Consider the following 123312-nt stretch of genomic DNA (forward strand, 5'->3'; position numbering starts at 1 on the left):
AGAGTAAGATAGATTATGAGAGTAAACTTGCTCAGAATATAAAGACAAATTGAAAGATGCCAAACAATGCTAGGAATGCGAGCATTAGCAGGTGATTAAATCTTTACAGATCTGTACACCTGCTAATGCTCGCATTCCTAGCATTGTTTGGCATCTTTCAATTTGTCTATATATGTGTTTCTGGAACAGACCTCTTCATTCACCTAAGGAAGGAGCAGCGCTCCGAAAGCTAGTGACATCGAAACAAACCTGTTGGACTTTAACCTGGTGTTGTAAGACTTCGTACTGTGCTCACCCCAGTCCAACGCCGGCATCTCCACATCAGAATATAAAAACAGATAGTAAAAGTTTCTACAAATACATAAAACAAAAAAGAGTGGCTAAGATAAATATTGGTCCTTCAGAGGATGAGAAGGGAGATTTAATAATGGGAGATGAGGAAATGGCTGAGGAACTGAACAGGTTTTTTGGGTCGGTCTTCACAGTGGAAGACACAAATAACATGCCAGTGACTGATGGAAATGAGGCTATGACAGGTGAGGACCTTGAGAGGATTGATATCACCAAGGAGGTAGTGATGGGCAAGCTAATGGGGCTAAAGGTAGACAAGTCTCCTGGCCCTGATGGAATGCATCCCAGAGTGCTAAAAGAGATGGCTAGGGAAATTGCAAATGCACTAGTGATAATTTACCAAAATCCACTAGACTCTGGGGTGGTCCCGGCAGATTGGAAATTAGCAAACGTGACACCACTGTTTAAAAAAGGAGGTAGGCAGAAAGCGGGTAATTATAGGCCAGTGAGCTTAACTTCGGTAGTAGGGAAGATGCTGGAATCTATCATCAAGGAAGAAATAGCGAGGCATCTGGATGGAAATTGTCCCATTGGACAGACGCAGCATGGGTTCATAAAGGGCAGGTCGTGCCTAACTAATTTAGTGGAATTTTTTGAGGACATTAACAGTGCGGTAGATAACGGGGAACCAATGGATGTGGTATATCTGGATTTCCGGAAAGACTTTGACAAGGTGCCACACAAAAGGTTGTTGCATAAGATAAAGATGCATGGCATTAAGGGGAAAGTAGTAGCATGGATAGAGGATTGATTAATAGAAAGCAAAGAGTGGGGATTAATGGGTGTTTCTCTGGTTGGCAATTAGTAGCTAGTGGTGTCCTTCAGGGATCAGTGTTGGGCCCACAACTTTTCACAATTTACATAGATGATTTGGAGTTGGGGACCAAGGGCAATGTGTCCAAGTTTGCAGACGACACTAAGATAAGTGGTAAAGCAAAAAGTGCAGAGGATACTGGAAGTCTGCAGAGGGATTTGGATAGGCTAAGTGAATGGGCTAGGGTCTGGCAGATGGAATACAATGTTGACAAATGTGAGGTTATTCATTTTGGTAGGAATAACAGCAAAAGGTATTATTTAAATGATAAAATATTAAAACATGCTGCTGTGCAGAGAGACCTGGGTGTGCTGGTGCATGAGTCGCAGAAAGTTGGTTTTCAGGTGCAACAGGTGATTAAGAAGGCAAATGGAATTTTGTCCTTCATTGCTAGAGGGATGGAGTTTAAGACTAGGGAGGTTATGCTGCAATTGTATAAGGTGTTAGTGAGGCCACACCTGGAGTATTGTGTTCAGTTTTGGTCTCCTTACTTGAGAAAGGACGTACTGGCACTGGAGGGTGTGCAGAGGAGATTCACTAGGTTAATCCCAGAGCTGAAGGGGTTGGATTACGAGGAGAGGTTGAGTAGACTGGGACTGTACTCGTTGGAATTTAGAAGGATGAGGGGGGATCTTATAGAAACATATAAGATTATGAAGGGAATAGATAGGATAGATGCGGGCAGGTTGTTTCCACTGGCGGGTGAAAGCAGAACTAGGGGGCATAGCCTCAAAATAAGGGGAAGTAGATTTAGGACTGAGTTTAGGAGGAACTTCTTCACCCAAAGGGTTGTGAATCTATGGAATTCCTTGCCCAGTGAAGCAGTAGAGGCTCCTTCATTAAATGTTTTTAAGATAAAGATAGATAGTTTTTTGAAGAATAAAGGGATTAAGGGGTATAGTGTTCGGGCCGGAAAGTGGAGCTGAGTCCACAAAAGATCAGCCATGATCTCATTGAATGGTGGAGCAGGCTCGAGGGGCCAGATGGCCTACTCTTGCTCCTAGTTCTCATGTTCTTATGTTCATTCCTGTAGAATTTGAAAGGATTAAATCTGATATTCATTTGGTGTATCCAAAAGCAAAAATAATAAAAATTGAATCTCTTTGTCCCAATTATGAGGGTAGTCTTAGCTGTAAGCTCTCATCAGTGTTTTCTGAGTTGGTACCACCTCTCTAGTGCTCCTTGGGACTCTGGATGATAGGCTGATGATCTGAACTGTTTGATCTCCAGGCTATTCATGACCTCCCTAAATAGTCCAGACTTAAAACTAGACCGTTGGTCTGATTGCATCTCCTTTGGTAAGCCATATCTACCAAAGAATGTGGTTAACTCCTCTACTACTCTCCTAGCGGTAATGGTTCTGAAGGGTATGGCTTCAGAGAATCAGGTGGATATATCCATGATAGTTAGCAAATATTGATTCCCACTTTGTGTTCTCAGCAACAGCCTTATGCAGTCGATTAGGACCCTGATAAAAGATTTTTCAAACACTGGGACAGTGATCAAAGGTACTGGCTTGATTGTCGCTTTCGGTTTCTCTATTCCCTGACAGAGGTGACAGGTTTGACAAAAGGTGACTACATCCTTGTGTAGTATGGGCCAAATAAAACTTGGCTTGGGTTTTGTTTAATAGAAATGTCCCCAAATGGAATCTCGCGAGCTATCCTCAGAATCCTTTCCTATATTCGGAAGGCAATACAATTTGGTATACTTCTGCCCATTTGTCCTCTGAACTAACATGTGGTGGTCCGCACTTTATCATTAATATGTTCTCCTGTACATAGTAACACTCGGGAATGCATCAAGCTTCCAATGCTGAACACTCTGGGCAGGATTCTCCGGCTGCATCGGCCCGGCAACTGGAGAATCCTGCCCGAGGTCATGGGACTTCGCCATTGACGCGTCTCGGCCCTTGTGTCCTTGCAGCGGGCGGGATGGAAGAAGCCAGCCCTCTGCCTGTGTAATTTTTAAATTTTCAGTCACTCTGCTCCAATTCAGTCTACCTCTTTGAAATGAACACATTGATCTTGTTCTTTGTATCTGTCTCATTCTCATTTAGCTTGCTGAGACAGTATCAGATAACCTGATCACTGGCCTCACTCTGGGCTCACAATTCCTCCCTCTTTTGCATTAGCTTCTGAACAACCTGTTATCATGTCACCACAAATTCAGAAATACCCCAGGATGGTCTGTAATTTCTCTGTGGCGGGATTCTTTGTCAACTGTTCGACTACAGTTGTCATCACTACCATCTAGGATCTTGCTATAGCATTCCCTAGAATGGTTTGATTACATGCAAAGGGCACGGTTTCTACCACACCTACCACTACTTCCTCCATATTCAAGCTGCTCTGTAAGCTTATTTTTAACAAAGGAATTTATTTCCTTTTTCCGTGAATGCTGCTGACCAGACCTTTTCCTTCAATATCCATTTTGGAAACAAATATCTTTATCCCACAACATTAGGGATTGACTTGCGCCTGCATCTCCAAAAATTTTAATATTTTTTTCAATTCTATCCTGTCCACATGGAAATACTTTCCATTGCATACAAAATATTTAAACACATCCCCCACCTGTTGGTCACTCTGCCCCAGTACAAGTTGTGCACACATTTGCATCCTGAATATTTGCCCTTTCTCTTGGTGTACCAATCCGATTGGCTTCTCTTGTTCTCCAGTGTCTGAATTCATTTTTCCCCGTTTAAGATTGATACCGTCAACCAGCCAACCATTTAATCTCGAGCAGGATGATTTTGTGTGGCTCAGCATATTACAGTGAAAACAACTACCCTTTTTCATATCTCTCACCCCTCCAACAGACTCTGTTATATTTTGAGGTAAAGCCTCCTTGGAGTTTTCGACCACTCTCTCTTTTTGGCCTGCCCTTTTTCACACCTTCCCAGTTTCTAGCTTTCATACTTTAAAAGTATGTCTAAAGAAAGGCTTCGGACCATGAATCAGCCCATACCCATTCATGAGCTCCGTGGTTTGACTGACAGTTCTAACTTTCTGTTCCTCAACATGAGTTCTAATCATTGTAGATAACAAATCTTTAAATTCCTCCAACAAGATTATCTCTTTAAGGGCATCATAGGTTTCTTCAATTTTTAATACTCGCACCCACCCATCAAAATTACTTTGTTTAACCTTTTCAAATTTGATGTAAACCTGTCCAGACCGTTTTCTTACAGCTCAAAACTTATGTCTGTAAGCCTCCTGTACCAGCTCATAAGTGCCCAATATAGCATTCTTCACTGTCTCATATGGGAAGACCTGCACAATGGAGGCTCATGGACAGAGCCTGATACGAAAAATGAGGCATAGATTGCAAAAGGAGAGAGGTCATGTTGGAGTTTGGTGTTTGAACTTTGGTGAGGCCACAGCTGGAGCACTGTGTGCAATTCTGGTGGCCACATTATAGGAAGGATGTGATTGCACTGTTTTCGTTAGAGAGAAGAAGGTTAAGAGGTGACTTAATTGAGGCATACAAGATGATCAGAGGATTGGATAGGGTGGACAGTGAGAGCCTTTTTCCTCGGATGGCGATGTCTAGCACGAGGGGACATAGCTTTAAATTGAGGGGAGATAGATATAGGACAGATGTCAGAGGTAGGTTCTTTACTCAGAGTAGTAAGGGTGTGGAATGCCCTGCCTGCAACAGTAGTGGACTCGCCAACACTAAGGGTATTCAAATGGTCATTGGATAGACATATGGACGATAAGGGAATAGTGTAGATGGGCTTTAGAGTAGTTTCACAGGTCGGCGCAATATCGAGGGCCGAAGGGCCTGTACTGCGCTGTAATGTTCTATGTTCTATGAAAAACGACTGCACAGCAGGGATTCTCCATTCTGTTGAGGACCTGCGAGGGGTGATAGAGTGTATTTGGTTTTCTTTGTATTTAGAACTGTTGTAGCTTTATGTTTATACCGATTATCTGTAGTGGAAAGATACTTGTGTGTGTATGGCACGGTGCCTTTACCTTGTTGATTAATGGTTCATGTGATTTATGGACTTAAGTAGTTGGTTTTCATTTCTTTGTATGATTGGTACTGTTGTCTGTTTAATAAACAAAATATTCAGAAGTGGATTCTCGTGGGTACACATGCCTCAGATGATGATTATTGCATTGCATTTCAATCAAACTTTGAAGCCTCAACAGTCTGCCTGACCTCTAGAAGCGTCAGCACCACAGAGCAGGGTGTCGTGAGGGTCACGGAGCGATCGGTTGTGGCGCTCCCGATCGCAGGAGAAGTGCCCAACCTCCGCGACCGTTTTTTAGGTTGAAAATGACGGCCCCGTCTGTCAGCAGCTGATGCATTTTGCTTTGCTCCACCCGATTGGCACCTACATTACCCAATGGGTGATTAGCTTTCCTAACGTCACATCCGGCCCATCATTGTTCCGCTGACCAATAGGAGGAGGCGGGGCGGTATTTCCGGCGGTGGAACTGTAGGAGCTCGGGGTTTGTGAAGGACATGGAGAGCGGCCGAGTGAAGTTCGTGTGAGGGGTGAGAATGGCGGGTCACGATGCTGCTGGCAGTCAACACCAGTTTACCGGCTTCCACAAGTACTTCAATACCTGCACCATCACAGGAAGGAGACAGTATGTGACAGCTATCTAAACAGGGATTGCAATAATTTGTTTGTTCTTCAAACTGAGATCCAAGAAGAAGGCACCAGCAACAATCACAGAAAATAGATTATTTGTGGTTCTCCTCTCGGGCAGGGCAAGTGGAATTTAAGCACCAACATGTGAAACCTGTGTGAATGTTTGAAACCTCGGCAATCGTGTCACCATAATGGTGTATTATAAGTTATCAGTCTTCACAAATAAAACTCAGGAGACACCATGTGCTGTTTAAAAAAAGAGAATGCCGTCAACATACCCCCTCAGGCAGATCCGGCAGTGCACAGGCCCGGTGCCCAGCGGGGCAGAATGCCACCTCCTGACATCAGCACGCTATCCCAGTACCGTTTCGTCCTAACGTCAGTATGCTGTGTCAGTACCGCCCCCTCCTGACTTCAGCGTGCTGTCCCAGGACCAAATTTCTTGTTAAAAACGGCAGAGTCTTTGCACCAGAAGTCGTGAGAGAGAACAGGTCACGCGCCCGGCACATACACTGATGTCACGCGATCCGTGCTTTGGCTGCAAAATCCTGAAGGAGAGATTCTTCCATTTAGTAGCTGCCAGCAAGCAAGCAACAGGAGTGTGTGAAGAACTGAAGATGGATCAGTTTGTAATGAAGAAGAGAGGGCTAGAGACACAAACAGGCCAGAATCTCACAACTGAGTTTGCTGGAGAGAGTTTCTCGGGAGACGCCATGGCAGGACAAAGCAGTGCTGTTGTGAGCTCCAGGGCATCTGATGAACAACCCATTAAGAAGAAACTGATATTGGAAACAAAGCAGGAAAGATGATTTCTTGAGGTATGGCTTCATTAATTTTGCCAATGCAAATCAGGATGCAATGCCCATGTGTGTTTTATGCAAGGAGGCACTGGCAAATGAAAGATTAAACCCTCAAAACTTCAAAAGCATTTGAAGCATGGCGAGTTCGAGGACAAACCTCTTGATTTTTTTCAAAAGATGCAGCGAGAGCTTAAATCACCAGCTGAAGCCCTTAGCAGGAATGTAACATTGAATGACAAAGCAAGTGAGATTGAGAGTTTGGCTCAAGATAGAATAGAGCTTGATGGGAAATGGAATGTCAAATAGAGCTTGATGGGAAATGGAATGTCAAAGCTTTGTGTAAACTGTGTACGTGACTTACGAGATGAATCGCTTCTGCTTTTGCACTAGACAGTCTGCAATAACAGGACGCTGTTGAAGGAATGAGTTCCTCATTTAAAGATAATAATAACTTAGCTGAGAGCAACAGAATGTGTCCCTAACTTGGGCCTCTAAGGGGGCTGTCCTTAGAAAAGGGACAGTGTCATATTGTATATAAGCTTCTGTCGAATGTACTAATATTGGCTTGCTGCTGTGCTCCCTCGAATACAGTAGTGCAGCCCCGGCCATGAATAAACGTACGTTGAAGTGACTTGGTGTTCGATTGATCATTTCATCCGGACTGAGAATAGCGAATTCACATTTGGTGTCAGAAGTGGGATCTCATGGAGCCTCGCCAGGAGCAGACGGTGTAATTGACTGATCGTGTCCGGACGCAAAGGAGGGATTGGGCCCCCAAATATGAGTACCCTTGTTACCACTTTGGTTTCCCCCTCCGCTGTTCCGAGCGCGACCTAGTCCTACCGTCTGTTTCTGAAGAGACTCTTACGAGATCCAGGTCAGTCCGGCGAACCCCTGTTACAGTCCGGGTTAGAGGCCCGAGACGGGGTTAGAGGCCTGAAAGAGGTTAGAGTCCTCTTTGCCCGAGGGTTAGAGGCCCTCGGCCGAAGAAAGGTGCTTGGCTGATGATGATCCTTCTGGTTGCTTGATACCTTCGCGATAAAAGGTTGCCCTTAACACAAGAGATTGTCTCAACCAGTATCTTGATTTGTTCGACACTCCGGGTTGACTATTGGCTACAGCGGAGCCCGATAACTCCGTCCAAAATATAGTACTTCCCATCGCCTTAGCCTCCACAATAAACAGGATTTCACCGTCGCGCACCCTGTCGGAACACTCGTACAATTGCTTAACTTCCTGATTGGGTTGCGGGGCAGGATAACCCCGTTCTAATTCTTGATTGAATAAGCGTCTTAGGCTCGCTGCCAAATTAAGTGAGTAACCGTGAGGATCATCCGAGGATAGGAGACAATGGGTAATACTCTGGATAGCACCTCTGATAGTGGAAGCGCGCTTCAGACTCTTTGCGAACAGTATCCGGAACATTCTAAGCAGCTGCAGCAGTTATCGGGGGAACTACATAAAAATGTGGGACAGGGAAAATGGCCCCTGGGGGGGGGGGGGGGCGAAAGATTTGCTTACGGTTGTAGAGGCACAACAAGTTATCTGGCAACATAACCGTAGCTTCACGGCTAAGAAATTGATTGTGTTATGGCGGGAGTACTGTCAAAAATTAAAAGATGCATCTCTATTGGCCAGCTGGCAGGATAATGCCTTAAAGTTGGGCATTGAATTAACAGAAGGGGGAATTGTTAAAACTGCAGAGGTTTTGAAAAAGGAATGTGCCCACCATAAGAGACCTAAGTCTCTTGAGCCCCCGACCCCTAAACCAAGACCGTGCGGTTGAATGGCCGGCCTTGCCTTGACCGAGGCAGACGATGACGATGACCCTGAAAATTGGCAATATCGGGGGCAGCCGACTGCTCCTCCACCACCGCCTCCACCTCCACCTTATAACCAAGCCCTTTATCCGCAACTGCCACCACCACCACCGCAGGGAGGTCCTGCCTCCCGCACTCGCTCTAAAACTTGCAATGTCCCCGCTTCCCAGCCCCGACAGATGAACCAGGGTCTGGCTCCAACTCCGGAGGGAGCGCTGGAGGTGGACTTCCCGGATGACTACCCGCCGCCACAACAGCTTCCAGTCCGACAGGTCCAGAACGCAGCTTACAACCCTGCCAATCCCGTCGGGCCTAACAACCAGCCGTTGATCGGTGTGTATCAACCTTGGAAACCCAACGAGATAATGGCAATCCTGACCGGGGTCCCCGATAGAAAGAAGTCACCGGCGGCTTTCGTAGATTTCCTCCGCACTACCATTCAGGTTTACAGTGCTGAGACACGGGACCTCTGGGACTCCCCTGCCCGACGCAGAATTTACTGTTTTCACCGACGGGAGTGCCTCCGTCGATGAAAGGGGGGATAGACTGTCCGGATATGCCATAGTTAATCATCAGGGCGAAACTCTCGAGGCGGCAGCTTTTGAAACACCGTTCTCCGCCCAACAAGCCGAGCTATTTGCACTAATCCGTGCGTGTGTACTGGGAAAGGACAAGAAAATCAACATCTATACCGATTCCAGATACGCATTTGGAGTCACACACGACTTCGGCCAATTATGGAGAACAGGGGATTTCTTACATCTGCAGGCACTCAGATATCCCACAAACAGTTGGTTACACAATTACTACAGGCTTTAATGCTCCCTAAACAAATAGCCGTAAAAAAGTGCGCTGCCCATAAGACTTTCAAAACCCCGGTGGACGTGGGTAATCGGCAGGCGGACCACCAAGCCAAAGAGGCTTCTCGCTTAAAAGACATGGTGGTGCCCAAAATGATGAGTCAGACTAAAAGCTCTAAGGGTCAGTCTCCCTCTGAAAAGCCAATGCCGACCATCACTGATGTCATTCAATTACAGGAGGACGCTCCTGGCTGTGAAAAAGACTATGGGAAGAATTGGGATGTTGTTATGATCCTGTAAACAAATTCTGGGTCACCCCGGCAGGGCAAACTTGTATGCCCGATGCATTAGCAGCCTGGGTCACCGAATGTGTTCACTTTGCAACTCATTGTGGTGCGCGAGCTACGGGTGATATATTGCTGAAGACTTGGTGGCATCCAAGACTGCAGGAAATAGCACAAAACATTAGCAGTCGTTGCCTGATATGTCAGCGATATAACCCTGGAAAAGCAGTACCCTGTGAAATGGGTAAAACCCCACTACCGGAAGGTCCCTTTGAGACACTCCAGATGGATTACATTGAGTTGGAAAGATGCCAATGTTATAAACATGTATTGGTTATTGTTGATGTATTTAGTAAATGGATAGAAGCTTACCCCACTGTAGATAACAAAGCTTTCACGGTAGTAAAAGTTTTGATGCGAGAAATTGTTCCTAGATTTGGGATACCACATCGATTAAGCTCTGATAATGGACCTCATTTTGTGGGACAGATCAGTAAGGAATTTTGTACTCAGCTGGGAATAAAACAACAATTACATTGCACGTACCGACCCCAGGCAGCGGGAATGGTAGAAAGAGCTAATCAGGACATTAAAATTGAAACTGGCAAAACTACAGGCAGAGACTAGAGCCACTTGGCTCAAATTATTGCCTATTGCCCTCTTCCAGATACGTACAACCCCGGCAGGAAAGACACGACCGAGTCCCGCCAAAATTCTATACGGAAGACCCTTTCGCACTCCCTGGGATCAAGAAAGCCCAAAGGAAGTACAGTTTCACCATATGACTACTGAAATGGCCAACTATGTGATAACCTTGACCAACGTGCTAAAAGGCCTTCATTCACGGGTGCGAGCTGCTTATGAGGAGATACCCCCCTTGTCCAGTTCTGTCACTATTAATCCGGGAGAGTATGTCCTGATTCGTAATTGGATTAGGAAAGGATTAGAACCCCGATGGGAAGGACCATACCAGGTCCTACTCACTGCTCCCACTGCTGTAAAAGTGGAAGGCAGAAATGCCTGGATCCACATCCACCATTGTACGGTTGTGAAAATGCAATAGAAAATAACCCTCTGTTTTGAGCCCTAGGTAATAACTCCGGCATCACTTAAAGGATGAAGGCCACACTTATTATTGTAACCCTGCTGGGACTTTTGGAGACGAGAGGGGAGGCCAAGCGAAGGATCTGCGGTCCCAAGGGAAGGCGGACTCATCACCTCTGTCGAGGAGACACTTTACAATGCACCAGTCAAGGCTCAGGAGAAGGACCTTGGAACGCGACTCCTGCGGACGGATGTTCGGCCTACATACAACGATCAATCAGACTATACTCATCAGTGGAGTGACTAAGGGCAACCTACCCTGTCATCGGGTCAACTGTAAATGGGACTATAGCTGCAGAAACAAAAATAAGACTTTACCCTTGGGATGCGTTGACCAAGGGAGAGTAAAGTTGCGGAAAAAAAGGGAATTACATGTAAACACGTATCTGTATATGTCATATGTGTACGCAAAGGATATGAATGTTTCTGGTTGCTGGGTATGTACACATATCCCGACCCATGCTAAGGGAGGGATTCACCTCAGACCTGTTCCGCTTAACCTGTCAGAAACAGTAGAATGGTATATTTACCAGAATGGTACTCGTCAATCCCCTAGGACAATAAGAATCGCATCTATGGTAAGACACCCAGACGGCAGGGCAGCTTCTAGTTTATCGTTTCTCCCCAAGACCCTGGAAAGAGGGGGGCTATCCAATGAACAGCTTTGAGATGTGGTACCAACCAAGTTATGACCGATCCCACCAGCCTCCATTTCTTACCCTCACTAATACCACCAACATGGGAAGACCACTGGGAATAACATGTTTAGTAAGGAATGTGGTTAAAGGGATATTCGTAGGTGCTAGTCGATGCAAGCACAAATTTGTAGTGGCCAACACATCCAAGGTCTATCCCATATATACGTCTCCTCAGTTTTATGGGTGTACACTAGACGTCCCATACGCTAACGGGACAGGTACCTTCAAATACTCCCTGATGGCTGAAGGGTTTGATGTGGACAAACTCACTTAATACAATGGGACGTACTTTATTTGTGGCCACAAGGCATATCACTGTCTGCCAGAGAATTGGACGGGATCCTGTTATCTGGGGTATGTAGTCCTCTTTATACACCACCTCGCCAATCTAGGCGACCATCACCAAATGATGAAGCGACAAAAGAGAGCAATAACCGAAACGCAGCGATACTTTGGGATCCTGCTCCCCCCCATCGGGATAGCTCTTGCAATAAAGGAAATAAGGAAGGGTAGCAAAAATCTTGGAAGAGGTAGCAAACGACACCACTGAAGCAGTGACTGAGATAAATAATGAAATGGTAGCAATAAGAACCGTAGCCCTGCAAAACCGAATGGCCCTAGATTAGCTCCTTGCAAACAAAGGTGGGACATGTGCCGTGATCAGTTCGGAATGTTGCACCTACATCCCCGATAGTTCGGAGAACCTCACCCACCTCATTGATCATATCCGCAAAGAGGTTAAGAAACTGCATGAAACATCAAGAGATGGGTGGTTAGATTGGTTGTTTGACGGATCATGGGGGTCTTACCTAGTGCATGGATTAATAATCCTGGTAGTTTTAATACTTGTAATAATCATGCTTAGCTTCCTAATGAAATGCTTGTGTAAACGTGTCGGTGCAGCAGTAATTCCCCAACAGTTAATACAGCAGCAGGAAGTGAGCCTTGAAGAGCTAATTGATGAGAAAGAAGGTGCAGAGGAACATAGGAAAATGATAGAAGTGCAGATAGAATGGGAAAGACTGAGGCAAGTGGCTATGGATTAGAAGTGATCATAAAATGATAAAAGGGGGGAATGAGAGTTTGGCTCAAGATAGAATAGAGCTTGATGGGAAATGGAATGTCAAAGCTTTGTGTAAATTGTGTACGTGACTTTCGAGATGAATCGCTTCTGATTTTGCACTAGACAGTCTGCAATAACAGGACGCAGCTGAAGGAATGAGTTCCTCATTTAAAGATAATAACTTAGCTGAGAGCAACATAATGTGTCCCTAACTTGGGCCTCTAAGGGGGCCATCCTTAGAAAAGGGACAGTGTCATATTGTATATAAGCTACTGTCGAATGTACTAATATTGGCTTGCTGCTGTGCTCCCCCGAAGTACAGTAGTGCAGCCCCGGCCGTGAATAAACGTACGTTAAAGTCACTTGGTTTTCGATTGATCATTTCACCCGGGCTGAGGATAGCAAATTCACAAGATCGTGAGGACCAAGCAGGCTCACCTGTATCATTAAAGGTAAACAAAACAGTCACGAAGTTCGAGCAGCATGGGTCACGAAGGCCGATCGGTGTGGGTCGCAAAGGTCGGACAGTGTGGGTCACGAAGGTAGGCCGGCGTGGGTTGCGAAAGTTGGCTGGTTGGTAAAAATGAGTCACGGGCAAAAATGTTTAAAAAACACTGCCATAGAGGCATCAGCCAATAATTAAAAACTCAAGACCTGAGCTTCAGCACTGAGGTTATGCTTGCGACCAAAGGGGGAGCGTGTGCATCAGGGGAGGGCTCCTGAACACAGTCTCCCTAATATTCCTGGCAGGGATCTGGGGCGTAGGGGCTCCTGCTGTGTTCGGGAATGCGTGAGCAGAGAGGTTTTCCTGTACAACTGGCTTGGTGGATGGAACTCGGAGAGAAGGCGGGACACTTAAGGGTGATTGGAGATGGCTTGGGGAATTTGAGGGTCCTGGGGTGGAAGTCTTAGCTGACTGTCGGTCCCTCTCTTTCTCCAATTTATTACAGATACCAAAATGGATGGTGGAGTTGATCCTGCAAAGGATGCCCTCGCGGTGCTGGTGGCAGCCCAGGCAGCCAGATGTCGAAGAAGGTAGCAGCTTCAACGCAAGCCGGAGGAGGCACCTCATGCGCAGAGGGCCACTGCACACCCTGAAGGCCGGGCTGCCCATCAGGCCGAGGTAGAACCCAGGAAGGACGTCAACGAAGGCCCAAGGCATCGTTGGTCTTTTGAGGATGGCGAACAGCATGTGCCGCAGGAGATTCTGTCTCAACAAAGAGACAGTCCAGTACCTGTGCCATGTCCTCACAGACTTTGCACCCTGTGGAGGAGGAGGAGGATACCAGCTCCCGGTGGCCATGCACTTTTATGCAACAGGTTATTTCAGGGCGCGAGCGGGAACTTGTGCGGCACATCACAAGCTACAGCCCACAAGTGCATCTGTGAGGTCAGGGATGCCCTGTATGCCCGGGCAGCTGACTATATCAACTTTGAGCTGGCCAAGCCCATCAGGATGCCTGGTTTGCAGAATTCTCCATCATCATCGGGATGCCCCAGGTCCAGGGAGTAATTGATGGCACGCATGTCACCTTGTCAGGGGTTCCACTCCCTGAATGTTCAACTCGTGTGCAACCACCGCCTCTGGATCATGTATGCGTGTGCACGCTTCTGGAGGATTGTTTACCCCCAAACTAATGGAAGGAACCCCATGAAATTTCATACCTCAAGAGTAGCTGGAACGCTGTGGAGGAATTAAAGAGACTTCTGTGGGCTGTGGCACACGTTTGGGTTGGTTTCAGGAAAAGTGAATGAACTTTCAAGTTCTTGTAATGTAGAAGGGGTCCCTTGAGAAGTAATACTGAGATCATAGCATAATTAGTTGCAAACCACAGTGTAATAGTGCTTAATTATTTTCATATACAATGAAGTTCGTCATTGTATAGAAATGTGTAAGCTTGAGGAGAAGTTCTGTCAGTTAATCACAAAGTGCTCGGAATGTCTTAACGGGATGGGATCAATTGGGAACAATGGGCGAGACTCACCCAAAAAAGGACGAAGAACCAGATTCTCCGGCTGGTCGCTGTTAGCGGGTTTCTCTGCTCCCGCTGGTATGCCTGTCAGTTTCCCGGCAGTGTGGGGTGGCTTCAATGGGAAATCCTATTGACAAGCAGCAGGAGTAGGGAATCCCGCTGCCAGCGAATGACACGGCAAAGTTCACCGTCCTCACTAGGAGCGGTAGCGGGGCAGATTTGCAGTGGAGAACCCACCCATGTGAAACCTGCCACGCGTGAAGGAAAGGGAGAAGACGGTGCTCGGAATCCCAGAATTCCAAATCGTCAACCTCTATGAGGAATGGGCCCTGGAGATTATGGGGTTGCCCGAGAAGAGAGCAGCGACCGACAGTGAGGTTGGCTTGCCTCAGAGAAGTGAGGATCCACTGCCCCTTTATCCAGATGGCCTGACTCAAGTGAGTTGTTGATGTCCAAGACAATTATCCTCTTCCACTGAACCCATGTCCATTGTTTTGCAGGATCACCATCTGATGATGCCGGGCCATCCAGAATCGCTTCCCCTCCCCAGCCAACCAATAGACCACCTTGCGGAGAGCTTTGAGGAGAACAATTCATCACAAATACCACCCACATCTTCCACCAGCGCAGACACACACACTTTGGTGAGCAACATTAGTAGACAGGCTTCGGGGGCACTTTCTGCTGTACACCACACAGCTGCTGATGTACATCAAGTGGAGACAGGAACACCCAAAGGAGACAGCAGTCGGAGGTCTGCTGGATCCCAAGACACAGCTGGGCCCCAGCCAGATGCCGAGCCTCTGAACAAGGTTCTCCCTGAGCTGCTACAGACGATAAGTTAGAGCCGTGAGATTCAGGAGGGGGTGTCAGCAACATTCCAGTGACAGCAAGGCCGATTGGAGGAACCCCAAAGTCTGCAAACACAGGAGATGGTGCCGGCAATGCGTGGCACCCAGGCCTACACTGCTAGGGTAGGGACTGCAGTGGAAAACCTAGAGCACAACATCCGAGCAACGAGTGGTGGTGTCCAAGGCTTGGCTCAGTCTGTGATGAATATGGCTGAGGGCCTTGTCATCATGTCCCAGTCACTGAGGGATGTGTCCCAGATGCCGGTGGATATTGCCAAGGCACTGCAGAGCGTGACCCAGTCACAAAGGACCATTCCTGAGGGAGTTGACATCACGGTGCAGACAATGGGGGGATCAGCAGAACTGGCAGTGTCAGATGACCCAGAAGCTTCTGGTGGTCACTCCAACTCCCCTCCGTCCTATAGAGTCACCCATGGTCAAACAGGCACCCTCAGGGAGGAGGAAGTGCTGGAGACCATCACGGGGCCTTCTACCAAGGTGACTCCGACGGTCTCCAGTCCTCAATCCCTGCTGCTTGAAACGGCACATTTCATAAGGGCAGTGGGCATAATAGGGTGACACAGCAACACCTGTGACACTGCCGGTAAATCAGCCAAGGCACTCCGCCTCCAGGCCCTCCAGAGGACAGCCGCCAATCGCATCCCGGGGAGGCACCTCGACATAGCACGAGATCATGGAGGATCAAGAACATTCAGGAGCACTGAGTGGGCACTGGTGGGGTCAGTCTTTGTGGCTAGGGGAAAGGAAATCTGCCACATTTAAAAATTCACACCTGAAACATATAAAGCCTCTATCATTTTAATCTTCACAACAGGCCTGAACACCCCCCACCCCTTCCCCCTGCTCCCTTGCCGCCCTTTCCCTCAATTGTCCAAAATCAAAATCCCCCAATGCAGACTCCATCATGAGGATGGGTGTGAGAGCGCTGTCAGCAGAAAGACAGGAGTCAAACTTAATCAGAACCTGTGGAGCACCAGAGCCTTCCTTACAGAGCGTGGTCAACATCCTCTTGTCTTGAATAGTGAGTGATCTTCTGACTGTGCCAACACAGGCCCATCACCCTGGTTGCATGTACCATAGACTCTTGGAGGGGAGGAGAGGGGGCAGGATGATCAACGAAGGGAGAACAGGGTTCTCAGGGAAGGGGGAACAGGGTGGTCAGGGGAGGGGGAACAGGGTAGTCAGGGAAGAGGAGGTGTGTAGAGCTCACGGACACACAGCCTCATCTCATGCAAATCTGGAGACAATGAGAGCGTCCCTGGTCTTTCTGGCATGACAGACCCTTTCCGCCACCTGTCCTCCACCCTCTGGCTTCTTCTCAGGCTTGTCCTCCAGCACTCCTGGTCCACCTTCTCAGACAAGGCTGCATGTTCATCCTCCTCCTCATTGCCCAGCATGCTGTCCTACTGCTGTGCTAGGTTGTGGAGACCACCACAAGATGGGAGACCCTCTGGGGGCAGAATTGCAAAGCACCGCTAGCAGAGCGACACTGGCAGTTGAACCCCATTTAAGCAGCCGATGCACTGCTCAATGTCAGAACGGGCGACAGCATGGTCCTCATTGTATCGGGTCTCAAGTCATAGGCCTCGCACTGGCGTCATCAGCCATGATCTCTTATCCCCCATGACTCAATCCATCATCCTAGGTTGGTCCTTGAAATGTAAGATGTAGCTGTCATGCATGCTCTGTTGCGCCTCCTGGATGAGGGTCATAACTGACATGTCAAACAAACTACTTCCACAAGTATTCTTGAACTCAAGTTGACTTTATTCAGATCAAATGTGTCACACAGACTCTTATGCAGTTAAGACCAGTACTTAACCCTTAATAAAACTGTCACATAGACTAATACTCAATAAGTGTCATTCATACTTTAACTCAGTAAGTGATAACTTTTACTTAACTCACGAATTGAACTCAAACGTCACCCTAATCAGAACAATGGGCCAAACATTCTTGAAGGATGCTTGACTGGTCACCGAGTTCTTGACTTGGGGTAATCTTCTGGAATTGTTGGTCCCAAGGTCTTAGAAGCTTAGAAGCCCTGCATCTTTATATGATTTCTTGTACCTTTTCGAAAGTTCTATGATGTCCGGTTTACGATCCTCAGTCTCTTGAGGTTGTGTTTCACAGATCCAATAAACAGGATCCATTTGTTCCATTATGCCATATAAAACAACCTCCAGATTAATAGTTTCTGTGACTACAAAGGTTATGTGGCCTCTTCTCAAGGCCTGCAAGTTTCTGCAATCACCTAGTTTCAATCATCCTCCTGCTTTCTTTGTCGCATAGTTGTTATCTTTTGCCCTATCACGTAGCTGCTAATGATCTCCTTTTGAGACCGGAGGCCTTCAGCTGTCCTGCATCCTGTTGTAGAAAGTAAATTTCCAGAAAGTCTCCAGAGACCGTCTGTGAGTTCTTTAGTATCTTTGTTACTTGGCCACATTTCCCATCAGGCTACAGTGTCTCTTGTAACTTGTTCATATTTCCCAGTAATTTTAGGATCAAGGCTACATTTCCCCCTTTGATCAATTCATGCAGATATCTTTACACTGGATCACTAATCTGGCCTTTCCTCTGCATACCATCTTCAGGTGATGTCCCGGAGGACTGGAGAATAGCCAATGTTGTTCCTTTGTTTAAGAAGGGTAGCAAGGATAACCCAGGGAACTACTGACCGGTTGAGCCTTACGTCAGTGGTCAGGAAATTACTGGAGAGAATTCTTTGAGACAGGATCTACTCCCATTTGGAAGCAAATGGACGTATTTGCGAGAGACAGCACGGTTTTGTGAAGGGGAGGTTGTGTCTCACTAATTTGATAGAGTTTTTCAAGGAACTCACAAAGATGATTGATGCAGGTAGGGCAGTGGTTGTTGGCCATATGAACTTCAGTAAGGCCTTTGACAAGGTCCCTCATGGCAGACTGATACAAAAGATGAAGTCACACGGGATCAGGGGTGAGCTAGCAAGATGGATACAGAACTGCTAGGTCATAGAAGGCAGAGAGTAGCAATGGAAGGATGCTTTTCTGATTGGAGGGCTGTGACTAGTGGTATTCCGCAGGGATCAGTGCTGGGACCTTTGCTGTTCATATATATATATAAATGATTTGGAGGAAAATGTAACTGGTCTGATTAGTAAGTTTGCAGACGACACAAAGGTTGGTGGAATTGCAGATATCGATGAGGACTGTCAGAGGATACAGCAGGATTTAGATCGTTTGGAGACTTGGGCGGAGAGATGGCAGATGGAGTTTAATCCGGACAAATGTGGGGTAATGCATTTTGGAAGGTCTAATGCAAGTAGGGAATATACAGTGAATGGTAGAACCCTCAAGAGTATTGACAGTCAGAGAGATATAGGTGTACAGGTCCACAGGTGGAGAAGGTAGTCATTGGCCGGGGCATTGAGTATAAAAATTGGCAAGTCATGTTGCAGCTGTATAGAACCTTAGTTAGGCCACACTTGGAGTATAGTGTTCAATTCTGGTCGCCACACTACCAGAAGGATGTGGAGTCTTTGGAGAGGGTGCAGAAGAGATTTACCAGGATGTTGCCTGGTATGGAGGGCATTAGCTATGAGGAGAGGTTGAATAAACTCGGTTTGTTCTCACTGGAACGACGGAGGTTGAGGGGCGACTTGATAGAGGTCTACAAAATTGTGAGGGGCATAGACAGAGTGGATAGTCAGAGGCTTTTTCCCAGGGTTCAGGGGTCAATTACTAGGGGGCACAGGTTTAAGGTGCGAGGGGCAAGGTTTAGAGGAGATGTACGAGGTAAGTTTTTTACACAGAGGGTAGTGGGTGCCTGGAACTCGCTGCCGGAGGAGGTGGTGGAAGCAGGGACGATAGTGACGTTTAAGGGGCATCTTGACAAATGAATAGGATGGAAATAGAGGGATACGGACCCCGGAAGTGCAGAAGATTTTAGTTTAGACGGGTAACATGGTCAGCACAGGCTTGGAGGGTCGAAGGGTCTGTTCCTGTGCTGTACTTTTCTTTGTTCTTTGTTTTTTGAGCTCGATTCCTGTTACACGCTAACCAGCACTTCTTTCAAAATCAGATTTAGCACGACTCCTATTTGCGACTTAAAAAGAAACAAGTTTAAAAATCACAGCTAAATTCCATTACAATCACACATTTAAAACATCATGTATTTAACATTTCTTTTACACTTCATAATTATATTTACATAGATTATTATAGCAGGATATCCTTTTCTCCCTATCCACGTTCTAATGCATTCATAGTTAACATCCACTGTATTTGTCTTTTCCATCTTTGCAGCATTGTGTTTACAATTGACTGATACACCATCATTAACATCATTGTTATAACATAAGATTACAATTGTACCCATGGGTGTATTTGTATGTTACTTCCCCAGTTACATATGTTGCCCACCATGTAGTTTCTTTAATAGTTTTGATTTCCTGATCATTCGTCTTAATCTCTTGTTTCATTTGCACATATGCTGAGCTCGGACACTGCTCCCAGCTTTTGATTTAATTCTTCTAATTTCTCGTCTAATTTTGCAATTTTAGCCAAATATCTTTCCCGGTATTGGTCTAAAGTGTCTTTCAGTGACTCAGTCACGTTTATAGTAATTTGGTCCCTGAAATTAATGTCTAGTAAATGAACTTGTCCAATTCTAGCTGGGATTTTGTGTTTAAAACAAAAGATGGGGTGATGGATACGATATACTTTAGCCCCATAATGTATTTCTGCTTCATTTGTGTTTACACAATAGTTTCCTTCTCCCATATATCCCATCTTAACATACATTTTCTCATTCTTTCCTTCCTGCTAAGTACAGTTCACATTCCTGTCTGACCTGAATCCACTCCTAGCTATTTTTAAATCATATATACGATACGACCAAGTCATCACACGGTCAGTTTTCTGATATCTCCCTAGTCTAGATCCTATCAATGATCTATTCCTTTTATTCCATATGGCGACGCTCCATCTAAACTTCACTGTACTCCCGGTTGGATTTTATTTGATACACCAATGTTACTCATTCCCTGCATTCCCTCAGGTATGATGGGTATTCCAAATCGCCCCAATAGTGGGTCCAGTACAGTCCTTGGTGAAAGTGTTGACACCAGGCCTGAATTGTATGCGGTTTGTGTTCCTGTTGGGGGCGCTATTTGTGGAGCAATTCAGGACATGCCAATGGGCCAGCACTCTTCTGGTGCAAATTCCGAGCAATTCCTGGTCCAGCGGGCGTGCTAACCGCTGGGGCTAGATACAGCACCAAAGAGCCTGGAGTTTTTAAGCGCTCCACCTACCACACACTCACTGCAGCCAACAAGATAGCTCAGAGAAGACCTGCCCCCCGAGGTCAGGTATCTGAGGTGCATCCATAGCTCCATGCCAGTGAGGAGTGGAGGGACACCCTCTTCCTCAGCGTGGGCCGCAGACTCAAGCCTGCCCTCCTGAACACTGCCTGGGAGGTGGTGGGAGAGGCAGTCAGCACTGCCAATCTCACCAGGCGGAGACAGCTGGTGATCCAGAGGGTTGGGTCTCACTGGTGAGTCCTCAGCCTTGAGAGGGGCAGAGAACCAGGGAGGGTTCCAAAGGCCGTGGTGCAGGTGCTCTCTGGTTGGGGTGAGCTCTGCTGATCCCCTGCTTCCTCTGCAACTGGGCAGCGCTTCTGAGGAGTGCCAACCCTCGTGGGCTCCTGATTGAGCTTGGCCCTTGATACAGCTGGGGTATAAGGGTGTCCAGAGGAGAGGCCTGGGTGGGCTCCCTGATTACCAGAGGTCCTCTGAGGGACTTAAAGAACACAGGCAGCACTCAGCAGTGTGGGCAGCCAGGAGCCTGCATGTAGCATCAAGGGGGTGCATTTAAAAGACAGACTGCAGCATTGGCGGTCTGAGCCAGGGCACCCAGATCCTGAGGGGGACATCCCAAATCCATGACATGGCACCAAGTCACTACCTGCTACTGTCCCTGGCCCAGGTAGCCATGCCCCGGAAAGCCCGACAGTTTTCAACGTTTCTTCAGTTTTTCTAACCTACTGCTCCCTCTTCACAGCCGTGGCACCCAGTCCTCCTTTGGCTGGTGGTCAATGAGTTGGCCCAAAAGGCTGCACTCTGCCCAATAACAGGTGGTGATTGGATCTGATCCCACTGAAATGGTTCAGAGACCAAAATAGCTTTCAGTTTTGGTTTGGCAGCTTAGAGAGACCTACTGTCTTTCCACCCCGTTTCTCTCCAGAAAGACTGTGTTTCTGAACTGGCAGAAAGCCTGGATGAATCTGGTTACAGGAGAACCATTACAGGCTGGGAGGAAAGGTTCAGAATCTGATCACTCACTCACCAGAAAGGCAGCAAAGTTTGTTGCGAAGCATGGGGCCTTCCCAGGAGAAGCTGTGAGTAATATTGCCAAACTGCAAGGAAGATCATTGCAGGCTGTACACCTGAGACTTTAATCAACAAGCATACTGTGAAGAAGGCATGCTGCGAATCACCATTTGAAGCAAATACTATTTTCTCTGTCATTTCTGTTTAGCACGGGGCTGTTTAGCACAGGGCTATATCGCTGGCTTTGAAAGCAGGCCAGCAGCACGGTTCAATTCCCGTACCAGCCTCCCCAAACAGGCGCCGGAATATGTTAACTAGCGGCTTTTCACAGTAACTTCATTTGAAGCCTACTTGTGACAATAAGTGATTTTCATTTCATTTTCATTTTCTCCCATACACCCCCACTTTGTGTTTGTGTGTAGAAGGTAGGGGAAGGCAAGTTACAATAAGAAAAAGATACTTATTAATATTTAACCAACTGTATCTGCTGCATATTTTGCCATTGGCACAAATGGTCCCTTGGGACTGGCCGCTTTAGTTCTTTTAACTGTTATGTCCTTCCCTTGTAACATTAAAATCCATCAGGCTATGCGATTCTGACGAATAATTCAACCTTTTATTCGTCCATCTAATAATAGTTGCAGGGGTGTGTGTGTTCCATTAAAATAGTGAATTAAGGCCAATAATACAGGTAACATTTTGGATTACCCCAAAATGGCCAGTAGGTGGCACTCACATGCAAAAATGCTTGTTCTTCTGGACTTAACAGCCAGGACGCATCGGCAACCCATGCCTTGTAGTAGAACGGCAGAGATAGTGGCGACCATCGCCGTTACCTCAATGGCAAAAGCAATTCTGGATTCAGTACTTGTACGGCTGGCGCCTGGGCCAATGCCTTTTTTAGTTCACTCACGGCCTGAGCATGTTGCTGAGCACAATTCCACGGGGTGGTCTTTCTTTGTAGCTCAGACAACAATGGAGCTTTTGTTGCAAAACCGTCTATTTGGTTACGGCAATATCCTACAATTCTTAAAAAGTATCGTAGGGATTGTAAATCACGGGGTAAGGGCAATTGTAAGGTGGTCTCTACGCTTTTTCTTTCCATCTCTTGCTTTCCTCAGAGGTCACCGTAGTGCATAAGTAAGTGACCTGGATTTTCATGATATGAGCCATTTTAAGGTTACCTTTTAGCGAGAAGACCAAGCAATTCATCTAGGGGATCTAAGTGTTCCTCTCTCATTTCGGTTTGGAGGAAAAGGTCATCTATATATTGAATTAAACATTTGGGCTTGGAGAAATTTATGAGACCTTTTCCTCATCTTTGGTGGAATAAGCAGGGCGAATTGTGAAATCCCTGCGGTAAACGTGTCCAGATGTACTATTGACCCTGGAAGGTGAATGCAAATTTGTATTGCCATTCCCAAAATCCATTAATACAGCAGACCACCCCGAATTGAATGGCTTAAACTCTTATCATATAGGCTGCGATTGCTATCGTTTCTGTCAGTTTGGAACCTTTTTTCCCTCTGACTCTCAGGTCTGTTCCCAGTACTGCTAACCTGTGACTCATGATTCCCCGTCACTCAAGTGGAGAATTTGGCTGCCAAATACGTGGCTAACTCTTTCTTCCAGTCCTCCATGCCTGGATTTAACCTCTACCCAATCTTTACTTTTGTGTGATGTGTCGGTGGTTGAACACCGGTTTAGACCGTAACACGACCACTTTATTTTTATAAGGGCCATACGTGACCACTTTATAAAAATCTTCAGAGATGCCAGAAATATTGCCCCTACTGGACAAGGGTCACAAATGACACATCACACCATAAGACATAGGAGCAGAATTAGGCCACTCGGCCCATTGGGTCTGCTCCGCTATTCAATCGTGACTGAGATTTTTCTCATCCCCATTCTCCTGCCTTCTTCCCATAACCCCTGATCCACTTATTAATCAAGAACCTATCTATCTCTGTCTTAAAGATATTCAGTGATTTGGCCTCCACAGCCTTCTGTGGCAAAAAGTTCCACAGATTCACCACCCTCTGGCTGAAGAAATTCCTCCTCATCTCGGTGTTAAAGGATCGTCCCTTTAGTCTGAGATTGTGTCCTCTGCTTCTAGTTTTTCCTACCAGTGGAAACATCCTCTCCATGCCCACTCTATCCAGGCCTCACAGTATGCTGCAAGTTTCAATAAGATCCCCCCTTATCCTTCTGAACTCCAACGAGTACAGACCCAGAGTCCTCAACAGTCCCTCATATGACAAGCTCTTCATTCCAGGGATCATTCTTGTGAACCTCCTCTGGACCCTTTTCAAGGCCACACATCCTTCCTTAGATACGGGGTCCACAACTGCTCACAATACTCCAAATGGGGTCTGACCAGAGCTTATATAGCCTCAGAAGTACATTCTTGCTCTTGTATTCTAGCCCTCTCGACATGAATGCTAACATTGCATTTGCTGTGTTAAAATGGATTCTGGTTGAGGGAACAGAATCTCCATTTCAAAAATATTTAAATTCCCTATTTCATGAACTATGGCTGTTCTTACTTTCTGAAGTTTGTTTGAATTACAGTCAAAATCTGGTGCAAGGATTAGATTGCAATTGCACGATGTGTCCGTGCATATATTTTAATACCTTTGTAATTCCATGCAAGGGCTATATGTGTTTTCTGCCAGTATCATGCAACCCATTTTGAACCCAAATATCAGCTAATATAGCAAGTTTCATACTGTGATCTACAAGTCACCTTTTTATCCCCGTCTGATGTTACAGAAGGATAAAATGGCTGTGATCGCACACCATTTTTCAAATCACAGTTTCTTCACACACATTCTGCCAATATATTATGAGGTTTCCACGATAATAGAAACTTCAGGAGCTGAGATAATTTTTATGTTTTGTTGTATTCTATTTGAACTAAGCTATTCCGTTTTCTCTTTATTGCAAAATTGGTTGTGTGATTCTTGAAGGTGAGGATAAGATGGAAGTAAACACTTTTGAAGAACTTTAAACCCTCGCTAGGTTAACTACATACCCCCTCAGCAGATGCATTGCCACTACTGCAGACAGAGCAGCAGAAGGAAGCTGCAAAAACATTTCACACTTCTTTCTATGCCTTCTGGAATGTAATACTCATACATGTTCTGATTTTAAACCCGTTTAATTTGAGTTTATTTTGTATAATTAACTGATATGGATATGCGGGCAAAAGTTTCAAAGCTGAATTTTTTTAACTATTAATGTTTCAAATGGAATATATAAGCTTTGTCAAGATTTTTAATTTTGAAGAGCCTGTTTTTTTCAATGCTGGTCCTAATAGTATGTTTAATGAATGAATTATCGTCAATAAAAACAATTAGAAATCTTGGGAGGGGACTTCAACAACAGTTATTGACCCTGGTTTAGACCGGTCCAGCTCAAAAACGGGCAGGGTGCCAGCAATGGTTAAGGAGCTAAAAGGGTTCATGGAGCAGATGGGGGGGGGGGGGGGGGGTGTTGCTAACTTTCTGGTTGGTTCAATTGCTCTGTTTTATTACCTTTGCTCTCGAGTCGCCAGGTATCTTTATGATACCGCCACGAGGTTCAAGTCCAAGTAATGATCAATAACTCAATACACCGAATAGTAAGATTCAAATCAAAGCACATTTATTATACACAGTAATCGCTACTCATGCACAAATTCTACGTCTAAGCTACTTCTATAACTAACAGGCCTATACTTAACTTCAGACTGGCCCACCAGGTCAGGGGAACAAATGGCCTTTTGTTCGGGTTCTGAGTCTGCAGGATTCGAAGTTGGTACGGATTGGTAGCTAGGAGCGCCTATCTCGTAGTGAGCGTTCAATTAAGACTTACTTCTTTCGGTGGTCACTGCACCGGTCACGGTCAAGGTTGGTTCGCGTTGCTGGGTGACCCGGGCAGGACGAAGAGAGCGAGTTGAACTTGGGGCTTAACTCTTATAGTCCCCAGGGCCTTCCCGCCTTTCGGGGTGGACCCTGTACCTGGTCCCAAGTGATTGGACTTTGTCCCAATCGCTTGGTTCGATTTCTCCAATACTGGAGCGGTTCCCTGATCGATGGGCGGTCTTGAGGTGTTTGTTAACCTCCTTTGTGTTGGCTCCTGCTGGCGCCGGGAAGTCTGGCTTAGTTTTGAGTGTCCCAAATGTTGCTATTGTTCCCGGGGATTGCTCATTAGTATGTAGATGGCTGCTACATTATTATGCTGGTGGTCGCTGGTATCGATGCTGTCTGGGCTTTTGCAGAGTGAAATACACAGCAAACCTGCACCTGCTGGCTTCTGCCTGTGTTGGCTGACTTTCCCATCTGCCTTTGCCGTTCGCCATTTTAAATCGGGAGTTGGCCAATTTAGGTGGCTACAGGAGCTGGACCCATGGAGATTTTGGCAGCAGAGAGTGAAGGAGTTCTTCTACTCACATGTGCATAAAGTGTACTCCCGGATTGATTTGTGGCTGAATTAACATCCTCCTGTATCTTGTCCATATTTCCCAGTAGGCTTAGGACCAGGGCTACTGTTCCCATGCATGAACATACGTGCATGATATTGAGGCGTTGTCACACAGGATCTGTACATTCATGGAGTGGAAACCCTTCCTGTTAATATAGGCACTCCCTCTTCCCCTGGTGCTTGCAGGGTGGCATGCGTGCCATCGATGGCCCTCTGGACCTGGGGTATCATGGCGATGAGTGCGAGATGCCACACAGGTTCCCCACTCGAACCCTGGAATGACTAATTGCCATAAAGTTTGAGGGCTGCAGTGACCATGAGGACGTGGAACAGGTGCCGCACTGTCTCCCTGTTGAGACGCAGTCTTCTGTGGCACATGGTGTCCGTCAACTTATACAACCATTGCCTCCTGTACACCCTGCCTGGCATGTCGTTGGTCTCCCCTTCTGGCACCCTCCTCAGCCTGATGGGTGGCCGGGTCTTGAGGCTGTGCGGTGGCCCCCTGCAGATGTGGTTCCAGACTGTGTTGGCCTTGATGCCTTCGGCGACATCTGCCCTCTGCCCACCTTGGCTGTGACAAGCAGAACAACAGAACCTCTGCGGGATCAAAGCCAACCTTCATCTTTGGATCTGGAAAGATTTGAAGAAGTGAGACCGGCAATCAGATCGCAAGCCTCCCTCACGTTTACCGTGACTGTCCCACCTTCTCTCAGAATGCCATCCAGTGAGCCAGTTGTGCTGGCACCCGTCGCTCTGTACACTCAATCCCAGCCCGATCAGGAACCACTAGACACCTTGGCCGGGATTCTCCACTACCCGGCGGGGCGGGCCGTACCGGCGCTGAAGAGTGGCATGAGCCACTCCGGCGTCGGGCTGCCCGGAAGGTGCGGAATCCTCCGCACCTTCAGGGGCTAGGCCGGTGCCGGTGGGGTTGGCGCCGCGCCAGCCGGCACTGAAGGCTTGGCGCCGCACCAACCGTCGCCGAAGGGCCTCTGCCGGCCGGCGCAAGTTGGCACATGCGCGGGAGCGCCAGCGTGTACTGGTGTCAACCCATTGCATGCGCAGTGGGGTTCTTCTCCGTGCCAGCCATGGCGGAGATTGACAACAGCTGGCGCGGAGAGAAAGAGTACCCCGATGGCACAGGCCTGCCCGTGGATCGGTGGGCCCCGATCGTGGGCCAGGCCACCGTGCCCACCCAAGGATTCCGCAGGCCACCCGCAGAGCCAGATCCCGCCGGTAAGGACCTGGTCTAATTTACGCCGGCAGAACCGGCCGAAAAGGGGCGGCCACTCGGCCCATCACAGGGTGGAGAATCGCCGGGGGGGGGGGGCACTGCCAATGGCCTCCGACCGGCGCGGCGCGATTCCTGCCCAACCCGAAAAACCGGCGCCGGAGAATCCGGTAGCCGGCATCAGGGCGGGATTCATGCCCCCCCCCCCCCCGACGATTCTCCGGCCCGTTGGGGGGGGGGGGGGGGGGGGGGGTCGGAGAATCCCACTCCAGACCTCCGCCAGCAACATTTGGGAGGTTGTGCTTAGTTGTCATCCTCTCACTCTTTGGCAGTGAGAGGCTCCTCAGTGGTGAAACCCTGCTCTTTAGTGTTTGGTTGTTCGAAGCTGCTTCTATAGTGCAGAAACACCTAGAGTATAGACACACTGTTCAGGCATCAACGGTTGCAGGACATCCAGTCCATTAATCATCCTCTCAGATAAACCACCTGTTCTTTTGAGGAGGCACTTGGGAGTTCAGGGACTGTGAAGTGAAATCACAACTAACAAGGCTAATGTCTCCTTTGAGATAGCCGTCAGCTGTCATATTAGAGGCTGCTCACAGACAGGGGTGTGTGAAATGGAATGTGAACACCTAAGTACAAAGGTAGGAAAGAAGGCACCCAGGTGCTGCACTGGGAATATCCCCGGTGAAGAAAACGGCAGAATTTTCAACAACAACATTTCACAATTGGATAACGCCTTTCACGCAATAAAAATGTCCCAAGCTGCTTCAGAGGAACATTGACAGGCTGAAATTGACACCAAGCCATGTGTAAGGAGATGTTGGGTAGGTTCTAAAGGAGGGAGGAGAATGGTGGGGAGACTGGTTTAGGGAGGCAATTCCAAAGCTTAGAATGTATATGCTGAGGCAGTGCCATCAACAGGGGAACGAAGGATGTACCAGTGACAGAGATTTGAGAGATGTGGGGCTGGAGAAGACTACCGAGGTGGGGGTGGGGAGGCCACAGAAGGGTTTGAACTCAGGTGAGAATATAAAATCTGAGGCAGTTCTAGACAAGGAGCAAGCGTAGATCGGCGAGCACAGGGGTGATGGGTGAATAGGGATCCCGGGATTTGACGCAACATGCTTCCCTCAATTGCCAGATTGTGGAATTGTGCCTACTTCAGCAAAGAAAGGTCTTCCAATTTGTGGATATACTTGAAATGCATTGACTACTGAATCTCTTCACTTACTGAGATATCAAAAACGTGATTATTTTGTATTGAGTTTATTTTGTTGTAATTCTTTGGGGGGGGGGGGAAGAGGAGGAGGAGCAAGGAATGGAATGTGTATGCACGGATTAACTTTTCCTCTGTATCTCTTTTCATTGTAACTTCATCCCTGTGTGTCAAGGGGAGGAGATTCACCCCAGTCAAAGGGAGATCGCTGGTGAGGGAGGAGAGGGGAGTCAGCGGCAAGGGCAATTCATCTTAGATTATGATATTTTCTGGTGAATCAGTACCCCTACACTATATGAATGCAAGGTGCTTTTGTTCCTATTTAAATGAGACATCTTAATCAAAGTGTAATTTTGCAGACCATAATTTTAATGAAAATGTGTAATGGTACCTTTCTGTGATACATTCAATTGTTTTAGAATAATTGTAACTGCTCCTCAAAAATTGAACATCCACAATGCAAACATTACAGTTCATTTATCAATTATATAATTGAATCTATTCATAGAATCATTGAACCCCTATAATGCAGAAGCAGGCCATTCAGCCCATCGAGTCTGCACCAACCTCTGAAAGAGCATCCTACCAAGGCCCACACCCGCCCTATCCCTGTAGCCTTTGGGACCCAAGGGACAATTTAGCGTGACCAATTCACCTAACCTCTACATCTTTGGACGGTGGGAGGAAACTGGAGCACCCGGAGGAAACCCACGCAGACACAGTGAGAATGTACAAACTCCACACAGACAGTCACCGAGTTTGGAATTGAACCTGGGTCCCTGGTGCTGTGAGGCAGCAGTGCTTGCCACCGTGCCACCCATTAAATTCTATCAGCTGCCACGGTAACTGCTCCTCAAAAATTGAATGCGCACAATGCAAACTTTACAGTTCATTCATCAATTATATAATTAAACCTATTCAATAAAAATGTTTTAATCAGGTTTAATCAACTGTTATTGAGAACAGGTGGTTGTCATCTCATGGCTGTAATCTACTCAGTTCATGTGGGGCAGGATTCTGTTTGGGAGACTGTGTTCTCCTACTGGAGCGGAATCACTTCTGGTTTGCGCTTGGAGTGGCGCCTGGAAAACGAGTCACTCTCCCTTGCCATGCAAATTCATGCATAGTGGGGATCACAAGGTATTACGCCGTGAATCCCGCTATCAGGTGACGTTTTGAGCGGGTGGCCCCCTCCCCTCCTGGCAATGTAACTCCTGCCCCGCACCCCCACCACGGGAATGGTTGGGTTCCTCCCCTGACAGTATGCACGCAAGAGGGTGATCCAATCCCCGTACCAGACCCCCCCCCCATACAGAGAACCCCTCCTCCATATCAGTCACCCCAGTCCAAGCAGAAACAGTGGAAAAAATCACCGTTTTTAAATCTGCTGCCTCAGACAAATGTCCCGAAAGCAACAGCTGTTACTTCATAGAAAGCCAAAACCACATCCCAAGACTTTAACCCCCCCCCCCCTCAAATCATTTGATCTTCAAGGCTTCTATTCACTTCAAAGAGAAATAGCTTTTAGTAGGCTGTAATTGACAGCTGCCAGATGTCTGGATTGTTTATTTTCATTTCCCTTCATGCTTGGATAGATCTCAAGTAGCCTGCTGTGAAACTAACGGCAATGTTTATAAATATCTAGCTATGATTGACAGCTCCTGACCACATCAAAAGCAGTTAAGAGCTTTCTGCTGAGAAAAAGAGGGGTGAAAGCACTTAACTTTTAGGTGTTTACAAACATTGCGGTTAGTTTTCGCTTTCTCATCCCAACTTGGTGGGGGGGGGGGGGGGGGGAGGAGGTTGAGCAGACTTTAAAAATGGTGGGCAGAAACTGAGTCCAAGATTCCTGCCGTCGGCAACTTTCGGCAGTGTGGAATTAGGCAGCAAAAGAGATCCCATTTACAGGTATCGTGACATTGCAGAAGTTGGGCATTTCAAACCTTCCACAATTTTGATGGAGTTGGATCGATGATAAACATCCAGCGCGGTGTTGCTCATGAGTTGTGAGAGTCGGGCTGGAGTTGTACAGCCTTTGTGTAGAAGGAGGGTAAAGCAAAATCGAATACAAACTCTATATGAAATATTTGTGTTTTGGATGAAGATATAAAACCTTATTTCTTCACTACAGTAGTTAACATTCTTCTTTTGAATCAATGGATTCCGAGGAGGTCATTACTCCAATGTAGTAAATTTGTATCCATCACGGTGGCAGCACTTCATCAGGAACTGGAAGCCCATCAACAGCAGCCAAAGCATTTTCAATCATTTTCTTCAGCATTTTAGTATTTGCTTTATCAGTGGCAGTTCCAATATGGGGAGTCAGAATGACATTTGGTAAGTGCAGCAAAGGATGATCCCTTTAAATAAAACACACACACAAGGTTTATCACCAAATATCTGCTGGGTTTCTATAATTCCATTAATGTTTCCTACTTTTCAGATGATCATTTCGGGTCATTTGAATTGTCATTTGACAGAGTGCAGTGAGTGGGGTTGGTAGTTCAGTAAGTGATGGGAGTTTAAGGGTTAATCACTTGCCTTAGAATCTCGTACTAATTGCTGCTAGTTTTTTTGATAACATCCACTGTTTAGTAGGGTTTCAACTCTAAAGGGTAGACAGTTAAGTATCATGAGATTGAAGGTTACATGGACAGCACATTTAGAGAGGTGGTCACACCGCAGCTCAAGGGACTTGAGGGAATAAAGGGAATGTGTGACCTCGAGGCAGTCAAAGAAAGAGACGGGTAGTGCAGGAGTCCCATGGGGTCAGGCTCACAAATCGGTTTTCTGATGGGAGCTGATTGGTTCCTCCAGGAAGTGCAGACAGAGCCAAGCTTCTGGAACCACAAGTGGCATGACTGTACAGGATGGGAGAAAGAAGAAAGCAGGAGTGATAGTGGTAGGGAGCAGACAAGCATTTCTGCGGCCGCAGACTGACTCCAGGATGGTGTGTTGCCTCCCTGGTGCCAGGGTCAGGGATGGCTTCAGGGCATCCTGAAGGAGGAGGGTGATAAGACCGAGGTCGTGGTGCACATTAGAACCAATGATATAGGTAGAATGAGGGATGAGGCCCTATGCCAAAAGTTTAGGGAGCTAAGGTAGTGGACTAAAGAGCAGGACCTCAAAAGATTGTAATCTCTGGATTACTCTTGGTGCCACCTGCCAGTGAGTACCGAAATAGGAGAATAGGGCAGATGAATGCATGACAAAGGAGTTGGTGCAGGAGAGAGTGGTTTAGATTCCTGAATCACTGGTGTTATAACCCCACTGGAGCTCCTGGAATGAGGACCATATGGTTTCCCATGACCTCCACGGAATATGAACTTCTCTTTTAAGGGGGCGGGGCTTTCCCTTAACAAGAGAGCCCCAACTTGTATAAAAACCCTGACCTGGGTGAAGGAAACCTTTAGCGGAGTGGAGGAGTATTGGATTTGTATTGCAATAAACCTTGTTTATTAATATCTACTTATTGTCTATGCGTTCTGTTTACTGGGGTTTCAACGCTGGTGATGAGCATCCAGTGGGGCTGCCTACGATACTGGTTGCTGCTCCCCTGGTCGACCTCGTCTAGACCTCGGGAAGCCCCACTACTAACAACCAAAATGCTGCATATTGGAAATCTGGAGCCTTTTACACAGGTACAGACGATTGGAGAAAATACGTACAACACATGCAATATTTTTTTCGAACAAATGCGATTACCGGCGATGTGGTATTGTTAATGGCTTGCAGAGGGCCTACCTACACTGTGATAAAGAGCCTGATTCACCTGGACCCCCAGATCCCCGGTCATTCACCACTCCAGTGGAGGAGCATTTCAACCCGAAACCAGCTCTCATCATACACCGATTCCGGCTCATGCGGCTGCTCAGGCCCAGGCCGAGTCGGTGAGTAACTTCCTGGCCCATCTCCGAAACTGGTTGAGGCTTGCGGATTTGGAGCAACATTAAATGAGACACTCGCGGACCGCTTAGTGTGCGGATGCCGCTACACAACGGAAGTTACTTGCTGAGGCCACCTGGACCAGCAATGCTCAGTGGAGATAGCCATCTCCAGGGAAAGCGCCGAACAAGGAGTCCAGGAACTCGAGGGAATGGCGGTGCTTGGTCTGGGATATCAAAGTGAGTGCCAATCATACTCTGCTTACAACTGAGGAAGCCGTCCCCCAGCAGTGGGACACCTACTGGAGGAACATGGGCCGCCGTAATACAGGCAGGGAACAGCCTGACAATGAGGAACAGGAATACGACCACCAACCAGTGGGGGCTGCAACAGGCCGCAGAGACCAGGGGAACAGGAGGTCCTGCAAGAATTTTTTCCGCCAGGCGCGGCAGCCCCACACGTGACAGGGTTTACTATGTGGACGAATACAACAGCACGTAGGTAAAGGCAAAAGTCGCCATTGTCCCAGATGACCATCGGCTGCTTTCCCTTTGAGGGGGAGAGCTGACTGGTGGTGAATTAACCTGAGGACACCACCACATCCCGGGTGAGCGGCAAGGTTGAGAAGACGGGGCCTTCCATGAATAACCTCAGCCGGTATGGGAATTGGACCTGCGTTGCAGGCTTTGCTCTCCATCACGAACCAACTATCTAGCCAAGTGAACTAAACTGGACCCCTCGACAGCAGTTACACTGCTTGGCTGCATCAAGAGTGGCACCCATCCAGATCTCTCTGCAAATTAATGAACACCCAATCTACATCGAGCTCGACATTGAGGCGGCAGTGTCTATAGTCAGTCGGCGCACGTTCGACCGCATTCGGCCTGTCCTTCAAACACTGGCCCTGTTGGGCACCAACGCAAAGCTCGCCATTTATACGGGAAAACCACTGGCAATAGCGGACACTTCAAATGTTCCGGTCGTGTATGATCAACAATCTGCAAATCTTCCTGTGGTGGTGGTCCACAGGAACAGTCGAGCTTGCTGGGGCGTGGCTGGTTATGCCACCTGTGGTTTGATTGGCAACAGGTGTGCAACATGACCCTGAAGGGGTTCCTATCAGTATTCCAGGATGGCTTGGGCACCATCAAAGGGGCTGTGGCCCGAATAAACGTGGATCCGATGGCTCATGCATGCTACTTCCATGCCCGATCTGTTCCGTAAGCCTTACAACCCAGGGTAGACGCTAAATTGGTCCCGATGGAGAGTTTGGGGATCATATAACCGGTGCAGTTGTCCGACTGGGCACTGCCAGTCGTCCGGTCATTAAACCGGACGGATCAGTGCGCTTATGTGGTAACCATAAGATGACGGTCAACCAGCAGGAGAAATGTGTCTTCAATGCCACTGAAGTAACGTACCTCTGCTGCCGCGTAGACTGCCATGGTTTACACCCGGTGGAAGAAAAGGTACAGGCAATTCAGCAGATTCCAGAACCAGATGGTCCAACTGAACTCCGATCACTCCTGGGCCTGGTAAATTACGATGACAAGTTGCTCCCAAACCTAGCCACCACTTTAGCCCCCTCCACCGTCTGTTAAAGAAGGGCAACACTGAGAGTGGGCCCGGGAACAGTAGGCCGCTTTCGTCAAGGTGAAACAACAGCTCTCCTCATCAAGACTGCTGACCCACTTCAACCCATCACAACCGCTGCTGTTGACCTGTGACGCTTCTCCGTACGGTGTGGGGCCATGCTGCCCCACACCATGGAGGATGGATCTGAACATCCCATTGCCTTCGCCTCAAGAACTTTGGTCGATACAGAGAAGCGATATGCGCAGATCGAGGAGCAGGGTTTGGCTGTCCTGTGACAATCTGCGAGACCAAGATTCACCAAGCCGATGTGTTAACCCAGCTGGCTCTGTCGACCACGCCACCTACACCAACAGCTGCTGGTGAGGTCATTGCCGCCCTCCATTTTATGGACTTGTTACCGGTCACAGCATCTTGTATCCACGGGTGCACCAGACTGACCCTCAGCAATAGACTTTGTGGGCCCCTGTTCAGGACCCAATGTTCTTCAGCCTCCTTGATGCCTACTCAAGTGGATGGAGGTCCTCAAGATGCAAGCAACAACAGCCCGGGCCACCGAAGAGAAACTCCAGCACATTTTCAGCACGCATGGCATACCCAAGGCGCTGGTATCAGACAATGGTATGGCGTTTACGAGTGCAGAATTTGTGGCGTTTGTGTCGCCAACGGGATCCAATATACACCTCAAGGTCTGTGCCTGAATGCTGGTCACAGCGCATTTACCCATGGATGTGGGGTTTTATAACCCCAATGGAAGTCCTGGGCTCAGGACCATATGGTTTCCCATGACCTCCCCAGAATATGAATTTCCCCTTTAAGGAAGTGGGGCTTCCCCTTAACAAGGGAGAGTCCCAATTCTTTTAAAAACCTCGACCTGAATGCTGGTCGGGGAAGGAAACTCTTAGGGGAGTGGAGGAGTTTTGAACTTTTGTATTGCATTAAACCTTGTTTGTTAATTTCTACTTGTCGTCTATGCGTTCTGCTTACCACGGATTCAACAACTGCGATCGTTTCTGGGGAAGGTCTGCACCTGAAGCAGAATGGGACGAACATCCTTGTAGGTGGGTTTTGCTAATGCTGTTGGGAGGTATTTAAACTAGTTCACCAGAGTGTTTATGCAATAGAGACACAGAATTTGAGCTTCAAGAGAGTATGGTGAGGCTGGATGGCCTCTGGTTAAGACAGAGGAGTTAAAAGTGTGTAGTGACACCTGGAGTTGTGATGTTGCCATCGCCGATACATGGTTGAAGGAGGGGCAGGACTGACAACTCAACATTCTGGGCATGGGATCTTCAGGGTGGCACAGTAGTTAGTACTGCTGCCTCACAGAACCAGGGACCTGGGTCAATTCTGGCCTTGTGTCACTATGTTCTGCCTGTGTCTGTGTGGGTTTCCTCCAGGTGCTCTGGTTTCCTCCCACGGTCCAAAGATGTGTGGATTAAATCTGGCATTTTCAAAGTGAGGGTCGCAATCCGCGGGTGGGTCACGGGCGGCTGTCGGGAGTGTCACGGAGCCAGCCATTGCGGCGTTCCCAGTCGCGGGAATTCACGCCCAACAGTCTCAGCAGCTGGCTTTTGAAAATGTCGGCTGAAAGCGGCTTTACAAATGGCAGCCGCGACCAGCTAAAAAAATGCGGGCGCACTGCGCATGCGTGCCTGCTCATCAGTGCGCTTGCGGCACAGGAGTGTTGGGACCTGAACCCGGGGTCAAAGTGCGATCGCAGCATGCCGGTGGCTGACTGCGTGGTGATCACCGATGATGAACAAGGCTATGACCTCGATCTGTTTTACATCCCTAAATGATCTGGAGAGAGTACATTCCTCATGGATTAATCATGGACAGAACTGAACGTTTACCAAGGGATGTAATGAAAGCAACGGAAATCATCACATCGTCGCCCTCTGTGTACTGAAGGGTGGCTATAAGTTTTTTGCTGACATTTTAGACTACATTAAAGCATTGAATCGAAACAGTGACCAGTCAAGCCCAATGATGGCGGACTTCATCCGCTTGAAGAGTTACTGTAGTGATCAGTAAACAGGGGAGCTACTCCGAGTTTACAAACCGAGGTACGAAATCCACGCTTTCCTCCTAGTGAAATTGTCCTCTCTGGCAGAAATCTTTTCAATTCTAAATGAACGGAACCTCAAATTGCAAGGGAAGGATGATGATTGCTTTCAGCACTGTGAAGAAATCGCAGCTTTCCAAAAGTCATTGAAAGCTTGACAATTGCGAGGGCAAAGCTAAAATTACTAAATGTTCCCCACATTGTTACAACACATCAAAGAAAACAGCACTAGTCAGGAAACTGTCAATGGACTGGCAAGCCTGACTCGAAATGAAGCTGACTGACCTTCTGCGCCTCAGCTTTGACAGCACATTAAAAGCATGGAAAAGTCAATGACACTGTCAGCATTCTGGAGTAGCATCTCCGAGGAGTAGCCGGAGCTGAGTAAAACTAGCATTTTGTTGCTTTTGTCCTTCACAACGACCTACATGTGCGAGGTTGGAGTTTCCATCCTCACAAAGATGAAGACGGCACAAAGGAACTGGCTCAATCCTACACCTGATATGTGCATAGCCCTCTCTTCCTCTGAACTTGATTTGGAATGGGATTGTGAAGACCAAGCAGGCTCACCTCTCACATTAAAGGTAAGAGGAAAATGGTGGGTCACGAATGTCGGCCGGCGTGGGTCACGAAGGTCGGCCGGCGTGGGTCGTGAAGGTCGACAGGCGTGGGTCGTGATCGTTGGCCAGTTGGTAAAAATGGGTCCCCGGAAAAAAAAGTTTGAAAAACACTGGGTTAAGTGGACCGGCAATACTAAATTGCCCCTTTGTCCAGATGTGCAGGTTAGGTTACGGGGTTATGGGGATAGAGTGCTCATTCAAAGGATCGGTGCAGACCCAATCCCGCTGTAGGAATTCTATGACAGGAGAGGGTGTAAAAGAGGAGGTGGTGTTGCATTATTAATTAAGGAGGGACAATATCTTGGAAGAGTTTTCTAATGAGGCTTTGGGGGTAGAGCTCAGGAACAAAAAGGGAGCAGTCACACTGCTGGGAGTGTATTATAGTGCAGGCATTGTCAAACTCAGGGGCGTGACCCACGGGTGGTCGCGGAGCTGTCTGTTGCAGCGCTCCCGATCGCGCAAATTTGCGCGCAACAGCCGCAGCAGCCGGCTGTTAAGAACACCAGCTGCAAGCGGCCTTCAAAATGGCCGTGAACATGTAAAAAAAATGCGGCCGCACTGTGCATGCGTCCAGATCATCACCACACATGCGCAAAACTATGTGCATGCGCGCCGATGATCAGCACGCATGCGCAGTGCGGCCGCTTTTTTTTTAAAATGGTCGTAGCTTTTTGTTTTACAAGTTCGGAGGGGGGGGGGTTTATTCATTTATTTTATTCATTTAATTTTTAATTTTTAAATTTATTTTATTCTTTTGTTTTACAAGTTCGGGGGGGGGGGTTTATTTGATAAAACTTTACTTGAAAAAAATGCAGTACTTTGGACAGTTGGAGACTCCATAATTTCCGACCCCGGAAGGCTTCACCTTCATCCAACAGGTTCCATTGGAGGAGCGTGTACGAGGGCCGAAGGGACCCAAAACCATTTCCTCCATTTTTGTCAGCAGCAAACAAGGTAAGAGAAAATGGTGGGACACGCAGGTCGGCCGGCGTGGATAGCGAAGATCGGCCGGCGAGGGTCCCGAAGGTCACTGCACTATAGAAAGATGGGATTGCACAAGAGATTGTGCAGAGGAGATTGACCAGTACATTGCCTGGGAGGAGCATTTTAGCTGTGAAGAAAGGCTGGATAAGCTTGGGTTGTTTTCTTTAGGAGCAGAGAAGGCTTGAGGGATGACCTGATTTGAGGTGTATATGATTGAGGGGCATCGACAGGGTGGATAAAAAAAACAGCAGTTCTCCTTAGTTCAAGGGTCAATAACAAGGGGGCATCAGGTGAAAGGCAGGAGGTTTAGAGGGGATTTGAGGAAAGCCTTTTTCGCCCAGAGGCTGGTGGGAATCTGGAATGCACAGTCTGGGAGAGTAGTTGAGTGAGACAGGAAACCTCACAATCTTTAAAAAGTACTTGGATGAGCACATGGAATGTCCTAACATTCAAGGCTATGGGCCAAGTGCTGGAAAGTGTGGGATTAGTGTAGATTAGAGTAGTTTTTGTTTTGTCGGTGCAGGCTTGATGGGCCGAAGGGCCTCTTTTGTACTATATAATTCTATGAATTAGTGAATATGACAACATACCTTGGAAGTGGTTCTGGGTCAGTTACATCCAGAGCTGCTCCACGAATGACCCCATTCTGGAGCACTTTCACCAACGCATCCTGATCAACTATTCCACCTGGCAATACCAAAAAAACGAACTCGATTAATCTGGACTCTTATGTTGTACTGAAGGCGGAACAAAGACCGTAAATATGTTAAAACCTTGCCTGCAAACTGGCAATAATAATAATATTTATTAGTGTCACAAGTAGGCTTACATTAACACTGCAATGAAGTTACTGTGAAAATCCCTTAGTCGCCACACTCCTGTTCGGGTACACTGAGGGAGAATTCAGAATGTCCGATTCACCTCGCAAGCACGTCTTTTGGGACTTGTGGGAGGAAACTGGAGCACCCGGAGGAAACCCACGCAGACACTGGGAGAACATGCAGACTCCGCACAGACAGCGACCAAGCTGGGAATCATACCCGGGTTCCTGTCATTGTGAAGCAACAGTGCTAACGCTACCGTGCGGCCCATCTTTTAACAAAAATTGTGCTGGAGTTGTGCTAACCTAATTATAATCATGAGGTGTATCATGAAATAGCTGTCTGTCGATTGGGGAAACATCTTGCATCTAGCTCACACCCTTAATGTCAAATTTCTTCAAAGGATACCACAACTCAAAAACTTGTTAAATCTGTAGGGCAAAAGTAAATAATTGGTTCAGATAACCACTATCTCACGAGCTCATCTTGGATTAGTGTCCATGATATTGTCACATGAGTGTCCCTTTAAAAAAGGGTGTTGTCTTATCACATGGCTTCAGTGATGTCATTGTGTGGGTGGAGCTGGGCTGTGGCTTTGTGCGCCGCTTTTGGTTTTGCTTTGACATTTGACTGCTGTGGACTCAGACAGGAGAAAGAGGTGTTTTGGCCTGTCTCTCTCTAGTTTCATTTAAAATATCTGTTCCGGTAAAAATCACCTTGGTGGTGGCTTTTAAGACATAGCTTGCTTTACGGAAGGGTTTAAACCTGATGGTGAGACGGGGGTCAGAATCTCAGGGAAAGTCAGCCTTATTCAAGTCAGAATGCAGAGGGCTGGGCCACGCCCTTGGGGTTTATGGGATTTTGTTTTTGAATTGCAACAGTTAAGGGGGGATTCATTAAGTGTTATACATAGATTACTGTAGCTGTGGGGTATCTTTATGTTTGTAATTGATAAAGATTTGTGCTGTGTGTTTATATAAATGTTAACTCAATTCTTAGAATAAAGCTTATTTAGATTAAAGTGTCTGGGACGACTTGAATTACACCTCAAGTGAAGGCACTTGTGCTCATCCTAGCCAAATTCAACAAAAAGTTATAGGTCAGGTGAACTCCATAATACACAGTGGAGCTTTTAAACACTGGCCCATAAGAAGATATTGTTATACTTGAGACAGCAGACTGGTTTAATGTCTTACCTGAAACATGGCACATATACCCAAGTCACGGTGCGTGTCTTGAGCTTACAACCGTTGAAATATTCCAATGGTTTAATCTCCCTTCTCACATGGTCATTATAATGTATAATTCTAATGTGTTTGATCCTTTCCTCCTATCTTTGTTGACAGTATGCTGCCCATTGGTGAAACGATTGGACCAGATTTGCTGATGGTATCCTCTTTTACCTTTTAGCTGCTTCGATTGCTTGTTCTAAATAGACTCTTGGGTGAATTGGATGAATCAAAATTTCTTCCAATTTAATTCACCTGAGACTGACGCCATTAATGCTCTCTTCTCTGATTGCTGTTCAAGCCAATTCTGATAGTGTGGAATCTTAATTGTGAGCTCAGATTCTTTGCATTTTTTCTGTCACCAAAACCATTTCTTCACTTTCTTCTCAACTGTTTTGCCTCTAATCCATGAGATTTAACTTTCCAATTATTCTCCAAGCTAGCCTTCAGCTTCTTTCAATTATAACTCATGAAGAAGGCTGAAACTGGCAGCGTCCTTAACCATCTTTATCAGCCAGTTCCTTACTGAGCTCTGTGCTTCTTTGAATCAATATCAAAATCTTTACTCTCATCATAAAATACCGTATATCCTCCTTGCCAAAACCCTCTTCAACCCTTTTGTACTATGTGCTCCTCCAATACTTCTCTATTCCTTGTTCCCTTTATGGTCCAAATGCTCTTTCAGGCACCAAGCCAGTCCTCTAGACACCCTCCCGAGTTCACAGAGTCAAAGAACTGTTACATCACAGAAGGAGGCCTTTGGAACAGCATATCTGCACTGGCTCTCCAAATGAGCAACTCACTTCGTTCCATTCCACCACCTTCTCCCTGTAATCCTGCACATTCTTCCGTTTCAGAGAACAGTCTACTTCACTCTTGAATGCTTCAATTAAACCTTCACCTACCACACATTCAGGCTGAGCATTCCAGACCTTAACCATTGGCTGCATGAAAAGGTTTTTCCTGATATAATCATTTCTGCTTTTACCAATGACTTTAAATCTGTGCCGTCTCATTATCGATCCTTTCACAAGTGGGAACATTTTCTTCCTACCTACGCTGTCCATATCCAGATCCATCAAGATTTCAAATACCTCTACTAAATCTACCGCAGCTGCTTTCTTAGACTGACTTGCAATGCTGTTTTTTTCTTTAAAAAAAATAAATAATTTAAAGTACCCAATTCATTTTTTTTCCAATTAAGGGGCAATTTAACATGGCCAATCCACCGACCCTGCACATCTTTGTGTTGTCGGGGTGAGACCCACGCAGACACGGGGAGAATGTGCAAACTCCGCACGGACCCGGGGCCGGGATCGAAACTGGGTCCTCGGTGCCTTGAGGCAGCAGTGCTAATAACTGCACCACTGTGCCACCCTTGTAATTATCATGTACCACTGATGGTTAGTTTCACTTTTTCGTATTCCATTAAGTCTCTGAGCTCAGTCAAGTACAAAATAGAGGTGAAGTGTATTTTCGCCTGTCTTGGTTCATGGCTCTTGCCTATGGATCTGTAGGTGGTAGGTTCCAGTCCACACCTGCACTTCAGCACATAGTCTAAGTACACTCTCCCGTGCAGTAAGGTCTTGGCCCTCCATTGAGGTTTTGCCTGTTGTGGCATTCTAGCATTTATGGTGTAAAAATCCCTTCACACAGCTTGAAGAAGAACAGGAAGCTTTTGTGATTTCCGAGCCATTCTTCTTCCCTTAACCAACTTCCACAGCACAAATGAAATGAGTATTTAACTTATTATTGTGTGAGCTCTTTCAGAGGGTTGGTGTAGAGTTGATTGGCCAAATGGCCTCCTTCTTCACTGTAGGGATTCTATGGACTCTATGGATTTCCCACAAATTTTTCTATGTACTACTTTGGTCTCACCACAATCCCATTTATATCTGTTCTTGCGCATGACATTATTACATACAATTGACTGGATACATTTTATGCAAAACATTTATTGTATTATCACTCTATATCACTTTTGTGCAACACTTGTATGCAATGCTATGGAATGCTCCTTGATCATTCTAACTTAATCAAGTTAATTCTACAATATCTGCTTGTTACCATGTGATTGACTCCTAATTCCGATCTTACCAGCCTTCCATTTTTGCAATGGCTGCATTGGATTATGAATACATTAAAACAACTGAAACGTTCCAGGTTAGAGCTCACAATGCTTTTCTTAAGAACATTAAATAACAAATGCCTTTACTTAGAACTTTAACTTCTATCATAGCAAATCATTTGAGGAAAGACATGAACTAACCCAGTAAATTTTAAAAACTGTGCCACCCCAGAGTTAATTTATGAAAAGTTACAGATTTTATGATGATTTCCTTTGTTAGTTTTGCTCGCGTTCATCTCTTCTAACACAGATAGCAGTGTGTTAGGAACACTGCACCTTGCTAACAGATAATGGGAATGATTCCCACTCTCCAGTAAATGCAGTGGAAGTGTGAGTTTTGTTATCACGTACATATAATTAAGTGTCCCAGTGATATCTTTATTATCTTTAATTCTCAAGGAAAAATGTTTCTTGCAACTGTCATTTCCAGTCATGCAATCAACCAGGTTAGGTGATTGGCCACGCTAAATTGCCCCTTAATTGGAAAAAAATAATTAGGTACTGTAAATTTATTTACAATAAAGTCATGCGATCAACTTCCACAAGTACACTGACTATATTCAGTCACACCTCCAGCACTTTTCTCAGTTCCTCCATATTGTCCATTGCCATTGGTTGTCCTGTATGTAGACTTGAATGAGCCACAATTTCCAGCTCTTAAACAATGGGAAGACTGAAGTTATCACCTTCAGGTCCAGCCATCAATTGTATACACTTACCAGCGATTCCCTCAACCCCCCCCCCCCCAACCACCATCACACACACACAAACTGTTCATAACATTGGCAGCCTATTTGATCCTGTCCTGAACTTCTGATTCCATATCCTATCCATTTACCACTTTCTCATCCAGCACCTGCCTCGACTTCAGCCCATCTTCTGCTGAAACTCTTAAGCAGGCTTTTGTTACCTCCAAACTGAACTATTCCAATACTATTGTGGATGGCTTCCAATTCTTCACTCTCATAGACATAGAATGTACAGTGCAGAAAGAGGCCATTTGGCCCATCAAGTCTGCGCCGACCCTTGGAAAGAGCACTCCACACCTCCACCCTGCCACCATCACCCAGTTACCTCACCCAACCTTTTTGGACACGAAGGGCAGTTTATTGTGGCCAATCCACCTAACCTGCACACCTTTGGACTGTGGGAGGAAACCGGAGCACCCGGAGAAAACCCACGCAGACACAGGGAGAATGTGCAGACTCCGCACAGACAGTGCCCCAAGCCTGGAATCGAACCTGGGACCTTGGAGCTGTGAAGCAACTGCTAACCACTTCAACTCATCAAAAACACTGCAGCCTCTTGTAGCCTGAACCAAGTCCTGCTCGTCCATTACCCCTATATACTTGCTATCATACCTTGGCTCCCAGTCCTTAATAATTCAGATTTTTATCTTCTTTTCCTTTCTTTATCCTTATGACATCCTACAACCCTGCATTGTCCCCTCATCTTGCTGTACCCTCGAATCTACCATCAGCTGTCCAGACCCAATCACTGAAATTTGCTTTTGAAATCCCTGCAGCTCCCTTTCCTCGAATAAGGCCCTCCGCTTACAACCCACTTCATTCATCAAGATTTTTATCACACCTCCTGGCATCTTCTTTGTCTCTGCACCATTTTTGTCCGATTATGCTTTTGCTACCTACAAGGTGCCAGATCAGTACAATTGCTGTTAATTCCATGTGTCTAGCAGCAGTACTGAACTATTGTTAAATTTCCTTTGCCAGTGGGCAGTCCGTTATGCTTATTATCATCTGGAGAGCCTGTTGCAGACGATTGCTCCATTGTCAAGTCTGAGAGGTGCTGGGCCAAGTCATGGTTGATCCTTACGGATTGGGAAAGGCAGGTTCTGTGAAAGGAAACAGGCTCAACATGTTTAGCTGAAATGATTACATAAATGCTTGGGCAACAGGAACTGCTGTTTTGGCTGGTCCCAGTGAGCCCAAAATGTCGAAGCCATCTATCATCGGATCCAAGACTGTTTCAGTGAAGAGGAGAATAAACGTGGAATCCTGTGAACCAGTCCAAAAGCCTTAATGATTTTGAGTTAGAAATGTGTCATATAAGAGTTTCACAATTACAGATGTTAAAGGAAAAAAGGAAAATAAACTAATTTAGTCATAAATAGGTAGGTAAACTGTGAAAAACAGTTTTTCAGACTACAGCTAATGTTGTAAAGTAAGCAATAACATGTTTTCCTACCTCGGGAGATATTGATGAGAGTGGCGTTGGGTTTCATTAGATTAAGCTCTCTTTCCCCAATCAGTTTGTAGGTTTGAGGAGTCAGATTCACAACTAACATCACAAAGTCTGACTCCTGGAGGAGATCATCAATCTTAGCACAGTAACAGGCCCCAACCAGCCTTTCCTCTTCCTCAGTCCTAAAGACAGATCAGGCAAGTGCTGTAATTAATATAAAGAAACTGAATTTTGAGTCCCATCTAGACATTTTGGTTAATTTTTAACAGCAACAGACCTGTGAAAAATCCCCTCTGTCTTAATGTTTAATCCTCTCACTGTCCAGCTTTGCCCAATGGGGTACTTTCAAATGGACATTAAGTTGAAATCACCTCCAAATTCATATCATCTGTTGCTTACTGACAATTTCCCTTGTCCTTTTGTCAACATACAAAAACACTGAGATACTGTCATGTTAAATTTAGTTGGAACTCAGAATACATTTGGGGTAACTGTGCAATTCTGGTCTCCATACTACAAAAACGATATTGAAGCTTTGGAGGAAATGCAGTAAAGATTTCAAACATCCAGGTAGGAAGAAAACAGAGGATGCAATTTCATGGTAGGATTGAGATGTTGCAGCTATTTTCTGTGGAAAAAGAGTTTACTGAGAGGAAGATATGAAAGGGGTCTTTAGAATTAGGAATGCGATGGATGAGCAAAAAGTGGGTGAGTCCAGAAAAAGAATGTTTAGATATAAAGCATTCATTAATAGATCAAATAAAGGATTTAGGAGGAATTCTTCACACAGAGGGAGGTTGAGAGTGTGGAACACACTGTCATAGAGTGGTTGAGTAGATCGCACTGACAATGTAAAGGGGGTGATTGCTGTACATCTGAGCGAGAAGGGCATCGAGGGATATTTGTCAGTGTGCAAGGAAATAATTGGATTGGGTCATATGAAGTATAACCACTGGCATGTTCAAAAGGCATCTTGACAAACACATGGATAGGAGGGTATAGAGGGATACGGTATAAGGAAGTGCTGAGGGTTTTGGCAGAGGTTGGTATGACCAGTACAGGCTTGGAGGGCTGAAGGGCTTGTTCTTGTATTGTTCTTTGTTCTTTGTATTGCCAAGTTTGCGGACAACACAAAAATTGGTGGGAAGACAAGTGGTGAGAACAACACAAAGGGCGGGATTCTCTGACCCCCCCGCCGGGTCGGAGAATCCCGGGGGCGGCGTGAATCCCGCCCATCCGCTCCGACGACCGTATTTTCCGCTGCTGATTTTCGGGCAGGGGCGGGATTTACGCCACGCCGGTCGGGGGCCATTGGCAGTGGCCCCCCCATCATTTCTCCAGGCCCCGATGGGCTGAGCGGCCGTCAGTTCCTGGTCAGTCCCGCTGGCGTGAAATGGACATGGTCCCGCACGGCGGGACCTGGCTGGTAGGTCTTCAAGTGAAGTCCTCGGGGGGGGCGCGGGGGGGATCCGGGCCCCCACGGTGGCCTGGCCCATGATCGGGGCCCACCAATTTGCGGGCGGGCCTGTACCGTGGGGGCACTCCTTCCTTACGCGCCGGCCTCTAGGGCTCCGCCATGGCCGGCGCGGAGAAGAATGCGCATGCGCAGGAAACACGTCGGCCGGTCTGCGCATGCGTGGAACCACGCAGGTGGTTCTGCGCATGCGCCAATTTGCTCCGGCCCTTCGGCGCGGTGCCAACCCCTCCGGCGCCGGTCTAGCCCCCGGAAGTGCGGAGGATTCCGCAACTTCCGGTTGGTCCGATGCCAGAGTGGTTCGCGCCATTCTTGGCGCCGGCGTCGGGCCATCCCGCCAATTGCGGGAGAATCCCGCCCAAAGAGTCTACAGAGGGATATAGACAGGTTAAGTGAGTGGGCAAAAACTTGATGGAGAGAATATAATGTAGGAAAATGTGAAGTTATGCACTTTGGTTGGAAGAATAAAGGAGCTGAATATGATTTAAATGGAGAAAGGCTGCAAAATGCAACACAACGTGATCGGGGGTCTTTTGTGAGGGCCACGAAGAATCCAGCACGAGTTTATAGTCAAACAGAAAGTAACTTTATTTACAACAATGTATACACAGCACCAGTTGTTCACTACTGGTTCCCTCTCTAACCAATACCACACTGACCAGCTCTATTTGTACAGTTGCAAAGCTAATGATTGCCCACCCCCTTCCCCTCATTGGGGGAGCACATATTCCCCAAGGCACATGGGGTAACCAATTGTCCCCAGACAAGAGGGTCAAAGCAGGTTGTAACAGTTTCTTGTGCATAAATCATAAAAAGCAGGCATGCAAGTTCAGCAGGTAATAGGGAACGCAAATGGAATGTTGGTCATTATTCCAAAGGGAATGGAGTATAAAAATGGGGAAGTCTTGCTAAAACTATTCAAGGCACTTGTTAGACCACACCTGGAATACTGTGAACAGTTTTGGTCCCCTTATCTAAGGAAATATAAACTGGCATTAGAAGCATTCCAGAAATGGTTCACTAGTTTGATCCCAGATTTTCTAATGAGGAGAGGTTAAGTAGGTTGGGCCTGGACTCATTGGAGTTCAATTTGTGGATTGTAATACCAAAAGTATTGCAAGGTGGAAACCAGGGAAACGTCCTGAAAAAGTGCCAACCACCATTTTCCAAAGCCCTCAGTGTGCCAGAATCTGTGTTTACAAGACAAAAGGAGCCTCCATTTCAGTAATTCAAGTTGCCTCAGAACGCTGTGAATCTGTTCCCATAGCGAGGTCGCTGGCGGTTTTTAGCTCGAGGGGCTCTGTCCACATCAAACATGGCTAACCAGGTGTTTCTCCCACTCTTAGCAGCAGCTATTGATGTGTGTTGGAAGGATTTTGCAGGTTGTTACTTAACTTGTTTGACCGCATTATGAACACACTTTCCTTCACCATTTAAGTCCTTGGGTGGGAATCGAACCTGGAGCTTCTGGTTCAGAGGCAGAGGCGCTGCCCACTGTGCCACAAGACCTCTTTGTTCATTGATGAGCCATTACATAATACTTTGTTCACTGTCGCAGCAAACGCTTATAGACCCTTTCCAGCTGTACAGATTTTCACAGGAGCTGAACGAGCTTCATTCTTTCAAACGAGCAGCCAGCAGTCCAAACCTTCCCCAAATTACCAAGAAGGAGGTAATCAAAAAGAAGAGCAGAAAAGGAATACTCTGTTCATCACCTTTTTACTACTGAGCAGAACCAGAAATCTCTGTCTGAGGCAGTTGGTGCCTTCCAAGGAGATGATTCTGGAGAGCATGCACCTTATACATCCTCAAGGAGAACAGAGAACATGTTCGGAGTTTAATGCCTCTGGCAGGTAAGGGAGAATTATTGTTTAATTCTTTGACTGGATCTGTGTGATGATGGCTCGGCCAGCATTTATTGCCAATCCCTAATTGCCCTTGCACTGATTGGCTTCCCAGGCAATTTCAGAGGGCATTTAAGAGTCAACCATATTGCCGTGGATCTGGAGTCACATGTAAGCCAGACCAGGTGAGGATGGCAGATTTCCTTCCCTAGGACATCAGTGAACCTGATGGGTTTTTCAGACAATCAACAATGCTTTCATGATCATCATTAGCCTTTTACTTCCAGATTTTTATTGAATTCAAATTCCACCACCTGCCCAGGTAGGATTCAGACCTGGGACTCCCTGTATCACTCGTCCAGTGACAATACCAATACCTCATCACCTCTCCTCCACGTGTGTTTAATACGATGGGAATAAAGTGTGTTTAATACGATGGGAAGGGGAGGAGATCTAGAGTAAAGGGTTAACTCTAATTTTTAAAAAAATATATTTTATTGAAAATTTTTGGTCAACCATCACAGTACATTGTGTATCCTTCACACAATAATATAACAGTATAAATAACAATGACCTGTTTTATAAACAAAGAATAAATAATATATAACGAAAACTAAAACTAAATGGCAACTGCCTTGTCTCAGATAAACACTCTCCAAAAATATGATTTAACAGTCCAATATACAATTATTTATAGCAACGACCTATACATATTATACATATATATTAATAACCCTGAGACTCCTTCTGGTTCCTCCCCCCCCCCCCCCCCCCCCGGGCTGCTGCTGCTGCCTTCTTCTTTTCCATTCCCTCTATCTTTCTGTGAGGTATTCGACGAACGGTTGCCACCGCCTGGTGAACCCTTGAGCCGATCCCCTTAGGACGAACTTAATCCGTTCCAGCTTTATAAACCCTGCCATGTCATTTATCCAGGTCTCCACCCCCGGGGGCTTGGCTTCCTTCCACATCAACAGTATCCTGCGCCGGGCTACTAGGGACGCAAAGGCCAAAACATCGGCCTCTCTCGCCTCCTGCACTCCCGGCTCTTGTGCAACCCCAAATATAGCCAACCCCCAGCTTGGTTCGACCTGGACCCCCACTACTTTCGAAAGCACCTTTGTCACCCCCACCCAGAACCCCTGTAGTGCCGGACATGACCAGAACATGTGGGTGTGATTCGCTGGGCTTCTCGAGCATCTCGCACACCTATCCTCTACCCCAAAGAATTTACTGAGCCGTGCTCCAGTCATATGCGCCCTGTGTAACACCTTAAATTGAATCAGGCTTAGCCTGGCACACGAGGACGATGAGTTTACCCTACTTAGGGCATGCGCCCACAGCCCCTCCTCAATCTCCTCCCCCAGCTCTTCTTCCCATTTCCCTTTCAGCTCATCTACCATAATCGCCCCCTCGTCCCTCATTTCCCTATATATATCTGACACCTTACCGTCCCCCACCCATGTTTTTGAGATTACTCTGTCCTGCACCTCATGCGTCGGGAGCTGCGGGAATTCCCTCACCTGCTGCCTCGCAAAAGCCCTCAGTTGCATATATCGGAATGCATTCCCTTGGGGCAGCCCATATTTCTCGGTCAGCGCTCCCAGACTTGCGAACTTCCCATCTACAAACAGATCTTGCAGTTGCGTTACTCCTGTTCTTTGCCATATTCCAAATCCCCCATCCATTCTCCCCGGGGCAAACCTGTGGTTATTTCTTATCGGGGACCCCACCAAGGCTCCCGTCTTTCCCCTATGCCGTCTCCACTGTCCCCAAATTTTCAAAGTCGCCACCACCACCGGGCTTGTGGTGTAGTTCCTCGGTGAGAACGGCAATGGGGCTGTCACCATAGCTTGTAGGCTAGTCCCCCTACAGGACGCCCTCTCCAATCTCTTCCACGCCGCTCCCTCCTCTTCTCCCATCCACTTACTCATCATTGAGATATTGGCGGCCCAGTAGTACTCACTTAGGCTCGGTAGTGCCAGCCCCCCCCCCTATCCCTACTACGCTGTAAGAATCCCTTCCTCACTCTCGTGGTCTTCCCGGCCCACACAAAACTCATGATACTCTTTTCGATCCTTTTGAAAAAAGCCTTCGTGATCACCACCGGGAGGCACTGAAACACAAAGAGGAATCTCGGGAAGACTACCATTTTAACCGCCTGCACCCTCCCTGCCAGTGACAGGGATACCATGTCCCATCTCTTGAAGTCCTCCTCCATTTGTTCCACCAATCGCTTTAAATTTAACCTATGCAATGTACCCCAATTCTTAGCTATCTGGATCCCCAAGTAACGAAAGTCCCTTGTTACCTTCCTCAGCGGAAAGTCCTCTATTTCTCTGCTCTGCTCCCCTGGATGCACCACAAACAACTCACTTTTCCCCATGTTCAGTTTATATCCTGAGAATTCTCCAAACTCCCGAAGTGTCTGCATTATCTCTGGCATCTCCTCCGCCGGGTCCGCTACATATAACAACAAATCATCCACATACAGAGATACCCGGTGTTCTTCTCCTCCTCTAAGTACTCCCCTCCACTTCTTGGAACCCCTCAACCCCTTTCCTGCTCCTCCACCTTGGGAAATTCCAGCCGGTCCAGAAAGCCCATCATGCTCTCCCTCCCATCCGGGGGTTGAGCTTCGTATAATTTTTTATAAAATGTCTTGAACACTCCATTCACTCTCTCCGCTCCCCGCTCCATCTCTCCTTCCTCATCCCTCACTCCCCCTATTTCCCTCGCTGCTCCCCTCTTCCTCAATTGGTGGGCCAGCAACCTGCTCGCCTTCTCCCCATATTCGTACTGTACACCCTGTGCCTTCCTCCACTGTGCCTCTGCAGTACCCGTTGTCAGCAAGTCAAATTCTACGTGTAGCCTTTGCCTTTCCCTGTACAGTCCCTCCTCCGGTACCTCCGCATATTGCCTGTCCACCCTCAGAAGTTCTTGCAGCAACCGCTCCCGTTCCCTACTCTTTATGTGCTTTCCTTTATATGCCCTTATTGATATCAGCTCCCCTCTAACCACTGCCTTCAGCGCCTCCCAGACCACTCCCACCTGGACCTCCCCATTATCATTGAGTTCCAAGTACTTTTCAATGCACCCCCTCACCCTTAGACACCCCCCCTCATCTGCCATTAATCCCATGTCCATTCTCCAGGGTGGGCGCCCTTCTGTTTCCTCCCCCATCTCCAAGTCCACCCAATGTGGAGCGTGATCCGAAATGGCTATAGCCATATACTCCGTTCCCCTCACCTTCGGGATCAACGCCCTTCCCAAAACAAAAAAGTCTATTCGCGAATAGACTTTGTGGACATAGGAGAAAAACGAAAACTCCTTACTCCTAGGTCTGCTCAATCTCCACGGGTCTACTCCTCCCATCTGCTCCATAAAATCTTTAAGCACCTTGGCTGCTGCCGGCCTCCTTCCAGTCCTGGACCTCGACCTGTCCAGCCCTGGTTCCAACACCGTATTGAAATCTCCCCCCATTACCAACTTTCCCACCTCTAGGTCCGGGATGCGTCCTAGCATACGCCTCATAAAATTGGCATCATCCCAGTTCGGGGCATATACGTTTACCAAAACCACCGTCTCCCCCTGTAGTTTGCCACTCACCATCACGTATCTGCCCCCGCTATCCGCCACTATAGTCTTTGCCTCAAACATTACCGGCTTCCCCACTAATATAGCCACCCCCCTGTTTTTCGCATCTAGCCCCGAATGGAACACCTGCCCCACCCAACCTTTGCGTAGCCTAACCTGGTCTATCAGTTTCAGGTGCATTTCCTGTAACATAACCACGTCTGCCTTAAGTTTCTTAAGGTGTGCGAGTACCCGTGCCCTCTTTATCGGCCCGTTCAGCCCTCTCACGTTCCACGTGATCAGCCGGGTTGGGGGACTTTTTACCCCCCCCCCTTGTCGATTAGCCATCCCCTTTTTCCAGCTCCTCACCCGGTTCCCACGCAGCTGTGTCCCCCCCCAGGCGGTGCCCCCCCGCCCATCCCACCCCATTCCGGCTCCCCCCTCTCCCCAGCAGCAGCAGCCCAATAATTCCCCCCTCCCACCCCCCCTGCTAGATCCCCCACTAGCGTAGTTACACCCCCCATGTTGCTAATGGTTAACTCTAATGATAACTACGGAGTATGTGCACAAGGAGCTGCACCACAGTGATCACTCATTAAGAGAAGATGAATATGAAGCAGCTCAGGGAGCAGATCCAGCTATGTCTTGGTCTTATTAAATCTTTGTAAATAGTTTTTTTTTTAAAAAAACATGTTTATTAAGATTTTTTAAACAAAATTTTCAACCATACAACCCCCCCTCCCCCCGTAACACAAAAGAAGGAAAGCTCGCATAGCAAGACATGAACATGGCAAGTCAATGTGATACAGAGCTTTGTACATTGGATTCCTCCCGAACATATCAGTTTCCCGAATCGTTCATGTATTTTCTTGATCAAATGCCCCCCAGAAAGGCCGCCCTCCCCCCCCACCCCCAAAGAAAGATGTCCTCCCCCCCTGGGTTGCTGCTGCTGCTGTCCGACCTTCCTCTAATGCTCCGCGAGATAGTCCAGGAACGGTTGCCACCGCCTATACAACCCCTGCGCAGACGCCCTCAAGGCAAACTTTATCCTCTCCAACTTGATAAACCCTGCCATATCATTTATCCAGGCCTCCAGGCTGGGGGGCTTCGCCTCTTTCCACATTAACAAGATCCTTCGCCGGGTTACTAGGGACGCAAAGGCCAGAATGCCGGCCTCTTTCGCCTCCTGTACTCCCGGCTCGTCCACTACTCCACATAATGCTAGCCCCCAGCTTGGCTTGACCCGGACTTTCACCACCTTAGATACTGTTCCCGCAACTCCCCTCCAAAACCCCTCCAGTGCCGGGCATGACCAAAACATATGGACATGGTTTGCCGGACTTCCTGAGCACCTCCCACATCTGTCCTCCACCCCAAAGAACCTACTCAGCCTCGCCCCCGTCATATGCACTCTCTGAACGATCTTAAACTGTATCAGGCTAAGCCTGGCACACGAGGAAGAGGAATTAACCCTGCTTAGGGCATCAGCCCACAGCCCCTCCTCAATCTCCTCCCCTAGCTCCTCTTCCCATTTACCTTTCAGCTCCTCTACCAAAGCCTCCCCCTCTTCTTTCATCGCCTGGTATATCGCCGACACCTTGCCCTCCCCGACCCATACACCCAAAATCTCCCTGTCTTGAATCCCCTGTGCCGGGAGCAGCGGGAATTCCCTCACGTGCCGCCTCACAAACGCCCTCACTTGCATTTACCTGAAAGCATTTCCCGGGGGTAGTCCAAATTTCTCCTCCAGCGCCCCCAAGCTCGCAAACGTCCCGTCGATGAACAGGTCCCCCATTCTTCTAATCCCTGCCTGATGCCAGCTCTCAAACCCCCCGTCCATCCTTCCTGGGACAAACCGATGGTTACCCCTGATCGGGGACCACACCGAGGCTCCTATCGCTCCCCTATGTCGTCTCCACTGCCCCCAGATCTTTAACGTTGCCGCCACCACCGGGATTGTGGTGTACCTTGTCGGCGAGAGCGGCAGCGGTGCCGTCACCAGCGCCCCCAGGCTCGTTCCTTTGCAGGACGCCATCTCCAACCTCTTCCACGCCGCCCCCTCTCCCTCCATCACCCACTTACGGATCATCGCCACGTTGGCTGCCCAGTAGTAGCCACCCAGATTCGGCAACGCCAACCCTCCTCTATCTCTGCTACGCTCCAGGAACCCCCTCCTTACCCTCGGGGTCTTGCTTGCCCACACAAATCCCATGATACTCCTGCTTACCCTCTTAAAAAAGGCCATGGTAATCACTATTGGGAGGCATTGGAATACAAAAAGAAACCTCGGGAGAACCACCATTTTAATCGACTGTACCCTGCCCGCCAGCGAGAGTGGCAACATGTCCCACCTTTTAAAGTCCTCCTCCATCTGTTCCACCAGCCAGGTCAAATTAAGTTTGTGCAGTGCCCCCCAGCTCCTAGCTACCTGAATCCCCAAGTATCGAAAGCTCTTTTCCGTCCTCCTCAACGGTAGGTCGTCTATCCCTCTTCCCTGATCCCCCGGCTGCACCACAAAGAGCTCACTCTTTCCCACATGAAGCTTATAGCCCGAAAAGTCTCCAAACTCCCTTAGGATCCGCATGACCTCAACCATCCCCTCCACTGGATCCGCCACATACAGCAACAAGTCGTCCGCGTACAGCGACACTCGATGTTCCTCTCCCCCTCGGACCACCCCCTTCCATTTCCCCGACTCTCTTAACGCCATGGCCAAAGGTTCAATGGCTAATGCAAACAGCAGAGGGGACAGGAGGCACCCCTGCCTCGTCCCTCGGTACAGTCGGAAATACTCCGACCGCCGCCGGTTCGTGACCACACTCGCCACTGGGGCTCTGTACAGGAGCTTAACCCAACTAATAAACCCTCCCCCGAACCCAAACCTCCTCAACACTTCCCAGAGATACTCCCACTCTACTCGGTCAAAGGCCTTCTCCGCGTCCATGGCTGCCACAATCTCTGCCTCTCCCTCCACCAATGGCATTATTATCACATTTAGGAGCCTTCGCACATTGGTATTCAGCGGCCACCCTTTACGAATCCCGTCTGGTCCTCGTGAATCACCCCCGGGACACAGTCCTCAATCCTCGTAGCCAACATTTTTGCCAGCAACTTGTTCTTGGCCTCAAACGACACCCGCTTCCCCATCAGAATTGCCACCCCTCTATTCTTTGCATCCAGCCCCGAATGGAACACCTGTCCTACCCATCCCTTCCTTAACCTGACCTGATCTGCCACCTTCATTTGTGTCTCCTGAAGCATGACCACGTCTGCCTTCAGTTCCTTTAGGTGCACGAACACTCGGGCCCTCTTAACCGGCCCATTTAGGCCTTTCACATGCCACGTGATCAGCCGGATTGGGCGGCTACCCCCGCCCCCCCGCCGACTAGCCATCTCCTATCTTAGGCCAGTCCCGTGCCCGCGCCTCCCTCACCCTCCAGTCTCCCCGACGGGGAACCCCCGCCCCGACTACCTCTTCCATTTTCAGTTCCCCCTTGGCAAGTGCAGCAGCAACCCTATTGTCCCGTTCCCCCCCCCCCCCCCCCTAGATCCGCATCTAGCTCTTTTGCTCCCCCCATACTACTTCCGCGAGTCAGCTGACGTCTGCTGACCCCGGCTTCCCCCGCCTTCCCGTTGATCTCCCCCGTGTGGGAGTCTCTCCTTCTCCTTACCTTCCTCCATCCCCCCTCTCCCTAGCGCGCGAAAAAGCCCGCGCTTTCCTGAGCCAGCCCCGCTCCCCGTGGCGCAGCTCCTGCTGCGGCCTTATCCCAGTTTCCCCCATCCCCGAGTCTCACCTCCCTCCAGCACTGACTCCCACACTTCCCACCATCTCGTCAACAGAAAACAAAGAAGATTTTTAAAAAAAATTTTAAAAACAAGAACTCTTCCCACATCCCCCTCCATCATCCCACCCGTGAAACATTCTTTACCCATATTTACAGCCCTGTATACAGTCAACATCCCCCCATAACCACAGCCCCTCAGTTCGAGTCCAATTTTTCCGTTTGGATAAAGGTCCAAGCCTCTTCTGGCGTTTCAAAATAGTGGTGTCGGTCCTGGTACGTGACCCACAGTCGCGCAGGCTGCAGCATTCCGAACTTTTTTTATGCAGCACCGCCTTGGCCCGGTTGAAGCCAGCTCTCCTCTTTGCCACCTCCGCACTCTAGTCCTGGTAGACTCGGATCACCGCATTCTCCCATCTACTGCTCCGCACCTTCTTGGCCCATCTCAGGACACTTTCTTTGTCCGTGAAGCGATTGAACCTCGCCACTATCGCCCTTGGCGGTTCATCAGCCTTGGGTCTCCTCGCCAGGACCCGGTGAGCCCCTTCCAGCTCCAGGGGGCTCGGAGAGGCCTCTGCACCCATCAGCGACTGGAGCATCGTACTCACACACGCCCCAGCATCAGCTCCCTCCACTCCTTCGGGGAGACCCAGAATCCGGAGATTCTTCCTCCTCGACCTGTTCTCCAGCACCTAGAGTCTCTCGGCCCACCTCCTGTGCACCGCCTCGTGCGCCTCCATCTTTACCGCCAGGCCCAGGATCTCGTCCTCGTTTTCATTAGTTTTATCTCTCACCTCACGGAGCTCCACAGCCTGGGCCTTCTGGGTCTCCTTCAGCCCCTCGATCGCCAGCAGCATTGGCGCCAGCACCTTTTTAAGCTCCTCCACACAGCGCCTGAGGCATTCCTGCTGGTCCGGCCCCCATGCTGCTCGATCTCCGCCCTCCACCATCTTGTTTTTTCCCCTCTCGTTTTTGCCGCTGCTCCAAAGCCTTTTTCTCCGACGCTCCACCGCTAATCCCTGCCATACAACGTAAGGGGGACCTTACCTCACGTTCCCACACGGGATTCGATCAAAATATTTCCGTTGGGGCTCCTCTGGAGAGCCCAAAAGTCCGTGATAGCGGGAGCTGCCGAAATGTGCGGCTTAGCCGGAAGTCATCTTTGTAAATAGTTAGCATGTAACTAAATGTTTTTGAACAAACGGCCATTGCCTCCAGCAAGATCTCTTCTCGAGGAAGGAGCAAACAAATCCCGAGATAAACCCAGTGACAAACACCCTCTCCTGCCCATCCAGGGTGCAGGTAGTGAGCTAAGCGCAGAGGCTAAAATTGTGCCAGTATGTCAATGTGTACCACTTTGTTACCCCATTATGTCTGTCTTCCTCAAAACACTGTTGAAGATATTCCTTTCATGGAACCTTTCACAAATCCTACCTCCTGTTCCTGTTGTGATACAGAATTTTCATATCGAATCCTTTGGCTCTTTGAGCAACTTTGTATCCAATCCGCCCCATGCCAATGATTCCAAGAGTGGCCTCCGTTACTTCTACTCCATACCAGTTCAAAGGGTAACTTTTGGTATCTGGAGAAGTTGCAATCTCCTGACCTAAAATTTAAAAAAAACAGTTTCAACCTCTCAGCAGAATTATTTCCTGATGCTGGAAAAAGGTGAAAATTGGTCAGGGTTACAAAAATCATCCCAGTTTCGCAATGAATAGGCAAACGATGTAAGAACTATTGCGATATTGGTTTCAAATGAAGGTAAGCAGTGTATCTGTGAGGTTGTGTGTAATAACATTCACGAGACCCACGGGGACACTTCAATTGATCTCTCCATGGGACTTGTGGAATACAAGCTTCCCCACTTGTGGGCGGATGCCCGCCCAGCTGGGGTTTGTAAATTTGCCTTGGGAAAGCCAGCCCAGGCTGGGACCGGCGTGATCAGTGGTCCCGGTTGTGATCTTTGGTCCCGGCTCTGGATCACTGTCCGTGTGGAGTTTGCACATTCTCCCCGTGTTTGCATGGGTTTCGCCCCCACAACCCAAAGATGTGCTGGGTAGGTGGATTGGCCACGCTTAATTGCCCCTGAACTGAAAAAAAGATGAATTGGAAACTCTAAATATTTTACAAAAGAAAACCTCATTTAACTTACCTTCTCGGGCATCTGAACTTTTATGGGTTTTTTTTTTTGAAATTTATTTATTTAAAACAGATTTGTAACATTTACAGAGAAAAAAGACGGCCATATACAAAAGCCATAACATATTGAAAATGAACAGTGGGAAAGAATAAACATATTAATAAGGCACTTCCCCTATCACCTCTGTTTGCCCATGCCCTATGTGTTCAACTAAACTAATGTGGCTCTAATCCCCCCACCCACCCCTCCCCTCCCCGGGTGCTGCTGCTGTCGGTCTCCGCTGTTCCCTGCAAGCGACTTTCTCCCCCGGGGGATCCCTGATCACCCCCCGCCCCTTGCCCACTTAAGTCTCCTCTGCTCTCCATCCCGGCTCCCCCCCCCCCCCCCCGAGGCTTGATCTGCCAGGTCCGCCCTGCGCTTGGCCCTAGCCCGCCCCTTCTACTCTCCCTGGTGCCCCCTGACCTACGCTAGCTACGCTGACCCCTGCCCTTGGCGCCTGACTGTCTACTGCCCAAGTGCTCGGGCCCTCCCCCCACACACCAAGGACCCATTAACCTGACTGTATCTCCCCGTGCCCTTTCAAGTCCCTTAACCAGCCCCAAGCCCATCCCCCATCAGAGGCCCCGATCTCCCGCCAAAAGATACCAAGTGCAGGGCCCCCGCTGCAGAGCCACTCTATCTCTCCGCCCCCCCCCCCCTCCACTCGTTGCAATCTCTCAAAATCACCCTAAGCAGTGCGCCCTCCAGCCCCCGCTCTCTGTCCAGGCTGAAAACAATCTTAGTTAAAACATTACAGTACAGGATAATTTAACAGACCGCCGCCACACAAAAGCCCTGTGAGCCCAGGGTCCTTTAGTTCAAGTCCAGCTTCTTCTTTTAATAAAAGTCCATTCCTAGTCAAAGCAAGTTAGGTTAACAGACCGCCGCCACTGTAGAGCACTGAAAGAACTAAGTGCCCGTTAGTTCAAGTCCAGCTTCTTACTCTTTAATGAAGGCCCAAACCTGTTCTGGTGTCTCGAAGTAGTTGGAGTTCCTCAAACGTAACCCAAAGCTTTGCAGGATACAGCATTCCAAACCTCACCTGCTTTTTGTAGAGGGCTGCCTTTACCTTGATGAATCCTGCATGCCTCTTGGCCAGCTCCGTTCCCAAGTCCTTGTAGATGCGCACCTCGCAGTTCTCCCATCTGCTGCTCCTCTCCGCCTTGGCCCATCGCAGCACACGATCCCCGTCAGCAAGCCGGTGAAAGCGAACCACCATGGCCCTCAGTCGGTCGCCCGTCCTGGGCTTCCTTGCGGGGGCTCTATGCGCCCCATCCAACTCCAGGGGTCGAGGGAAGGCCTCCGGTCCCATCAGCGCCCCGAGCATACCCATCACGTATGCACCCGCATCCGATCCCTCACAGCCCTTGGGGAGGCCCACGATCTTCAGGTTCTGCCTCCTGGCTCTGTTCCCCAGCGCTTCAAGCTGCTCCTGCATCCTCCTCTGGCGGGAGTTCAGCTCCTCCACCTCGTGCCCCAGCTCCGTTACCGTGTCCGCCTGGGTGGAGAGCTTCACCTCGACCTCCCTTAGCGCCTTCTCTTGGACCTCCTGTGCCTCGACCATTCGGTCCATCACCGCCCTCATCGGGTCCAACGTGTCCCTCTTCAGTTCGGTGAAACAGTTCCTAAAAAACTCCATCTGTTGCTCCCTTGGCCAGTGAGCCTCCGCTTCCTGGTCCCTGCCATCCGCCATGCTTCGCCGCCAGGTCTGGGGTCCCCGCTGCTCCTGCTTCGATCTTTGCCGCTCCACTCGACCACTTCTGGTCCAACCGTCCATACCCCGGGAGGAAACCCTCTTCCTTTCGTCTCCTCCATCGATTCAGGTCGCCAGGTCCCAAAAAACCCTGTGAAACAGGACCGCTTGCCCATCGCGGGCGGGAGCGATCCGACCTGCGACCTGCTTCCTCGTGGCGCCACCGGAAGTCACTGAACTTTTATATTGATGGCAAGGAAAATGCCGGCTGCAATTCTGGACGTCCTGACTGCACCGGAATACCCCGGCTTGAGAGGGAGATCGGTAGGATTTTACTGCTTTTTGGAAGGCTAGAGGCCTTGGGCGCAGGGGTACCAAACGGATGCAGTATGTGATCCAGGTACCATTGGAGATGACCGATTAAAAGGTAATACTCCTGACTACCTGCGGGACCCCAACATTTAGCGTAACCAAGAGCCTCACCTACCTGGCGGCCTCGTGGATCTTTGGTGAGCTCATGGAACTTCTTGCAAATCATTACGACCCTGAGCCGTCGGTAATAAGGCAGAGATACCGGTTCAATATGGCTGGACGAACACCTAGGAAATTGGTTATGGAATTTGTGACGCGCCTTCGCAAGTTAGCTGAACATTGTGACTTCAGCCCTTACCTCCCTGAAATCTTAGGAGATCGTTTGGTGTGTGGCATTAACACTATGGCGACGCAAAGGAAGCTGTGAGTGGAGCCAGCCTTGGACCTGAACAAGGTCATTCTCCCACAAGAATGCGGAAAAGGGGGGTCCAGGAGCTCCAGGGTTCCACGGATTACAGCCCAGGAACTCCAGTACTCCATGGATTACAGCCCAGGAACTCCAGGATTCCATGGATTACAGCCCAGGAGCTCCAGGGTTCCAGCCCAGGATCATAGAATCATCATAGAATTTACAGTGCAGAAAGAAGCCATTCGGCCCATCGAGTCGACACCAGTTCTTGGAAAGAGCACCTTACCCAAGCTCACACACCCATCCTATCCCCATAACTCAGTAACCCCACCCAACACTAAGGGCAATTTTGGACACTAAGGGCAATTTAGCATGGCCAATCCACCTAACCTGCACATCTTTGGACTATGGGAGGAAACTGGAGCACCCGGAGGAAACCCATGCACACATGGGGAGAACGTGCAGATTCCGCACAGACAGTGACCCAAGCCGGGAATGGAACCTGGGACCCTGGAGCTGTGAAACAATTGTGCTAACCACTATGATATGTTCCATGGATTACAGCGTACATAGCGTTGGCTGCCCACCCCTCAAGGACAGGGCTCACGTCACCCAATCACCACCAAAACAACATCATGGTCAGACCCAATGGCCATGGGTCACCATAGCCTGACTGGACATCTCCCCGGAGGACAGTGAGGTGTACCCACAATAGTCCTGCACTTGCCGTTGCTGGAACTGTGGTGGTCAAGGCTACCAGAATTAACAGCAAACGCGTTGCCCTAGCCAGGTGACACAAGCGTCCATGCCAGGGCTTTGCACATTGCCCCGCCCAAGGAAGACCCAATACAGTTAAACTACATCACGGCCCCACAAACTAGCCTAAATTAAAATAAAGCTACAAGTCAACGGTCACCCCTGGACATGAAAATTAATACGGGGACTGCCATCTCTATTATCGGACAACAAAAGTTCCGCTTGGGAATCCTGAATGCGGGCTCGAGGGATACCAAGGCCTGGCTGGCAACATTCATCAGGGAACCATCCCATCATCGGGACCATGGTGACCCCGGTTACCCACAGACAACAGCCAGTTCGGTTACCACTGGTAGTGGTACAAGGACCAGAGCCCAGCCTCCTAGGCCGTGATTGATCACAAAGACTCGGCATGGACTGGCAACAAATCATCCAGATGGGTACCGATCGTTTGTACGAAATCCTTGGAAAGTATCCGGACGTTTTCCAGGAGGCCTGGAACAATAAAGGAGGCCAATGCAAAAAGCTATGTTGACCCAGAGACCCAGCCCAAATATTTCAGGGCTCGGCTGGTCCCATACTCCCTGCTTATGAAAGTGGATGACGAACTGAGCTGGCAGGAGAACTTGGACATCATATGCATGGTCAGGTTCGCAGAGTGGGCTGCGCCAGTGGTCCCGGTGTTGAAGCCAGACAAGTCCGTCACCTGTGTGCTGATGACAGTAAACATGGCATCCTGCTTGGACCGGTACCCCATGCATAGAAGATCCGTATGCAAAGTTGGCCAGGGGTCACTCATTTACGAAGTTTGACATGCGCCACACGTACCAACGGTTGGAGTTAGATGCATTGTCATGAAAATAGTCACCATTAACACCCACATGGGCTGACGGGTACACTTGGCTTCCATTCGGGGTGTCATCAGGCTGTGTGATTTTCCAGTGGGTAATGGAAAACATCCTCCAACGGCGGCTCTTTACCTGGACGATGTGCACATTACAGGAGCCACTGATACGGAACACCTGGGAGACCTAGAAGAGCCATTGACGATATATATTCATGATTTAGATGAGGGAGTAAAATGTAAAATGTCCAAATTTGCAGATGACCTCAAGTTGGATGGGAGGGTGAGCTGTGAGGAGGATGCAGAGATCCTTCAGTGTGATTTGGGCAAGTTGAGTGAGTGAGCAAATGAATGGCAAATGCAGTATAATTTGGATACATGCAAGTTTATCCATTTTCATAGCAAAATTGAGAAGTCAGACTATTATCTGAATGGTCATAAATTAGGAGAGGGGAATGTGTCTCGTGCACCAGTCACTGAAAGTAAGAATGCAGGTACAACTGGCGGTAAAGAAGGCAAATGATCTGGCCTTCATTGCGAGAGGATTTGAGTACAGGTGTAGAGATGTCTTGCTGCAATTTTACAAGGCCTTGGTGAGGCCACACCTGGAACATTGTGTGTAGTTTTGGTCTCCTTATCTGAGGAAGAACATTGTTGCTCTAGAGGGAGTGCAGCAAAGGTTTATCAGACTGATTTCTGGTATGGCTGGCCTGACGTACGAGGAAAGATTGAATCAGTTAGGACTATATTCGCTGGAGTTCAGAAGACTGAGGGGGGAGGAGGGGTATCTCATAGAAACCTATAAAATTCTAACAACTGGAAAGGGTAGATGCAGGAAAGATGTTCCCAATTGTGGGCATGTCCAGAACCAGAGGGTCACCGTCTGAGGATACAGGTCCATTTAGGACAGAGATGAGGAGAAATTTCTTACGGCCAGAGTGGTGAGCCTGTGGAGTTCGTTACACAGGAAGTAGTTGAGGTAAAAATACTGTGGGCGGGAATCTCCGTCCAGCGACGCAGGAATCATGAAATACGATCGGGCGGAGAATTTGGCATTAACCGGAAATAGAGGTTGGTGCCAGACGCTGAACGGAACGCCATGCTCCGGTCCCTCGACAGTGGCTTAATGCGTTCTGTGCCACTCGCCGGCATGAGCATGCAGATTGTACAGTAAAGGCTGTTGGCATATAATTAACAGACCAGTGGTTAAATTAAACACCAACAATAGTTTTCAGAGTCATTTATAAAGAAATTAGGCTCTCCTTTTACAATCCAAATATTATAAGTGTCTACTGCACAGTTAAAATATCATATCCACAAGAGAAATAAAGTTTGGTTACTGTCATGGGAGTGTCCCTTTAAGAAATGTTTTTGTCTTATCACATGGCTTCAGTGATGTCATTGTGTGGCTGGAGCTGGGCTGTGGCCCTGGGAGTTGGTTTTACTTTCACTTTGTGTTTGAACTGGTTTTGTTCTGCACAGGTTGAAAGAAGGTTTTTTCTCTATCTGCATTTTAAAAGCTGTTTCCAGAGTGTTTGATAGCTTGAAAAGAAACAACTGTTTGCTGGAAGAAATTCAAATCTGCTGTTTTGGAAAGGGAACAGGAGCATCCATACCAGGTCTTGAGTGCTATGTGCTGGGACACCCCTTTGAAAAGGGTTTTCTGGTTTATGGGATCTTGTTATTAAATTGGAACAGCTAAAGAGGGAATTTATTAAGGGTTATACATAGAGTAATGTAGCTGTGTGGGGTATTTATGTTGGTAGTTGATAAAAATGCTTACTGTGTGTGTTTTTGATTAAAATGCTTACGGCCTCTGTTGAATAACACCTGAAAGGCAGGCCCTTGTGCTCATTGTAACCAAAATCAATAACCATTTGAAGGTCAGGTGAACTCCATGATATAATTTGGCATTTTCTAAATTCTGGCCTCTAACAACTTGGGGGCTCGTGGGATAAAAGTCTATCTTTCGTGATTTGGTTGGCTTAGTAAACTTAACGACAGTGAGGGGTGAGCATATTTGTGTTTGCTTTTCAGGTGGTGTCATTCCAGTTTAAGTAGGGAGTGTGTTGTGGACAATGGCTCATTCAGAGACTCAGAAGTTTTTGGGGTGGAGAAGGTCACACACAGTTCCACACAAACAGACTAAAAAAAGGCTTTTAGATTTGGCAAAAGCATTGCCGTTAACATTACCTGACAAAATATGAAAAGAGGTAATTGCGGCGGTAGCTGAGCATATAAAATTGCCCGAGACACAGTCAGAATCATTGGAAATGGCAAGAATTCAATTACAGATCAAGCAGTTTAAACATGAAAAAGAATTAAAGCAGCTTGAATACGAAGAAAGGGAATACCAAAATCAATAAACAGTTGTAGGTCAGGCGATATACTTTGGAGTTTTCTAAACCCAGGCCCATAACAGTTACATACAATGCTCCTATATCATAGAATTTACAGTGCAAAAGAAGGCCATTCAGCCCATCGAGTCTGCATCGGTCCTTGGAAAGAGCGTCCCACTTCAGCCCACCTCCCTTAACCTTATTCTTTGGAAACCAAGGGCAATGTAGTATGGCCAATCCACCTAACCTGCACATCTTTGGACTGTGGGGGGACACCGGAGCATCCGGAGGAAATCCATGCAGATACGGGGAGAACGTGCAAACTCCGTACAGGCAGTGGCCCAAGCCGGGAATCGAACCTGGGACCCTGGAGCTGTGAAGCAACGTTGCTAACCATCAATGTTGGAGAGGGCAGGTGGAGGGAGGAAAAACAATCGGGGGGGGGGGGGGGTGGGTGGGGGAGGCCTCATATTGGCACTGGAGACCAGGAAAAAGGCGCACACCCTCCTGCCCTTCACTCGTCAGGAGCCTGCAGGACTGCACTTTGGGCGCTGGTCTCTCCCTCCACCTGTTCAATTTGAGTGGCAACGTGATGAGCTCTGGAGTGTCCTTAAGGTACCTTCCTGCCCAATCAAATGGCTTGCCTGCCTCAGAACCTGCCACCTGGAGGGGCATTAAATTCCACCTGTTGTGTTCAAGGAGCAGCGGAATTTATCAATTATTTTCAAAAAGAGTTAGAAAGGGCTTCAAAAAAGCCAGCGAATGTGGTTAGTCTATGAATAGTCTATTTCTGTGCTGTAAAATTCAATGATTCCAACCTGTACGTTTTGTATTTATTAAATCACACCCTAACATTGATGTTAAACCACAAAAGTTATTTTCCAAAAGACAGCTCTTATCCTTTATGCACATTTTTCATTTTCTGTCCCCATCTTACCTTCCAGTATATTCCTGGCAGATGCCAACATTAAAGCCATGCCCATTTCAGCCGTAGCATTGTCCACCACATGAGGAGTGTTGGCCACCTTCACCCCAAAACTATAGATCAACGGTAGATTGAGATGGTCCACACCAACTCCATGGTTTACAACGATCTTCAACTGGGGTAGAGATTTCAGAAGGTTTTCGTCTATCGTGGGAGAAGATTGCCATCCAAAAAGGACCTGGATTTTATTAGCAAGCTGCTTCGTGTTTTTCAGGAATTCTTCATAATGGATGATGTTGAAATATTTCTTGATGATCTCTTCATACCTTTTTGGTATACCTTCTGTTTCATGAATTTTGGAGACTAAAACATGAACCCGTTCACTCATTGTCTGTGGAGGTAAAAGAAAGACAACAGTGTTCTGTGAATGATTTATATATTATGTTGCTCGATATTCTTCTCCACATTTTCCTACCACTTCTGATACATCATGCATACACCCACCAGACTGCGAGCTATAAGGGCTTGACTCACCCATCATGGCCTCAGGGATGCAAGGTTGGGAAGCAGGACGAGGAACAAAATTTGAAACTTGAACATCTAGTTGGCTCCCCAACACATTCCCACACCCCTAAGCACTCTTGCCGGAGGCAAGGCCACTGTCACAGAGGATATCTGTCTGGCACTGGTGGGTAGTCAATTAGACCAATTGAGGAACCAATTAGGGGCAGGTTTCTGACGTCTCGGGAACTAACTGCTGTCAGAGCACCCCGCCCGCCGATGCAGAAGGCTGGAGAATCATCAGTGTGTCCCATCACTAGCCCCATGAATGCACCGCTAAGAACACAGTCTCCTCAGAAACCTGTCCTTAATTCGATAGTGAATGTGAAGACGACCTCTTAATTGGCTGCCTAATGGAAGAGTCGAGCCTTCATTCGACTTCTGACCCATGTGGGACTGGGACTCGGAAATTATCTCAACTATTGAAACCTTTCAAAGGGCAGAAGATTCTGCGCAAAATGAGTCACTTTGTGACCAATCTGCTGAATATGTTACCCATGGAGTGAGTCAGTCAAGGGCTGATCTTTCCTTGTGATGAAACAAATCTTTCCTACAATGTGCTGCTCAGCTAGCATCTGATTTAACTAACTAAAACTGCAAAGTAAAACTATATTTACATAGAAAATAGATGCAGGAGTAGGTCCTCTTTAGCCGCAAGGGCCAGGCCAGCTCCCTCTTGAATATATGCAACAAACTGGCCCCAACTGCTCTCTGTGATGAAGAATTCCACAAGTTCAGAACTCTGAGAGAAGAAGTTCTTACTCATCTGATTCCTGAATGGCTTACTCCTTATTCTGAGGGTTTGACCTAGTTCTGGACGCCCCTGACATCGGGAACATTCTTCCCGCATCTAGCCTGTCCAGTCCCAGCAGGATTTTATATGTTTCTCTGAGAACCCCTCTCATTCTTCTGTAATCCAGTGACTACAAGCTCAGTCAATCCAGTCTTGGATGTCAGGGTCTGTCCTGCCACCCCAGGAATTGGTCTGGTGAACCTTCGCTGGACACCCTCAATAGCAAAAATGTCCTTCCTCAAATAAGGAGTTCAAAACTGCACATAATACTGAAGGTGTGGCCATACCAAGGCCCTGTATAACTGCAGCAAGACATCCCTACTCCTATACTCAATCCTCTCACTATGAAGGCCACCAACCATTAGCTTTCCTCACCACCTGCTGAACCTGCATGCCAACCTTCAGCGACTGTTCCACCATGACACCCAGGTCTCGTTGAACTTCTCTTTTTCTCAAATTGCCACCATTCAGATAATAATCTGCCTTCCTGTTTTTGCCACCAAAGTGGATAATCTCACATTCACCCACATTATATTGTATTTGCCAAGTATTTGTTCACTCAGCCAGCCTGTCCAATTCACCCTTCAGCCTCTTTACATCCTCCTCACAACACACCCAGCTTTGTGTCATCTGCAAATTTGGAGATATTTCATACAATTCTTCGTCCAAATCATTAATGTGGTCCCAGCACTGAATCCTGCGGTGCCCTACTCGTCATTGCCTGCCACTCTGAAAAGGACCCGTTTTTTTCCATTCTCTGCTTCTGTCTGTCAATCAGTTCTCTATCCATGCCAATACATTACCCCCAATACCATGAACAAAGAACAAAGAAATGTACAGCATAGGAACAGGCCCTTCGGCCCTCCAAGCCCGTGCCGACCATGCTGCCCGACTAAACTACAATCTTCTACACTTCCTGGGTCCGTATCCCTCTATTCCCATCCTATTCATGCATTTGTCAAGATGCCCCTTAAATGTCACTATCGTCCCTGCTTCCACCACCTCCTCCGGTAGCGAGTTCCAGGCACCCACTACCCTCTGCGTAAAAAACTTGCCTCGTACATCTACTCTAAACCTTGCCCCTCTCACCTTAAACCTATGCCCCCTAGTAATTGACCCCTCTACCCCGGGGAAAAGCCTCGGACTATCCACTCTGTCTATGCCCCTCATAATTTTGTAGACCTCTATCAGGTCGCCCCTCAACCTCCTTCGTTCCAGTGAGAACAAACCGAGTTTATTCAACCGCTCCTCATAGCTAATGCCCTCCATACCAGGCAACATTCTGGTAAATCTCTTCTGCACCCTCTCTAAAGCCTCCACATCCTTCTGGTAGTGTGGCGACCAGAATTGAACACTATACTCCAAGTGTGGCCTAACTAAGGTTCTATACAGCTGCAACATGACTTGCCAATTCTTATACTCAATGCCCCGGCCAATGAAGGCAAGCATGCCGTATGCCTTCTTGACTACCTTCTCCACCTGTGTTGCCCCTTTCAGTGACCTGTGGACCTGTACTCCTAGATCTCTTTGACTTTCAATACTCTTGAGGGCTCTACCATTCACTGTATATTCCCTACCTGCATTAGACCTTCCAAAATGCATTACCTCACATTTGTCCGGATTAAACTCCATCTGCCATCTCTCCGCCCAAGTCTCCAAACAATCTAAATCCTGCTGTATCCTCTGACAGTCCTCATCGCTATCCGCAATTCCACCAACCTTTGTGTCGTCTGCAAACTTACTAATCAGACCAGTTACATTTTCCTCCAAATCATTTATATATACTACAAACAGCAAAGGTCCCAGCACTGATCCCTGTGGAACACCACTGGTCACAGCCCTCCAATTAGAAAAGCATCCTTCCATTGCTACTCTCTGCCTTCTATGACCTAGCCAGTTCTGTATCCACCTTGCCAGCTCACCCCTGATCCCGTGTGACTTCACCTTTTGTACTAGTCTACCATGAGGGACCTTGTCAAAGGCCTTACTGAAGTCCATAGAGACAACATCCACTGCCCTACCTGCATCAATCATCTTAGTGACCTCCTCGAAAAACTCTATCAAGTTAGTGAGACACGACCTCCCCTTCACAAAACCATGCTGCCTCTCACCAATACGTCCATTTGCTTCCAAATGGGCGTAGATCCTGTCTCGAGGAATTCTCTCTTTAATTTTTAATTTAGTGAGCTTTAATTTTGCTCACTAATCTCTTGTGTGGGACCTCGTAAAAAAGCCTTTTGAAAGTCCAGATACACAACATCCACTGGTTCACCCTTGTCCACTCTACTGGTCACATCCTCAAAAAAATTCCAGAAGATTTGTCAAGAATGATCTCCCTTTAGTGAATCCATGCTTACTTAGACCGATCCTGTCCCCGCTTCCCAAATGCTCAGTTATTTTATCTTTAATAATTGACTCCAGAATGTTCCCCACCACAGATGTCAGGCTAACCGGTCTATAATTCCCTCCTTTTTTCTCTCTCTCCTTTTTGAAAAAGTGAGGTTACTTTAGCTACCCTTTAATCCATTGGAAATTTTCCAGGGTCTATAGAATGCTGGAAAATGATCACCAATGCGTCCTCTATTTCTAGGACCACTTCCTTAAGACTGCATCAGGCCCTGGGGACTCATCGGGTTTTAATCTCATCAATTCCCCGAATACAATTTCCTGACTAATAAGGATTTCCTTCAGTTCCTCCTTCATGCTGAACCCGCTGTTCCCTAGTATTTTCGGAAGGTTATTTGTGCGCTCCTTAGTGAAGACAGACACAAAGGCCAGGATTCTCCGACCACCGCCTGGCCGGAGAATCGAGAATGCCCGGGGGGCGTCGCGAATGCCGCCCCGCCGAAGGCTGCCCTATTCTCTGGCGCCATTTTTCGGGGGTCGGCCACCGTCTCCCCCGGCGATTCTCCGGGCCCCGAAGTGCCGAGTGGCCGTCCAGTTTTGGCAAGTCCCGCCGGTGTGAATTATTCACCTCACGCACGGCGGGACCTGACAGGTAAGTGTGCGGGGGCGGTCTGGAGGGGGGCGCGGGGGGATCCGACCCCGGGGGGGGGGGGCCTCCACGGTGGCCTGGCCCGCGATTGGGGCCTACCGATCCTGCGGGTGGGCTGTTTCTGTGGGGGCCTTCTTTCCTCCACGCTGGGCCCCTGTAGGGCTCCGGGGGCCGGCGCGGAGAAGAGAACCCCCGCGCATGCGTGGAAATATGCCGGCCAGTCTGCACATGTGCAGAAATACGCCAGCCGGTCACGCATGCGCGGAAATACGCTGGCCGGTCTGCGCATGCACGGAAATAGGCCCGCCGGTCCCCGCATGCGCGAGATCATGCTGGCCGTTCCGCACATGCGCGAACTCGCGCCGGCCCTTCGGCGTGGCTGGAGCGGTGCCAACCACTCCGGCGTCAACCTAGCCCCCAAAGGTTTGGAGAATTCCTTCCTTTCGGGGGCTGTTAACGCCGGGGCTGTTAACGCCAGAGTGGTTGGCGCCGGTTTTCCCGCCGGCGTGGGGACTTAGTCCCCAGAAGGGAGAATCCCGCCCAAAGTATTTGTTCAACTGGTCTGCCATCTCTTTGTTGCCCATTATGAATTCCCCTGATTCTACCTGTAAGGGACCTACATTTGTCTTCACCAGACTCTTCACATATCTAGAGAAGCTTTTGCAGTTAGTTTTTGTTTTATGGAAGCTTACTCTCGTATTTTATTTTCCCTTTCTGAATTTAATCCTCTGTATTCCTCTGCTGAATTTTAAATTTCTCCAAGACCTCAGGCTTGCTGCTTTTTCTGGCCAATTTATATGCCTCCTCTTTGGCTTAAACACTTTCTCGGATTTCTTTTGTTAGCCATGGTTGAGCCACCTTCCCCGCCTTACACTTGCACCAGACAGGGATGTACATTTGTTGAAGTTCATCCATGTGTTCTTTAAATGTCTGTCATTGCCTGTCAACCCCTTCAATATCCTTTGCCAGCTTATCCTAGCCAATGCACGTCTCATTCCATCCAAGTTATCTTTCTTTAAGTTCAGGACCCTAGTCGCAGACATAACTGTGTCACTTTGCATCTTAATGAATAATTCTACCACATTATGGTCACTCTTCCCTAAAGGATCTCACACCATAGAACATAGAAAATACAGCACAGAACAGGCCCTTCGGCCCACGATGTTGTGCCGAACCTTTGTCCTAGATTAATCATAGATTATCATTGAATTTACAGTGCAGAAGGAGGCCATTCGGTCCTTTGAGTCTGCACCGGCTCCTGGAAAGAGCACCCTACCCAAACTCAACACCTCCACCCAACACCAAGGGCAATTTTGGACATTAAGGGCAATTTATCATTGGCCAATTCACCTAACCTGCACATCTTTGGACTGTGGGAGGAAACCGGAGCACCCGGAGGAAACCCACGCAGACACGGGGAGGACGTGCAGACTCCGCACAGACAGTGACCCAAGCCGGAATCGAACCTGGGACCCTGGAGCTGTGAAGCATTGTGCTATCCACAATGCTACCGTGCTGCCCTTAAGAACAAATAAATCTACACTATATCATTTTACCGTAATCCATGTACCTATCCAATAGCTGCTTGAAGGTCCCTAATGTTTCCGACTCAACTACTTCCACAGGCAGTGCATTCCATGCCCCCACTACTCTCTGGGTAAAGAACCTACCTCTGATATCCCTCCTCTATCTTCCACCTTTCACCTTAAATTTATGTCCCCTTGTAATGGTTTGTACCACCCGGGGAAAAAGTCTCTGACTGTCTACTCTATCTATTCCCCTGATCATCTTATAAACCTCTATCAAGTCGCCCCTCATCCTTCTCCGTTCTAATGAGAAAAGGCCTAGCGCCCTCAACCTTTCCTCGTAAGACCTACTCTCCATTCCAGGCAACATCCTGGTAAATCTTCTTTGCACCTTTTCCAAAGCTTCCACATCCTTCCTAAAATGAGGCGACCAGAACTGTACACAGCACTCCAAATGTGGCCTTACCAAAGTTTTGTACAGCTGCATCATCACCTCACCATAATGTTGCTAATTAGTGCTCTCTCATTACACAATACCCAGTCTAGGTTGGCCTGCTCTCTAGTTGGTTCCTCAACACCTTGGTCGAAAAAAACCATTCCTTATACATTCCAGGAAATCCTCCTCAATTGCATTGCTACCAGCTTGATTTGCCCAATCAATATGCAGATTGAAGTCACCCATAATAACTGCTGTACCCTTACTGCACGCATCTCTAATTTCCTGTTTGATGCCATCATGGTAGCACAGTGATTCACACTGTTGCTTCCCTGCGCCAGGGTCCCAGGTTCGATTCCCGCTTGGGTCACTGTGTGTGTGGGGCGTCTGCACGTTCTCCCTGTGTCTGTGTGGGTTTCCTCCGGGTGCTCCGGTTTCCTCCCCCAAGTCCCGAAAGACGTGCTTGTTAGATGAATTGGACAATCTGAATTCTCCCTCAGTGTACCCGAACAGGTGTCGGAGTGTGGCGACCAGGGGATTTTCACGGTAACTTCATTTCAGTGTTAATGTAAGCCTACTTGTGACAATAAAGATTATTATCCACAACCTCACAACTACTGATTGGTGGTCTGTACACAACTACCACCAATGCCTTTTGCCCTTTGGTGTTCTGCAGCTCCACTCGTACAGATTCCACATCGTTCAGGCTAATGTCCTTCCTTACTATTGCGTTAATCTCCTCTTTAACCAGCCATGCTACCCCACCTCCCTTTCCTTTCCTTCTTTCTTTCCTGAATATTGAATACCCCTGGATGTTGAGTTCTCATCCTTGGTCACCCTGGAGCCAGGTCTCCGCGATCCCAATCACATCATATCCGTTAAATATTTGTCATGTTTATTTTACCCTGTATTTCACTGCTTTGGTACGTATTATTATTCTGTTTGGTGTACTTCTATTCTCTGCTTTTTAACTTTATACAAAATGGAGGAAGAAAATGATTCACAAAACACAGGAGGAGGTGATAATACAGATTGCAACTAAGATATGTAAGAGGTGATTGTAGGTGCAGAAATGAGATCTAGAATGTAATATAGATTTGCACAAATTGAATGTTGACGTAAGTCTCAGTGACATTCCGATTCAGGCAAGGGACAAGTTGTTATGTTAATGGGTGAGTAATCCAGTGGCATGGAATAATAATCTAACGGAAATGAGCTCAAATTCATATTGATTTTTAAAAAGATTGAGAGGTGACTTAATAGAGTTAGAACATAGAACATTACAGTGCAGTACAGGCCCTTCGGCCCTCGATGTTGCGCCGACCTGTGAAATCACTCTAAAGCCCATCTACACTATTCCCTTATCGTCCATATGCCTATCCAATGACCATTTGAATGCCCTTAGTGTTGGCGAGTCCACTACTGTTGCAGGCAGGGCATTCCACGCCCTTACTACTATCTGAGTAAAAAACCTACCTCTGACATCTGTCTTATATCTATCTCCCCTCAATTTAAAGCTATGTCCCCTCGTGCTAGACATCACGATTCGAGGATCACTGTCCACCCTATCTAATCCTCTGATCATCTTGTATGCCTCAATTAAGTCACCTCTTAACCTTCTCTCACGAAAACAGCCTCAAGTCCCTCAGCCTTCCCTCATAAGATCTTCTCTCCATACCAGGCAACATTCTGGTAAATCTCCTCTGCACCCTTTCCAATGCTTCCACATCCTTCCTATAATGCGGCGACCAGAATTGCACGCAATACTCCAAATGCGGCCGCACCAGAGTTTTGTACAGCTGCAACATGACCTCATGGCTCCGAAACTCAATCCCTCTACCAATAAAAGCTAATACACCGTACGGCTTTTAAAAAAAAAAATATATTTATTAAGAATTTTAACTCAGTTTTTCACCCTTACAAACAACAAGCCCCCCGCCCCCCCCGGAACAAAAAGAAAGAAAGCACACATAGCAAGACATGAACATGGTAAATCGATATGATACAGAGCTTTGTACATTGGATTCCTCCCGTACATGTCAGTTTTCCAGATCCTCCATGTATTTTCTTGCTCAAATACCCCCCAAATAAACCCCCCTTCGCCCTCCCTCCCTCCTCCCCCCCACAAGACATCCATCCCCCCCCCCCCCCCCCCCCCCCGGGTTGCTGCTGCTGCTGGCCGACCTTCATCTAACGCTCCGCGAGATAGTCTAGGAACGGTTGCCACCGCCTGTAGAACCCCTGCGCAGACCCTCTCAAGGCAAACCTTATCCTCTCCAACTTGATAAACCCTGCCATATCATTTATCCAGGCCTCCACGCTGGGGGGCTTCGCCTCCTTCCACATTAGCAAGATCCTTCGCCGGGCTACTAGGGACGCAAAGACTGGAATGCCGTCCTCTTTCGCCTCCTGCACTCACGGCTCATCCACTACTCCAAATAGTGCTAGCCCCCAGCTTGGCTTGACCAGGACATTGACCACCTTAGATATTGTTCCTGCCACTCCCTTCCAGAACCCCTCCAGTGCCGGGCATGACCAGAACATATGGACATGGTTCGCCGGGCTTCCCGAGCACCTCCCACATCTATCCTCCACCCCAAAGAACCTACTCAGCCTCGTCCTTCTGGTGAACCACCTTGAATTGTATCAGGCTAAGCCTGGCACACGAGGAAGAGGAATTAACCCTACTTAGGGCGTCAGCCCACAGTCCCTCCTCAATCTCCTCCCCCAGCTCCTCTTCCCATTTACCTTTCAGCTCCTCTACCAAAGCCTCCCCCTCTTCTTTCATCTCCTGGTATATCGCCGACACCTTGCCCTCCCCGACCCATACACCCGAGATCACCCCGTCTTGAATCTCCTGTGCCGGGAGCAACGGGAATTCCCTCACCTGTCGCCTCACAAACGCCCTCACCTGCATGTATCTGAAAGCATTTCCCGGGGGTAGCCCAAACTTCTCCTCCAGTGCCCCTCGGCTCGCAAACGTCCCATCAATGAACAGGTCCCCCATTCTTCTAATCCCTGCTCGATGCCAGCTCTGAAACCCCCCCTCGTCCATCCTCCCTGGGACCATCCGATGGTTACCCCTGATCGGGGACCACACCGAGGCTCCCATTGCACCCCTGTGCCGTCTCCACTGGCCCCAGATCTTTAGCGTTGCCGCCACCACCGGACACGTGGTGTACCTTGTTGGCGAGAGCGGCAGCGGTGCCGTCACCAGCGCCCCCAGGCTCGTTCCTTTGCAGGACGCCATCTCTTTTTAAAAAAATATTTTATTGAAAATTTTTGGTCAACCATCACAGTACATTGTGTACCCTTTACACAATAATATAACAGTATAAGTAACAATGACCTGTTTTATAAACAAAGAATAAATAATATATAACTAAAACTAAATGGCAACTGCCTTGTCTCAGATAAACACTCTCCAAAAATATGATTTAACAGTCCAATATACAATTATTTATAGCAACGACCTATACATATTATACATATATATTAACAACCCCGAGAGTCCTTCTGGTTCCTCTCTCCCCCCCCCCCCCCCCTCCGCCTGGGCTGCTGCTGCTGCCTTCTTCTTTTCCATTCCCTCTATCTTTCTGTGAGGTATTCGACGAACGATTGCCACCGCCTGGTGAACCCTTGAGCCGATCCCCTTAGGACGAACTTAATCCGTTCCAGCTTTATAAACCCTGCCATGTCATTTATCCAGGTCTCCACCCCCGGGGGCTTGGCTTCCTTCCACATCAACAGTATCCTGCGCCGGGCTACTAGGGACGCAAAGGCCAAAACATCGGCCTCTCTCGCCTCCTGCACTCCCGGCTCTTGTGCAACCCCAAATATAGCCAAACCCCAGCTTGGTTCGACCTGGACCCCCACTACTTTCGAAAGCACCTTTGTCACCCCCACCCAGAACCCCTGTAGTGCCGGACATGACCAGAACATGTGGGTGTGATTCGCTGGGCTTCTCGAGCATCTCGCACACCTATCCTCTACCCCAAAAAATTTACTGAGCCGTGCTCCAGTCATATGCGCCCTGTGTAACACCTTAAATTGAATCAGGCTTAGCCTGGCACACAAGGACGATGAGTTTACCCTACTTAGGGCATGCGCCCACAGCCCCTCCTCAATCTCCTCCCCCAGCTCTTCTTCCCATTTCCCTTTCAGCTCATCTACCATAACCTCCCCCTCGTCCCTCATTTCCCTATATATATCTGACACCTTACCGTCCCCCACCCATGTCTTTGAGATCACTCTGTCCTGCACCTCATGCGTCGGGAGCTGCGGGAATTCCCTCACCTGTTGCCTCGCAAAAGCCCTCAGTTGCATATACCGGAATGCATTCCCTTGGGGCAACCCACATTTCTCGGTCAGCGCTCCCAGACTTGCGAACTTCCCATCCACAAACAGATCTTTCAGTTGCGTTACTCCTGCTCTTTGCCATATTCCAAATCCCCCATCCATTCTCCCCGGGGCAAACCTATGGTTATTTCTTATCGGGGACCCCACCAAGGCTCCCGTCTTTCCCCTATGCCGTCTCCACTGTCCCCAAATTTTCAAAGTCGCCACCACCACCGGGCTTGTGGTGTATTTCTTCGGTGAGAACAGCAATGGGGCCGTCACCATAGCTTGTAGGCTAGTCCCCCGACAGGACGCCCTCTCCAATCTCTTCCACGCCGCTCCCTCCTCTTCTCCCATCCACTTACTCACCATTGAGATATTGGCGGCCCAGTAGTACTCACTTAGGCTCGGTAGTGCCAGCCCCCCCCTATCCCTACTACGCTGTAAGAATCCCTTCCTCAACCTCGGGGTCTTCCCGGCCCACACAAAACTCATGATACTCTTTTCGATCCTTTTGAAAAAAGCCTTCGTGATCACCACCGGGAGGCACTGAAACACAAAGAGGAATCTCGGGAGGACTACCATTTTAACCGCCTGCACCCTCCCTGCCAGTGACAGGGATACCATGTCCCATCTCTTGAAGTCCTCCTCCATTTGTTCCACCAATCGCGTTAAATTTAACCTATGCAATGTACCCCAATTCTTGGCTATCTGGATCCCCAAGTAACGAAAGTCCCTCGTTACCTTCCTCAGCGGAAAGTCCTCTATTTCTCTGCTCTGCTCCCCTGGATGCACCACAAACAACTCACTTTTCCCCATGTTCAGTTTATATCCTGAGAATTCTCCAAACTCCCGAAGTGTCCGCATTATCTCTGGCATCCCCTCCGCCGGGTCCGCTACATATAACAACAAGTCATCCGCATACAGAGATACCCGGTGTTCTTCTCCTCCTCTAAGTACTCCGCTCCACTTCTTGGAACCCCTCAGTGCTATTGCCAGGGGCTCAATCGCCAGTGCAAACAATAATGGGGACAGAGGGCATCCCTGCCTTGTCCCTCTATGGAGCCGAAAGTATGCAGATCCCCGTCCATTCGTGACCACACTCGCCACTGGGGCCCTATACAACAGCTGCACCCATCCAACATACTCATCTCCAAAACCAAATCTCCTCAGCACCTCCCACAAATAATCCCACTCCACTCTATCAAATGCTTTCTCGGCATCCATCGCCACCACTATCTCCGCTTCCCCCTCTGGTGGGGGCATCATCATTACCCCTAGCAGCCTCCGTATATTCGTATTCAGCTGTCTCCCCTTCACAAACCCAGTTTGGTCCTCATGGACCACCCTCGGGACACAATCCTCTATCCTCATTGCCATTACCTTGGCCAGAATCTTAGCGTCTACATTTAGGAGGGAAATAGGTCTATAGGACCCGCATTGCAGCGGGTCCTTTTCCTTCTTTCGGAGAAGGGATATCGTTGCCTCAGGCATAGTCAGGGGCAGCTGTCCCCTTTCCTTTGCCTCATTAAAGGTCCTCATCAGTAGCGGGGCGAGCAAGTCCACATATTTTCTGTAAAATTCAACTGGGAATCCATCTGGTCCCGGAGCCTTCCCCGCCTGCATGCTCCTAATTCCTTTCACTACTTCCTCTATTTCAATCTGTGCTCCCAGTCCCACCCTTTCCTGCTCCTCCACCTTGGGAAATTCCAGCCGGTCCAGAAAGCCCATCATTCTCTCCCTCCCATCCGGGGGTTGAGCTTCGTATAATTTTTTATAAAATGCCTTGAACACTCCATTCACTCTCTCTGCTCCCCGCTCCATCTCTCCTTCCTCATCCCTCACTCCCCCTATTTCCCTCGCTGCTCCCCTTTTCCTCAATTGGTGGGCCAGCAACCTGCTCGCCTTCTCCCCATATTCGTACTGTACACCCTGTGCCTTCCTCCACTGTGCCTCTGCAGTACCCGTTGTCAGCAAGTCAAATTCTACGTGTAGCCTTTGCCTTTCCCTGTACAGTCCCTCCTCCGGTGCCTGTGCATATTGCCTGTCCACCCTCAGAAGTTCTTGCAGCAACCGCTCCCGTTCCCTACTCTCCTGCTTTCCTTTATGTGCCCTTATTGATATCAGCTCCCCTCTAACCACTGCCTTCAGCGCCTCCCAGACCACTCCCACCTGGACCTCCCCATTATCATTGAGTTCCAAGTACTTTTCAATGCACCCCCTCACCCTTAGACACACACCCTCATCTGCCATTAGTCCCATGTCCATTCTCCAGGGTGGGCGCCCTTCTGTTTCCTCCCCTATCTCCAAGACCACCCAATGTGGAGCGTGATCCGAAATGGCTATAGCCGTATACTCCGTTCCCCTCACCTTCGGGATCAACGCCCTTCCCAAAACAAAAAAGTCTATTCGCGAATAGACTTTGTGGACATAGGAGAAAAACGAAAACTCCTTACTCCTAGGTCTGCTAAATCTCCACGGGTCTACTCCTCCCATCTGCTCCATAAAATCTTTAAGCACCTTGGCTGCTGCCAGCCTCCTTCCAGTCCTGGACCTCGACCTGTCCAGCCCTGGTTCCAACACCGTATTGAAATCTCCCCCCATTACCAACTTTCCCACTTCTAGGTCCGGGATGCGTCCTAGCATACGCCTCATAAAATTGGCATCATCCCAGTTCGGGGCATATACGTTTACCAAAACCACCGTCTCCCCCTGTAGTTTGCCACTCACCATCACGTATCTGCCCCCGCTATCCGCCACTATAGTCTTTGCCTCAAACATTACCCGCTTCCCCACTAATATAGCTACCCCCCTGTTTTTCGCATCTAGCCCCGAATGGAACACCTGCCCCACCCAACCTTTGCGTAGTCTCACCTGGTCTATCAGTTTCAAGTGCGTTTCCTGTAACATAACCACGTCTGCCTTAAGTTTCTTAAGCTGTGCGAGTACCCGTGCCCTCTTTATCGGCCCGTTCAGTCCTCTCACGTTCCACGTGATCAGCCGGGTTGGGGGGCTTTTTACCCCCCCCCCTTGTCGATTAGCCATCCCCTTTTTCCAGCTCCTCACCCGGTTCCCACGCAGCTGTGTCCCCCCCAGGCGGTGCCCCCCCGCCCATCCCGCCCCATACCAGCTCCCCCCTCTCCCCAGCAGCAGCAGCCCAATAATTCCCCCCTCCCCCCCCCCCCCCCCGCTAGATCCCCCACTAGCGTAGTTACACCCCCCATGTTGCTCCCAGAAGTCAGCAAACTCTGGCCGACCTCGGCTTCCCCCCGTGACCTCGGCTCGCACCGTGCGACATCCCCTCCTTCCTGCTTCCCTATTCCCGCCATGATTATCATAGCGCGGGAACCAAGCCTGCGCTTCCCCCTTGGCCCCGCCCCAATGGCCAACGCCCCATCTCCTCCACCTCCTTTCCTCCCCCCACCACCACCTGTGGAAGAGAGAAAAGTTACCACATCGCAGGATTAATAACATAAAACTCCTCTTTCCCCCCTTTTTACCCCCCTCTTCGCCCCCCATACTCGCCCCACCACTTTGTTTCAAACATTCTTTTTTTAAAAATTATTATTAAATAACCCGCTCATTCCAATTTTTCTTCCACGAAATAAGTCCACGCCTCATCCGCCGTCTCAAAGTAGTGGTGCCTCCCTTGATATGTGACCCACAGTCTTGCCGGTTGCAGCATTCCGAATTTTATCTTCTTTTAGTGAAGCACCGCCTTGGCCCGATTAAAGCTCGCCCTCCTTCTCACCACCTCCGCACTCCAGTCTTGATATACGCGGATCACCGCGTTCTCCCACTTACTGCTCCGAGTTTTCTTTGCCCATCTAAGGACCATCTCTCTATCCTTAAAACGGAGGAATCTCACCACTATGGCTCTAGGAATTTCTCCTGCTCTCGGTCCTCGCGCCATCACTCGGTATGCTCCCTCCACCTCCAGCGGACCCGCCGGGGCCTCCGCTCCCATTAACGAGTGAAGCATCGTGCTCACATATGCCCCGACGTCCGCTCCCTCCGCACCTTGAGGAAGACCAAGAATCCTTAGGTTGTTCCTCCTCGCGTTGTTCTCCAGCGCCTCCAGCCTTTCCACACATCGTTTATGGTGTGCCTCGTGCATCTCCGTCTTCACCACCAGGCCCTGTATGTCGTCCTCATTCTCGGCAGCCTTTGCCTTCACGACCCGAAGCTCCCGCTCCTGGGTCTTTTGCTCATCCTTTAGTCCTTCGATCGCCTGTAATATCGGGGCCAACAGCTCCTTCTTCATTTCCTTTTTGAGTTCTTCCACGCAGCGTTTCAAGAACTCGTGTTGTTCAGGGCCCCATATTAAACTGCCACCTTCCGACGCCATCTTGGTTTTTGCTTGCCTTCCTTGCCGCTGCTCTAAAGGATCCACCGCAATCCGGCCACCTTCCTCCTTTTTTCATCCGTATCCAGGGGGGATTCCCTTCTGGTTCGCCGCACAGTACTTTTAGCCGTTAAAATTGCCGTTGGGGCTCTTATTAAGAGCCCAAAAGTCCGTTCCACCGGGAGCTGCCAAAACGTGCGACTCAGCTGGTCATCGCCGCACCCGGAAGTCTCAGGACGCCATCTCTAACCTCTTCCATGCTGCCCCTACTCCCTCCATCACCCACTTACGGATCATTGCCACATTGGCTGCCCAGTAGTAGCCGCCCAGGTTCGGCAACGCCAACCCTCCTGTCCCTACTGCGCTCCAGAAACCCCCTCCTTGCCCTCGGGGTCGTATTCGCCCACACAAAACCCATAATACTCCTGCCTACCCTCTTAAAAAAGGCCTTGGTGATTACAATTGGAAGGCACTGGAACACAAAAAGAAACCTCGGGAGGACCACCATTTTGACCGACTGCACTCTACCCGCTAGCGAGAGGGGCAACATGTCCGGTCGTTTGAAGTCCTCCTCCATCTGCCTCGTCAGATTAAGTTTATGTAGGGCCCCCCAACTCCTAGCTATTTGGATCCCCAAGTACCGAAAGCTCCTTTCTGCCCTCCTCAACGGTAGATCGTCTATCCCCCCCTTTCCTGGTCTCCTGACTGTACTACAAAAAGCTCACTCTTCCCTACATTAAGCTTATAGCCCGAAAAATCCCCAAACTCCCTTAGAGTCTGCATGACCTCCACCATCCCCTCCACTGGATCCGCCACATACAGCAACAGGTCGTCTGCGTAAAGTGACACTCGATGCTCCTCTCCCCCTCGGACCACCCCCCTCCATTTCCTAGACTCCCTTAATGACATGGCCAAGGGTTCAATTGCTAATGCAAACAACAGGGGGGACAGGGGGCACCCCTGTCTCGTCGCACGATACAGCCGAAAATACTCCGACCTCCGCTGATTCGTAACCACACTCGCCACCGGGGCTCTGTATAGGAGCTTAACCCAATTAATAAACCCTCCCCCGAACCCAAACCTCCGCAGCACTTCCCAGAGGTACTCCCACTCTACTTGGTCAAAGGCCTTCTCCGCGTCCATAGCCGCCACTATCTCCGCGTCTCCCTCCACCGATGGCATCGTTATCACGTTTAAGAGCCGCCGCACATTGGTGTTTAGTTGCCTGCCCTTTACAAATCCCGTCTGGTCCTCGTGGCTCACCCCCGGGACACAGTCCTCGATCCTCGTAGCCAGCACTTTTGCCAGCAACTTAGCATCCACGTTGAGGAGCGAGATCGGCCTGTACGACCCACATTGCAGTGGGTCCTTGTCCCGCTTCAGGATCAAAGAGATCGTCGCCTCAGACATTGTCGGGGGCAAGGTCCCTCCCTCCCTCGCCTCATTAAAAGTCCTCACTAGCAGCGGGGCCAACAGGTCTACGTACTTCCTATAGAACTCAACCGGGAACCCATCCGGTCCCGGGGCCTTCCCTGCCTGCATACTCCCCAGACCTTTGATCAGCTCCTCCAACCCAATTGGTGCCCCCAAACCAGCCACCTCCTGCTCCTCCACCCTCAGGAACATCAGTTGGTCCAAGAATCGTCGCATCCCCTCTTCCTCCGCTGGGGGCTGGGATCTGTACAGCTCCTCATAGAAGGCCTTGAATGCCTCATTTACTTTCATCGCACTCTGCACCGTAGCTCCCCTTCCATCCTTGACTCCACCTATCTCCCTCGCTGCCATCCTCTTACGGAGCTGGTGTGCCAGCATCCGGCTCGCCTTCTCCCCATACTCATATGTTGTGCCCTGCGCTTTCCTCCACTGTGCCTCTGCCTTCCCTGTGGTCAACAGGTCGAACTCCGTCTGGAGATTTTGCCTTTCCCCAAGTAGTCCCTCTTCAGGGGCCTCTGCGTATCTCCTGTCCACTCCCTATGAGCCTTGATGGAGATTAACTCTCCCCTGACCACCGCCTTCAGCGCCTCACATACCACCCCCACCTGCACCTCCCCGTTGTCGTTGGCCTCCAAGTACCTTTCAGTGCACCCCCTCATCCTCCCACACACCGCCTCATCTGCCAGCAGTCCCACATCCAACCGCCACAACGGGCGTTGGTCCCTCTCCTCTCCAAACTCCAGTTCCACCCAGTGCGGGGCATGGTCCTAAACGGCTATGGCCGAATACTGCTTTCCCTCCACTTTCGGGATCAGCGCCCTGCCCAGAACAAAAAAATCTATCCGGGAATAGGCTTTGTGCACATGGGAGAAAAAAGAAAATTCCCTGGCCTGCGGCCTGGTAAACCTCCACGGATCCACTCCCCCCATCTGGTCCATAAACCCCCTAAGCACGTTGGCCGCAGCCGGCCTCTTTCCGGTCCTAGACCTGGAGCGATCCAGTGCTGGGTCCAACACAGTGTTAAAATCCCCACCCATTATCAAACTTCCTACCTCCAGGTCCGGAATGCGCCCCAACATACGCTTCATGAATCCAGCATCATCCCAGTTCGGGGCGTATACATTTACCAATACCACCCATGTCCCCTGCAAGTTACCGCTCACCATCATGTATCGACCTCCATTGTCCACTACAATATTCTTGGCCTCAAACGACACCCTCTTCCCCACCAATATTGCCACCCCTCTGTTCTTCGCACCCAGCCCCGAATGGAATACCTGTCCTACCCATCCCTTTCTTAACCTGACCTGATCCGCCACCTTCAAATGTGTCTCCTGGAGCATGACCACGTCTGCCTTCAGTCCCTTTAAGTGCGTGAACACTCGGGCCCTCTTTACCGGCCCATTCAGGCCCCTCGCATTCCACGTTATCAGCCGGATTGGGGGGTCTCCTCTCCTCTCCTCTCCTCCCCCCCCCCCCCCCCCCCCCCCCCCGCCGACTTGCCATCACCTTTTCTAGGCCAGTCCAGTGCCCGTGCCGCCCTCACCCTCCAGTCCCCCAGACGGGGGACCCCCGCCCCGACCACCTCTTCTGTGTCCAATTCCCCCTCGGCCAGTGCAACAGCAACCCTATTTCTCCCCCCACCCGCTAGACCCATGTCTAGCTCTTTTGCTCCCCCATAACACTCCCGTAAGTCAGCTGACTCCGGCTTCCCCCGCCATCCCACTGACCCCCCCCCCCCCCCCCCGCCCCCCGGTGTGGGAATCTCCCCTCCCCAGCAATGAGTGTGCGCTCCTCCATTCCCCCCCCTTCCGTCCTTCCCTAGCGCGGGAAAAAGCCCGTGCTTTCCTAAGCCAACCCCGCCCCCTCTGGCGCAGCTCCTGTCGCGGCCTTATCTCATTTCCCCCATCCCCGAGCCTTCCCTCCCTCCTGCACCGGCGCCCATCGTCTCGCACAGTCTCCTCACCCAGTCCCTTTCCCCATCCCCATCCATCACCCAACCCGTGGAACATTTCCTGCGCGTGATTAACACCCTGTGTACACCAAACATCAAACATCCCACCCTCACAAACGCTCAGTTTGAGTCCAATTTTTCAGTTTGGATAAAGGTCCAAGCCTCCTCAGGCGTTTCAAAATAGTGATGTTGATTCTTGTATGTGACCCACAATCGCGCGGGCTGCAGCATTCCGAATCTCACTCCCTTCCGATGCAGCACCGCCTTGGCCCGGTTGAAACCCGCTTTCTTCTTTGCAACCTCCGTGCTCCAGTCCAGGTAGATTCGGATCTCCGCATTCTCCCAGCGGCTGCTCCGCTCCTTCTTGGCCCATCTCAAGACCCTCTCTCTGTCCGTGAAACGGTGAAACCTCACCACAATCGCCCTTGGTGGCTCGTTAGCCTTGGGCCTCCTCGCCAGCACCCGATGTGCCTCATCCAGCTCCAGAGGCCTCGGAGGGGCCTCTGCACCCATCAGCGACTCGAGCATCGTGCTCGCATATGCCCCAGCATCGTCCCCCTCCACTCCTTCAGGGAGACCCAGGATCCGAAGATTCTTTCTCCTCGACCTGTTCTCCAGGTCTTCGAATCTTCCCGCCCACCTTTTGTGCAGCGCCTCGTGTGCCTCCAACCTCACCACCAGGCCCAAGATCTCATCCTCGTTCTCATTAACTTTTTTCTGCACCTCCTGGATCTTTACCTCGTGGGCCTTCTGGGTCATCCCTAATCCTTCAATCGCCGACAGCATAGGCGCCAGCATCTCCTTCCGCAGCTCCTCAGCGCTTAATAAACTCTTGCAGCTCCGGCCCGCCTTCCACTTTATCTCCGGCCACCGCCATCTTGTTTTTCTTCCCTCGCTTCTCTCGCTGCTCCAATGCCGCTTTTTTAGCCGTTTCACTTCTTGTCCGTTCCATATACAGTGAAGGGTGACCTTGCTCTCACCTTCCCACACGGGACGTCTTCGAAAAATTCCTGTTGGGGCTCCTCTGGAGAGCCCGAAAGTCCGTAATCGCGGGAGCTGCCGAATCATGCGGCTTAGCTCCGCATCGCCGCAACCGGAAGTCCACCGTACGCCTTCTTAACAACCCTCTCAACCTGGGTGGCAACTTTCAGGGATCTATGTACATGGACACCGAGATCTCTCTGCTCATCCACACTACCAAGAACCAAAGTTGTTTTGAATTGTAAAGGTGTTTGATAAAAGTGTGTGTCTCTGAGATATGTGGGGCGGGGTTCACCGTTCCTGAGACTAAGTGTTGACGCCGGGGCAGGATTAGTGGACAGCAGAACTGGCGCCGCACCTAGACCGATTCAACGACTGTTGAGGCTAGCCCCGGAACCACGTGGAACACAATCGTTTCCAATTGGAAACAGTGCGGGATTTGCCGGGTTGGGGAATGACAGTCAGGAGGCTGACAAGCTGCAGCCGCATATACACACTTCACTCCCCCACAAACACCATCCCAGCCAACAAGATGGCAATGAGGACAGCGGCACCCTGTTTCATGGATGCCAAGCCGGAGATCCTGCTAGACGCCTTGGAGTCGGGCGACCTTGCACCCGGGGCCAGGAAGGAGGCTGCCAGTCACCGCCGGGCCTGGGCGCAGGTGGCAAAGGTCATCGGTGCCGTAAGCAACGCTGTCTGGACCTGCCAGTAGTGCCAGAAGAAACTGCACGACCGCCTCGGCACTGTGCCCTCGGAGGGTGTCCGAACCCTCACCCTGCACCCATACTGGCTGCCATGGCCGGGTGCCTTGGTCCCTGGGCTGCATGCGGCGGACTGTCGTTTTCTGTTACCCCCACCAGGAGAAGGCCGCCCACAACCGGCAGGAGAAGACTGGAGGGGGACTCCCGGACCTGCGGCCCCTCACCGCAGCAGAGCGGTGGACCCTGGATCTGGTCGGCGGGATCGAGGAAAGGGCAGTCGCCGGGCTGGAGGTCGGCATCGGGTGAGGAAGGGAGACCCGGCTGAATTGCAGTTCCCCGTGACACACGTGCCACTCCTCCCCATTTCTCCAACCATGCCCACAACACCACCCTCAAGCCCATCACCACCCTCAAACTCACCACCACCCCTACTCCCCCTGCCCAAACACAACCCCTTCTCCAACACCCCCCCCCCCCCCACCACCCCTGGCTCACCGTCTAATCTGGTGTCTTGCAGGAGCTGCTGGTGATGGGACGGGCCCTTCTGGTGTCCGCCGACCCCAGCCACAGCCAGAACCCCAGGTGCCAACCAGCGGGGAGGAAGACACCGACACGGACAGGAGCCCTCGATCCGCATCCCAGGACTCCCCGGAGCTTGACTCCAAGGATGACACAGATTTCCCGTCACAACTGTCTCCAACACCCTCCAGCATCCCACAGACACTGACCTCGGTTGGGCATGCTAGTGAAGACGCTCCTGGGGCACTACCTGGTGCGCAGCACACACTTGCTCCGGTACAGCAGGTGGAGGTAGGAACTCCCGAGGGGGTGGACAGTTGGAGGGCAGGCTTAATCCAGGGACCAGCTGCCATCCAGGTGGGTTTTGGGCTTCTGGAACAGACGGTCCTTTCGATTGTGGAGATGCAGTGGCAGAGCCAAGGACTGATGAAGGGTTGTCGGCGAGCATCCAGCACCTGCAGATGAAGTTGGAGGAGTCCAACTGTGTGCAGGAGCAGGATGTGCAGGAGGGCCACCTAGACATTGCAGCGGCACTCCTGAGCGCGGCCCAGTCACAGCGGGCCATGACTGAGAGCGGCGGCGGCATTGCCCAGGTGATGGCCGACGTGGCCCAGACCCAGAGGGAGGTGGCCCAGTCCCAGTCTTGAGATGGCGCAGCCTCTGGCTGATGTGGCACAGACTCAGAAGTGAGTGGCACAGTCACTGGGTGATGTGGCTCCATCCCAGACGAAGGGGGTCCACTCCCTGTGCTCCATGGCCGCGTGCGTGCTGACCCTGGTCGAGACCAGAGCTGGCCTCCAGTACTGGCAGGTGGGGGGGGGGGGGGGGGGGGGGGGGGAGCCTTGGGATAGCTCCGCTCGCATCCCCGTCCCATGGAATAGCCCAGGGTCCATCGGTCACCCCGAGTGAGGAGGCGGTTATGGGGCCCGTGCCGGTGACTTCCGCAGCGGAGGTGCAGGAACACCTCAGCACCTCGGACTCCCGTTCCCGCTCCTCCCCTCCAGTCCCTGCCGCATCTGGTGGGCAGCGGGCTGAACACGGCAGCACCACTGTACCTGGGACACCCGAGCAGCAGTCGGGCCTATCCAGGCCCGGTCACCCCAGAAGACACCCACCAAAGGGGACCCAGCTCACAGCGCGGGAATCACAGCAGACTGCCTCCACTCCCGATGTCCCAGTGGGGATTCACCTAGATGTAGCGTTAGGTCCTGTAAGGCCAGAAAAGCTGACACGAGTTAAGTTGGCACGGTGCAGGGCATAGTTTAGCGATAGGGTCGAGGGCACAAATCTGTACACATGTTTTCACATTGAACACCTATGTACAAGGTAACAACCTGCCTTGGTGCTCTGTCAGAAGGGGGTGAGGGGTGGGCTAGTCTGGGCTGACTGCAGACGGAGCGTGGGTGGGGGGGGGGGGGGGGGTGGACATTGGTGGTAGGCTTGGCTCAGGTACCACAGTTCAGCCAGCACTCACCGCTCTGCATCCTATCATCCCCCACCGTCCCCACCTCCACCACCCCAGGGATTCATGGGACCATGTGATGAAATGGTCAGCTCGCAAGCAGGGATCACCCAGGTGGACAGTGGAAAGTGCTACCATGGGCAGGAGTCAGACATTGTCAACCGATGCTGTCCAGAGCTAATCGTGGGGGCAGGTTGCCATCATCCTCCATCTCATGGGCCAGACTTACTGTTACTGTCAGCACAGGGCCCACACCCCGTAGTGCGGCAGGTATGTATCACAGAGGGGTTTGCAGGCAGGCGGGGATGCGGTATCCGTGCCCCTCGCCATTCCCTACCCACCCCCTCAGTCAGTGAACCTGAAGGCGATCAGAGGATTCCATGCGCATTGGTGGTCTCCTGTGCCTGCCAGGGCCCCATGTCCTGTCCATCCTCGTCCTGCCCCACATCCTCCTCGTTGGACGAGGACTGGCGTTCATCCTCCTCCTCCAGCATGTTGCCCCCCTGCTGTGCGATGTTGTTGTGGATGCAGGAGGCCACCACGATGTGGGCGACCCTCCCAGCGCTATATTGGAGGGCTCCTCCCAAGCGGTCCAGGCATTGAACCGCATCTTCAGGTTGCTGAAGCACCGCTCGATCATGGCCCTGGTCATGGCACGGGCGTCGTTGTAGCGGGTCACCACATCGATCTGTGGCCTCCAGATATGCATCATCAGCCATGGTCACAGTGGATAACCTCATATGGCAGGTGTCACTTTGCAGAACCAGGGGCCAAGGTGGGTGGTCAGTGGGGTGCGCAGCAAGATGGCTGCATTGCAGGCCGTGGTCGCACCTCGGTCTGTCCTAACTCCTCTCTCTACCTGATCAGTCATGGTGCTGGTTTCTCGATTTGTAAAAGCACAAGTGAATCGCGTGTCAGGAATCCCCCCCCCAATGGAGGCAGAGAATCGTGGAGAATACCGGGTCAGGCCTGCCAAAGATATGCAAACGGCGTTTACTGTACGTGCGGAGAGGGACGCATTGATGCCGCTGTTGAGGCACCGGAGAATTGCGATTTGCCACGATTTTGGCGTCAAGTCCGATTCTCCGTCCAATCGCCTTTCCTGATTTCGGCATCAGCCAACGGAGAATTCCGCCTGTGGAGTAATGTAAAAAGAGATTCTAGATTTGGAGGACACAAGCAGCTTCCGAAGGGATATTGGCGATAAGGATTATTGGTGAGGTCACTCGACACCGTGCTTGGTCTCCTCCATCAGTGCATCAGCTGCCAAATTGTAAATGAGAGACATTTAGGCAACTATACAGCCCACCTCAAATAAGTGTCAGGTGCCATGCGTGTACAAATTGAGAAGATGTTTCCACCTGTGGGGAGGTGTTCAAAAATAAGAGCCGTAAATAATAGAGAGTCTAATAAATGTAATAAGAAGATCAGTGGAGACTTGCCTTAAACCGGACGTTGAAAGACTGAAAACATCCACAGAATTTCGTGGTCATTACTTATCATGGCCTCAGAAGATCGATAATGAAAATGAGAAATAGTGCAAGTACCCTGAAACAAAACATGCAGTCATGGGAGGCTGCTGTATAGGTTGTCACATTAAGCACATTTATTGTGGCCTGAGGTTTCCTGAGGAGATAATACATCAGGGGCGGGATTCTCCGCAATTGGCGCGATGTCCGCCGACCGGCGGCAAAAACGGCGCGAATCAGTCCGGCATCGTGCCGCCCCAAAGGTGCGGAATTCTCCGCATCTTGAGGGGCCGAGCCCTTACCTTGAGGGGCTAGAAAAGGACCCCAGAGCCCGCCCATGCCGCCTTGTCCCACCGGTAAGATAGATGGTTTGATTCTCGCCGGCGGGACAGGCATTCCAGCAGCGGGAGTTCGGCCCATCGTGGGCCGGAGAATCGCCGGGGGGGGGGGGGGCAACCGGCGCGGCGCGATTCCCACCCCCGCCGAATATCCGGTGCCCGAGAATTCGGGATTCACGCCAGCCCCCGGCGATTCTCCGACCCGGCGGGGGGTCGGAGAATCCTGCCCCAGTTAACTGATTCACTAGATATGGCACAAAAGGCAAGGTTATCATTCCTTATCAAGTTCTGGAAAAGTCAACCACTACTTTTCCAACTTCGTTCTGCAATATTGTAAATTCCCATTTCAGGATTAGACAGTTGATAATGTCATATTATAAAACCATTTGTTGCAAAAACGACCCTCTTTAAGAAGGGGGTGAAGTTCGGGATGCTGTACCCAGCCTGTCTGGGTCACACATGAGGAACAGGACTGCTACTTTGAAACGCCAGACGAAGTATGGACCTTTATTAAAGAAAGGAAGCTGGAGGCGAATTAAAAGACACTGAAGCCTTGGGGAAGTACTGTGGTGGCGATTTGTTGTGCTGGATTGCATAAATTTAAGTAGTGCTGTGAGTAATAAGGGGCTGTGTGGATGGTTGCTTTGTCTTGCAGGGAGCTGGCTAGAGGGGGGGGGGGGGGGGGGGGATGGGCTTTGAATTTGGTTCTGCTTTTTGGGTGACTTTTCTAAAGTGACTGTTTCTTCACTGTTTTTTCTGATGTTTGTTTACTGGTAAATGTGGTGCTTTTAAAATATTTATTCATGTGGGGGGAGAGGGGAGAGAACAATAGGGAGACAGACTGCTTGGTGCCGGGGCAGGAGCTACCAAGTCAGCAGACTCTCTAAAGCGCAGTGGGGGGTGAGCAGTGTTAAGCTGGAGCTTGACTTGAGGGATTGGGTTTTTAGTGTTGTTGCGAGGGGAAGGAACTGTTACTAGGGGACAAATGGGAGGTCGGGAACGGCGACTTCCTGGGAGGCCCCCCCATCCAGGCTGATCACGTGGAACGTGAGAGGACTGAATGGGCTGGTCAAGAGGGCTCGCATGTTCGCGCATTTGAGGGGGCTGAAGGTGGACGTGGCAATGCTTCAAGAGACACACCTAAAGTTTACAGACCAGACGAGATTGAGGAAGGGGTGGGTCAGCCAAGTGTTCCACTCAGGACTGGACTCAAAGACCAGGGGGGGTAGCGATCTTGATCAGCAAATGAGTGGCATTCGAGGCAGGGGGAATCGTGTCAGACAAGGGGGGTAGGTACATAATGGTGAGTGGGAAGCTGGAGGGGGTGCGAGTGTTACTTGTGAACATAAATGCTCCGAATTGGGACGACATGGAATTTATGAGGCGGATGTCAGGTAAGATCCCAGAATTAGAGTCACATAACCTGATCATGGGAGGGGACTTCAATACAGTCATTGATCCGGAATTGGACCGGTCAAAATCCAGGGCAGGGAGGAGGCTGGCTGCGGCAAAGGAATTGGAGGGTTTTATGGAACAGCAGGGGGGAGTAGACCCATGGAGGTTTGCACGGCCGAGGACGAAGGTGTTTTCCTTTTTTTCACATGTCCACTAGGTATACACTCGCATCGACTTTTTGTTCTGAGCAGGGCGCTAATACCGAAGGTGGTGGATACTGAGTACTTGGCAATCGCAGTGTCAGATCATGCCCCACACTGGGTGGATCTACGGGTTAGTGTGGAGAGAGGGCAACGCCCGCTGTGGAGACTAGATGTTGGGGTTGCTAGCGGATGAAGTGATCTGTGGGCTGGTTAACAAGTCCATCCAGATCTACCTGGAAACAAATGATACGGGGGAGGTCTCTGCAGCGACGGTCTGGGAAGCAGTACTCAACGGGGAATTAATCTCAATACTGGCCCACAGAGAAAAGGTGGAACGGGTTGAGACGGACAGGTTAGTTGAGGAGATACTCCAGGTGGACAGGAGGTACTCGGAGGCCCCGGACGCGGGGCTACTGAGGGAGCGGCGGAGACTACAGGCGGAGTTTGGGCTGTTGACCACAGGGAAAGCAGTGGAACAGTTGAGGAAGGCAAGGGGGCGATCTAGGAGTACGGGGAAAAGGCAAGTAGAATGTTGGCGCAACAGCTCAGGAAAAGAGAGGCGGCCAGGGAGATAGGTAAAGTAAAGAGTAGAGACAGTAATACTGTCCTGGACCCAGCAGGGGTAAACAAGGTGTTTAAGGACTTCTATAGTAAATTATTTGAGTCGGAACCCCCGGCTGGGGTGGAGGGGATGAGGCAGTTGTTGGATCAGTTGAAGTTCCCAAGGGTGGAGGAGGACCTGGTGAAAGGGCTGAGAGCCCCAATTGCGATTGAGGAAATAATCAAGGGGCTGGAGGGCATGCAGTCGGGCAAGGCCCCGGGGCCTGACAGCGACCCGGTAGAATTCAATAAGAAGTTTTCAGAGATATTGGGCCCACTGCTGGTGAGGACATTTAACGAAGCAAGAGAAAAGGGAGTCCTCCCCCCAACAATGCCGCAGGCCTCGATTTCATTGATTGTGAAACGGGAGACGGATCCGGAGCAATGCAGGTCATACAGGCTGATTTCTCTACTGAATGTGGATGCCAAACTGCTGGCTAAGATACTGGCCACAAGGATGGAGGACTGTGTCCCGGGGGTGATAGGGGAAGACCAGACGGGATTTGTTAAGGGCAGGCAACTGAAGGCCAATGTTCGAATGCTTCTCAAAGTTATTATGATGCCCTCAGAAGGAGAGGAGGCAGAGGTGGTGGTAGCGATGGATGCGGAGAAGGCTTTTGACCGGATGGAGTGGAATTACCTGTGGGAAGCGCTGGGAAGGTTTGGGTTTGGTGAGGGCTTCATTGACTGGGTGCGGTTGCTCTATCAGGCACCAGTAGCGAGTGTGCGTACGAACCGGCTGAGCCTGGAGTATTTTAAACTACACCGAGGAACGAGGCAAGTGTCCCCCTCTCCCCGTTACTGTTTGCTCTGGCCATAGAGCCTCTAAGAACTGGAAAGGGCTGGTTCGGAGGGTGTGGGGGTGGAGCACCAGGTCTCGCTCTACGCAGATGACCTGCTCTTGTACATTTCGGACCCGCTGGAGGGGATGGGGGAAGTAATGCGAATCTTGGGGGAATTTGGCAATTTTTCCGGGGGAAATTGAACATGGCGTAAAACTAGATGTTTGTGATCCAGGAAAGAGGACAGGAGAAAAGACTGGGAGAGCTGCTGCTTAGAATGGTAGGGAAGAACTTTCGATATCTGGGAATCCAGGTGGCCCGAGAATGGGAGGTACTGCACAAGTTAAACCTATCCTGGTTGGTAGAACAAATGGAAGGGGGCTTTAAGAGATGTGACATGCTCCCACTATCACTGGCGGGGAGGGTACAGACGGCGGGGAGGGTACAGACCGTGAAAATGACGGTCCTTCCCAGATTTCTGTTTGTCTTTCAGTGCCTCCCTATCTTCATCCCTAAGGCCTTTTTTAAGCGGGTGAATAAGATTATTTGAGGCTGTGTGTGGGTGGGTAAAACCCCGAGAGTGAAGAAAGTGTTGCTGGAGCGCTCTCGGGGTGAGGGTGGGTTAGCGCTGCCGAACTTCTGCAATTACTGCTGGGCGGCTAAAATAGCCATGATCAGGAAGTGGGTAGTGGGGGAGGGGTCGGCATGGGAGCAGATGGAGGCGGCGTCATGTAAAGCTGGTCCTCTTCTGTTCTCGCCGGCCCGATACTCCACAGGTCCCGTGGTGGTGGCGGCTCTGAGAATCTGGGGGCAATGGAGGATACATAAGAGAGTGGAGGGAGCATCGGTTTGGACCACGATTTATCATAACCATAGGTTTGTACCGGGTAGGCTAGATGGCGGGTTCCGGAGATGGCAGAGGGCAGGAATTAGAAGGATGGGGGATCTATTTATAAAAGGGAGCTTTCCCAGTTTGAAAGCTTTGGAGGATAAATTTAAATTGCCACCAGGGAACGGGTTTTAGCTATTTGCAGGTGCAAGACTCCCTGAGAAAGCAGGTGCCAGCCTTTCCGCTGCTGCCGCCACGGGGGATACAGGGTAGAGTAGTCTCCAGTACCTGGGTGGGAGGGGAAAGTATCGGATATTTACCAGGCGCTTTCGGAGGCGGATGAAACTCCGGTGGAGGAGCTTAAGGGCAAGTGGGAGGATGAGCTAGGAGGAGAGATAGAGGTGGGTCTATGGGTGGATGCCCTAAGCAGGGTTAATACCTCCTCAGCATGTGCCAGGCTTAGCCTGATACAATTTAAGGTAGTCCACCGGGCACACATGACAGCGGCTAGGATGAGTAAGTTCTTCGGAGTAGAGGATAGGTGTGTGCGGGAAGCCCAGCAAATCATGTCCACATGTTTTGGGCATGCCCGAAGCTTAGAGGGTTTTGGCAGAGTTTTGCTAAGGCAATGTCCACGGTGCTAAAAACACGGGTGGTGCCAAATCCGGAGGTGGCGATCTTTGGAGTGTCAGAAGATCCAGGAGTTCAGGGGGCGAAAGAGGCTGACGTCTTAGCCTTTGCCTCCCTGGTAGCCCAGAGACAGATGTTGTTAATGTGGAGGGACTCAAAGCCCCCGAGTGTCGAGACCTGGGTTAGTGACATGGCTGGGTTTCTCAGTCTCGAGAAAATAAAGTTTGCCTTAAGAGGGTCAATGTTAGCGTTCACCCAGAGGTGACAGCTGTTCGTCGACTTTCTCGGGGAAAATTAAAATGTCAGCAGGTGCAGTATTCCAAAGGGGGGGGGGGGGGGGGGTGGATTGTTGTATGGTTGAGGTGCGTGAAGATTGGGCTGGGGGGGGGGAATGTTTATTTTACCATGTTGATGTCATCGTTTATGTTACTGTTATAACAAATTTCAAATACCTCAATAAAAATTTATTTTTATTTTTCTTAAAACCCATTTGTTGCCTAATAAACTGGGTGTCTGACATAATTGTTACTTTCCCATCAGAGTTACCTGGATGGACAAAATGGCCTTGCAAGCATTGGACACAACCTGAGAATTAATAATGAAAAAGAGAACTTCTAAAACTTTAGAACGCCAACATTTCCTTCCTCAATAACCACATGTGCACTATCAGTACAGCTTGTAGGATAGCGACCAGCAGTGCAAACCCTGATTTTTACCTGCTGAATTGGGACACAGTGGCCAATAGTAACTCCCCTTTCACCACGATAACATCACTGAGATTAACCAATTCAACTCAGTCTGGGGTTCAGTTCACCTGGCCATATGTCATTTGGTCCTGAGATTATCCTAACTGACAATTGCAGCAGTGAAACCCGGTGCCAAGCAGCACGTGGCCAGGAAAGGGCATTTCTTAAAGCTATTTTTGTTGACCAGGCTGAGCAGCAGTGCCCCTTAAGATATCCTGCAGCTTGACCTGTTACCGCTTCCTCCCACTTCCTATGAACGTGATCACATCAAGACCTCCTCCTTCCCAAAACACTTTGGTCATGCCAGGTCCCGTTCCCTCAGGACCCCGCCGGCAGCCTCCTGCGTCCCTAAATCCCACTTCCACTTGCTGGTCCAGTAATGAATACACCGGGATTCAGGCCAGAGTCAGAGTTGAATTATTTAAATTGCGGCCTGCCTTTGCCCTTCTAATGTCACACTTATGTCCTGAGTTAAGACCAATTTTAACTCTGTAAGGTGGTTTGAACCTGTTGAAATTGGCTCCTCAAGCGTTTCTGATCAATTATCTGCCGATACCGATGTCCAGGCCCGGCACCGCCAGCTCAGCCGACAATGGAGCACCTGTTGCAGGTTATGCAGGAGAACTTCCCAGCACTGAAAAGTGATCATTTGGAACCGCTCCAGAAATCATTTGACCTAATGGAGAAAAGGCTGGATGCCCAGGCTGAGAAGATCCAGGAGCTGGAGAAGACGGTGGAGGAGCAGGCGGACTTTCAAACGGTGGCGGACATGGAGATTCGAAGGTTGAGAGACCAACAAAAAATGCTCCTGGAAAAGCTGGAGTACCTGGAGAACAAGTCTCTCCGGCAGAATTTAAGAATCGTTGGCCTCCCAGAGGGGGGCCGACGTGCTGGATGCTGCCGCGTATGTGGCAGATATGTTCCAGAAGCTGCTGGGAACGAGGTGTTCCCTCGCCCGTCGGACCCATAGAGCGCAGGTGAGGCAGCCGCGGTGAGGGGGTCCCTCACGAGTGATGGTGGTCCGGTTCCACAGGTATCTGGATAAGGAGCGGGTTCTTCAATGGGCCAAGAGCACGCGGAGCTGCAACTGGGACAATAGCACCCTGCGCGTTTACCAAGACCTGAGCGCAGAGGTGGCCAGAAGGAGGGCAGGCTACAGGCAAGTTAAAGAGATTTTATATAAGAAGGTGAAATTTGGGCTGCTCTATCCGGAGCGCGACTGTGTGTTACGCACGAGGGCCAGCACCATTATTTTGAGGAACCCGAGGAGGCGATGGACTTTGCAAAGAGGAAAGGGCTGGTCGCGAGCTGAAGACTCTTGGACTCGTGTCGGAACTTTTAATTCTTTCTCTCTTGTTTCTGAGAGATGCCTGCATGTTTTTTCATGCTTTTGTATCTTGGTTTTTATGTGTTTTTTGTCTTTTTTCTCTTTTTCGCTTTTGTGTTTGAGTTTTGTTGGGAAAAGGGAATAGTTAGAATGGTTCGGATATGGGGGGTGTTTTTCGGGGAATTTTTGCTGTCTCTGCGTTCAGGTAGGAATGGTTGACAGTGCCTGCTATTTCGTTTTGTATGACTTAAATTGCACTATTGTTGGGGCTGTCTCTGTCCTGTTTAGAGTATTTGTTCAAGCAGGGCTGATTTGGGGAAGTGGTGTGGATGGGCCGGGGGGAGTCAGGGAACAATAGGTGAGAGACTCGTTGGTGCCGGAGTTGGGAGCCACCTGGCTAGCTGGGTGGGCTAGTTAACGGAAGCCAGGTTGGGGAGGGGGGGGGGGGGGTGTTCATTTAGCTAGTTTATGTCATGGGTTAGTATATAGGGTGGTGTTGCTGGGGGGGGGGGGGGGGGGGGGGGGGGTCTGCTGACGATGTTGGAAATTGGGCATGGTAACAGTGAGGAGGTCAGGGGTGGAGGCGGCCAGGAGGCGGACCAGAGGAAGCGCGACACATGGCTTGGGCGCTGGCCAAAGAAAGGAGATGGCAAGGGGGGAGGGGGTGGGGGCGAGGTGCCCCCCGACCAGGCTGATCACCTGGAATGTTAGAGGGCTAAACGGGCCGATCAAGAGGGCGCTTGTGTTCGCGCATTTACGGGTTTTGAAGGTGGACGTAGTCAAACAAAGAACAAACAAAAGTACAGCACAGGAACAGGCCCTTCGGCCCTCCAAGCCCTTGCCGACCATGCTGCCCGACAAAACTACAATCTTCCACACTTCCTGGGTCCGTATCCCTCTATTCTCATCCTATTCCTGTATTTGTCAAGATGCCCCTTAAATGTCACTATCGTCCCTGCTTCCACCACCTCCTCCGGTAGCGAGTTCCAGGCACCCACTACCCTCTGCGTAAAAAACTTGCCTCGTACATCTACTCTAAACCTTGCCCCTCTCACCTTAAACCTATGCCCCCTAGTAATTGACTCCTCTACCATGGGGAAAAGCCTCTGACTATCCACTCTGTCTATGCCCCTCATAATTTTGTTGACCTCTATCAGGTCGCCCCTCAACCTCCGTTGTTCCAGTGAGAACAAACCGAGTTTATTCAACCGCTCCTCATAGCTAATGCCCTCCATACCAGGCAACATTCTGGTAAATCTCTTCTGCACCCTCTCTGAAGCCTCCACATCCTTCTGGTAGTGTGGCGACCAGAATTGAACACTATACTCCAAGTGTGGCCTAACTAAGGTTCTATACAGCTGCAACATGACTTGCCAATTCTTATACTCAATGCCCGGCCAATGAAGGCAAGCATGCCGTATGCCTTTGTGACTACCTTCTCCACCTGTGTTGCCCCTTTCAGTGACCTGTGTACCTGTACACCTAGATCTCTCTGACTTGCAATACTCTGGAGGGCTCTACCATTCACTGTATATTCCCTACCTGCATTAGACCTTCCAAAATGCATTACCTCACATTTGTCCGGATTAAACTGCATCTGCCATCTCTCCGCCCAAGTCTCCAGACAATCTAAATCCTGCTGTATCCTCTGACAGTCCTCATCGCTATCCGCAATTCCACCAACCTTTGTGTCGTCTGCAAACTTACTAATCAGACCAGTTACATTTTCCTCCAAATCATTTATATATACTACAAAGAGCAAAGGTCCCAGCACTGATCCCTGTGGAACACCACTGGTCACAGCCCTCCAATGAGAAAAGCATCCCTCCATTGCTATCCTCTGCCTTCTATGGCCTAGCCAGTTCTGTATCCACCTTGCCAGTTCACCCCTGATCCCGTGTGACTTCACCTTTTGTACTAGTCTACCATGAGGGACCTTGTCAAAGGCCTTACTGAAGTCCATATAGACAACATCTACTGCCCTACCTGCATCAATCATCTTAGTGACCTCCTCGAAAAACTCTTATCAAGTTAGTGAGACACGACCTCCCCTTCACAAAACCGTGCTGCCTCTCACTAATACGTCCATTTGCTTCCAAATGGGAGTAGATCCTGTCTCGAAGAATTCTCTCCAGTAATTTCCCTACCACTGAAGTAAGGCTCACCAGCCTGTAGTTCCCTGGATTATCCTTGCTACCCTTCTTAAACAGAGGAACAACATTGGCTATTCTCCAGTCCTCCAGGACATCACCTGAAGACAGTGAGGATCCAAAGATTTCTGTCAAGACCTCAGCAATTTCCTCTCTAGCCTCCTTCAGTATTCTGGGGGTAGATCCCATCAGGCCCTGGGGACCTATCTACCTTAATATTTTTCAAGACGCCCAACACCTTGTCTTTATGGATCTCAATGTGACCCAGGCTATCTACACACCCTTCTCCAGACTCAACATCTACCAATTCCTTCTCTTTGGTGAATACTGATGCAAAGTATTCATTTAGTACCTCGCCCATTTCCTCTGGCTCCACACATAGATTCCCTTGCCTATCCTTCAGTGGGCCAACCGTTTCCCTGGATACCCTCTTGTTTTTTATGTACGTGTAAAAAGCCTTGGGATTTTCCTTAACCCTATTTGCCAATGACTTTTCGTGACCCCTTCTAACCCCCCTGACTCCTTGCTTAAGTTCCTTCCTGCTTTCCTTATTTTCCACACAGGCTTTGTCTGTTCCCAGCCTTTTAGCCCTGACAAATGCCTCCTTTTTCTTTTTGACGAGGCCTACAATATCTCTCGTTATCCAAGGTTCCCGAAAATTGCTGTATTTATCCTTCTTCCTCACAGGAACATGCCGGTCCTGAATTCCTTTCAACTGGCACTTGAAAGCCTCCCACATGTCAGATGCTGATTTACCCTCAAACATCCGCCCCCAATCTAGGTTCTTCAGTTCCCGCCTAATATTGTTATAATTAGCCTTCCCCCAATTTAGCACATTCACCCTAGGACCACTCTTATCCTTGTCCACCAGCACTTTAAAACTTACTGAATTGTGGTCACTGTTCCCGAAATGCTCATCTACTGAAACTTCTACCACCTGGCCGGGCTAATTCCCCAATACCAGGTCCAGTACAGCGCCTTCCCTAGTTGGAATGTCTACATATTGTTTTAAGAAGCCCTCCTGGTTGTTCCTTACAAACTCTGCCCCGTCTAAGCCCCTGGCTCTAAGTGAGTCCCAGTCAATATTGGGGAAGTTGAAGTCTCCCGTCACCACAACCCCGTTTTTACTCTTTTCCAAAATCTGTCTACCTATCTGCTCCTCTATCTCCCGCTGGCTGTTGGGAGGCCTGTAGTAAACCCCCAACATTGTGACTGCACCCTTCTAATTCCTGATCTCTACCCATATAGCCTCACTGCCCTTTGAGATGTCCTCCCGTAGTATAGCTGTGATATTCTCCCTAACCAGTAGCGCAACTCCGCCACCCCTTTTACATCTCCCTCTATCCCGCCTGAAACATCTAAATCCTGGAACGTTTAGCTGCCAATCCTCCCCTTCCCTCAACCAGGTCTCTGTAATGGCAACAACATCATAGTTCCAAGTACTAATCCAAGCTCTAAGTTTATCTGCCTTACCCGTAATACTTCTTGCATTAAAACATATGCACTTCAGGCCACCAGCCCCGCTGTGTTCAGCAACTTCACCCTGTCTGCTCTGCCTCATGTTACAGGAGACTCATCTGAAAGTGGCTGACCAAGTCAGATTAAGGAAGGGTTGGATTAGTCAGGTCTTCCATTCGGGGCTCGACACTAAGACCAGGGGGGTTGCGATCTTGATCAACAAGCGGGTCCAATTTGAGGTGGAGGGCACAGTTGCGGAGGGGGGTGGCAGATTTGTTATGGTTAGGGGTAAGCTCGAGGGGGTGAGAGTAGTCCTGGTCAACGTATATGCCCCTAATTGGGATGATGTAGATTTTGTTAAGAGGTTGCTGGGGAAGATCCCTGACTTGGACTCACGCAAACGGATCATGGGTGGGGACTTTAGCACAGTTCTTGATCCTGACCTGGACCGGTCGTGTTCAAAAACAGGTAGGGTGCCAGCGATGGCACTGAGGAACTGAGAGGGTTCATGAAGCAAATGGGGGCAGCTGACCCATGGAGATTTAGTCGGCCGTCGGCGAAGGGGTTTTCCTTCTATTCTCACGTCCACAAGGTGTATTCACGAATCAATTTCTTTATCATGAGCAGGGACTTGCTGATAGGGATGACGGGTGCAGAATATTTTGCAATTACCATCTCGGACCATGCTCCGCACTGGGTTGATCTGCAGATTTGCAAAGATAGTTTTCAGCGCCCACAATGGAGGCTGGAAGTTGGGCTGCTGGCGGACAAGGCGGTGTGTGAGAGGCTGAGGAAATGCATGCAGAATTACCTGCAGGTAAATGATACTGGAGAAGTCTCAGCAGCGGTGCTCTGGGAGGCGCTGAAGGCAGTGGTGAGAGGGGAGCTGATTTCAATCCGAGCCCATAGGGACAGGACAGACAGGACAGAAACGGACCGACTGGTAAAGGAAATTTTACAGATGGACAGGAGCTATGCGGAGTCCCCGAGGCCAGAGTTACTTAGGAAGTGACAGAGGCTGCAGACCAAGTTTGGGGTGTTGTCTACAGGGAAGGCCGTAGAGCAGCTCAGAAGGCTTGCACAACAACTAAGAAAGAGAGAAGCGGCTAGGGAAATAGGAAAGGTAGTCGATGGGGAGGGAAACCTGGTGGGGGACCCGGTAGGACTGAACAAGGTGTTTAGGGACTTCTCCTGCAAGCTGTACACCTCCGAACCCCCAACGGGACTAGAGGGGAGGAGGGGCTTTTTGGACGGACTGACCTTCCCAAGATTAGGTAGGGGGTTGGTAGACGTTTGGGGGCCCCGATCAGGACCGAAGAAGTACTGGGGGGCCTGAAGGTCATGCAGTCGGGTAAAGCCCCTGGACCGGACGGATACCCGGTGGAGTTTAATAAAAAGTTCTCCGAGATAGTGGGACCGGTGCTGGTCAGGGTGTTCAACGAGGCAGGAGACAGAGGGGTCTTACCCCCGACGATGTCGCAGGCCACTATCTCGCTTATACTGAAAGGGATAAAGATCCGGAGGCATGTGGGCCCTATAGGCCGATCTCTTTGATTAACGCAGACGCTACGTTACTGGCCAAGATCGTGGCATCTAGAATTGAGGATTGTGTACCGGACCTGATTGCGGAGGACCAAAACGGGTTCGTAAAGGGCAGTCAACTGGTGGCCAATCTAAGGAGGCTGCTCAATGTGATTATGATGCCCCCGGAGAGCAGGGAGGCAGAGGTAGTGGTAGCAATGGATGCCGAAAAGGCTTTCGACCGTGTTAAGTGGGACTATTTATGGGAGGTGCTGGGACGTTTTGGGTTCGGGGTGGGATTCATTGTCATTGACTGGGTTAGGCTGCTATATCAGACCCCAGAGGCTAGTGTGAGGACGAACAGAACGACATCTGACTACTTCAGACTGCACCGCGGGATTAGACAGGGATGCCCCCTCTCCCCACTGCTGTTTGCGCTGGCTAGAGCCACTGGCAATTGCTCATAGAGCTTCAAGGGACTGGAAAGGGCTGGTCCGGGGGGGGGGGGGGGGGGGGGGGGGGGTGGAGTGGAACATAAAGTCTCGTTATACGCGGATGACCTGCTGTTATACGTGTCAGACCCAATGGCGGGGATAGACGGAATCATGGAAACCCTGAGGGAATTTGGTCGGTTCTCAGGATATAAATTGAACATGGCAAAGAGCGAGATGTGGGTAGTGCAGGCGAGAGGTCAGGAGAGTTGGCTGAGTGGGCTGCCGTTCAGGCTGGTAGGGGAAAGCTTCAGATATTTAGGGATACAAGTAGCGCGAGACTGGGGTAAGTTGCATAAGCTAAACTTGTCCCGGTTGGTGGAGCAAGTGAGGGACGACTTCCGGAGATGGGATGCGCTCCCGCTGTTATTGGCGGGGAGAGTGCAGACGGTGAAGATGTCGATTCTCCCGAGATTCTTGTTCATATTTCAGTGTCTCCCCATTTTCATTCCGCGGCCCTTCTTCAAGAGGCTAGATAAAATTATCCTGGGATTTGTTTGGGCGGGAAAGTCTCCATGTTCAGAATGTCCATTTCACCTACCATAGTATCTTTCGGGACTTGTGGGAGGAAACCGGCGCACCCGGAGGAAACCCACAAAGACACGGGCAGAACGTGCAGACACTGCACAAGCAGTGACCCAAGCGAGTATCGAATCCGTGAAGTAACAGTGTTAACTACTGTGCTACCGTGCTGCCCTTACCCGACCCCATACGTTTTCACAGCGTTGGAAATTGCCCTCCATTTCCCTCCACCAATGCTTTGGCTTTCAATATTCCTTAGGAAGCTGATTATAAATCTAGAATCTCTTTTTACATAACTCCACATATCGCATAGCTCAGAGACACACAACTCCAGATCTGGTTAAATGGTGATTTCTAGTTATCATTTCTATAAAGCATTATGTATTTCTAGTGCAACTGGAGAACCCAATTTTAATTAACAACATAAAGATAAAAGCAAATTACTTCGGATACTGGAATCTGAAACAAAAACAGAAATTACTGGACAATCTCAGCAGGACTGATAGCATCTGTGAAGAGAAAAGAGAGCTAACGTTTTGAGTCTGGATGACTCTTTGTCACAGCTGGAGAGAACTGGAAATGGGGTCAGATTTATACTTTCGTGGGGGGCGTGGAGCGGTTGGGCTGGGTAGAGGGCCAGGGATAGGTGGAGATTGACAAAGATGTTGAGGACAGAAGACAAAAGGAATGTAAATGGGTGTGATTGAGGCTAAGAAGGGTGCTGATAGAGGCACATAGATTAGAATGTGTGAATGGCAGAACAAAGGTGAGCAGTGTGTTAAAGGGTAACTGGGGACAGTTGGCCCAAGTGGAGTGGGGGAAGGGGGAACAATGGTGAGGGAAAAACAGGTCAATGGAAGAAATGAAAATAAATTGATAGAAATAAAAACAGGGTGATAGCAGAGGAGGGAGTTCCGAGTCTCAAGTTGTTGAACTCAATGTTAAGTCCGGAAGGCTATAACTTGCCTAATGGGAAGATGAGGTGCTGTTCCTCCAGATTGCACTGGGCTTCACTGGAACATTGCAGCAGGCCAAGGATGGACATGTCTTTAATCTTTAATAATCTTTATTGTTACAAGTAAGCTTACATTAACACTGCAATGAAGCCCCTCGTCGCCACATTCCGGCGCCTGTACGGGTACACAGAGGGAGATTTACCTAACAGCACGTCTTTCGGGACTTGTGGGAGGAAACCGGAGCACCCGGAGGAAACTCACACAGTCACAGGGAGAATGTGCAGACTCCGCATAGACAGTGATCCAAGCCGCGAATGGAACCTGGGACGCTGGCGCTCTGAAGTGATAGTGCTAACCATTGATCTACATGAGAGCAGGACGGAGAGTTCAATTGACAAGCAACAGGAAAGTCTGGGTCCCGCTTGCGGGCGTGCTGAAGGTGTTCTGCAAAGCAGTCACCCAGTATGCTTTCAGTCTCTCCAATGTAGAGTAGACTGCATTAGGAGCAGCAAATGCAATAGACCAGATTGAAGGAGGTGCACGTGAAGTGCTGCCTCACTTGTAAAGAGTGTTTAGGACCTGAGATGGTAATCAGGGAGGAGGTAATGGGGCAGGTGTTACACCTTCTGCGATTGCATGGGAAGGTGCCGTCGGAAGCGGGTGAGGTGTTGGGGGTGATGGAGGAGTGGACCAGGATATTGCGAAGGGAACAATCCCTAAAAAATGCTGACAGGGGGAGGGAGGGGAAGATGTGTTTGGTAGTGGAATCATGCTGGAGTTGGCGGAACTGGCGAAGGGCGATCCTTTGGATACGGAGGCTGGTGGGTGAAAAGTGAGGACAAGTGGGACCCTATCCTGGTTCTGGGAGGGAGAAGAGGGGGTGAACAGAAGTACGGGAGATTGGTTGGACACGGTTGAGAGCCCCGTTGACCACAGTGGGTGGGAAACCACGATTAAGGAAGAATGAAGACATGTCAGCAGCGTTATTTTGGAAGGTGGCATCATCAGAACGATGGAGGCAAAGGAACTGAGAGACTGGGATGGAGTCCTTACAGGATGTGGGGTGAAGGGTTTTAATTTTAATTAATACTGTGGGAATATATTTACTAATTCGCTGCTGTGCTCACTTTGTTTACCTCAGTGCGGTATTGATGGTGCCGGACAGTGCATCTACTCCAGTTAGTCTCTTTGAAGCGCGAGTGTGTCCATATTGACTTCATCCTCAAGTCTGATGATGTAATTGAGGGAGATATCCCCCTACAGTTTTGGCTAGTTGTTTTCAGGAGTTTAGTGGAAACATAAAGCAGTTGTCCATTTCTGATGACCAGTTTCATCATTACGGTTTCTTCAACTTCAAAAAAGGGGTCGTCAAACACAAGTTAACAAAGACAACAAAAACTAACAGCATTTATATAACGCCTTCAATACAGTAAAATGTCCTAAAGCTCTTTGCAGGAGCATTATCAAATAACATTTCAGCACAATCCAGAGACCCAGAGTCATGCTCCGGGGGACCAGGGTTCGAATCCCACCATGGCAGATGGTGAAATTTGAATTGAATAAAAATCTGGAGAAGGGGGTAGTATCGGCGGTTTACAGGGCTATTTTGGAGGAGGAGAAGGCGCCGCTGGAAGGGATCAAGGCAAAGTTGGGAGAGGGTATGGAGGAGGTGTGAGGTGCTCCGGAGGGGTGAATGCCTCCACCTCTTGTGCGAGGTTGGGGTAGATACAGCTGATGGTGGTATATAAAGTGCACCCCTCACAAGGGCGAGGATGAGCTGGCTCATTGAGGGGGTAGAAGATGTGTGTGAACGTTGCCGGGGGGGGGGGGGGGGGGGCGCAAACCACGTTCATATGTTTTGGTCATGTCCAAAGTTGGAGTATTACTGGAAGGAGGTTTTTAGGGTAATCTCTAAAGTGGTGCATGTAAAACTGGACCCAGGCCCTCGGGAGGGCATATTCAGGGTGTTGGATTAGCCGGGGTTGGAAACCACTCCGGGAGAACCCCAGAAATTTGAATAGAATCCAATTGGAAGCAAAAAAAAAAAACCACAAGTGTTCAAGCGGTTCTGGTTAATAATTCACAATTCGGAAGTGTGTGTATGCATGCGTAACTAACAGGGTTATAAGGTAAAACTGATAGATTTTGTTGCGTCAAAACTGTTGGAAGTCTGTATTTTCGGAAATTAGCGCAAGCCGTACCTGCATCTACGACACCACCTTAGCCCCCTGTTCCAAATTTGAACGTAACGAGCAGATAAGAGAGATGGCCATGTAGGCAATGCAACGCCTCATGAACCCCGAAGAATTTGCGGTCGCACCGATCAGCAGCATTAAAGTGGGACAGTGTCCCATTTGGGAAGTGGAAATTCGGAAATTTCTGCAGGGCAAAGGATGGCCCGTGTGGAGTGGTTTCTGTAATAATGACGACTCAGGTCCCGGAAGTATAGGGCAAACATGGTGGGAGAACATGAGTGAAATTCATAAGAAAAGTTTAGCAAAAGCGCGCAAGCCGATGGCAATCGTGTCCTGTCTGGCACAATTACGAGGCACAGAGGAGGTCGTCAGGACGCTCCGAAAAGAAATAGAAGGCATACATCGTATGAGTAAAATCGATGTATGCGAGATGGAAAAAGAGAACCTGGAACTGAAAAGGCAGTTAGAAGCCAAGGACGAAGAGGTGGCTGACGCCAAATGGGGTCACCAGTCTTGTCTGGTGCATTTAAGCAGTTTTCAATCCCAGTATGAGAAGGCTTATCAGGACACACAGCGTGCGGTCCTGGTTAAGAAAGAGACAGAGAAGCAGGTGGAGACGCTACAAAAGCAATGGAGTGATCTCAAGGCAGCCTTGAGAGCGCTCCACGCTGCAACCACGGAACAAAGGCAGAGTACCTTAGACCACGCGAAGTGCCGAAAGCAAATTGCAGACCTGCAATCAATGCTTTTTGTCCAAAAGGGATTCCAAGAAACCTTTGGGGAAGTTTAGAACAGGAAGGCGGCCCTGATTGGGAAGAATTGCAGGAGACAGCGCAGAGATATGTTCAGGGGACATGTGCGCAAGGAAAGCCCCAAAGGAGGAAAGCACCCCCACCCCCCACACAGCAGGTAGTTCAGGCTCTGATGAACCCTGTAACAACCCACCGCACAGCCACAGCAGACGAGGGGGGAAGTCCTATATTCCACCCCCCTCACAGTGACCCAATTACGGGACGCGTGTGCTAAAATCACACCGTTCCTCTTTGCTTCAGACCCCCACCATTTCTTTGCCACCGTCAAACACCAGGCGATCTTGTACGGCCTGGATGAGAAAGAGCAGGTAAAGCTCACGGTCCTCAGCTTAGACCCATCGGTCGCAGCAGCCCTTCCCGACCCACAGAATGTAGGAGGAGGCACCCTTGCAGAAATGCATACCGCGATCCTGGATGCGATCAGGTATAACCGGGGCGACCCCGTAGATGGCCTAAATAAGTGCAGGCAGAAAAAGTCTGAACACCCCACAGCGTTTGCAGGACGCTTGTGGATTCACTTTGAAGCCGTTTTCGGAAACGTAGACCGTGCCCATTTGTCCGCAGACAATATGGCCAAATGGACCCGCACCCTTATCTCCCATGCCACGGAAGCAGGACAGAATGCCTGTAGTAATTATGACCCCTCAGAGGAGGCTCATAATGAGAAGTGGGTGGTCAAAAGATTGTCCCGCGTTTGGGAACAGTCGGCTCACAATAAACCCGCCGCTAGAACCCCTGAGGAAAAACAAGCCGACGTGCAGGCAGTGAGAACCACTCTTCACAACCCCGCCTGGGTAAACGAGGGAAAGAGCAGCCCCCCAGCTAAACCGCAAGAGTGCTACAATTGCGGACAGTTGGGACATATTGCCAAAGAATGCAATGGCCCTAAAAAGCCACAGAGAGCCTAACAGACAGGCACTATCAATAAGAAAAAGGCAGAACCCATACATAGCGTTAGCGCCCAGTCGGATCAGACAGACTTGACCGGAACAGACTGACAATGTACAGGCTCCCCCAGTTGGGTCTGCGATACCCTTTGGGATAGGTCAGGACGACCTGTAGTCGCAGCGAAAGTTAGGGGACAGCCGATCGAGCTTCTCTGGGACACAGGAGGGTCCCGCACCACCTTAAATTCCTCCACCCTTGGTAAGGACACGTGGCCCACTACAGCCACTATCGCCCTCAGCGGCTTTACAGGCCACTCACAGCAAGGACACATCACAACCCCTGTACCCATCCAACTCGGAACCATTAACACAAAACACCCCGTTGTTTTAGTCGACCTGCCCCCAACAGCAGAGCACATTTTAGGGATCGACTTCATGAATTCCCACCACCTATCTTTTGACCCAGTCAACCAGTGTGTCTGGAAGATGGCGAAGTCCGCTAGAGCCCCCGCAACGCTCACCATAGGGGACTATATGAACAAAATTAGCGCAGTGGGCGAGATTTGGTTCAACCCCAGCACACTCAGCACGGACCGACAGGTTAGGGCAGTCCTGCAAAAAAACAGGGCAGCATTTGGCGACCCACAAACACGACTGTGGACGGATGACTGGTTCCGTACAAATAACAGGACCGGACCCTAGACCCCAAAAGCAGTACGGATTCCCCCTAGAAGCAGAGGGAGAAATCCTCAAGGTTATAGAAAGTTTATTACAGCAGGGCGTCCCAAGATCGTTAACCTCAACTAATAATGCCCCGATTTGGCCAGTAAGGAAGCCCGACGGATCATGGCGCTTGACCATAGATTATCGGGAACTCAATAAAGTCACCCCGTAGCAGCCCCCACCGTCGCAACAAGTCCCGAGACCATGCTCAAACAGGGACTCCATGCCCGATATTTCACGGTTTTGGACGTCAGTAATGGGTTCTGGTCCAGTCCATTGGCAAAGGCGTGCCAGTATAAATTTGCCTTCACTTTCCGAGCGCAGCAATACACGTGGACATGCCTGCCACAAGGCTTCCACAACTCCCCCTCCATTTTCCACCGACAGCTGGCAAATGGACTAGCAAAATTTTCTCGCCCCGAATGTCTGGTACAGTATGTAGACGATCTACTACTGCAGACAGACACAAAGGAAGAGCACATTGAGCTTCTGTCCGAACTCCTGGAATTGTTACATCCCATTGGCTGTAACGTCGACCCCAAAAAGGCCCAGATATTGGAAAAGAAAGTGGTATATTTGGGTACTATTATCACACACGGCAAACGCGAGATCAAGCACAAAAGAATTGACTCGATCGCTAAATTGCCCCTGCCCCAACACGTTTCAGCCCTCCGGTCGTTTTTAGGACTGGTTGGCTACTGCCGAAACCACATTGACGGTTTCGCCAGCAAGGCAGTGCCCCTCTCAGACCTCCTAAAGAAAGGAGCCCCCTGGGAGTGGCTTCCGCAGCATACGGAGGCTGTGGAATCATTAAAACAGGCGCTCATAGCCGCCCCCGCACTACAAGTTTCCGACCCGCTTTCCCCTTACGCAATAGAGGTAGCGACCACAGACCGCACCCTTTCAGCCGTGCTCCTGCAGGAACGACACGACCAGCTAAGACCCGTGGCTTATGCCTCCCGAATTTTAGATGCTGTGGAGCAGGGATTCTCAGCCTGTGAGAGGCAACTGCTCGCAGTTTTCTGGGCAGTCCAGTACTTCTCATACATTACCGGACTGAACCCCATCACCATTTTGACCGAGCACACCCCCACACAACTTTTACTAGACGGACGACTTAAAGACGGTACCGTCAGCCAAATCCGCGCTGCTAGGTGGACCCTTCTCTTACAAGGACGGGACATCACAGTCAAACGGACCAAAACACACACATACTTAGTGGACAATCTACAATACCCCGGAACCCCCCATCTCGCCCCACCATAATACAGGCCCCTTTATCGCAAAAACACCCCCCAGGAAACTAGCCACTCCATCTCAAAGCCCCCCTCACCCGGACACGTGTGATCCCATTAGGATCTATGTGGATGGATCTTCCACAGTCCTGGATGGGCAACGCATAACAGGTTGTGGGATTTATGTGGAGGACGCACAGGGACGCGCCCTCGAGGAAATCGCATTAAAATTACCCGGACACTTAGGCGCGCAGGCAGCAGAGCTTGCGGCCATCGCTTACATCGTAGAGCACCCAGATGCCTTCCCCAGCCCAGCAGACATATATTCAGACAGTCTATACGTGTGCAACAGCCTCACTGAATTTCTGCCCCCCTGGGAAACAAGAGGATTTGTTTCCGCGGATGGGAAACCCCTCCCCTCAGCCCCATTACTCCGCCATATTTTGCAAAAAGCCAAGGACCGGACCTTTGGCATTATAAAAGTCCGCAGCCACCATCGTTCCTCCCCCCCTGGAAATATAAAGGCCGACGCACTGGCTAAGGCAGGATCCAGGCATGGGTACTTTTGGAAGCCCCCCGAAAGCGCGCCAGTGAGTGCAGTTTAGGTCACGCAGACTAGGATCGAAGATCTAGTAGAGGCCCAGAAGCAGGATAGCGCTCTCACTGAAATTGTGAAAGGGAAGTTTCCAGCCTCATACGAGAGGGACAGAAATGCAATAACCACATATGATGGTGTGGTGCTAAAGGACACCCTTTATGTAGTTCCTGAGCAGGATAGGAACCAAATAATTTGTTTATTCCACGATGGCCATGGACACCAGGGAATCGAACCCACCGCAGCCCACCTCAAACAGCTTTGTTGGTGGCCAAATCTCAAAGAGGATGTATCCCATTACATTGAGAATTTCCTCATCTGCGCTCAGAACAACCCAGATAGGTATGCCAAAAAGGCACACCTCAGCCGCACCCGACCCGTTAACGGCCCCTGGACTAAGTGGGTGGAAGCATTTCCAGCCCGCACCAACACCGTGAAAACCACAGCCAAGATCCTAACCCACCACATCTTTACAAGATGGGGACTCCCCCGCAGTATTGAGTCGGACCAAGGTTCTCACTTTACGGGACGGGTCATGAAATGAAAATCGCTTATTGTCACAAGTAGGCTTCAAATGAAGTTACTGTGAAAAGCCCCTAGTCGCCACATTCCGGCGGCTGTTCGGGGAGGCTGTTACGGGAATCGAACCGTGCTGCTGGCCTGCCTTGGTCTGCTTTCAAAGCCAGCGATTTAGCCCTGTGCTAAACAGCCCCTGCAGAACGTCCTCACGATATTTGGCATAACCCAAAGATTTCACATTGTGTACCACCCACAATCGAGTGGTATAGTGGAGCGCATGAATCGGACCCTAAAAAACACCCTTAGAAAGGTGGTCCAGCAGAACAACACCACTTGGGATTCTGTCCTCCCCTTTGCGCTGATGTTTTTGCGTAACACTGTTTCCACCTCCACAGGTTACACCCCACACACCCTCATGACTGGACGCCTCATGAAAGGGACAGAGTACTTGTTGGGTTTAGACCTGACCAGCCCTGAAGTTACGGCCCTCACCCATGAGAAAGCCGTCAAGCAATTACTTGCGAATGTAAAAACGGCTCAGTTAGCAGCCGCTGTTAAACTGGGCACTAAAAGGAAACAGAGCAAGGCCTGTTTTGATAAGGCAGTACATGCAACTGAGTATAATATAGGACAACAAGTAATGTTGTCTGTGTATAACCCCAGCACATTTCGGTCTCCGAAATACTCGGGTCCGTACTCCATTACGGATAAAGTAAGCCCATCGGTATACAAAATAAAATACCCAAATGGTAAGACTGCCTGGTTTCATATTAACCAGTTGAAGGTTTATGGAACTCAGTCAAACCACGCCCACCACGTCATGCTTGACGCAGCAGACCACAACCCGCCCACAGCCAACGCAACCAGACCAACCCCCACCACGTCCAGCCCAGACACTGACTCGCCCTCGACTCCACCCCCAAATTCTACACTCCGCCCCGGAACGCCCACAGACTGCAGCAGCAGAGACAGCGACTGTGACTCTGACGACAGCCACAGCACGCCTCCTTACTATCCTGGTCCCACACCCAGCAACTCCGACTTCGACTCCAGTGATTCCTTCCTCATCACTTTCTTAAACAAACCACACCACCGACCACCGAACCACATGGACGACCCCGACTTTGTCCCCACCCAACTCGACAATACGCATTGGCACCGCGACAACTCCTATAGACTCGTCCTCAATGATGAGAGCGACCCCAACTCACACCAAGCCACCCTTTCCACCCTACTTCACTCCAGAGTCTGGCACCCGGGAGAAGGGGACGATCTCAAGTCAGACCCCCAATCCGCCAACCCCTTTGCGACCCTGTTCGCAACAGAAAACTGAGGTGTCCACATGATGCTTTAAAGGAGACACTTGGGGAAAAGTGTTGTCCTTCCTGATGGAACCTGCAGGATGTTTTACGTTGTTTGTATGTTTGTTTAAGTGTTGTTCGTCCGACAGGAGAATTTTTCTCACCGTCACACACCCATTCACCTGAAACTTTTTAGCTCTTTCCAACACCCCCACCGCAGCCAGATGCTTCTTCAGCGGTACCAACTTGTCCACAGATACCACAATGGTACCAACTTGTCCACAGATGCCTGGTCAACAGACCAGATGCTTGTTCAGCGGAACTAGTTTATCTGCAGATACCTGGTCACCAGACTGGACGCCCGTTCTGATTCGATGGTAGAAGCACAGCACTAGCTTTTCAGCTGGTACTGGTTCAAGTGCCAGATGCCCGATCTGATTTGACGGGAGAATCACAGCAGCAACCCCACCATGATGACTACATTTTTGCCCGTTCTTGTCGGTTGCTCAGGCAGCGGAGAAACGGCGTGAGACCCGCCCCCCCCCCCCCGTTGGTCAAAAACGCTCGGGTAGGGGACATACGGTATTGGTAGCCGTCCTACCCGGGGACTCCATCCAAATCTTACCCGTCGCGGCCCATACGCACCTCATTCGACCTTTTCCTTTCAAAAACAGTTTTATTTATTTAGGCAACCTTTGGGTTGCTGCCACATGCTATTTACATCCAGGAACATTTGGATGATAAACTTAGCACTGGTCCACCATTGGGAAGTGTGCCGTGTCCTAACATTTGTTTTGAAAAAAAATGAGGGAGTCACATAGTGTGACCAATTATAAAGGGAATAATTGGCCCCGAAGGACAGACACACTAACATACCGGATATTATACCAAGGTAGTTACAGATACTATGCTTGTTTTACAGAACTCCAGAAGCTCCAGGACCGGAGAAAACAGAGAACACAGAGAAAGAAAAAGGAGGACAGCCATGAGGACTTCTTTCATCGTGCTCAACATCTTTTATTTGGACATTTGGTTGCGCGGGAACGCGGACCCCATTACTCCAAACCTCCCTACCGTTAATGTTTCACTGCCCCACAGTACCGAGGGCCCAGTCACCAGCCACGCTGCACTATCCTGGTGTGCCAAGTTCATAACCTGGTACTCCCTGTCCTACATGATTGAAGCACTATTAGCGTTGGCAATACTCTGCTGTGCAGTGCAGACTATGCGCCTCCGCAAGTGGAGAAGGAGAGCGTACCGCGCTCGAACCCCGGTATATCGGATCCAATCCCCTATGTTCGGGTATGACCAGACCCCAACGACCTATAATACAAAAATAAAGAACAAGCACTTGCGTTTTCCTGTAAATAAAAGATGTACAAAACTACCTGTAACAAAAAAAAATGTATGATCCTGAGCTTGACTGCCAAGCCAGGAAAGAATATATGGAATATTATGATTGTTGTTGTATGTTTTAGAGAGATAGGATGATGCAATGCTTGATGAGTGTATTTAGGTAAAATTAGAGGTTCCAAGTTTTTATTTTTTAGATACATGCCCCTGCCTGACATAGCGCCCTCAAGAATTGTTTAGGTAAATTTTTGTGCATAGCTAGGGTCAGAATAGTGGCCATGTAGGTGGTGTTCCCCCCCCCCCCCGGTCAGGGAACATAAAAGGACAAAATTTATGTGATCCTTCACGCTTCGCGTTAGGATCACAAGTGAGGGGCCAAGTTCAGATCTCTCTCTCGCTCCCTTCTTCACCTGCTCGCAACCTTCGCAAGAACATCGACCAGAAACAGTCTCCAGCGATCGCTACCCGATAGAGATTCCTAGCCATCGACCCGTATCAGCCTTTTGAATCCCGCGGGCCAGATCGGATTCGATAAGCCATTCGTTTCCCTGATTTGGTGGGCCCTTCCTAAAGTTAAGTATTGGCCAGTAGAGGTAGGTTTCGATATAGACAGTAGGATTATTGTGTAAGCATTTATTGTTGTACATAATAAATGACCATTGATTCCAATCTTACTAAGCGGTGTGTTGACTTATTAATCATAACTCGAGCTTGAACCATGTGGCGGTATCAGAAAGATACCTGGCGACTCGTGAGCAAAGGTGACATAATCAGAGCTAATAAAACGAAGGCTAATAAGAGCAACACCACCGAGTGCTGGCGAGGAGGCCCAAGCCCAACGAGCCGCCGTGGGCGGTGCTGGTGCGGTTCCACCGGTTTGCTGATCGGGAGTGCATGCTAAGGTGGGCCAAGAAGGAGCTGAGCAGCAGGTGGGAGAACGCGGAGGTCCGGATCTACCAAGATTGGAGCGCGGAGCTGGCGAAAAAGAGGGCCGGGTACAATCGGGCGAAGGCGGTGCTGCACAGGAGGGGGGTGAAGTTCGGCATGCTGCAGCCAGCGAGTCTGTGGGTCACCCATAAGGACCGACAGCATTATTTTGAGTCCCCGGAGGAGGCCTGGGCTTTTGTCCAGACCGAAAAAATTGGACTCGGACTGAGAGTCAGGGGGCCGTGGTGAAGGGATGATTGGGGATTGTTGTGTTGTATTTTGAGGGGGGGGGTTCTTTGTTCATTGTTGGTTCTTTGTTTTTCGGGGGTTGGTTGGGCACGGTTTCGGTTGGGTCCGCCGGGTGGGCTTGTGGAGGGGGGCAGGTAAATGGCTTGGGGGGTTGATGGCCGGCAGGGGGATGGGGCCCCCCGGGGGGGAGGTGAGGCCTGAGTTGGGGGCAAGGGGACCGGGCCTGAAAAGGGAGCTGCGCCAGAGGAGGCGGGGCCGGGCGAGTGGCAAGCGCGGGCTTTCTCCCGCGCTGAGGGCTGAAGGTGGCGGGGCCAGAGGTGGGAAGCGCGGGCTTTTTCCCGCGCTGGGAGTGGAAGGGGGAGAGCCTGCTGGTGGGCAATTGGGGGGAGTTCCACACTGGGAGGGGTCGAGGGAGTGGCCGGGGTCAGCAGGAGTCGGCTGACTTACGGGAGTGCAAGGGGGGAGCAATGCAGCCAGGGGGGGGGACCTAGCTTGGGGGGGGGGGGGGGGGGGGGGGGAGAACCAGGTTGCTGCTGGAATGGCCAAGGGGGAGCTGGAGTCCGTAGAGGAAGTCGGGACGGGAGTCTGCCGCTGTGGGGAACGGGCCGTGCGGGGGGCGAGGGCACGTGGCTGACCTAGGAGGGGATATGGCTAGTCGGCGGGGGAGGGTAGCCCCCTGATCCGGCTGATAACCTGGAACGTAAGGGGACTGAACAGGCCTGGGTGTTCACGCACCTGAAGGGGCTGAAGGCAGATGTGGCCATGCTTCAGGAGACGCACCTGAGGGTGGCGGATCAGGTAACGTTGAGAAAGGGGTGGGTAGGCCAGGTGTTTCATTCGGGGTTGGATGCGAAAAATCGGGGTGGGGAAGAGAGTGTCGTTCGAGGCGTCGAGCATCGTGGCAGACAATGGCGGTAGGTATGTGATGGTAAGTGGCAAGCTGCATGGGGAGCGGGTGGTGTTGGTCAATGTATACGCCCCGAATTTGGACAATGCGGGCTTCATGCGCCGTATGTTGGGCCGGATTCCGGGCCTGGAGACAGGGGGCCTGATAATGGGGGGGGGATTTCAATAGAGTGCTGGACCCGGCATTAGATCGCTCCAGGTCTAGGACGGGTAGGAGGCCGGCGGCGGACTAGGTGCTGAGGGGCTTCATGGGCTAGATGGGAGGGGTGGACCCATGGAGGTTTGCGAGGCCAGGGGCCAGGGAATTCTCATTCTTCTCCCATGTCCACAAGGCCTATTCCCTGATTGACTTCTTTGTTATGAGTAGGGCGCTGATTCCGAGAGTGGAAGATTCTGAGTACTCGGCGATAGCCATTTCCGATCATGCTCTGCATTGGGTAGACCTCGAGCTGGGGGAGGAGAGGGACCAGCGCCCGCTGAGGAGCTTAGAGGTGGGGTTGCTGGCGGACTAGGAGGTGAGTGGGTGGGTCAGAGGGTGCACAGAGAGGTACCTGGAGGCTAATGACAATGGGGAGGCCAAATGGGGGTGGTCTGGGAGGCGGTGGTCAGGGGAGAGCTGATGTCCATTAGGGCCCATAAGGAGAGGAGGGAGAAGAGAGAGGGAGAGGCTGGTGGGGGGGGGGGGGGGGGGCGGGGAGATGGTGAGGGTGGACAGGAGGTCCCGGAGGATGGATTGCTTAGGGAGCGGCGCAGCCTCCAGGCCGAATTCGATCTGTTGACCACCAGGAAGGCGGAGGCGCAGTGGAGGAAGGTGCAGGGGGCAGTATATGAATATGGAGAAAAGGCGAGCCGGATGCTGGCGCACTAGCTTTGGAAACGAGAGGCAGCTAGGGAGATCGGGGGAGTTAAGGATGGGGGAGGGAGCATGGTGCGAAGTGGGGTGGGTATCAATGGGGTCTTCAGGGACTTCTACGAGGAACTGTATCGGTCCGGGCCCCCACTGGAGGAGGGAGGGATGGGTCGCTTTCTGGACAGGTTGAGATTCCCGAGGGTGTAGGAGGGGCAGGTGATGGGGCTGGGGGCGTTGGTTGGGTTGGAAGAGTTGGTCAAAGGGATCGGGAACATGCAGGCGGGGAAGGCACCAGGGCCAGATGGGTTCCCGGTCGAATTTTATAAGAAGTATGCGGACCTGCTGGGCCCTCTGTTGGTAAGGACCTTTAACGAGGCAAGGGAAAGAGGGGCTTTGCCCCCGACGATGTCTCGGGCGCTGATCTCCTTGATACTGAAGCGGGACAAGGGTCCCCTACAATGTGGGTCATACAGGCCGATCTCACTCCTAAATGTAGATGCAAAGTTGTTGGCGAAGATTTTAGCCATGAGGATAGAGGACTGTGCCGCAGGGCATTCACGAGGATCAGACGGGGTTCGTGAAAGGGAGACAGCTGAATACGAATGTACGGAGGCTCTTGAATGTTATAATGATGCCGGCGGTGGAAAGGGAGGCGGAGATAGTAGCGGCGATGGATGCGGAGAAGGCCTTTGATAGGGTAGAGTGGGGGTACCTGTGGGAGGTGCTGAAAAGGTTTGGGTTTGGGGAGGAGTTGGTCAGGTGGGTTAAGTTGCTGTATGAGGCCCCAGTGGTGAGTGTGGCCACGAACAGAACGAGGTCAGAGTATTTTCGGTTACACCAGGGGATGAGGCAGGGGTGTCCCCTGTCCCTCCTGCTCTTTGCGCTGGCGATTGAGCCCCTGGCCATGGCATTGAGGGAGTTGAGGAATTGGAGGGGGCTGGTGCAGGGTGGGGAGGAACATCGGGTGTCGCTCTATGCGGACGATTTGCTGTTATATGTGGCGGACCCGGTGGGGGGAATGCCGGAGGTGATGAGGATTCTCAGGGAGTTTGGGGATTTCTCCGGGTATAAGCTCAATATGGGGAAGAGCGAGTTGTTTGTTGTTCACCCAGGGGACCAGGAGAGGGGGATTGGCGAGCTCCCACTAAAAAGGACGGAGAGGAGTTTCAGGTACCTGGGGGTCCAGGTGGCTAGGAGTTGGGGGGCCCTGCATAAGTTTAACTTCACGAGACTGGTGGAGCAAATGGAGGAGGAGTTTAAGAGGTGGGACGTGCTGCCACTCTCCCTGGAGGGTAGGGTGCAGTCAGTTAAAATGACGGTGCTCCCGAGATTTCTGTTCCTGTTCCAGTGCCTCCCCATCCTGATTCCTAAGGCCTTCTTCAGGCGGGTTAATAGGAGCATTATGGGGTTTGTGTGGGCGCAGAAGACCCTGAGGGAGAGAAGGGTGTTCCTGGAGCGGTGCAGGAATGGGGGGGGGGGGGGGGGGGGGGGTGTTGGCGCTGCCTACCCTCTGTGGGTATTATTAGGCCGCCAACGTGGCGATGGTGCAAAAGTGGGTGATGGAGGGGGGAGGGGGCGGCATGGAAGAGGCTGGAGATGGCGTCCTGTGTGGGCACGAGCCTGGAGGCGCTGGTGACAGCGCCGCTGCCGCTTCCTCCAATGAGGTATACCACGAGCCCGGTGGTAGCAGCTACCCTCAAAGTTTGGGGGCAATGGAAATGTCACAGGGGGGAGGTGGGGGCCTCGGTGCGGCCCCCGATACGGGGGAACCACCAGTTTGTCCCGGGGAGGATGGATAGAGGGTTCCTGAGCTGGCACAGGGCAGGTATTAGAAGGATGGGGGACCTGTTTGTGGACGGGAAGTCCCTGGAGAACTGTACGTTGTGCCCCTTTTGGTGGTGTTTATTCTTCAGAAACCCATAACAGCTATCGGAATTGAGGTCTTTTATGACAAGAAATGCCCCCAAAAAATCACAGAAAAGAAAGCTGGGAAACCCGACGATGTAGTCTGAAGCCTCTCGGAGCTCAACGGCAAGTAAAATGGAGCATTCGGTTTCTGGTTCCTTGTCCACTTCATTAACGGCCGAGGTTTTTTCTAGTACCTTCGTGAAGGTACCTCAAAATTTCAATTGAAAAGGCTTTGGCCACCATTCGAGCGGCTCTGGAGAAAAGGAATCAGAGTATTGAAGTCCAGGATGCCACGATCAAAAATATGGAGGTGGCTTTATCGGACCACAGCGATCAGATTGCCGCGCAGGAATCCGAATTGTCTTCGGTGACCAAAATGAATAGATCACTGATAGGCAAGGTGAATGACCTAGAAAACAGGTCCAGGAGGCAAAATATCTGGATTGTGAGGTTGCCAGAGAGGATTGAGGGCCCTATCCCCACGGAATACTTCTCGGGAATGTTCTGCAAAATGGTGAGTGAGGGTGGATTCACATCTCCGCCTGAATTGGACTGAACCCATCGCACACTTCGGCCGAGGCCTCGTCCCGAAGATCCACTGTATAAGGTGATAGTGAGGTTCCACAGCTTTAAAGAAAAGGAGAGAGCTCTGAGACGGGCAAGGGAACACTGCAATTTTAAGTCAGAAGGCTACTCCATCAGGTTTAAGCAGGATATGGTTGCGGAATTATCAAAGAAAAGGGCTGCATTCAATGGAATCATGGCCGCACTAAGAGCAGCGTCCGGTTCGAATTCGCCTACCCAGCTCATCTCAGAGTAACTTTTGAGGGAAAAGTCTATTTCTTCAAATCCCACCATAGCAGCTGTGGAATTTAATGGGAGGCACGGTGGCACAGTGGTTAGCATTGCTGCCTCACAACAGCAGGGACCCAGGTTCGATTTTGCCCTTGGGTGACCGTCTGTGTGGAGTTTGCACGTTCTCCCCATGTCTGCGTGGATTTCCTCCGGATGCTCAAGTTTCCTCCCACAGTCCAAAGACATGTAGGCTATGTGGATTGGACGTGCCAAACTGCCCTTTAGAGTCAAAAGGTTAGATGGGGTTACGGGGATAGGGCGGGTGAGTAGGTCGAGGTAGGGTACTCTTTCAGAGGGTCAGTGCAGACTCGATAGGCCGAATGGCCTCCTTCTGCACTGAAGGGATTCTATGGGAATCATTTTCCACAATTCTCCAAATCCCAATAGTAACAGGTAATGCAGAGGTAATAGAAAGTGGGCAGCACGGTAGCATTGTGGATAGCACAATTGCTTCACAGCTCCAGGGTCGCAGGTTCGATTCCGGCTTGGGTCACTGTCTGTGCGGAGTCTGCACGTCCTCCCCGTGTGTGCGTGGGTTTCCTCCGGGTGCTCCGGTTTCCTCCCACAGTCCAAAGATGTGCAGGTTAGGTGGATTGGCCGTGATAAATTGCCCTTAGTGTCCAAAATTGCCCTTAGTGTTGGGTGGGGTTGCTGGGTTGTGGAGATAGGGTGGAGGTGTTGACCTTGGGTAGGGTGCTCTCTCCAGGAGCCGGTGCGGACTCGATGGGTCGAGTGGCGTCCTTCTGCACTGTAAATTCTATGATAGAAAGGGAAGAGCTTAGAACAATCATCATCAATAGGGCAAAAGTACTAAACTATTGGGATTGAAGGCAGACAAGTTCCCAGGGCCTGATGGCCGCAATCCTTGGGTCTTAAAGGAAGTGGCAACGGAGATAGTGGATTTGTTTGTTATAACATTCCAAAATTCCCTGGATGCACAGTTCCAAGGGGCAAAAAGTGAATATTTCATTAGACTGAGAACTAGCCTTAACTAGCATGGTAATTTAAGTTTTGCCTTGCTTTACATATTACTTTGGTAGTTTTTCCTAGAAGGCCAATGAGAGCATTAGCTCCAACGCCATTAATATTCAACAGGAGATGACATGGAGAAATATTTTCCCTTTTAACAATCCTGTATTTGTCTTTTGAGTATTTTCCCCCCTATAACGGTTGAGCTTCATCGTGACAGGATAGGAGCCAAAGACAGAGAGATCAGAATGAAAGTGATCTGCTTGACAACGAAGCTCCACAAAAACTGGTGGAACAGTACCTCAGTTTTCAATTATACACCTTAATAACATTTTGGACTCTTTCATTGAGTTCAACGATTTCAGACCATAACCACTACTCTCATTTTGGACAGCAGGCCAGAGTGATGATTACCTTGTTCCATCATTCTTCTTACCAAGTAATCACTCCTGCCTTGCACCTATCACAGACCTTTCCTTTTGTTTTTCCACTCCCCTGTCCCATTTCCTGTTTAAAACCTCTTGCATGTCTAACATTTTCTCGTCCTGATCAATGATTGCCCCGAAATGTAAATAGTCTCTCCAACAATTCTGAGCGTTGAGCCAATTTGCTTTATTTCAGATTTCCAAAATCCTGCAAACTGGCAAATATACAAACAGCTCTGTTCTATTGATGGAACATCCTTTACCTTTTGTAAATGATAAGTAATTGTTGTGAAATATGAGCATGTATCTCACAGAGTCATAGATGTTTACAGCATGGAAATCTATAGTGATCCCTGGCTTGGGCTGAGCTAGCCAGAGCAATGGGGAGATTCGTTTGCACAAAGTTACTTTAGTGTGTAATCTCTCCTCCTGGGTGGTGCATTTCATGTGTCCATCCAGCACCGTGCAAGAACTGCCTCCCGGTCATTTCATATCTGTCCTGTCACTGCTAACTGGTAAAGCAATGGCTACAGCCACAGTCCACTGGTGGTGTATAAGTGAACGCAGAGACCAGTCACAGGGCTGTGGACTGTGAAACAACCTCTCTCTCTTTCTGCCATTCTCTTGGTCTCGAAAGAAATTGTTTTTTCTGTGCAGCAGTTATGATTTTGTTCCGTTTCTACATTATAGCTTGTCTTCAGTTTGGAATCCCCTTGCAGCCCCCTACCGTAAGTAACTTAATATTGTAAGAAGTCTTACAACACCAGGTTAAAGTCCAACAGGTTTGTTTCGATGTCACTAGCTTTTGGAGCGCTGCTCCGTCCTCGGGTGAATGAAGAGGTATGAACTGTGCTCACCCCAGTCCAGCGCCGGCATCTCCACATCATAACTTAATATTGGCCAATTATAAAGGCACCGTTTCAAAGCACAGCTTCTTACTACAATGAAGTTCAGCTTCTGCGTCACAATCTGCAACTCAGTAAACAACTTTGTATTGCCCCCAGGTCGTCGCTTAGGCGGTTCAGTTGTGCGAATACTTATTTAAATCCATTCTACTTTTCAAAAATCATCCTTAAATGCAAAAATAGAAAGTATTCAAATGGGGGGGGGGTCAGGGTGTTTCTCCCAGCCTGGGGAGGGGTGGGGGGTCAGGGTGTTTCTCCACCCACGGGGGGGGGGGGGGAGAGTCAGGGTGTTTCTCCCAGCCTGGGGATCGGGGGTTCAGGGTATTTCTCCCAACCTTGGGAGGGGGGGGGTTCAGGGTGTTTCTCCCACCCCAGGGAGGGGGGGTCAGGGTGTTTCTGCCACCAGGGGGGGGGGGGGGGGTTCAGGATGCAGCCTGGGGGGGGGGGGGGGTGTTCAGGTGTTTCTCCCAGCTGGGGGGGGGGGGTTTCAGGGTGTTTCTGCCACCCGGGGGGGGGGGGGGGTGTTTCTGCCACCCGGGGGGGGGGGTGTTCAGTGTGTTTCTCCCACCCGGGGGGGGGGGGGGGGTTAGGGTGTTTCTCCCACCCGGGGGGGGGGGGTTTCAGGGTGTTTCTCCCACACCGGGGGGGGGGTTCAGGGTGTTTCTCCAGCCTGGGGGGGGGGGGGGGTGTTCAGGGTGTTTCTCCACCCAGGGGGGGGGGGGGGGGGTTCAGGGTGTTTCTCCCACCCGGGGGGGGGGGGGGGGGTTCAGGGTGTTTCTCCAGCCTGGGGGGGGGGGGGGGGGATGTTCAGGGTGTTTCTCCCAGCCTGGGGGGGGGGGGGGGTCAGGGTGTTTCTGCCACCGGGGGGGGGGGGGGGGGTCAGGGTTGTTTCTCCCAGCCTGGGGGGTGGGGGGCAGTGTTCAGGGTGTTTCTCCCAGCCTGGGGGGGGGGAGGGGTTCAGGGTGTTTCTCCCACCCGGGGGGGGGGGGTTTCAGGGTGTTTCTCCCACCCGGGGGGGGGGGGGGGGTTTCAGGGTGTTTCTCCCAGCCTGGGGGGGGGGTGTTTCAGGGTGTTTCTCCCAGCCTGGGGGGGGGGGGGGGGGTCAGGGTGTTTCTGCCACCGGGGGGGGGGGGGGGGGTCAGGGTGTTTCTCCCAGCCTGGGGGGGGGGGGCAGTGTTCAGGGTGTTTCTCCAGCCTGGGGGGGGGGGGCGGTGTTCAGGTGTTTCTCCAGCCTGGGGGGGGGGGGGGGGGAGGGGTTCAGGGTGTTTCTGCCACCCAGGGGGGGGGGGTTCAGGGTGTTTCTCCCAGCCTGGGGGGGGGGGGCGGTGTTCAGGGTGTTTCTCCCAGCCTGGGGGGGGGGGGGGGGGGGTTCAGGGTGTTTCTGCCACCCAGGGGGGGGGGGTTCAGGGTGTTTCTCCCAGCCCGGGGGGGGGGGGTGGCGGCGTTCAGGGTGTTTCTCCCAGCCTGGGGGGGGGGGGGGGGGGTGTTCAGGGTGTTTCTCCAGCCCGGGGGGGGGGCGGTGTTCAGGGTGTTTCTCCCAGCCCGGGGGGGGGGGGCGGTGTTCAGGGTGTTTCTCCCAGCCCGGGGGGGGGGGGGGAGGGCGGTGTTCAGGGTGTTTCTCCCAGCCTGGGGGGGGGGGGAGGGCGGTGTTCAGGGTGTTTCTCCCAGCCTGGGGGGGGGGGGGGCGGGGGGGGGGGGGGGGCGGTGTTCAGGGTGTTTCTCCCAGCCTGGGGGGGGGGGGGGGAGGGCGGTGTTCAGGGTGTTTCTCCCAGGCCTCGGTGGGGGGGGGGGGGGGGGGGGGGCGGTGTTCAGGTGTTTCTCCCAGCCTGGGGGGGGGGGGGGGGGGGGGGGGGGGGGTGTTCAGGGTGTTTCTCCCAGCCTGGGGGGGGGGGGCGGTGTGTTCAGGGTGTTTTCTCCCACCCTTTATGGGATCCACAGGATCTCTGACTGTCCGTGTGACGGATTTCTGGTGGATCCGTTCAGTCTCTGGGGCAGGCTGCTCCAATTCTCCACGGGTGTTTTACACGAACGCCTGTTTTATTCTGGGCGGTTCCCAGTTTTTAGCAGCCTGTCAACAACATTCTGCAGAAATCTGATAGCTAGTCTGAAACTAGGCCAGACCCACAAACATGCATCCTGTACTCACCGGGTGAGCGGCCTTTTCGTCAGGGAGAATCGCCGGGGGGCCTTCGGCTCACAAGCTGCACGTTGATTGGAGAGGGATGATTCTGTGCTTGACATTAAAAACACCTGCATGTGGCTATTTGAGGCACAGATGTGTCCACTCTTCAATGTCTAGGCCCGAGGCTCTGATAGCCCGATTTAGGGGGTACTCGCTGTCGGTGGCGATGGATCCAGATCTATTTTTCGCGCGAAGGTCTTTCTCCTCCTGATTATCCACACACCAACCTTGTTTTTCCTGGAACATTTAACGTTTATTTCTTTCACTCTAATCAAGCCATCTGATTATTAAAGCATCTCACCATAATTTGAGCATGACTAGGAGGTCAGAAGCTACTTTTTCTCTGACGACCCGCTCACTTCGTGACTCCCCAAGGGAAAGGTTCAGGAGAGTTATTGCCGCATACTGGGCGAAATTCTCCGTTATCGGCGGAAGTCGCCGATCGGCGCAAAAAAACGCACAAATCCGACTTGCGTCACGTCGGAAAATGGTCGAAAGTCTCCGGCCCGAAATGGGCTAGCAGCGACGTAACGGGATCCGCCTTGCGCAGTGGTTCGCGCCGTGCAGCGTCATACGCGCCGCACGGCGTGACGGCTCATAAGGCCGCGCTGCCTCCCCCCAACCCGACCGGAACACCCGACCGCAACACCCGACTGGATGGCTGGCCGCCCGCCTCAGCCCGAGGTTCGAGTCACGGGATGTGGAGGCGCTCCTGGACGCGGTGGAGCAGAGGAGGGACGCCCTGTATCCTCGGGCACGGCCCGCAGAGTTGCCCCACGCCACAGCCGGCGTCTGTGGAGGGAAGTGGCAGACGCCGTCACCGCTGCGGCCCTGACACCACGGACAGGCACCCCAGTGCCACAAGAAGGTGAACGACCCTCGTCAGAGCAGGCAGGGTGAACCTCCCCCATATCCCCCCCTCCCCATATCCCCCCCTCCCCATATCCCCCCCCTCCCTCCCATATCCCCCCTCCCCATATCCCCCTCCCCATATCCCCCCTCCCCCATATCCCCCCTCCCCCATATCACCCCTCCCCATATTCCCCCTCCCCATATCCCCCCTCCCCATAACCCCTCCCCCATATCCCAAGTGAATCCAGCCCTACCTTAACCTCTGCAATGCACGCGCAACCGATGGCGTGCATTCATATACCTGCCTAACAGTGTTGACTGGAGGAGGCCCGCTGATGAGAGGCCACTGACCGAACATGAGGAAAAGGCCCTGGAACTGGCTGGCGGACCTGACGACCGGGAGGTTGCTGATGCAGAGGTCGGGGGCATAGTAGCAAGTGTAGCCACCGACAGCCCGTCCCCATATCCCCCTCCCCCTATATCCTCCCCTCCCATATCACCTGATCACTTGCCTGATGTCTAACATGCATGCTTCATTGTGTATCGCAGGACCAAACGTCCAGGCACCCATCCCCGCAGATGCAGACCGCCCGCAGGATGCCCTCGGAGGCCACGGGAGACGGAGAGACATGAACCCTCCAGCATGCGACGCCCGCAGGATGCCCCTCGGAGGCCACGGAAGACGGAGAGACCCGGACCCTCCAGCGTGCGACGCCCGCAGGATGCCACTCGCACACCACGGGAGACGAGAGACCCGCACCCTCCAGCATGCGACGCCCGCAGGATGCCCCTCGGAGGCCACGGGAGACGGAGAGACCTGGAGCAACAGGGAGACGACACCCCCGTCACGTGCGGGAGCGACCACCCAGCAACGAGGGGGGCAGCCACAGGCCCCCGTCACATCCGAGCCAGGACACCACTACCCAGGAACACCACTACCCAGGACCCACTACCCAGGACACCACTACCCGGACACCCACTACCCGGGACACCACTACCCGGACACCACTACCCGGGACAGCACTGCCCAGGACACCCCTACCCGGGACAGCACTACCCAGGAAGACGAAATTACCGGACAGTGACTCAGAGTGGATGGGGGAGACGATCCCCACCCCAAA

At 50.3% G+C, this 123312-nt stretch overlaps 1 protein-coding gene across 4 annotated transcripts; it reads right to left on the bottom strand.

Moving 5' to 3' along the window:
- Positions 1-28766: 28766 nt before the first annotated feature.
- On the bottom strand, positions 28767-121478 carry LOC140425413 (probable 2-ketogluconate reductase). Of its 4 annotated transcripts, none has more exons than XM_072509664.1 (7): positions 121304-121478; positions 102680-102894; positions 64091-64469; positions 56056-56227; positions 43952-44130; positions 38159-38255; positions 28767-30778 (listed from the first exon to the last, which is right to left on the bottom strand). In XM_072509664.1, the coding sequence occupies exons 2-7, from the start codon at positions 102878-102880 to the stop codon at positions 30622-30624; spliced, it is 1185 nt and encodes a 394-aa protein (XP_072365765.1). In that variant the 5' UTR covers positions 102881-102894; positions 121304-121478; the 3' UTR covers positions 28767-30621. The 4 variants fall into 4 exon arrangements, with proteins under 4 accessions (XP_072365765.1, XP_072365764.1, XP_072365767.1 ...); XM_072509663.1 differs by having other exon boundaries at positions 102671-102894; XM_072509666.1 differs by lacking the exon at positions 102680-102894.
- Between the last annotated feature and the right edge of the window lie 1834 nt (positions 121479-123312).

The sequence above is a fragment of the Scyliorhinus torazame genome, chromosome 6, assembly GCF_047496885.1.
Source record: "Scyliorhinus torazame isolate Kashiwa2021f chromosome 6, sScyTor2.1, whole genome shotgun sequence".
NCBI lineage: Eukaryota > Metazoa > Chordata > Chondrichthyes > Carcharhiniformes > Scyliorhinidae > Scyliorhinus > Scyliorhinus torazame.

Excerpts from the sequence above, each read along its gene's own strand:
- LOC140425413 (XM_072509663.1), bottom strand. The coding sequence starts at position 102,880 with ATGATGAAACTGGTCATCAGAAATGGACAACTGCTTTATGTTTCCACT. Across the intron at positions 44,131-56,055 it reads TATCACAACAGGAACAGGAG|GACTGAGGAAGAGGAAAGGC; the intron begins GTAGGATTTGTG and ends ATCTGTCTTTAG. Across the intron at positions 38,256-43,951 it reads TCTCATCAATATCTCCCGAG|GTGGAATAGTTGATCAGGAT; the intron begins GTAGGAAAACAT and ends TGGTATTGCCAG.